Genomic DNA, 144179 nt, shown 5'->3' on the forward strand with positions numbered 1-144179 from the left:
GAGAGAGATAGAGATAGATATAGATATATATAAACACTGGTCATTCAGTGCCATTTCATTCTAGTCCATCTGAAAGGACCTATTAACAAGAACTTCAGTTACCCTTGCCTTCAGGGTTGGGTTGTAACACCCCTCCTACTTTTACAAGAATTCACAACTCTACCATTTTATGACTGTTGTGTCCAAGACTGCTTCCAGCCATCATATCACCCACCAGTCCTCCTCTGTTCACCAACATCCCCTAGCTGGCTCACTTATCAGGTGCGCCAGGAAGTTCTTTTCCATACACTTGAGGAACCTCATTTTTTCTCTTCTATGTTGCATTTTCAGCAGATATCTGGTAATTGAAGTATTTCATGAGAACAAGGGTTGTAAATTGTGGGACTTCTCCCACAGCTGCTTGTAGACTACTTTACATTCTTCTTTATCCTGTCTCGCATCCATTTGTAAAAGTCATCCCACCATCTTCTTTACTGCAACTATCATAGTTTTCCTGCTGCATAGTGTCCTCCAGCTCCTCCTGTTTTTTACCCATTTGTTACCTGAGTCTATTAGTTTAGATGCACCTGGCCGATTGATCTTGCTCCCTTATTTAGGGGAGAAACCCTAATTCCTACATGACCATTCTCAGGAGTTTCCATGGTTTTTAAGACATCATTAGGCCTTGTGTCTTTACTGTTGCATGGATCTTCATCCCCCATGTCCACTGTGACAGCAGACCAAAGGATCTCACTTGCACACAGTCCCTCAAATATTGACATGATGCTTTCCAGACCTTAAGCAAGCCTGGTTTTATCCCTTTTCCTCTTAAAATCCAGTTTAGATTCCTTTCAAAGAGTCCTGTTGATTCCTGAATGAAGATAGTTTTTGACCTTTGAGAGAGGTGTACTTCATCTGTCACCAGCAGACGAGGTCATGTAGAGTAATTCATGATCAAAAATCCCAAAATTCTATTCTGGTGATAGAAGACTCAGATACCTGTATTGATCTGCTGGACCTTCCTGTTTGTTTCCTCATCATTCCCCGCAACTGGAAGGAAAGAGAAGAGCACTAATTGTGCTCCTGATCCCTTAACTGGTCAGGCCAAGGCCCAGCAGTCTCTTTTGATTGACCTTGAGCTTCTTGTTGCAACTTCATCATTGCCTGCCTAAAAAAAATCAATAATGGATGATAACCTGAGGTTTGTACCAGGGCAGGAAGCTTTCTCTTCAAACCATTAACCCAGGTCCCAGGAAGACAGCAGGCTTCCCAAAGTGAGTCCACTCCGAATATTGGGGTTTCTGCTCCCTTCAGAAGGGAGTCTTCTGAGACAATGACCCCTCTTTTTTTCCTTTATGGCACCAGCTCAGACACAGGGCATAGGCTGACTCCACCTCAGCAACTCCTCCATGATAAAGGAGCCATCTCCCTTGTCACCCTTTGGATACACTTGCAGAGCCTTGTACTTACAATGCGATGCCACCTGGACATGTGGGGCATTCACAAAGGAGATGCATCTGCTGTGCCAGGCAGGAGCTTGTCACCATTGCAGATCCTTATGTCTCTGCATTCAGCCAGGCAGAGAGAGATAAAGGAGCTCTCTGTATCAGCCTCCCAAATGAAGTGAGAGCTTTTCTGTCAGGGGCAAAGAGTAATGTAGGAGTGGTCATTGGTGCTAATTTAGGTCTTGCTTCATATTCTTCATATTTCTGGCATTTGGATAAGCATAATCCAGTGGGTTTTTTTGCAAATTTGCTGACCTTATGAGGTCTGACTATCTTTTGCATTGTTCCAATGGTTAAATCTTTAAACACTTAATCTTTAAACTAGTTTGGGTTGCACACTCTTGTATCCCAGTTCTTACTTATCTAAGAATGTCCACCTAGGCCTGCCTTCTTTTCCCCATGCATCCTGAGGAAAATCTGAAAAAGGGGGTATAACCTGCATGTACAAGGGTTGAGGGTGGTAAGTAGTAGATGAGTAGGTATTTTTATATGTAATACATTCAACTGAAATATCTTCAAAAAGAACACTGATTTGGAAAAATAATCCACAAAACAAACACAAAATCATTGGTAGATCTCACCATGCAAAGGGAGCTCTTGCTTTATTTATTCCATGAGTATAAATATATTGATATTTTTCAAAGCAAGGACACACTGTTGTGGATCAAAGTGCACACTTTAATTATCTCCAGGAGCCTATTCCTCTAATTAGGCTTTCCTTCATATTCAGTTTATATACCAGCTTTATTGATGGCAGAGAAAGGCTGATGTATATTTGGGGGGAAAAGAAGAAAAGAGAAAGAAATGAGGAAGAACAGGGAATGAGATAATCAGGCACTAAGGAAGAACCTTGCCCCTCTTTTTTATCTGAAAAAGATAAAAATGTCTGAAAGGACCTTTTCCTAATGCTGTGTGGGAAGAGTATCTAGGAATACTCAAAGTCTGTGTCAGGATAAATTATATCCTGAAGTCAGATGAGAGAGATCTCCTACTGAAGCCACCCTCTTGTAATAGATTCTTTAGCTGTGCAACTGAGTCACTTCAAAAGTGATAAAGGAATATGGGCAAAGAAATTATTTTACTCATGAATGTCCATGTAACAGAGACATTGATCACAATTTTAGTCCTTTCCTGATTAGGGGATAAAGAAAGCAAAGATTTGAGATAAACTGCACACATGAAGAGAAATATCTGACATTGTTGCCTAACAATATGATCAAAGGAAAAAATTAACAGAAGTGAGCAAAACTCAAAGGTTTTTGTAGAACCTACTTTACATTTAGTGGTAGTCTCCTACCTCCCTACTTTCAGATGAAAAGCAGGTGGAATTGATAAGCTTGTTTTGGAAGCACTTAACAGTGCTCAACGGTTCAGGTTTAATTACACACAATAAAACAGAGGAATCAGTGAAAGAAACTTGAGTTTCTAGGTTGTAAATCCTACCAAAATTCACTGAAGTCAGGGTAATAGGATTTAGTACATATTTTGACATTAAAGATAAAATTCAATAAATAATGGAAGTAAAACTACAATAGAAGAAAATGAGAGGATTTTTAAAAAATTCTTCAGAACAGGAGGCAGAGAAGCAGTAATAACTTTTGCTGCTTGGGATGTTCACAGTGATATGCTGTTTGTTATTAACAGAGACAATGGGCATAGCAGCAAGAAAAATTCCCCATATTGTTTTAGAAGTTAGTATGGCTGAGAGATTTACTGGAGTTCACCTGTCTGCATTCAGATGGATTTTTAGACTGATCAATCATATCTACTCCTACTACAACTAAATTATGTTATCTAAATAGGCTAAGACATGCTGTTATTTTTCCTTTATTCTTAAATATTTTTATGACTATCTTAGTGGGAAAGAATAAAGATATGCTGGTAACAAAGCAATCTCTCATGTACTGATGCAGACTTTGAAAGTGATGGATTGTAGGTGGAACCTCAAGCAAATTTGACAGTGACAAAGGCAAAACACCCCTGAAAATGAAGATGTTGAAGCTTTTGATAAACCCAAAAGGACTTGTATCCAAATCTTTAGGAGGGGCTGAAGTGGATGGTAATGAACATAGTTCTTTTTAAGTATACTGCAATTTGGGTTTACTGTTTTTTGGAGTTCAGTTTGGTTTGGTTTTTTGGTTTTTTTTTTTTTTTTTTTTTGTGGTTTTTTTTGGGTTTTTTTTGTTGGTTTTTTTTTTGGTTTTTTTTTTTTTTTTTGTGGGTTTTTTTTGGGTTTTTTTGTTGGTTTTTTTTGGGTTTTTTTTTTTTTTTCTTCTAATTAAATATAGCTCTTTAGTCTAACTGGACTTTGAGCTACTGAAAAGTAAATGTCCTTTGAAATGTCAAGATAATTGGTGAGACAAGAATTCCAACAAGACAACAAACAAGAGTTCTCTCTATGACTTCCTATTGCTAAGGTACTACTCATCTAATTACATGCAGATGTATTTGTGCTCAATGAATCATCAGTCTTCATCAGCATACAAAGGGAAAATCATCACTTGATTCTCAGCTGCCACAAACAAGGCACATGATATTTGCATCCCAAGTCAATACTTCAGTACACAAACTTTACCTTTTTCATTTTTTATTTTTAAAATAAAAACATTATAGGTGAGTGAATTACCTTTTTCCAGTGAAAAAAAAAAAAGGAACCTTACTCTGCGTCATGAATCTTAATTTCTTATCTACTATCTGGTACAATTTTAGGAAATGTTTAAAAATCTTCAGTTTAGAAAGGTAAATCTAGTTTGCACCAAAAAAAAAAAAAAAACCAAAAAACCAACCAAACTGTAACTTGTTGGAAGACTGTCCTCTCTGTGTAATTGTCAAATTTCAGTTCTTTGTTGCACATACTTTAGGTTGCTAACTTTCTCATTCAACCCCCAGCAATAAGGTTCATGTCTTATTTCCTGATGTCTTCTGTAAATGCGAATCTTTCTAAGGGCAAACTACAGCCTACTAATCAACCTAATCAACCTAATCTCATCTGCTTTCACCTGCTCTACTGATCCAAGCTTCTGTGACTGAAAATATGACCCCATTATTGTGTTCTATTCAGGTATTAGATTTCCTTCTGGTTTAGGTTTCTTGAGTGGGAAAAGGTAATAAAGTTGCTATAACAAGCCTCTGTTTTTTCCGCTGATATGAGGGTACAGAATCTACACGGACAACTCTTGGGTTGTTATACAGTTAATGTCCCAGTTTTTACTAGCAGAAAATAATTTGCTAGAATGTGTGAATGTGGAAGAATTAAGTTCTTTGAGTGAGAATAGGTTTGCTTAAAATTTTAAGGTGATATATTGCAGAAGCATGTCCCACTCCAGGTTATCAGGTCTGTTGACCTTAACATCTTCTTAGATGGTTTCCTGTTTCTATTTAACTATGATTTTTGTCCTGAAGAAAAGAGATATTATATATGCCACTGCATGTGTTGAATGTTTCCTTGGTGCCATTCTGTGGTATTTGCAGCCCTCTTTGACATTATCAAACGGATTGACATTTCAAATATTTGCAGTGCTCAGCGGGTACTAATTCAGCGAAGGTGAACCATGAGCTGCTCTCATAGTGGCACAGCAAGTGATGTGTGTCTATTTAATCACAGCTGCTGAAATGAGATCAAAAGGCACTGTGATGTTAAACCCTTAAAGCTGCTGTCACAGCAGAGAGATCAGGAGGGGTCCACCACAGGAAGCAGAGTAAAAGGTAAACTTGGTCTTGCAGCCAATGCAGTTCTGCTGTTGGCCATATCCTGGTGGAGATGAATAAAGGGGCACATTCAGGGGAGTGGCTGTACAGGTGAACTGCACCTGGCCAAATCTCTCTCCCACACAGATATGCCCAGTGTCAGGAGCACCAAGAGACATTTCTCTAAATGAATTTGTGTGATCGTCCTTCCCTACATGATTGATGGTTTTAACTTCACTTCCAGTATTATCCAATTTTACTAGTTTTCTCTGTGAAAGAGGACTTGTTCAGCTTTTAGCTGGTGTTCTGGACCATGACAAGGCTTCCTGTAACCCCAGAGTTCAACCACAGCAGACACTTATTTGCCCTGGACCAAGACCTCCCTGGCTGTTTTTCCTTTACCTGCTAAGAGCATGTATTAACTGCACAGCTGCACTGCACAGTTTCTAGCCAGGAGAGGGCAATAACATCCATCAGCTGCTGTGCAGGAGCAGGAGAAGGCTTGGAATATGCAGAGTAGATGATGGCACAGAGAGTGGGAAAGAGGTGATATAGCAGCAAGTGGTTGCAGATGATGCACAGTAAGTGTGATGGCTCTTAGTTCCACTTAAATATTTGGTCAGGACTCTATTAATGCTTCAAGCTGTATCTTGGCTCTTTCTTATTTAATATACCACCACATGTTAACAGTTGTGTTAGCACCAGCAAACAGAAGCTCCACTAGATAACTCACAACAGAACCCTCCACTGAATTACATTAATTCAAATGAATGTGTTCCTTACCTTTGCTGAAACAAGTAGAGATAATGATAAAGAGGTAAGGTTTTCTATTTATCTAAAGCCAAATCACCTGGCTTTTAAGAGCAAATATTAAAAAAAACCCAGAACTTGACAATGAAGCACTTGTGACTTATGACTCCACACTGGTTATTTGGCTCAGTACAAAGATCTCTGCACAATATTTTATGATCTGTGTCACACAGAAGGTCAGAAGACATGATCTAATAGTCCCTTCTGGCTTTAAAATACTGGAATCAGAATCTAAACTAGACTGTAATGGAACTCTTTCTCTGTGTGTATATAATCTAAATGCACAGAATGTTACCAGATTCTGGGCCTGTAAGTGTTCAGAAACTCTCATTTCATTCCTCACAGCCTTTATCTCCGTGAGAAGTGATTCCCAAGTTGTAGCCTTAACAGGTTTTTTAAACTTCCCTTCTCCCTGCCCATGCCATGCAATGCCTTCCCTTCACTCAGGTATTCTCTGCCCTCAGGTGATACAGCAGACATTGTCAGTCTCAGTTGTTTACTTGAGAGCCACTGTGGTCAGGGGTTTCCTACTTCTATGATGACAGAGCACACATGAATCTTTGAAGAATTTTCTTCCTTTTTTCAGTTAATTATAAAATATTTCTTCATCATCTACCCCCATTCAGAATGCTAGATTTAGACATTGGAGTTAAGCAATGTAAAAATGTTTTCTGATTATTTTTATAAACATTCCAGCTGTCAATTACTTCAAGGCAAACTCTGTTGGAGGTCAGATCATACCTTGAAAAATCCAGCACCATTTTGGAGGGGAGAATGGAACTACTCACACAGAATTAAAGCCGCTGTATGATCACCCATCCCAGTGATGCTCAAGAATTTTACAGAGCTTTTACTGTTGTTTATTATTTTTCATGGAAAATTGGCTCATTGAGAACCTGTCTACTTGAAGTCTCTAGTGTTTTCTGTCCTCATTTTGGAAAACATAGCTGCAAAAGTAACTAAGGACTTTATTATTTTTTACCCTCTCCTTTGAAATATTTCTGCATCTTTTTAGTCCCTAGTGACAAGCACCACACTGCATGTAGTATTCACTGTAAAATTAAATGAAGCATGTGCTGGAGCATCTGAGAGCAACAAAAAATAATTGAAAAGAATTGTAAATTCTCATTACTCCCATTAAGGTTTATTTCTTATAAGAAACATTACCGGGGAATTTGATGCCCACCCTTTTGATTCCTCTGGAATGGGGAATGTGTGCTGGTACAAGAGTGGCATACAAGACGCCAAAACAGAACACAACAAAAAAGTAAACTGCTGGTGTTGATGCATAACTGAGGATGAGCTAGTAAAGGAATCAGAGTGAAGCTGAGGAAGAGACATTTCTTATGTGTTTATGTGGGAGGAGACTGAGCCCTCCACTCTTTGCCTTTGCAGCAGCTGCATTATGAATTAATAAAGAGACACTTCATGAATATGCACATGAGGTCTTTTCATTAATAATTCATGAGGCCATCAGTCAAGCAGCTGCACATTCAACGCCGGAAATTGAGGTTAGGCCTGTTCTGTCCTGCTTTTTTGAATTACAACCAGAGGCACAAAGTGGAAGGGTGGGAGAAGAGAAGATAAAATGTTTATCAGGAAAGGGATGGATGGGAATGAGGCATTTTGACACCTTCTTCAAAAATTAGCTGAGAAAGAGTGCTTGAAGTAAAAGTGTCTTGACAAGTGAGGGGGAAGGGGAATGGGAAGGCAAGACAAAATGCAAGTGATGTTTTATAGAGTTTGTCATACAGTACATTTTCAAGGTGATGTAACAATTGGTGACAGAAAACTACTCTGATATTCTGATAGTAGGAATAGTGTGTACTAGCTGCACCTTGAAGAACTGTTGAGAATGTGGAAGACCATTAATTTATTTTTAGTAAAGGCTGCATCAGGCATTTTGCTTTTTTTGCTTTTTTTTTTTTTTTTGTAATTATTTTTTCTCTTGTTGGAAGCCAGCCTTGAAAAAAAAAAAAAAAAAAAAAAAAAGGAGAGTGTGGAAAAAATTCTAATGCAGTCCAAAGACATTCTTTCTCTAAATACTTTATTTCTGTGAGGAAACCTGTAGATAAAATAATCCATGGGTTTAAGAGAAAAAAATCAAAGGTGATTCAGGTTATGAATCTTCCTGTGAAATAGTGATCCACTGAAATATGAAAGCTTATTGGAATTATTCTATTGTACAACTCATACATATAATAAATGCCTACAATATTGTGATCTGGTTTCTCACATTTCTCAGTGAATCAGATTAATAAAGGATATAGATGAGTTCAAAATAATGTCGTCTTCATCTTTACCTACCTTTGAACATCTGGTCCTTCTTTTTCATGCCATTGTCTTCTGTATTTCCTCTGTTAATTTGCAGGATGCAATGCCACATATCATAAAACATTGTGTATTGTGTTACTGCTTTGAACATGTCATGGTTAGGGGCTAAGTGGCAGTGCATGCAATGATATAGGGGTTGACATTCTGATAAGGTCACTTAAGGCAGCACCTCATATGAACCACTCAAAGTTTTCTGTCAAGTGGAGAAATATGCATTTAAAGTAAAGTAATGTAAAGCATGGGAAAAAAAATAACTTTTCAGGTCTATTTCAAAGTCTGGACTGTAATAGTGCACAAAATAGAATTTTGAATCTGGACTTGAAGCTTCCACTCAGCACAACTTTCTAGCTTTGGAGGTAATTAACTAGTGAAGCAACCTGTCTATTGAAACAGGAATCTCCAATATCAATATTCAAAATCTTTTTTTTTTTTTTTTTGGGGGGGGGTGGAATATGAGAAGACAATGAGGTTTTCAACTGAAAAAACTGTGCAATTTTAAAATGGATTGTTTGTGTATTTTTAATACTAGTGACATATATGATACAAAGCATAGTTCTTTCATTTAAGATAAATTCTATACTTCAAAAGTTACCATTAAATCTCTTTTCTAATTGTGATACAGAAAACTGTGAATTAGAAAAAGAAGAACTTTTCACCTTTTTCTCTGCACCAGAACTATATGTAGATTAAAAAGTAAAAAAATTGGCCTCTTCAGCAAATAGTTCCAATCTTCCCCTGTCCTGTGGCTTTGTTTGCCACACTATCCTTTATGCTTCCACTCTGAAGTAAGAAACCAAAACAGAAAAGTGAGAGTGTGAGCTCTGCTACTGCATCAGTTTCTGTTACTATGACAGATAGATCTGGAAATCACAGAAAGCAAACCAAACACCTTGGTTTTAAAATCCTTCTTTGATTTCTTCTATATCTTTTTAAACAAAGGCAAGCAACTCATTACCCAGTAGGAGTAAAGAGAGGAGAGTGACATTTCCTTTGTAAAACATTAAAATAAATAGGTAAATTAAATAAACCATAAATAAAAAATGAAACTGCAGGAAAAAATATGTTCTCACACTATTTCACTTGGTGTTATTTAGGTGTGTTATGGGGAAAAGCAAGATGTAAGATCATTAAAGACCAGTTCTGCTCTTTCTTGTAATAGTTCTAATAACCACTTAGTAAAAGGGATTTTTTTACTTAGTAAAAGGTTTTGCATGCACACTGGTTCTTTCCCCATTTTCTCACATTTCAAACACAACACACTTCAACCTTTCTGGCTCCTTCCAGTCAGTTTCCCTACAAAACTTCAGGCCAGCTTTCTGTCGTGACCAGTGCAACTCCACGGACTCGGGCATCTTGTACTTTTTCATCCTAGCTTATTTCTGCTAACTTGTTCTAAACAGCACAGCCAGAACACTCCCTGCATTGATGGATTATAGCATTTCCAGAGAGAGACTGATTCCATATGCCCACATCACTACTGACAACATTCCAATTAAATTAGCACGGAAGCTTCCAAACTGTCTTTGGTCGGTGGCCCATTTCTGAAGCTTTCACGGGTTTTCCTGGTCTTTCAGACAGTCACATAAGAAAGTTTTTTTCTTTATGCATAGAGTGGAATTGACATAGAAGGTGAATAAGCTACAGAAACATAAGGTATGCATTACTGATCTGTTTGCAAGGTTGAGGGCAACTGGCTGTACTTGTGTATTTTAATCTACAGCTGACTGGTAAAGTCACCAATTTTTTATCTGTTCATTCTCACCTTTTACAAAAATATCTGTGGAAGGTAAGCTTTTCTTTTCTTTCCACAGGACACCTTCCCTGGAAAAGGCCATAGACTCATCATCATTTTCTAAGGAGAAGAGCTGGGACAGAGTACTACTTCAACATCTCTGACATGTGAAGCTGCTGGGAGCTAATTTTCCCCGCTAAACGACCTTACATGGTTCAGTAACAATCTGCTGCAGAAATCACTGACATGGATGATTGTTCTTTGACTTTTAACCTCCAGGTAATAGAGATTAAGTGCCACTTGGACGGAGACAATATTTTCTAACATTGAGTTTCTAATAACTACACTACACACACAAAAAAAAAATGGAGTTTACAATAGGAAGCTACTGATTTTTTTTTTCCTATGTTATAAGCTCAATTTGCCTCTGGGAGAAATTTATTCAAATACATTGTCCATTGAGTCTGCAAGTTTTTCTGTGTTTCAAAGTTCACCTGATACCCAGGAAGAAGCACTATTATTATCAAACCCCATTTAATTTCACTCCAGAAATTTTAGTAAGGCTAGATGGTGAAAGAATTCATATTGTTTCTTCCTTTAAGGAATACATAAAAACCACAGCTGCCAAGTTAGTCATTATATGCATTCTAAGTTAGGGGTTTTTATCAGCTAAGTAATAGCTTGTTTATACTTTAAACACTTGTTATTAATTTTATCTTCTACTAAAGCATATATTGCTTTCCTTTGAAAAAGGTTATTTTTTTCTCTTTTTATTAATGTATTATTATCTGAAATCCTGGATGGTCTTTGTCGCACAATAGAGCTCAGAATTGCTCTTTTTGCATGAGTTATATTGTCCCCAGTGCTTCAATGAAAGGTTCCCCTTCACTCTGTGAGGGAAGAATGAATTTGCTTTTTCAGGCTGATCAGTCTCTCCCTCTCAGATGAGAAAGGTAGAAAAATGCTTTACCTCATCTTGTGTGGGCTGAATCAGCTGATACAGCTTTCCTATAACACCCCAGAACAGCCTCCAGGAGCAAAGTTCATTTAAGGTCCATGATACACATTTATTTTACTTACACTTTATTGATCTCACATGCAATCTACTAGACAGAGAGATTACTGCGTAGCTCACGCTGTGGTGCAGTACATGCAGCGACCTCACGCAGGATGTTCTACAGCATGTGAGATGTGTTGTGCTGGGATGTGTCACCAGTAAAGGACCAGGGCCTGATAGCTGCTGTCTCTCATACAGTTAAAGTTCTAGAAAACCTCTGGCAGACAACCTCACCTGCACAGGAAATCATCCTCCACTTTGAAAAGTCAGCTGGAGACCCAAATGCATTAATTTTCCAAGATATAGGTGTACTTGTAAATGTCTTCTTTAACACTTACAGTAGCAATACCTAGAGGTCACTGTCTGCTGTAGGGAGGACAAAATGTTTTCACACTTGGTGAGGCTTCTGCTAGTTCTAATTAATGTGAACTCAGACTACCTGAGTTACACTTATCTGGACATCTGATAAAGAGCACCAACAAAAGACCTGTTATTTCTACATAGGCCAAAAAATAACATCTCCATCAATTTAGATGGGGGCCCTGGGTGAAAAAATAAAAAAACAATATTAATGAATAATGTAAACTAGGTGGGATGAGACTTTGAAACAGCTACAGCTCTGGCTGTGATTCAGAGTACCAAAAATGTTGTTTCTCAGCAAGGAAGTTTAATCTCTTTTACTGACTTAAGTGGAAGAAAAAAGTATGCTACTATCAAACTTGATTATTTAGTAGTAGTAAGTGCCTTCTAAACAGCAACCTCTAACTACAGGTTAATGTATGAAGTAAACACAAACTATAAGCAGTATAAGGTTTTCTGAATTTATCCAAGTTCTTCCACTGGTGACTCAATCTTGCATTCAGAATAGAGGGATCTTTATTTGAAGTGCAAGTATAGGTAATTACATTAACATTTGACCCCACTAATGTTGTGTTGTCATGACATCTACAGATCTGTACGGGAAGGATGAAACTTAATGGGAAATCTAAAACATGCCTTTCCTCTTCTTTCTTTGTCTTTTTAACACATTTAGAGATTAGGAGTTAAATTTTTATAACTTGTGGATCAGGATCTAAGGTGATGAGGACAAACATTTATGGTCAAATAGAAAAAAAAAATTTCTTTACACCAGATTCCAACAAGATTTCAGCATATTTATCTCATTTGGAAGATGATTTTAGTATTGGCAATACATGAGAGATTTACATAATCCTACTTAGTACTTGTTATTTAATATATTCACTGTATCTTACTGGTAAAATAACCCTTTTGTTACAATTTTATCCTGACATCCATGGCTTTATGTAGAAAAAAAAAATATGCAAAGCTAGCCAATTGACCTACATTGTCATGATTTGAGGTGGTAATGAGGGCACAAGGCTGGAGATGTAAGCTAAAATTTTCAAAAAAATTTCAATGAAATTGAAAGTGACTTCAAGGCCAAATGTCATTATCAGAAATATCCAAGATAATTAGAAGAGTTTTAAAAAGAAGTCAATGGGAGATAAATGCTAAGTGCTTAAGTCTTACATGCCAATGGGCCTTAAGTATTAAACTAATTTTTCAGCTTTGCCATTTCTCTCATACTTTTCCAGAAGACTACTTTAAATATACCCATGTAGGAACTTCTTGATAGTTCAACATATAAATACCAATTTGACTCTTTAAATGGCACATAGATGTTTGCTGATATTCATCTCTATAATTTTTTTATTTTCAGGAGGGAAAAGCAGTGCTTAATAATGCTCAGCAAACTCACATCATATTGTAAAATTTATTCAAAAGAGAGGAAGAAAAGATCATTCTTATCAATGAGTGTTATAATCTTCAAGGAGCAGGATAGATGGTTTTAAGTCAGAGTAGAGTAGAAACGACAAACAGATGTATGAGCCATCACTTTAATTTTTTAACTCTTTGATTAGTCTCTCTCAGGAGAAATGAAGAGGTCTTCTTTTCTAAAGAGAAGAAAAACATTCAGAATAAGCTCATTATCCTCTCTTTATATCTCCCTTCTCCCTCCCCTGCCAATATACTGCAATATCTCATTGACTAGAGAACATAAAATTTACCCTTGACTTTTCTATAATTTCTAATGATTTAAGTCCATATTCATTAATTTTTTGCACATGTGATATTTTCCCAAAATCCCACCCGTAAAAAAGTTAATTGTTTTTCCTACATTTTCCTCTGTCATTTCACCTTTTCCTTTTCTTCAGCTGCTAGGGACAGCCTATTGTTTGAGTCCTGTAAATGGATAGCCAATATGTGCCAAAAAAAAAAAATTTGGAAAGCTAATATATAATGGAAAAATAAATGAAGCTGCTATGTACTCCCTGAGGGATGACAGGCTTCTCTTATATTTTATGGAAAATTATGGTACCTCCATTCAATAGTAAAGCAATAATATTTTATTTTATCAAGTGGAGTGGTTAAATTAGGCTGGGAAGATTTTGTGTTGTCTATATAAGATTTAAACTTTCACTTCAGAATTCACATCAAAAGTATAAAGAACATTTAGATATCTACTGAGCACAGGAAATTATTTCCACATTTTCTTCACTTTTGTTATATCTGGAGATGGAGACTATAAAGAGGGCATATTTTATGCCCTATGACTCAAACAAGGCAGGTGTAAGTTACCATAAACTACCTGATAAAAAATATTTTTTTAAGATAGAAATGTATAGAATTTGTAAGCAATCTGACAGATAAGGAGACATGAATCTTCAATTTCTACATGAAATATCAACACCTCACACCTCTAAATCCTTTCTGTTTAGTAGTGAATATTACTCCTTACAGTGGAGAAAAAAATGTGTCTTATGAGAGCATCATTCATTTACTCACAATGACTTTATTCCAAATTGTTACACATTTTCTATAAACAGTTAATATCAAGTGCACATAGTGTCTTTAAAAAGGAAAAGGAATTCTTACAAATATGGAAGCATAAGGATGTGTTTGCACGTCAGTTCACTATGGAATCATAATTTTAAGAATGACCACTTAATTTTATTCTTCTGCTAATTTGTTCATGCATTTGGTTGCACAGTTCTCTCTAAATTGTTTCCTTATACTGGGGACAGTTAGTCAGAGAGAGAGAGAGAGAGAGAGAGAGAGAGAGAAATCATTCTCCTAATTTTTTTCTAATATACACTGTGCAACTAATTTTCAGAACCAGCCAGTCAGTAGCCATTGATTTTCCATCTCTGCTGGAGAAGGAAATATTCCATGCTAGAGCCACAAGTTTCAGTTTGAATCCTTGTCTGGGCTAAAGTCCCCAGAAGGGACTGGAGGTCAGTCTGGACAAAGATCAAATGCTTCAAACCACAGCTGTTTTCCATGGCTTTTCTCACTTAGTTGGTTTTCCAACACTACCTTTTTTTCAGAAAAAGCAGTGTTGGTACAGCATGCCAATGAAGTTCATGAAAGGCTGTGCTGCATGTACTATTCAGTGTCCCTGGGTAGGCCTGGTCTCGCTGAAGAGTCTTTGCAGGAAGGGAGAGAGGAACAGTCTGCAAATCAAGATGCAGCACGGATAAATAGTGCCTCTTTCTGGCCTAGCACTCCCCTGTCAAAGGGAACTGTCAGAGACAGCGTGAGTGCAACACCAGGAGGGTAAGATTCAATTCCAGATCACATGACATACTTTTTTATATAGTCTCATAGTCTCGCCCAGAAGCAGATATTCTAGGACAAAAGAAATTGGACTTCTCTGGTTAACCCCTTATTTCTTCACAGAAGAGTTTGATTGCTCACCAGTATAAGTGCTTTAGGCTGACTCATCAGTGTTTGCTGTATAGAGAACCTCCCAAATATCTTAATTTATGGTGAATTTATAAGGAAATACCATTTTTTCAGCAATTGCTGCACTTACTTTAAAGGGGTTAATTTCATTATAATTTCAGTTATTTATTAAATAATTAGAGAGATCTACTACACACATGATTGTTTGCAATGTTTTATGGTAGTTGTAACTGTGGCTAGAACAACTGGGAATGTTGAAATGTGAAAATGTGTTTTAATAGTAAATGTACTTGTGGAGGACTTGCTACCCCCCCGTAAATAACGTATAAATATGAACAGTGATTTTGTTGGAAAGGAGAAAAAATCTGATCCTTTGCTGAATGTGTACCCAGAATCCTCTGATTTTCAGAAAACAGCAGATAGCCTTTATCATGCCTTTTCATTTTTTATTTCCCTTTATTCTTCATGGGTCATAAAATAAGACAAGGAACAAAATAACTCTAATAAGACAAGAAAAAATGTTCCCAATGTTTCTACTTGAAAAAAGCTGAAAGAGTGAGAAATCATCTTTGAACTCTGAAATGACTCTTTATTCCTTCAGCAAATGCCTGATTAAAACAGCCAATACTTTTTGAAAATTTAAAAAAGAAAGCCCTAAAACTGCTTTCTTTGTAAAATTGTCAACAGTTTCTTTAATTCTGTTGATTACCTTCACCCCCATGAAATAATTTTAACTTTGACAGATGTTCTTTCATTGGTAATATTTTACTGTAAGACCATTTGAAATTGTTCTTTGTTGACAAAATAATATTGTTAAAGCTGTTTGCTGTGAAGTACCTTTGTAAGTGTACCTAAGTACACCTCACACTCTGTAAGTGTATATAAGAATGCATTGTCCATGTAATTATTTTTTTTTTTTATAAATCCATGAAATAATATCACGTAAAATGTTTGTCCTTTAGTTTGGCCTCATTCAAGTTTCTAAGGTAACCTTTATATTTTTTTCTAAGAAAAAAGAAAATATTATTGTATATTGGTGAAATCTTTAAAAAATATTTCAAAAAATATTAAAATATTTAAATTAAATAATGAAACAATATATTTAGAAATACTAGCATTAGGCTTTCTGTTTTAAGTATCTGAACTCTAAAGCCAAATATTTATTTTAAAAAAATTAGCTCAAAGTTGTTTAGAAGATAAAATTTTTTCTCTGCATTTTAGTATGTTGAAAATGAGAATGGGAACAAATGTTCTCCTAAACTTGAGAAGGAAAGCTAAACATTTAGCACAAAGACAAAAACAAGGTTAAAGATAATTGGATAATCTTCATGCAAGAAAAAGTTTAATAAAATGTCCTTAATTGTGCTGATTTTCTGATATCTAAATATTTTTATAATAATAGTAGCCAACCACACACTGAAGAATTCTGCAGTTTATAAGTGAGAATCTTCTGACCACACTTGATAAGTAGCTAGTCTGTTTGAAAGCTGTAACACTCTGAAGTCTCAGTTGCTTAGCTCCATTTAAAAATAACATGCAAGAGAATTAAAAGGTTTTGGTATCTGGGATAAGCTTATTAGTATAGTAAATGGAAATGTGAATCAAGAACAGAAAAGATTTGTGATGCTTTCCTTGAGCCATGGCATTTTTTTCAGAAGCAAATGGAATATGGAAAATAGAAAATAACACAACCTCTAAAAGCATGAAAATCCTAAGAGATGCTTTCAAGTAAGTCTAAGATAAATCTAGTGAGGATCTTTTGTGACTAAACATTGTGGATTTAAATATCCTGGTATACATGAGTAACAAAGGAAAATAAAGTAGGAATGGAACATGAGATTTTTAAATAGTTAGAAGCTATGCAGATTGTAAACATGTGTGATTGAGGGTACATGTATTTAGGTTATATAGTAGCTGTTTTCACCTACTAAAACTAAAAGTTGACTTGACTCAGTGTCCTATTCTTTTGCATAAATTTGAAAGTCAATGAAATGTTCACCATGGGTTTGCTGGGCATGAGCATTATCTGTAATGGTCCTGCCATTTCAGCCACATGCATAAAATTCTTTGTCTCTAGAGTTAGGAGTCTAAAAACATCAGGATTCTGAATTTATGTTTCTTTATGTTTGAAGAAATTAGATTTTGTTTAAATTAAGGACTTGCTTACCAAGCAGTGGGGAATAGCAGAGCCACTATACAACTAGATATAGGAAATATGCATGGTGTGGTATCACACAAAATCTAGCACTTTGCATCCAAAACTAGTTTAGAGAAACTTATGCAATACTTGAGGAAATTAATAAGTCTGTGTCAAGCAAACTTTCCTGCCTAACTATTGTGGAGTTACTCTGGCAGTGGTGACACCCACACAAAGGGTCAATGCTCTTGCCAGGGGGTCTCACCATTTCCCACTCCTGCTAAACCTGCAGCTCACACTGCAGCTGCATACCCAGCTACAAATGCATTTCTCAACATCTCTAATATCTCTGCACCATCCCAAACCAATGTGAATGTCTTAGCAGTATTTCTGCTACTGGTTTGGATACAAAAATCAGGTACTGCTATGCCCTGAACCAGTAAGAATTGAGGAAATTAACCAGGTTTTTAAAGGGTAGCAGAAATAGGTTACAGCTATTTAGTTGTAACCTATACGGTTGTTTGATTCACGAAGGAAATAATTCAAATGTCTCTTCAGCAGGCTCGAACTTTAGATTACTTTCCTGATGGGATACACCCAGGAATTCAGAGGAAGCTGAGAGCTGTAATTTGCAAAGAAAATCTCAATTATCTTTGAAAGGTCATTGTGAATGGGAGAGGTTCCTGAGTACTTGAGAGAAGCAAATATCATTCCTATCATCATGAAGAACAAGAGGAAGATTCAAGAAACTAAAAGCCTTTCAACATCACTTAGTTCACAGGAGGTGGAGGAAATAATCCTAGAAACCACTTTCAAACACAGGAAGGACAAAGCTATTGGGAGTAGTCAGCAAAGGGAAAATCATGCTTTACTAACCTTGTTGATAGACACCTATAATGAGCTGGGATCTCTGCTGAGGCCACTACTATTTGCTGTCTTTATTAATAACATGGATAATGGGACAAAGGACACCCTCAGAATATTTCAGATTATATAAAACTGGAAGGAGTTGTTGGTACACCAAATATCCATGTGGCTTTTAAATATCTTCAGTGATGGAACAACTCCAACCTCTCTGAGCAATGGGTTTCAGTATTTTGTTACACTCACAGGAAAAAAAAAGGATAATTGCTGTACCTCAGGGGTTGATACTGCAGGCAGTACTGCTTTGGTTGAGTTTCTGTTCACTGGGACCTCCACAAGATGAAGAAATGGTCTGGCAGGAACCTCATGAAGTTCAACAAGGGGAATGACAAAGTTCTTCTCCTAGGAAGGAATAACTTCGTACATCAGATGGGCTGGAGGCAGACTGGAAATCAGCTTTGCAAAAAAGGTCCTGTGGATCCTGCTGGACACCAAGTCAAATATAAGAGGTCAAGTGTGCCAGTCCAGGAAAGAAAGCCAACAGCCTCCTGAGCTGCCTTAGAAGCACTGCCAGCAGGTCAAGGTAGGTGACATTTCCCTGGGAACAGGCTGCCCAAAGTAGTTTTGGAGTTTTTATCCTTGGAGATATTCAAAATCTAGTTGGAGAGCTCCTTGAGCAAACTGCTGAAGCTGACCCTGTTTGAGCAGGGTACTCAGAGTAAGTGATACCCATAAGGACCTCCCCACCTCAACTACTCTCTGAGTCTGTGGTTCTGGAATTCCTAAATGACAAGAGTTTCCTTTAAAAGCATAGCTGGAAGAAAGTACAAAGAGGGACAGGGTGAAGGTCGAAATGGGTCACCCGCTGTCCTTCATCTTAAAACTGTTTCATTATAGCAAAGGTATGCCCACTAATAGACCATTGAAATAGTAAATAAAGGGAATCGGGACAGTGCTGCTTGTCATCCAGTTAGAGGACCCATCAAGGACAGGAGTCACTGTGGTTTCATTCCTAGAAAAAAGCTTGAAGAAGTATAATTCTTAATTTTCTGTACATTTGCCTTGACGCAGTTTAATGGTAGGAGTCAGAAATCTGATCATGAAAATGTAGATTTCAATGGAGAGCATAAAATCAGGAAACAGTAAAGGAACAACTTCTGAATTGCAATGTGCAAAATCACTGTACAATATGTCTGCAAATTGATAAAACACAAATTACATATAGGCTGCTTGAGTTTAAGGTTATACATAATGTCATTGTTAGGCAGGAAACATAAGGAAACATTTGAATTTCTGTTAAATGTGGACTTCAAAGTTTTAAGTGGTATAAAAATCTGCATACTCCCAAGAGCACGACAGTTATATTTAGAAATCTTTTTGTGCATTGTATGATGTCTGTTTCTAAAACACCAAAAATCTTGTATGTAGAACTAAGTACAAGATAATAAATCAAAACCAGGATAGAAAAATATTTCCAGTAGCTAACACTAGATCAATCGATAGAAAAACTGCCAAGAGGGGAAATAGCAAGTGTGCATTTTCAATGTTTAAATTTACTACTGTCCCTCTTCATGGCAATGAATGTAGCTCATCTAAAACATAGCATTCATAGGTCTCAATATTCTTTCAGCTGCAATTAATTTTTGTGCTACTGACCTGATTTATTTTCCACCCCTCATTTTACTCCTGGTTTATGTTTTAAAACTAGTACATGTCAATTGCTAAGATTAGCACTCTTCGTCTTGCTTTTCTCTGCCTGTGTTATAGTTCTCCAATGCTATAAAAAAGAACATGTCTTGGTAATTTATATGTGCTTATAAACTAATCTTGGGAAAACTATAATGTGCCAATATTACAAACTCCTATTATTAACAAAGGCTTTTGATAGGAAACTTCTCTTCACCATTATGAAGAGAATGTGTAAATTTCAACGACTGCCTGAGTCTGCTGGGGAATATCACATGGAGTAACTCAGCATCAGATTCGGAAAAGAAGGCCTTAATAAGCATCCCTACATGCAGGAGAATGTAAATGGGAAGAAAAAGCTGAAAACAGTGTTGCTGGATTTCTGAGAGAGTGCGAGAAAACAATGCTGTTTTGAATGATTACATGGCCTGCCTTTTCTAGGACTAGGGTACAGCCTATTCAATTTGCTTAAATTCTTTCCCCTTGTTATATTGCCTGTGGACAAGACACTAGGACAGTAATTGTGTTTTGGAATGCATTGATATTTTAATTTTTAACATTACATGTTTCTCTGAGGTTTTGGTTTTTTTTTTGATTGTTGTTGTTATTTTTTGTGGGGTTTTTTTGTTTTATTTTTGTTTGGTTGGTTGGTTGGTTTCTTACTTTTATTTTATTTTGTTCTAAATTACTCTTCCAAAGCTTATATGTACAAAGAATGCATGCTTAGCTGGAAGCAATTCCAGCTAAAAATTAGTTCCTTCTGCCTCATTATCCTACTATTTCATGCATCTCTGAAACTCTGCATTATATTCTAAAAAGCTTCCTAGAGGAGATTTGTTGCCATAAGGCATCAATCAACATAACTTGTGATTAACCTCATACTAGAGAATAAAAGTATGTCAAAACCTTCTCATGTAAGTGGTTTGATGTGTACAGCACAGACATTTACCATGCCAGATTCCATTTATACTTATATTGATCTATTAACTGTCCTGGTGTTTTGAGTGGAGGAAAAAAAATCCACAAAAAAAGATTTTGCTCAATACGATACGACAGATTGTGGTAAGTGTGAAAAACCAAATTGCAATCTCTTAGTGTAGCCTGGAGTTGCTACTTCTGCAGCATTATATTGCTGTCTTTGGACTTGTCTGGACAGGTGGCTTTCAGAGTAAAGACAAAGCCATGGTAAAGGAAGCAGAGGACTCAAACTGTAGGCAGGCAGATGGCCACATGAAGAAATTTGATTCCTATCAAGCAGTCAAGAGAAAATGGGAAAAATAATTCCAAAGACCTGACGAAATCATGCATGGAAGAGAAAATGAAGAAGTATATTAGCACTATGTTGTAAATCATTTTCCAGAGCCTCAGGATAAATGAACTAATCCTTCTCGTCCCAATGCCAAATATGCATAATTTGAAAAGAAGAAGAATAACTTGCTTAAAGCATTTTTAGAAATTTATTGAGTAACAGATGAAAAATATGGCAGCTATAGCTAGATGTTCTTTAAATTGTGCATTTCCACAAAGTATTTCATTTACTCAAACAGCTTTGATAAGGTCTCACAGGAGACTGATGCTTAACAGACCTGGGGTAAAAGGTAAATGCTAATATTATTTAAAACTAGGAAAGTGAAAGAAAAAGAAGCCAAGAGTAGTTATACTACACTGTTAAGTTAATCAAAGAAAGAATCAAACAGTGGACTGCTGCAGAGTATAGCCACAGTCACTGTGGCTATAACAGATACAACATTTATTTGTGGTGGGAAAAGAGTCAGACAGTGATATTTGTTTCCTAGGAGCTTCTTCTTTTGTGAAAGACTTTTTTTGGTGTTTTCCTCCAGAAATGCTTATGCTTTGCTCTGTTCTCTGTTTCTGATTTTTGGCCTTCCTTCATTGAATGGCATTCCAATTTGGCTTCGATTTTATTAATATTTTAGTTTTACATCTGAAAAACCTTCTTCTATTTGAGTGACAAAGCCGGATTTGTGCTGCAGAAGCAACTGAGAAAATTTCCTCTTCTGATATCAAAAGAAATAAGTACTGCTGAAGTGACGGACATCTTAGTGATCAGTGAGACATGGTGGAGGAATGAATGTGGTTTCCTGTATTTGTTCATCATAAGTCACATGAATCACTAAGAAACATGAATACATGTAAAATTAGAACTTGTTGAAAAAGAAATCCCAGACTTCCAAAGAAACTTGCAGTTTCAAACAGATTTCATTTCATGAATTTGGAGAGCACTTTAAAGACAGCACTAAAATTTGAAAACAGGTAATAATAATGATCTGGTTCCTCACTATTTTCCTACACTTTGGGCCTTTCTTTCCCTTTTTCTTGCTGGGACTTCTTAATAGGGAGTTGAATTTTGTCAAGGAATGTAAGTATATTCTTACTTACATAAGACATGCAAGAACATACGTGTACAAAACTAAAACCAACCAACCAACAAAACAAACAGATTCTCAAGCATTTCCAGCATGAGAAATATTTGCATTCAGTGTTTTCAGATGCTTTTGAACTATGTGCAAATTCTTGATCAACCTCCAGACAAATCATTAATAGTGAAAAGAATTTGAGCCAGTAATCCAATTGTTTGCTACAGACACCTCGTTTAGCTCTAGGCACAGGAATAACTGACAAATTGGACAATATGCATAATGCAGACATAAAGATGAACAGTAATTCAGCTGCTGCTCAATTCTATATTATATATTACAAACTGGAGAGAATTAAATCAAATTTTGAAACAACATGGGTTTAATGGATGCGTGTCTGTTTTGCTCCTGCTAATGCATTATTATTACACATAATTTTATCTTATAGTGTTGATTTTTTTTTTGCATTTGGTGACTATTTCACTTGTAAAATCATAGTCCTTGCTACAAATTCTGCTTCTGCTGCTCAAAATCTTAGGTGAACACCTTGCATAAAAACATACAGTTCTTGATTTTGAGACAACTATTCTATAATATATTATATTATTTAAAATTTGTTCCATAAGAGATCAGTAATATTTTAACTGAATTTAGGGGGGAAACACAGTCATGGAAATTCAGTGTAAACTGTCACCTTAATTTTTTTCATATTTATAATCCACTTTATAAATATGTGCCAAATCTAAATTTCTTGTTTTAAAGGTACATTTCTTGCTTCGACATGATGAATTTTGAAAATTTTCTACTATTTCCTATTTGTGAATTGTCCTTCATGTCAGCATATATCTGGCCCTCCACTTTGTGCTTGATTTTTAAAAGGCAAAAAAATTAACTAGAACTAGTTTACAATCATTAGGGATGTAACAATTTGAGTACATTAGGTATCAAAGATCAAGGATTTGTATAAATGTTACATATTGTGCAACATTTAAGAGACAAATTCATCATCTGACTCTTCAGGAAGTAAAAACAAAAGAAGGCATGAATTGAAAAGAAATTTATTAGGAAGATTTTTGTGAACTATTTAGGTATATATGTTGCTATTCTTTGATAGGTCTGACTTGTACTCTCTGAGATGTGTTGAATTATTCCTGATTCTGGTTTCAATTCAGTTTCTACTGAATTTAGTACTGCACTTTACTCTCCATGCTCTTCTTTCCTTCCAGAAGAAGGAAAAGGGAGCTGTGGAAAAGGACCTGGTGGGAAAGGGATGTTGCTGTCCTTGCTTGATGAGGAAACTGCAACAAAAACATGAGCGTGGGCTACGGGAATGGGAAGCTAAAGACTACTTCTTGCTTATCTCTAAAATCATGATAACTCTTGTGTGATTTCTGCAAGTAAATGAAGATGATGTTCCCACTAACTCATACACAGAGAACTACTGTACCCCTTTGAAAATGCTGTATTACTTTCAGCTTTGTTGTTGCTGTGTATCTGGCCTCTTTGATCATTTTTTTTCTCCTTCACCGTAAAGCTTCCTCTATTAACTTCACAAAAGTCAAAGAAATCAACAGAAGGCTTTGAGATTTAATTTGAAACATTTCTCATTTTGAGTTTCATCGGTCAAATCCTCTGATCCGATTTTCTCATCCCTTCAGACTCTTTACAATCTCAAAGGAAAACAGCTCTCAGGCCACAGGACTACATCTATAAATCTTCAAAATCCTGTATCTAGGGCTGTTTCATATGTTGTAAACCTGAAGCTTTGCACAGGTGAGTGATCATCTCTGCCCTAATAAAGTTGGTAATGTAGTTTGAAATGAAATTTGATTCCTCCTTTTTTGAAAGAAGCAGTGCTGTTTGAAAATTAAATACAGGCCATTTGTTTGACAGCTACTCCATTATATTATAGCCAGCCTTCCTGTACTCATACAAAAACTAAGGTGTGAAGTAGTGATATTAAAAAAAAACCCAACTGGTAATTGCATAAGAAAATGACAAGCCTAATATTTTTATGTGATTTTAGTAGGCAGATTCTTCCTGAGAAATAGCTTTCCTGACAAAATCACATTCTACTGTTGCATTTCATATGGGTCTTAAGGAACTGGTTACATAAGCTGAAGGCCAACTACATATTTAATGCCTCAGTTCAAGCTGATATTGCACAATACAGACCCTTATAAATAAACCATTATTCATGGAACAGTATTTGACTGTATAATGAAGTCGTGAAAATACCTACATCTGCCCAAAATGCCTTTAATGCATTTGGTAGCTAGCAAGGTTTCACAGCCTTGCTATTAACCAATTCCAGGCAAATGGTTTAGAAAAAAAACCAGTCTTTTTTCCAGTACATGTATAGACATTGAAGTGCAGTAGGAATTAAACCCACTACTCTACAACTTGGGTGGGGCAAACCACTGGTAAGCTGCAGTCTTTCAAGCATCTATTTGCCCTATCTTGGTTGAGTATTCTCCAGCCACGCTGCATTTCCCTACAAAACGTTCTGTAAGAACATGATCTGACTCTCTTTGTTTCTGGCTTTGCTAATGAAATTTATTTAAAATAAGTTTCAGGGAAGATTACCATTCTGTATAAATTTAATAAACTCCATTGACATAGATGGAGTTTTGCCATTTATACAAACTGACACTCTGGGTCTATACATATGCAAAGGCTGAACTCAATGACCTTGGGGGTCTTTTCTAACCTTAATGATTTTATGATGCTACACTGCACTGTTTTCCATCTGCACATGATTGACATTCACTATTTGATTTTCTGAGCTGAAAGACAATAGTCAAGTTTCTTGAAAGTATTCGGCAAAGTCTTTTTCACTTTATTATGTGTGTCCTGTATTTTTTTCAACAATTTCAACAATGGACTTTTAAAAGTGCTTGTTTTATATAGGCTACTGCTTGAAAGATCCAAGCAATAGATTTTTTTCCTTTCCCCGTGTTTCCATCCTAAGAGAAAAACTATTAAAGCAGGCAGAAATCTGATTGCAGTCACTTTTTTCAAGCATTCTGGAAACTGGTAAATTTTACTTTCTGTGATGGTGAGAAAAAATATTTGTGTGTTTCTAAAATATTGAAGTATATATAAAATGAATTAAGTTTTAGGGCTTTTTTATTTCAAGAAATATATTCATGCAAGTGGTCTACACAGGAAGAAACCAAATCATTTATTGCCCTTTTAGTTCTTTCCTCTTGCTATTTCATTTTCTCCAGTCTGTTTACTTATTTTCACCATCCATCTCCAAAATATTTAAAGATTCAGCTACCTTTTCAAGTTACTTCTTGTGTTATTTTTTGTTCAGATGAACCAAGTAGAATGCTGAAAGAGTGCCCCACAGCTGTTAGTACCCAAATGCAGACAATGAACATGATCCAAATATGACAATGAGTGAAATACAAACACAAAGTTTGATACATAATCATGTTAATCATGGACAGCCTGTAATTTTGGAAAATAACCCAAATGACCTGAGCATATTATTTGTTCACTGAATTAGAATTTCTTAACATCAGTTAAAAAGGCAGGCAGATGGTCTCTCTTGCTGTAGCCTGAATGCCTGTTTGTGAGATACATGGTTATTCCAACAGCACTGAATGCACAGTTTTGCTTCAAGAAATATATAACATATTCAATATGCACTCTTAAAATGTATTAATATTAATCATACTTACGGGTACATTATCAGAAAAGGAGACTCATCTCATTTTTAAGGCTCCTTCAATATATTTTAGGATATGTATTCAGAGTTGGTCTACTTATATGATAAAGATGCCTGAAGACATGCAGTCAGGCTTTTGAATACTGTATCATCTGATTAATATTTAAGATCAAAGAAAATTGATAAGGCAGCTGCAAAAAAGTGACATCAAATATAGGGAAACACTTCTTTCCCTGGAGGACTTTTGACCAAAGGAGCTCTGTGTAATTTCTTACCAAATGTGAATATTTCAGGTTCTTTTAAGGTAGTTTTGCAGCAAAATTCAACTGTGTGGTGTGCAGCTGTTGGGGATATTTGTATTTCATCATATTTTGCTTACCATTTATAAATAGTTTCATAGTTTTCCTCATTTATAGAAAGTTCCCATGATACTGTAAGGGATATAATTTGTAGTAGTATCTGAAACGGTCATGTTAGGATGGAACACATGTTCACACCAAAGGGGAATACAAAAAAGGTAAAAAGAAATAAAAAGAAGCAGTATGGTTCAGAGGTGGTAAAGACAAACTATAGGTATACATTTCAGTCACCTTGAAATCCAGTCCTTATATTCAGCTTCATGGTACAGATTTTAGGACAGGCTAAGGAATTTAATAAACCAGTTACTCAAATAAGACTTATCTAAAATGTTTTACGATGATCTTGTCCTGAAAATGTTCAAGTCATGCATGTAAACATCTACAATTATTTCTAAGAGTTCAGTCCCTGTACTGTTTTTAATCCATGTTGATATAAAAGAATATTTAATACATTCATATAGCATTGTAGTCTGGCAACACACAATAAAAAATGAAATTGGTTTTGCAAATCTTTTATACATTTTTGGCTTTCCTGCACAAATACATGGAATGGTAAGAGTAATAGTAATTTAGTAATAGTAATAGTGATTATATGTTTAATTTTTTTTCTTAATCTGTTTGTAATTTCATACTATTAAAACTTTTTCCTTTCATACTATTAAAACTTTTTCCTTTCCTTTGATACATTCTAAATATCTCTGCTAATTTCAGAGAAATTAGCAGAGATATTTAGAATGTATCAAAGTACAGATACTTAAAGAATCAAAGAATGTTATGGAAAGAATTTATAAAGTAATTTCTTCTGTAATTTCCTCATTTTTCTGATTAGTGGCTTTCTAGAAATGTTTTCCAGTGTTCCTTGAGTAGACCCCTTATTCATATTTATACTGTATTTTCAAGAGGTTTTATTTTTCCTTCTATGAACAGTTTTATGTATTGGAGACCTTAGCAGAGTAGCCTAGAGAGTATGTGAACATGGCAAGTTCTTTGGGTCAATATCTGTCTTTGGGTTTCTGTAGTGGTTTTGCCATAATGAGGCTGCAAGCTGAAGGAACTGTAGTAATGAATCATCCATACTGGAACCTGGGTAGGTGGGATGAATCACCCCCTGAAGATTCTTGTCTCTCTTCATTAAATGAGGGTCAGGAGAGAGATGGCAGCATGGACCAGACAGCTAACTCTCAGAATGTTAAAGCTAAATGAAAAATTTAAACAAATTTTACATAAGTGGTCAGGATCTTTTTTATTTTCTCTTTGATTGGATAACTGGAGAATGTTATTTCTTTCAACATTATGCATTTATGATGTAGAAGGTACTCTTCAATAGCCCAGCATTATTCACCTTGACATTTAAAAATAGTTAAGCCTGTCAGAAAACTTAAGTTTATATCAATGTGTGAAACATTTACACACAAAATCATAATTTATCTCACCTGAAATCAGCATTTCACCAGTAGTCAAATGGAAGAGAAAGGCACCTAACAGAGAAAGTTCATCCCAGTCCAAGCTCAGTAAAGGCATCCCACACACCTGATATCTGAATGATTTAAAAATGAATGTTCCAAGTCCTGCCCTCCATCACAGTAAATCAGCTCAACAAGCCTCTCTCTCTTATTTGCAGATTATAAAAGGAACCTGAAATAAATAAGGTTCTTCAAACAATAATTTTAAACCAACTACTTAAAATGCTGATGTAGTTTCCATCAGCACTTACATTTTGAGTTTCACTCTGTGAAACGCAGAGTGAAAACTTTTGGATAGACAGAGTTACACAAGTATTTCTGGGGATATACACATCTTCCTGCAGGTACATTCCCTTGTGTTTGGTACTGTGATGCTTATATATCAGCTTTTTTTTCTGTGAACTGCTCTTTTGGGTAGCTGTTTTTCAGAGTGCCATTATTCACACAATTTTTTCTTAGGAGATATCATGTCTTAGTGTCTGGAAACCCACAGGAAAATAGCTGAGTGAAAGCACTGGGGTAAGTATCATCTAAATATACATAGAGTGACATAAATATTTGCACGTTGTTGCCTGGGTGATATTTTTGCACATATGGAAAGCAAGTGGTAAAATAATCATCCTGCAAAAGATGACAGCATGAATTATTAGAGAGAAATGCATTAAATATAAACATTAAAATATCTTAAAGTTCTTTCTTCACCTAACTTTTTCTCCTTTCCTGCCTTGTCCCTGCCTTCAACAAAGGATGGGGAATAAAATCAGGAAAAAGTAGAACCCCTGTGTTGAGATAAGAGCAGTTTAAGACTGAAATAAATTTAATAATAATAATATTAATTATAATAACAACAAAAACAATAATCACAATAAAATGGAGAGGGAAAGAGAACTGAGTCCCAGAAGAACAAGTGATCCACAATGCAAAGGATTGCTGACTGTTGGCCTACCCTATTGGACTGAGAACAATCTTTTGCTCATGCAAACATCTGTTGAACCAGAGTTGCACACTGAGCAGAGAGATACACATAAAGGGTGATTCAGGTGAGTGTAATACCATACACTCAATATTATATTGTTCGAATACTCTTTCTGTTATCTGCATAGTCAACCCCTTAAAGCAGATATGTCCCAGATTCTTGTAGGATTGAATATATTCCCTTTATAAATGCTAACAGGATATGAGCTTATGCAAGCATAAATTAGTGTTCAACTTACATCACCTTTAACACTTGAAACACTAACACCACCAGAGAAGTGACTTGCAAATTAGTATAGTACCACTGAAAGCAATGGAAAGATGCTGAGATACATCACACAAAGTTTTGGCCTTGACTCCATGAAAAGATTATTATTGTCATCCATATGTAATGGTAATTTGACTCAGCTCTTAAGTATAGTGCTGTCAATTCCAAACATCTAGTCTTAGTAAATGTATGTTTTTTCTTAATGCTTTTAGAGAAAGAAGACAAAAGTATATGTCTATGAACTCAGGAAAGAAGTTGGCTAGAGGGAACACTTGGGGTACAAAACTCAGTGCTGATCATGTATTTCAGCAATTTAATGCACTTTTACTGATTTGATTGCTCCAAATACAACCTCTTTTATCTAATTTTCCAAGATTTAGATTATGAAGGCTCAAAATCTGACCAATTGAAGGAATGTTAAATTCCTTCATGAATGTATTTTCTAATTCCTTCCTAAATGTATTTTGTGCATTATGTGCATTTTATACTTCTTTAACAGTTTTAAAGGTTTCATTTTCATATAAAAAGATTCTATAATGGGAAAAGGAGAATATAGAGTAAACACAAATCCAGTAACCCAATCTTTTCTGATTAGTAACACTTTCTTTTAATGGTACATTTAGCTAACACTGACTTACAGAGGAGTTCTGACAGAAGTACATATGATGTCTGCATTAATATCAAATTAATCCTTTATGATCAATGTAATTGTCATGGAAAAAAGACAAATTAATTAAACAAGTCATGTAAAATAAAGTGTCTTTTATGCAGCTTTTTAATCCTGGCTGGATATTAATTACTAATTTTCTTGAAATCAGAAGATACATTTGTTTCCATTCAGCCTCATGCCTTGAAGAGGGACTTGAACTACACTGTCCTTTGATGATGGGGAATACATTGTATGGTGGTCAGTAAAAATGAACATTTATCAATTTTTAGCCAGTATTACAGGTAGTGAAACATTCTGTACTCCTCAAAATCAACACCTAATACCCAAATAAAATTAACTGATAATCCAGTCTTTTTATTGATGTTTCTTGGCTTGTTCTGAAATCTTGGAGCAGGTGGAAAGAGTGCTTTACTGTGGTAACAGTAGGATGTATCACCTTTCTACTCACTCATATATTGGGGCAGGGGGCAACATATCAGAGACCAGAGGTAATCTCCAAAGAGCTTTGAAGCTGGGCATGTCTCTGAGAATGCCCATCATGTTTTTCCTATTGTTACCTCACAGATATTGAGTAATACAAATCACCAAAATACAGTGAACAATGATAGCATTGTCAGACATTGGTTCAAGTTGTAGATCCACCAGAGAGTTAAAGAAAAGTTCTACAGACCTGCTTCAGAGAGCAGGAAAAAGCCCATTGATCTAAAAATCACATAGTTCTGTAAAACTCACTGAACATAATAACCTCTTGTCTTTGAGAGATAAGGCCAACTAATATGACTTGCAGCCTAAGCAATTTTGATGTTCCTAACCTGTTTCATTAACTTGTTGTGATTGTTGTTACAGAAGGCTAGAGGACAAGTACTGGATTCCATGTCAGTCATGAAGGTACAAGAATGTGATTTTGTACTGGAATAAAAATTGAAAATAATTTTTGCTGTTGCCAGGCCGTTGTTTTGAGCTTGTCTTTCTTCCCCTTTTTAAAAAAGGAATCAAGTGTGAATGAGTAACTTCAAAAGTAAATTTACATGTCTTCATAGGAGAAAGCTTTCAGAACACGGCATCTCTTATCACAAGAGTTTTATGGTTTTTTCAGTGGAAGTACCAGCTTGGGCCTTGGCACATCTCAGTCAAAACTGATATTAAGTTTCAAGGAATTTTTGAGGTTAAATATCCCTAATTCAAGAGTGAAGAGCTTTAAACACAAATGTACCTCAGGTCAGTACTCATATCATCAGACACTGAAAGTGTGACAAAAGAGAGTAAAATCAGTATCAAATCCTTCTGAGTGAAGTTCTAGTAAAACTTGAAGAGCCATTAACTAACTTTTACCAGTGTTTTAGTGAAATGTTTTTTCAGCTGCACTATATTACAAGACTGATTTATTTAAATCAAAAATGAAATATTATTGAGGTGCTTCAGCCAAATATAATTCATATGTAATATCTGCATTTTATTTTAATGAAAAAGAATACATAATAACAGAAGATAATGAAAGTGTATATAAAGTGTGACAATGAGAAACAGGTAATGAGCAGATCCCTAAAATAGAGATGCGGTCTTTGATAAATGCATCTTATTGTTTTAATGAAGTCATGATATTCTACTCTTTAGGCTAGCCTGAAATAGCTTTACTTTTTCTCTTACCACACTGCTAATGACACGCAAGTGCCTAAGAACTCCCCTTGTGATAAAATATTCTTATAAATGACAGTGAATGTAAAAACAGCTCTGTAAAGTACAATAATATATTTCTAGCATAGCCAAATAGATTGGAACCTATTCTAATAAATTGTTTTACATTTAAACCTGTATTATATGCATTAAAATTATGAGTATTATTCCAGACTTTTTTAAGCCCATTTAATTAAACAACTTTGGTGGGAGAAAAATTATGTTTACTTGGTTACTTCCTCCAGCAGATGTTTCTTGGACAGCTCTATTACTTTAGAAGTCCAGAAACACTAAAATCCCCCAAAGGTTCCTGATGTTGCCCATTGTTGTGTCTTTCCTTGGAGGAATAGTAACTTCATCAGAGATTATAGTTTAAACTCAGTTTTCCAAAACATGATAGTTTATAAAATTATAGTATGGGCATAACATTTGTTGTTGATTCATGCTCAGCCTGAGACAGAAATTCTTCTGCCTTCCAGGAGAAAATTATGTTTTCTTGAATGAGAAGGGTATATGACAACTTTAAAGGCAGGCACTAACAGTTTGATATAAAAAAATAAATTGTTTGCTGTTATCTGAATATTCTGCAGATCATGAAGCTAGAGGACTATTCTTAATATTCAGTTTAATATTCTGTGGTGTCTTCATACAGAGCAGTAACATCACCATCCCATTTGCTGCACTGTGTGCAGTAAATACTGGATTACATGCTGGTCTCATCTACACCAGTGTCATTCCAAAATAACAGTTAGAATCAGTAAAGCAATTTCCCTAGATATTAATCAGGTTGAATCCATTTGCAAGGGCAGAGAATTTATCTCTACCACGGCCTTTCTTCTCATCTTTTCATCTCCAGAGTCCTGTTACTTGTTTTGTACATGGAAAGGGGGCATACAAGGAAAGTGTGAACATGGAATTAAGCCTTAAATTAGCTTGAAGAGTGGGTAAGGTTACATTAGCTGTAACATCTTCACAGACCCAAAAGTTTTTAGGAAGCTATCAGTTATTTTTGTATGCATGCTGCTTTGTGAGAAATAACGTGGTATGGAAATTTTCAAGCTTCTTTCATTCCTCTTGTCTTCTTTAGGGACTGAGAAACTGAGGGTCTAAGATACATATCAGACAACTTCTAAAACGAGTGTGGATCTCATCCTAAGATTTAAATGAAAATATGAATGTATGAAAGAACTAAGGCTTACTGTAGGAATTTCCTTCAGTTTTACAAGCAGAAAAGGATTCATCCAGTGCAAGTGTTAAGAAATCTCTTCAGATGCTCCAGGGTGTCAGAGACATGTCAAAGGGCTGACAGATAGGGCCTGGGACATATGAAAGACTAATGCTGCTGTGAAGGATCAGCTGAGACAGAAGGAAAATATTCCAGAGTATCTAACCTGCTATTAACTGCCTGTATATAGGCAACTGAAACCCTACCTCTGCTAAGCAAGTTTCAGATATTTGATATTTCTAAGCAGGGACAATTTTGGTTTGATTTTTGACATGGTAATGTTTGAAGTTTTGGCTTTACTGAAATCACCTTATTTCTGTGACAAGATAATATTCTTGGGTAATTCCTTCTAAGGCAGAAAAGGTGATATTAGAATGTTAAAGGCTGCATTTCACTTTGCATATTACACTCAAATCTACTTGAGAAAGTTCAGGTTATTTAAAATATCACACTTTCTTTATTTTCAAATTTTGTATAGTAGCTTTATAAATAAAAGCTCTCTGACAGTTTGGACAGAAATCTCCTAGGAATGATCCAGACACCTTAGTGTCATAAAATATAATATCTTCAGTGCCTCTAAAATCCATCCCCTAGTCTGAATTCAATCTTTTGGTTTTGAGCACTGCCTTTTTAGATCTCTCCTAGACTGTGATGCAAAATTTCTCTCCTTAGCCTATATGAACATAGGTTTAAAGTGTTTTTACCTTTAAGTATGAATTTGAATAATGCATGACATAATATTAGAGGACGGGCAATTTAAATTGAGTTAGCACTGCATACGATGGTATGCATGGTAATATTTTGAATCTCCTGGCTTGTGTATGTTTGATTACTCAGACTCAAGGTTACATTCATTTTCTTTATTTTTATTTAATATTAGAGATTATATCCTCCAAATCCTGTAATGATGTCTTTATAGCCAAAATAAAGGTGGTAAATATTGGACAGTATATTAGTGCAAATATAAATAAATTCATTGAAATTGTGTACTGGCCAAATTCCAGACGTTGAGAGTAACTATCAGAGCAGTAGGTACATCTCTGCCTACTCAAGTAACATTTTTGGGTTGAAAGTTCAGTGTAGAAAGCTTAGATGGAAAAAAAATTTGGTATTTATTATGATCAAGGGAAATCAGCATTAAGAAGCAGGTCAATCTAAACATTTCTTATTTCTCCACATATGTATGTGAGGCACATGCTTCTTATACTCAAAAAACTGATTTCTTGTAACCTCTTGGGGAAAAGTGAGAACATTCTTTGTAGCTCTGTAAGCCTTTATAGTTTAGGTTCTATTTCAAGAATCTTTCAGAACTTTTCAATGTTGCAAATAAGTATAGATTTTCTTTAAGATTCTCTTTTTGCATTTGTAAAGTTTCTTTTTGCTGTCAGGAACTGTGATGCAAAACCTCCTCTAAAGAATGAAAGAAATAAAGCAATAGATAGGTTTTGCTAGCTATGAAGGCAGAAAAATAGGTAGCTGAACACATTCTATGTGTTGTCTCGTAAATTGAATCTATCACCTAAAGGAGTTATGTCTTTTCTCCCTAGAGAAGATTAGGATCATCACAGGCCCTCCCCAGGGCCACACACTGACCTGCAGGGACCAGACACAGGAGTGTAAATCAGGCTGGATTCCCATAAATCCGTGAATCTTCCTCCTGATTTACATCCAGGTAGCCAGGAGGATTTACTCCCAGTACCTGCCTTGAGTGTCCCACCACTAGAGGAGCACAGGGAAAAGGAAAAAAAGACAGGCTCTTTCAATATTGATCCTGCTCCTAAATATCTTTTTTTTTTTTTCCCCTTCTTTGGATGCAAATGGAGATTGATGAGCCCAGGCCAGCAGCTCCTCACCTCTGAGGGTCATTTCTCAGTGTTCCAGGTGAGGAAGGGTGGACACATCACAGTTTTCCAACACTTAAAGATGGCCGCAAAGAGAATGGAAGCTCTCTCTTCATGAAGAGCCACATGGAGAAGACAAGAAGCAAAAGGTACAAGTTCCACTGGGAGAGGTTTCACTTAGCAATAAGAAATAATTTTTTTTTTACAGTAAGAATAATCATTCAGTTGAACAGCCTACTCAGGGACATGAAGCTAGAAGCTTTCAAGATACAGCTGGACACTGTGTTAGATGACTTCATCTGGCTCATGTTCCCATGAAAGATGGGACAAAGTGAACTCTTGAGATCCCTTCACACTTTGGCTGTTCCATGTTTCTGTGAATAGACATATTCAGAAAGCATTTTGAAACAAGAAAAATTAACGTTGATGTGAAAACTAGTAGGTAAGAAATTACAAAGTCCTGTGGATAAGAAGATTGTGTCTTGTGGGGAGATTAAAGTGTATTGGTTTACCTAGCCTAGAAAGGAGCCTAAATGAGATATAAATGCTGGTTTTAGATGGAGTGTAAATACTGGTGGAGTGATACTTAAGCAAACAGATAACTGTGGTGCAAAAGCAAATAAACATAGACAACACCAGATACATTTAGGCTAAAAGCTTTAAGAAGGTTTTATCTGTAGAATGAATGATGCTCTTTATGTTCCAACAGCAAGCAGAAGAGTAGGTACATTTACAGGTGAACAGTAACAGCAGTAAAGGGAAATTAAGGGTGTAGTGAGTATAGTTGTTTTTAGACATCAGGTGAATACAGGTGTTATAACTTGATCCTTGTAAATGTGTAAGTAAATAAGGCAACCAAACCATCAAAATTCCAGCTTAAAATTTGTTTTGTTTCTTTCTTCCATCTTACAATTTCTGAAAAGAAAAAAGCAATTTCCAGGAAGCAGCATGTTCTTAGCACTTGTTATTCTTAGCCCCTGAAGGTCATCATGAGGCAGAACTTGGTGCCAGGTAAGCTTGTTCATGGTAAAGAGATGCATTTCCATACTTGCAGCACTGCAACATTATCATTTATTTTCTGGGTGGAGAAATGAATTGTGAGCCTGTAAACATCCCAAGTGCCAGAACTTCATAGAGACATCTGGGGAGTGCAGTGGTGTAGCCCAGGATATATGATGGAGCTGCTGTGGAGAGGAAGTCTGGGAAGAGCTGACACTTCTTTCCTCAGGAATTGCCCTGATCTGTTCTCCACCAGCATAAAACTTCTCCTTTAATAAAAGCTGGTGACATCATGTTATTACAGCCTGGTGTAACCTTGCAAGTGTCTTTGTACCCTGGAGTTAAGAAAAGAAAAAGCCTTCAAGCATAGAAGGGTCTCTGTGCCAGAAAAATTCATTAAAGCAACTCTCAGGATACCATGAAGTTCCCATTTTAAAATGCCAAAAAACAAGGCAGGCAGTTTGAATGTTAACCTGCAGATAAAAGATGCTTTTTTATATATTCCCAATGATGCAAGTTTTGACCTTCCACTCATCATTCCATATTTGCAGATAGTGGAGAACAGAGCCTCCAGGGCTAGAAGGGTGAGAGAATAGGGGCATTCAAGGGAAAGCACATCTCTCATTGTGTGTGACAGGCAAAGAAAATGCTCCATTTTCTGAAGTTACATTTCAATAGATCACAGTCTTTGTTTATCAAATACAATATTTTGTGTTTCTATTACAAACTTGAGTTTAGGCTTCCTTTATGCAAAAATGACAACTCTGAATATTATCAGGGAAAAAAAAAAAGGTGATGTAAATCTAAATTCTGTCTGCACAAAGCTCTTTTCATCACAAGCCCAGAAGCCAAGCACAACATATCTACAACATTTGATTAGGGTCCACTGAGTATTAAGTATATACTTACACACATAAGTTTCTTCCTGCAATGCTGCTGGTAGGATATTGAATGCTGTTTTCTCCCTTTGTCTCTTTTCCCAAAGACTCTTCTGTCTCTCTGTTATGCTGTGATGAAAAGTAAGGGTTCTTTTTCACGTAGAAAACCTAAATATGCCATAAGGCACTCTGCTGAACCAACGTGCTGCAATATCTTAGCAAGAAAAATCCACTGGGAGAGGAATGGTATAGAGGTAATCTAGAGGATTAGGAGTGACACAGTCAGCATTTGAAGATTTTGCAAATGGAAAACTAGCAGAGGTCTGAGTAAGGTGGTTAAGATTATTGTAAGGTTCACAGAGATGAGCAGGAAATATGAACATTGAAAGAGATGGGAATTCTGGATCACTAGGAAACTGTATTTTTCTTTTAAAATACTTTTTATTATTTCACTTTTCAGAAAGAAAATGTCTAATTATATTATATTGTATTAAATGTCAAATTAATAAAAAGTGAAATTGCCTTCTTATCTTAGGGAAACTTAAAATATAGAGAGACATATTACAAGTAGGTATTTTAGTAGTTAGAGGTTGGGGCACCTGGAGAAATGGTTTTGGTTTTCATCAACTCATTTTAGATATAATGCCTCTGTGCCTGTAGAGCCAGTGGGACATGAAACACAATGCAATAACAGGTATTTTTCACTAATAGTTAAGGATCTACTGTATCATTTCTGTAGTACACTGAGCCACCAACATATGTGCGACAGGCAGCTTTAACAGCAGTGAAATTAGGCTACCTAGCCTTTACCATATGCATATATGTACATGCCATATGCACATCTAAAGTCCATTTGCATGGAGTCTGTTTCAGGTTTTTGCCTTCAATTTTGCAGTCATAAATTAAGTTGTAGTCATTAATGATATCCATTCTAAATAACCATTAATATTTCCTTACTATCAGTCAATATGAGTGAGAAGTGACAAGTATATACAAGTAGCCATTGTTTGCTCAAATTTGAGATTCAAATTGCAAAGGGCTGAATTCTGGACCAAAAAAATGTAGAAAAAGAAGTCTTTTTATACATAATACTAGTAATAGAATTTTGGGGGTTATTTTTGCAGGACAAGCAGAAATTACTTCAAATTACCAAAAGAAGACAGATAAGGTTTACTAGACATAAGGAGGAAATTTTTACAGAGAGGTAAAACAATGAAATAAATTGCCCAGAGAGATGCTGGGTGCCCCAACCCTGGAAACATACAAGGTCAGGTTGGATAGGTCTCTGAGCAACCTGTTCTATTTGAAGATGTTCCTGTTTATTGCATGGGCATTGGGCTAAATCACTTTTAAAGGTCCCTTCTAGCCCAAACCCTTCCATAATTCTATGATTATTCCTTGTTCCAGATTTATTTATTTATAAATTCATAAGATGCATTATTTTGGAAAAAAACCCCCACTTTTGTGTGAATTTGGGGCTTCATCATAGGCATTAGCAGTTTTTGCATTTTTCGTGATAATGGTAGTTTAAAGATTTGTAAATTATTCAGGAAATTTTCTTATCTCCTGATTTTGTTTTGTTGGTTTTTTAAAATGAGACAAATAAGAGCTTTAGTTAGAAGTGTCGTTATACTTTGCCAAAATGCTATCTTTATTTGTAAATGTTGAATGAACTTTCACAAAATGCTTAGTCAGAGATGTCTTGCAGAAAGTAATTTTCAGAGATCATGTTTAAGAAAACATTAATTTCCATCACAACACCTAGGGTAAACTAGCTTCATTCTCTTACCAGTACTTTTAAAAAACTTCTCCAGATGTGGAATAAAACAATGGAAAATAAAATAAAAAGTTCTATGAGCTTCCCCAAGTTTCTGTTGCCATTAATATAGTCACTAAAGCAGTCATCTCTCTCTACCTGATTAAAACAGCTGCTTCTGCATTCTAGGTGATGTTTGGCTGGTAAACACCTGTAAACAAATCTGTCAGGTAGAGACACCTACTCAGAGAGCTTACAGAGCTTCCCATTTTTTAAGATAACAGGGCTTAAGAGGTCCTATATATGTCCACAAAAGCAAATCTTAAGTCCACAGCCATAAATTCACTGCACTTGCAAGGATGAAGAGCAGACAAGATTTGACCACATGGCTCAGCACGTGGACTTGATGCTCCTTGCAAACATGTCCTTCTTTTTCTGATCCAGCATGGAAAACAGTCTAAGGACTCTTTGCACATGGTGATATTTCTCTGTGCAAAAGTACTTGATATATTGACTTATTATAAATTTGACCCTTACAACGTAACTGCCTGATCAAGGCTATGATGTCTGTGTCCATATGACAAAATTCCCCAAGACTAGGTGGATGTAGTTTTCTCCAGGCTTGGCAGGAACATGCAGCATATGAGCAACTCTACTTAATGACAAATAATACCTCTGAACCTGCTCACTCAACTGGTCAAAGACAAGCCCAAAACCCACAAACTACCCCCCTACACACACCCCAAAAAAACCCAACAACTCAACCAACAAATATAATAAAGCATTAAGTCTGGTCTACTATTTATAAGTATTTCTTCTCATGGTGCCCTTTAAAACTTTTTATTCCTGTGGCTGTAGACACACTAGAAATCTCCTAGGTTAATTAAGCTAAGTTCTTATCAGAAATTACAGTAATGGCCAGCTAGCCAAAATGCTAATCTCCCAATGTGCAGCTTAAGCTTTGTATCTGAAATCAATCATATTTGCAAGCAACCTGCAATGTTATACATACTGCAGCCTAGAGTTAAATACCCTTCTATATCTAGCTTTTTAATTTGAATCCCAGGACTCACTCTGTTATGTTCAGTAGAATTTCACCCTGCAAAGAGTCCCAGAGATTTCCACAGAATATCTGCCTTTGGATGTTATAACATCATTCACAACACAAGTATTACAGTATGTTTTGTGTTAACCATATGGCCTGTTCATTGCATCCTTAAAGACTGTGTAACTTGTTATTGCTCCATCAAAGTGGAATTGAACATAGATCTCATGTAAAGGGAGAGCAGTAAATCTAATGTCAATACTTGTGTTCAAACTCTTTACCTTATATTAACACGATCTTCCTCCTTTTCACTTTATTGTTTCATAAACAACTGTGTCCCTAGCTGTAGAAGTGTAAGGCTACTCCTATTTTCACAGCAGGATTTAGCTTCTTCAGAGTAAGATAAAGGCTATTGGACTTGATTCGTTGTGGAAAATGGTGTTTTATATTTTATGTGTTTCATTTTGCTTTTCATTTTTTGATCAAAACAAAAAAAGAGGCAATGACTATTAGTGAAATCTATTCTAGTTTGCTTTAATTTCCTTTCTAAATCGTTATGTTAATAGGAGAAATCCGCACTCCAAATAATGGAAAAATCACAAAGGTACATTTTGGATTCTACACAGACTCAAAAAACTGCAAGGACTGTAAGCATTGCTTCTGAAGCTCCCGTGTGGAGAGAAATCATGGGGCTTGCTGAATCTCACAGCAAAACCTGCTGTCTCAGCAACAATTACTGTAGATGTGCTTACAAACTGACACCGGTGATAATGTCAGCGTGCAGCTGGGATGTTAAATGGAGCCTGCTGCTCCACACCAGCTTATTCAAGCAGATTCATGGGCAGGGAAAAAGCAGGCAGAGGGGCAGAGAAGATGCCAGTATGTTTTGTGTGTGTGTGTTACAGATATATGAAAATGCAGTCAAGCATTTAAATATGAAATGTATAAAAAGGTGAAGACAGTGAAAGAATACCAACTGCCACTCAGCAGGGGATTCAGGGCATCAGGAAAGCAGCATGATGCCAGCAGGTGAACAGGGCAGCAGGAGCCTGGTAACTGGCAGCCATCATGTGGCTGGGCCAGCAGGCAGCAAACACCTGGAATCTTCTTTGTGAACCAGCCAGCAGGAGCCTGGTGCAGAGCAGAGAGCAGGTGGATGGGGTGGCAGCCAGGCTGGATACCTGGCAGCTCTTTGGGGTCAGCTTGTCAGAGAGCTCACTACACAGAGCCATAAAAAGGCTGTTTGCTTTTTTTTTCTGTCGCCTTATGATTGCTCACATATTTTAATGGGAAAGATGAAACACAGCTACTCCAAAGTGCATTTTATGGGAAAGGGGGAGCCTGTGTCATTGATTAAGAATTCTTTCAGCATTTTTAAAGAACTGCCTCAGTTTCAGCATCTCTTGAGCAACACTGTAATGAAATTCCTTTACATTGGTCAGTATTTGAACAGTTCTGGTTTTAAGTACAATGATACATATTTAGATCTCCAAGAAAAGTTAACACATTAACAAATACAAAACTAACCACAGCAATAACATCACTGCAAATTTCTTCCAGTGAGCACTACAGCAATGAGACAATTTTTCTAATTTCCAGAGGAAGAAATAGAGATTATGGAAGAGCTGATGGTACTCATTACAGCTCCGCATATTTTAAGGCACTGCACTGACTCTCACTACCTAGAAACTGGCTTTGTGTGTCCGTCCTGTCCCTGATGAGCCCTTCAGAGCATGGCAGCCAGAGAATAACAAGTGCTATTGCTGCAATGTCGACCCCCTTGTTGCAGAGGGGACTAACTAGAACAAGGGGGCAAATCAAAGAGCTTTTAAAATTTGAGATTTCACAGCTCATTAAGCTCTTCTAATGAAAATTATATTTTTCCTATGCATTTTACAGGCTTCAGTCTTTCCCAAAGGATCAACCATACAGCTGACCTACTCAATTAAAAAATCTTTCACCAATTTGAGTCATCTGGGATAAAACTCTATATACATGAAATTAAATCAGAATCCTTCCTTTGAAGAGAACACATAAAACCTCTATACTGATCAGAATGTGGTTTTGTGGTTTTTCTCTTTCTTTCTATTTTTTTTTTTTTTTTTTTTTTTTTTTTTTTTTTTTTTTTTTTTTTTTTTTTTTTGCTGATACATCACTCTCTGTAGAGTGTATTTGCAGCAGGAGGGTAACCTCTTCACTCCCTGGCAATGACGTGCTGCAAGGTACAGCGCGTTCCTTGGGTGTATAAGCAGATGGATATCATGTAGGAAGAAAGAGATGGCATTACCTCTGACCATAACATTGATAGAATCACATGGCTAAATCCACTATTTACATTTTAAATAGAGATTTTGTGAATAAATAGTTTTTAAAAAATGTGACTATAACCTAGACCAATGCTTTAATGGAAATATATCAAGTCTTAAGAGGAAGAAAACTGAGAGCAAATCACAGAAAAAACATCAAACTATCTGAAAGAAAAGTGTTAACAGTTACATTGCTAATGATATTTGTTCCAGAAAAAAAATGCTGAAATGTTAAAATAATGCATTCCTGTCAGAGTTATGTTGATTAAACACTAAACAAAAATATTTGTTCAATGGATGGCCCTTTATCAGAAGACTACAATATATAACTTGAAAGAACATGTGAAATACTTGAAGAAGCAATCTGTAGGTAAAGGGCTATAATATATATATTCATAAAGGGCAAGAGTTAAAACTGTGCAAGCAACCTTGGCTGTTAATTTCTTGACTGCAGTGCTTACCTTTGCAACCTCTGCATTTTCTTCATTAAGACATCCTAAGTAATTGATCATTTTTATAGCGTTCAGAGGTTCAGATGCCATGGAAACAGGCTGAAACTAGGGGAGTGGTTGTAGTATTAGAATAATTAGCAGAGAGTTGTGGAGCAAAGTTGCTGCTCAATGCTTATCCTTCCCAGCTCATCCTCAGACAGTGACTTGGCATTATTTGTGCTGTGATTTTTGTCTGTGTTCTTATGCAAATCTATACATGTTCACATCTGCCAGTATCCGTGCATATTTTTCCCCACGCAGTATAATATGTAGTTACTCTCAAAAATCATGCTGTGTGATGTAAATGTACTGTACTACTTATTGAAATCACATTGGCAATGAGCTGTTTCTCATTAGAGCAGTTTGTTTTGTTCCAGTGGAAATCCTACAATTATGTGCACTAGTTTATCAACACAGTTCCTCCTTTTTGTTATTATGGCTATTTGCATAACGTGGTCTGATGTTCCAGATCTGCAGCTCAACATCATGATACATTTTTAATAAGACACCTTTCTTGCTATGAAATTCTCTGTGTAACTGGGAATCAATATTTGTTAGAACCTTTGGAAGAGGATGAGTGAGAGTTTCAGTGTGAACTGGCAGGAGTTTTTTGTCCTGGAAAATCTCAGGATTTAGTTCAAACAACAAAATAATTTCAACCAACTATATTTGCTCCAGGAAAAATATATGAATGCTGCGTGGTGCAGTAATGCTCAAGGTGCATTGTGTAAATCATAAACTTAGAGAACCATTTAGGTTGGAAAAGACATTTAAGACCTTCCAGGTCCAACCATTAACCCAGCACTACAAAGACCACCACAAAACCATGTCCCTATGTCCCACATCTACATATCTTTTAAATACCTTCAGGGAGGTATCAACCACTTGCTTGGGCAGCCTGTTCCAATGCTTCTGATGCAGAAAACACCATTTTATCTATATTTCTGAAGTGGCAAAGGTATTAGAATTTCTTCTTAGAACCTGGGAGATAAGAAAATACCCAAAATTATAATTTTCACATTCAAAGAATCCTGTAATGTTACAGATCTGAAAGCTCTATAACAATGCTATGCAAGTTTATCTGAAAGTAGTTTTACAGCTGAAGTTTCTAATTGAATTTTTACTGTAAGTAAGGAACAGGTGGCAGGTGTTATTTTCATTTATTTTGATTTTGTCCAGAGTGTTTTTGTCAAGTAGGTAAAGACAAATTTTTTGCAATAACAAGCACTTTTAATAATATGTACTTGTTTTCCAATGGAATCTTTAACACTTCATCCATCTTGCACTGCAAAGTATGTTCTTACTGAGACTACTCCACAAAAGTTTATCTGCATAAATCTATCTAATCCTGAAACCTTCTCTTAGCTTGTTATGTAATGAAAGGAGTGACCATTTTGAAATTGAAGTAACTTATGCATATAGGAATTTGCGGAAGAAACTGAGGCTTATTTTCTTTTCTTCTCACATCAAACTCAGTAGACTGCAATTAATTTGAAGAAAATAAGAAGGGGGATACTTTTTTCTCAGACATGTCTCATACACACGTGCATATGTGATGCCTATCTTCCATGACAGACAGACCCACTGCTTTTATTTATGACATCTCAGTCAGTTTAGCCAAAATGAAACAAAACAAAACAAAACTAACCAACACAAACAGTTAAGTAATAGCCAATGTGCATTTATAATGTGCATTCAGAATGTAACATGGCATGTCTGCCTATAAAATGATTTCCTTCTACCATAGGATATATTCCAGGAAATATGGTATAAACCAAAGGCCAGCTGGATAGTACTGATTTTATCTGAAAATTCAAGGCAAATATCTAGGTAGTTATTTGTTTTGTGAGAAAAAGAGGGGTTTTTGGTAGGTTTGTTTTTTCTTATTAAAAAAACCAAAACTAGAACACTTTACCTCCAGAATCCTCTCTGAAATACAAATCAAAATTCTTTTATTTATGTAAAATATATATATATAACATATTTGGCCACATGCATACTATTGTGAATGCAAAGCTAATCTATTTGAAAACATCAGGAACATATTTGAGCAATCCCTATTAGCATTTAAGCTCAGCTCATAGTAATACACATTAGCAGTGTTTTCAAACAGGATGAGACACCATTTCGAGATGAAAACCGTAATTTTAAGGTATTCTAGGTATCATAATGAGAGTTTTTTCTTAACACTGAATATTCATGATGCATCATAAAACTAATGATAAACATAAAAACTGATGTGAATGTTTGAGTAATCTGTTCTTATTTGTTTGGAAGAGCTGTAATAATTGCCTGGTTTGTAAATTAAACATCTGCTATGGGAATAAACAAAAACATAACTGAGCATATTCAAATAAATGGAATTCACCTCCGTTCCATAAATTTTTTTATATGGACTCATCAATTTGATTATACCTGAGTGATGCAATGCTATAGAAGTCAGTATGTCATTTTCTTTTAGATACCCATTTGTAACAATAAATATTTTCTGGTTCCAAAAAACTATTGCTCTTATTAAAGGTTTTGGTTTGTCCATTTCTTTTTATTTTTCTCTAAAAGTTGATAAAATGGATGACTTAAGTAAAGTTGGCTACTATGTTTGTTTTTTGCTAAATTGTTGTCCAGGTCCAACAAAATGTTTAAAATAGTTTCTAGTTGACATACTAGCCCATTTCATAAATGCCACAATATTTTTACATTTACATAAGAAATTCACTTTGTATTTCAAATATCCCTGTTTTAACTACCTGCCAAGTTTCAAATAGTGAAAGATTTGGACAAGAGATAAACACAATGACTTTTTAAAAAGACAGAGACTAAGGCATTTTTTTGCTTTCTTTTAAGTAAAAAGAGAACAAACTCACCCGGAAAAATAAACTTTTCAGCTTTAAGGTGTTAAAAGTACTATATAATAAGTAGTTAGTTTTGGATTGCAACCATCATTATTCAGTGCATGAACACCAGAAGCAGAAGACTTGCTTCCCTGATTCTTAGTCTTATTGCCAGTTCCAGAGTAAAAAGTCATTATGGCTTCCTGTGGCGTGACTCCGCTGATCACATATGGTATCCTACTACCCTAACTGTTGGGACTGAAGAACAAAAATTCATAGCATTCCTATGGAAACACTGCAAATGCAGCATTTACTGCTTCCTTGAGGCCAGGATTATGTTCCCATAGAAAATGCAGCATAAGAGTAAATAGCTGATGGCGTCTGGATTTTTACTCTCCATAATTTTGTTAAACTCCACAAAGATGAGCTTAAGAATCTCAAACCCCTTCTGTTCTGCTGCTTCAGAAAGGTTTTCCCACCTTGCTTAATACTGTGCTGGAGTGCCTTACTCCTTTGATGTAATGTAATTTTGGAGCTTTTCTACTTCAGCTTTTGCTTCCCAGAGAGAAATTTTTTAACAAATCTGATTTGCAACAAGGAGATGCCAAAATTCACCAAAATTGCCTCAGAAAGGAGGACTTAGAACATGTCACAAAAGTTGCTAATCACAGACTGAAATCTGCAAAGAAGTTCCACTCAAGAAATTAGTTGGAATTCCAGGTAATCTCAGTCAGGGGCACCATATCCTGGAGGCAAGCATGTTGATTTGCCGGTCAAAGACAGTTCAGTCTTTCCTGCTGTCAAGTCATTTGGCCTTGCAGGAACAAGTGGGCCATATAGGTGGCCCAACACCCATGCTGTGAAATGCTCTGAAACTGTGTCGTGATATTCAGGAGGGCATTCAACATTCACAGGAGTAGCACTAAAAATTGTGATGCTTAGGCATTTATGGAAAAAATGTCATTGGCTTCAGAAGCCAAAGTACATCCTCTGTTCCTAGTATTTGGTTAATGAACATTAATTGTGTGTCATATGAAATAAGTATCTGAGCCTACTGATTCCAAATTAGTTGTAATGCAGGAAATAAAATGGCTAGTTTAGCTTTTTACTTACATCAGACAGGAGTTCACTGGGCTTTTTGTGAAAATTTAAGAGGCAAAACTCCAGAAAAAGAAGCATTCCTTGTGAAACATGACAAATTACTGAAAACACTGTTATACACCAGAAATTTCATAAAGATATAGTTACTTGTTAATGTTAAAACCCTCTTTGTCAAGTGTGAACCATAAATGTCAGAAATTCAAATCACTACATTCCTTTTGAAGAGTTTTAATCGATAGCTTACAGGTGATCAGTACTCCTGTATATCTGCACTTCAGAAGCCAAGTCCTTTCCATAAGCAGTATATAAAATCTTGCACTGTGATTTTACAGATGCATTTAAACATTAAGTGAGCTTTGGGAGGAGTGGACTGGCAAGATAAATCTGTGTAACACTTAGTCACTCATGAGTAGACACCTGTACTTAACTTAAGGCACTTGACTCCCACTCATGGGTAGTAAGGAGACATAAATTATGAGTCAGAGTCTTGGACAGTAAGGTATGCAGCTGTCCAATGCATAGTAATGTGGCAGATACTGAAAAAAAATCATGGCTTGTTTGAAAACATAAAAGTCAGTCCTAAGTCATTCAGAGAGACAAAGTGATCATATTACATTATCATGCTAGACCTTTACATTGCTCTGGGGTTTTAGGTTTAATAGCCACCATTACCATCAGGGAGGGAATATTTCTTGTTTTCATTCCAGCATCCAGAATAGCTATTTCTTAATAGCACAGCCAAAGACAGTAAGAGCAAAAATTAGAAATAAATTATTCTCATCATTTCTGGGGGAAGCAAAAATCCTGTCTCTCACAACAATTTTTAGACTGAACACATCAAGAAAATAGAGACTTGTTTATTGATTGAGGTATAGAAACATAGTATATAATTTTCTAATGAAATTTTCTAATTTTCTGCCACACATAAAGTACTAAAAGACAAAACCAAAGGCTAATCCGAACTTTGGAACAGGTTTCTAGTGCTATGTACTTATCTTTGCATAGTACCTTACTCCTTATTATCCTTACTTCCTGGACTTCTGGTCTTTTGCTTCATAGGAAAACATACTCTTCATCAAAGTAGTAATCTGCTTCCCTCTCTAGATGCACTCTCAAATGACATCTGCTGGATGAAATAATAAGTTTTGATGCATAAAGGCATTAGGCAAAATAGCCCTTTTTCTCCAGCCTTCTCTTCTTCTTAAAGTTTTTAACAGGTAAGCCAAAATAGTTTTCTGTTTAAGAGCCAAAACTTCCTTTCCATTCTCTCCTACCGGGACTCATTTTTGTGTTCAGAAATTCATACATAGGACTGTGGACTTCATCTTCTACGCAGCCTGAAGCTGCACATTTTTAGGAGGTCTTCACTCTCTTCCACAAAATTCAGGACATGCAAAGAAATGCAGGAAGTATTTCAGCACTGAAAAGCCAGACTTAGTGAGAGCCAGTTACAGTACTGTTTCCAAGGCCCCTCAAAAGACTAAGTTCAGTCTCACTTCAGTCTTGTAAAAACTCTCAAAAGCTGTTGGCCACATTTCAGCCATCAGAGTATGATTTGGATGGTATCTGAAGTAAAGATTTCCAGCTCCAAACTGATGACTGTCTTCCTTGGCCATGCTGCTTTGGGATGCCAAGTGAGCCCAGGTGCACCTGTGTGTGCATCCTCAGGCGTGCTGCACTGCTGTAGGCTCTCATTCTTAGGAACCTGAGGCTGCACAGCATGTAAGTACAGGCTTGGATTTTATAATAGCTTGGAAGTAGAATATTATATACTATAATTCTCTGCAGTTTTTCCACATTGTTGATTGCCTGCTTTGATTTCTCTTGTTATCCTCACAAAGGTAGTGTCCTGAATGCTGATGGCAGAAAACTTGGCACTCCCTGAGGCTGTAAATTCTATGGTAGCAAATATTGGAGACGGTCTGTAATTTGTGATATACAATAACTGCAATAATGGTACAATGCCTGTGGGTAAAGCAGTGGAGGGAACATAATGCAGCTAATAACTATTCATTTGATGGGTTTTTAATTTGTTTCTTTTTTCTGAATGTATCCTGTGTGCAATATTTTAACCATTTCACAACATTTTTGTAATGATAGTTGTTTATAATTATGTATTTATATCATCTGCCACATTTAGATTCCTAAAAGGCACACATAATTTTCCAAAGTTTTTCTCAATCCTCAATTTTTTTTATCGATTTAAATTTTCAATTTTGAGTCACTTATTCTACACTAATAAGAGAGAAAGGTTAAGTAAATATTCATTTGGTCAAATTAACTCTTTGGTACTTTAAAATTAGTTGTTTAAGAACAGTGTGGTTTATTTCTACATTTCTTTTTTAGAAATTCTGATAGTTTATGTGAGGAATTCTACAGCCTTTCTCTGTACAATAAAAATATCTCTTATGTTCTATTAGAGGGCAGTAGTAGCCCAGAGAATACTAACCAGAGAGGAGGAGAGAGTTTCCTGAAGTGTTTGCTGAAACTCTTATCTGCAACTAATAGTTCAGGACAGCTGTAACTCCCTTAGCAGTACAATGCTTCTGGTACTAAAACAGTTGCCTGACACAGATTGATAATTTATGCCTGTAAATGGCCACTGGGATGTTTCTAGCACATAAATGATGGACAGTAATAACTGAGGATTTGTATCTGGAGCATTATGAGATCTCCATGGTTTGAAGGCTTTCAAGTGCTTTATACAGCCCATCGGGGTAAAATGATGTAAAGTAGGTCAGGTGCTGGGAGGAGGGAAGTGAGATGGGAAATCATCGCTTGTGCAGACATTAGCACATTGTGATCTCATCTGCTGCTGAGAGGCTGTAACACAGACTCGATAAAGTCTGCCAAAATTATTTTTCTTCATGTACCTGTCAGTGACTCTGTCTCTTCCCTACAGTTGTTATGTCTGACTGCAGCATGTTCTAAATAATAATATGCCATTTGGGAAAGTGCTAATGCAATTTGTATATGAATACTAAGTAGCACATTTTGTAGTTTTCCACCATGCTGTGATCTTCCTGTGCTTTTTTATCATCTCTGAGCTTTGATCTTCTCTGTCCCAAAACGGAAAGCTCAAGCATGCCCAGGAGAGTGACTCCAAGAGTCTAAAAACACCAACGCTATCTTTATACAGAAATTCTACTTCTCAAAACAGAGGATAAACATCAATAGGCATAATATAAGGGATTTCCCACACTGTTATTCTCCAGGCCTTGACATTCCCAGTTGCATGATCACTTGAGTGAATCTACCATCCTCATCATCATTCTTCCCCTTTTAACTCTTTCCCCAACAGCTGATAATGCAGTTCAACCTGGAAGTCCTCCACATAAAAATCCTAAATACAGTTTACAAGTGTTTCCACTTACATTTCCCTATGTATATATATCAGACAAAAGAATCTTAATGGAAAAAAATTAATTTAAATTTACCTGAAATTTGCCTTAAATTTATCTTAAATTTCAGGCATAAAGCTGAAAAATTTAGGCAGTCTTGTCATTTTAAAATGTATTGCGTGTCCCACAGTGATCCTTTCAGACTGCTCCACAAGGAGTACAGAGGAAGATATTAAGTGTAACAGATAAAAACATCCTTTTACATCAAATTAGTGTTTTTACTGTTTGTTCCTGACTGAGCAGGATTTCCTATGTTTAATGTGCAGAAGTCAGCATGCTGAAGCATGAGGCATCCTGCTACCTAGATATAGCCCTCAGATGGATTTATCCAAAGCAAGAAGCTGTGTGAGATCTTCAATTAGAAAAGCAAAAGCAACTGTACCAATAATTGTCTATAGCCAAAATCACCTTTACCATTTATAAGAGTTCCTTTATACAGGGTGTAAAATATCACTGGCTATGCTAGTCTGAGTATCCCACTGTTCTGACAATTTCATTAAACCCTTAATAATCTTTTAAAATGAGCAATGACTAATCTGTTCATTTGTAAGCCTTGTTGTTGAATGAAGTGATAGACATCATGTTCTTTCACTGTTAACGAGTGCCAGTTCTTGGGCATCGTGACAAATTTCATTTGCTGTTCCTGCAATTTTTCAACTCTTTCCATCAGGGCATCTACATTTGGATTAAGAATATTTTGCCAAAGAAATCCCACACAATTTTCCACAACTCCTTAATAAAAATAGCCTGTGTTAATACTTTGTGCTATCAAGGTGTGTAAAAATGACTCAGCACACTGCTTGAAAGGAAAAGAGAGATAAGAAAGTTTACAGATTAATTTGGACATCTACCCAATAGCATATGTCTCAACTGTTTAGAAACTCATTACAATTTCTACTGAAAAAAAAGTAGTTTGCTGAAACAGAGGAGGAAATTTCTTGCTAGAGAAGCAAATAAATGTTATTATTTTTGCATGAATAAATTCTGCAAAGTAGTGAAATTAGGCAAAAGATTTAAAGAAAGAGCATTAATTTCCTTCTCTCATCTCCTAAAAACCAATATTTAGAAATGTAGTCTCACCTAAAAACAGCTGTACTATTGTTTGTATCTTTTCAGGTTTCATTTATACAAAAGAAAAGAAAATAATCATAGGACAATTTTCTGGAGGAAAAACTCCAGGTCTCCAGCCAGGTCTTCCCATGCCTTGGCTTGACTTCTAGCAATGCTGCTGGCTGCTTCAACTCTTGCAGATCAATTACAGGTTTCTGCTCCTCTCAATAATTTTCTATTATTTTAGCTTTCAGAAGTCACTCCAGCCTGGTGAATTGAAGAGGCCTGCATTAGAAGGCTGCTACAGACATTCTAATATGTCTGCATCAGTCCTTTCCCTCAGAAGTGGAGATAAGGCTCCCAGTGCCTCCTCATCAAAAGTTTCAGTGACTTTGCAAAGCAGAGTGGAAGAGTGACATACCACACATTTGTAGAGCAGAGCAGAAGAGCAATGTACTACATGGCTGGAGAATACACCAAAAATATGATATGGAATATCTTAAGCTACAGTGCCACTAAGAAGGCCCTTTTGGATCTCACACCCAATGCATTTTTGGTATCAAAATGAAAAGAAGACACAATGAAGTGGGGTAATAGGTCTTGCATATCTTACTGAACACTTTTGTGCAGCTGGAAGATTTGCAACTCATTGCTAAGGTGTGAAATACCTGGTCCCAAATAACACGTGTACTTCTGCTTCTCATGTTATCTTGTGTTCATCTCTTGATAATTAGTTGCTCTTGTGATTAGTTCGGTAAATTTGGTGGGGCCAGGATAATTTCTCAGGTTTGGTGAACTGAGAAGTGCCTCAGTCATAGAAGCATAAGGTTTCATTCCTTTGCCCAACTAGCTCTTTTCATGAAATATTTAATTTCCTCAGAGATCTCTACTCCTGACAGATATTGGTCATGATATCTCAAAGTTAAGGGAGAAAAGAAAGATCTATATAAGTACAGATATTGATCACAAGTATGATTGTGCGAGCCCAGCTTTCCTGAGAAGTCAGGACACAAGTCGTAAAATGGCAAGGTTTCCGAGCTTATGGATTGTTTTTTAACAGTAATGATGGCTAAAATGTCTTTAATCCCATCTGGGCTGTGCAATGCCCCCACACCTTGATGTTGTTCTCACAAACTACATATAAATAACTCTCCTGAAGCCCTAGGGTTGGTTACTGTGTTTCTACAAGAGCAGGCCCTTGCTACTCTGACTCACAGATATTCGACATGAATTTTTTTTATGCTAGTTTAGCCTTAACAGCTTTGTGAATTACGTACTGTATTTGCAGTTTTAAAATTTGAAAAAAAAAGAAAGAAAGGAAAAGTAAAGCCATCATCAAAAATTCTTCTGGTTATATTTGAGTTAGAGCAAACAATTGCTTGTTGCCTGTCTAAGATTACTCAGGCCTCAGACTTGCAAAAAAAGCTTGCACAAGTAGCACCTAGCCTAGTTCTGTCTAAATAACCACAGTACCTTACACACTTTTATTAGTAGGGCTTCCGAAGCCATATTACTTTGATGGGGCTGGATTTATGGCATAATTACATGGACAGTTATCCAAGAATAGCTGAGGGGAAGGTAACCTCTGAAAGGGAGTTAATGTTAAACCCGTGTAGGTGGAAATGGAATCTTAGCATCTTAAATTGCCTGAGTTGCAATGACACACTGTGCCTGACTACAGCCTCACTCCCTGAGAGCTATAATCCAAAAGGCCATGATTTACGTACACTGATAGATTAATTGGGTGTGCTGTTCATTTGATATACATAAATATAGAATGGAATCATAGAAACACTGAATCATTAAGATTGAAAAAGACTTCCAAGATCACTAAGTCCAACCTTTAATCCGATACCACCATGTCAAATAAACTATAGCACTAAGTACTACAGCCAGTCATTGTCTGAACACTTCCTGGGATGGTGACTCAGCCATTTCCTTGGGCAGCCCAATGCTTGACAACCCTTTCAGTAAAGAAAATTTTTCATGATGTCCAACCCAAACCACTCTGGGCACATGTTGAGGCCATTTCCTTTTGTCCTCTCACTAATTATACATGGGAAATGAGTTTGATCCCCATGTATCTACAACCTCCTTTTGGGTAATTGTAGAGAGTGATAAGGTCACCCCTGAGCCTCTTTTCTCCAAACTAGACAACCTCAGCTCCCTCAGATACTCCTCATAAGCATCCTAGAATATCACTGACTACTTTGTCCTGTCTGCTTCCCATTCCTGTCTCCCAGCTCAGTGGTTAGTTGCCCTGAGGATAACTGGTCTTTCAGTTAAATACTGAGGCCTCAGCCTTTTCCTCATCCCTGCTGACAATGCTCCACTCTACATCCAATGAAGGGTGAAGACTTTCTTTATTCCTTCTTTTGTTTTTAATGTATTTATAAAACCACTTTTTTAGTAGCGTTTGCAGAGTTTTCCAGATTGAGTTTTAGCTAAGCTTTCACCTTTCTAATTTTCTCTTCACATGACCTAGCAACATTCTTGCACTCTTCCTGAGGTGCCTGCCCCTTCTTCCAAAGTTTTTTCTTCATGAGTTCCAACTAAAGCTCACCGTTCATCCAGGCTGGTTTTCTTGCCCCACAGCTTGCCTTTTGGTGCACAGCCTGCTTCTGCAGATTTACTTTCCTTTAATACATCTATAACCCACCTACGTGTGCTTCTTGTGTGCACACACACTTGAATGCACGTGCTTGAATGGACAATTTCTTTTTTAACTGAATCCATGTCTGGAAAAGAAGGAAGGATTCTGGAGGGTCTACTAGCTTCTCTAGCACTTCTAAAAATCCCACTCCCCTAAAGATGAAGAATAATGTGGAATGAAAAAGGAAGTCATGACTACTAGTTTTAGTTGAAAAAATTGTTTCACAAAATAACAATTGAAAAATCTAAGTTATCATAAAATAATGCAAAATCTTTTTGTATAACACATAGCATAGCACACAAAAACACATAGTAATTGCTACTGCATTGAGCTGCTAACCAAAATAAATTCCCAGAGTAAGACTATTTGAAGTTGTCATGACATGAAACTGGTAAAGACAATCAGGCATTTATAAGAATAATTATTTAGTTATCTTTGAGTTTCACTGTAAAGACTGCCAAATTTAGGCCACATTATGATCCAGTTAGTCATGCTGACTATTATCATTCTGTGAGCCTTATTAATTAGAATGACTCACTGAATAAAATCCTATTCGATATAAGCAACAAAGTAAAATCTGACCTTTTTGGAAAACAGTCTTCTATTTCAACAGCTCATAGGAACACCCTCTTTGGGGCTGATATCACCAAGTTCCTGCTGGCCTGCCATACACATACACTGGCTGCATAAAAAGGGATATACATTTGTTTAATTATTTATTCAGTTTAATAGCTGAACCTTGGAGAAAGAGAAACTACAGCTAAAGGAAGAATTTTTTAGCATTTCAATAAAATAAGCACACAAACAACATATGGAACAATAACAATACTATTGAAACAATTAAACCAACCAAAAATCAGTAAAAGACAGAAAACTAAGAATTAATAACTCATCTATGGACTTTTTAAAAGATAATATGCTCACAAAAGAATTGGCTTAAAAGAAATAAATGCTTAAAGTAACATAGTGGGAAAAAAATCCCTGTTTTAACAAAGCTGGCTTTATTTACAGATTTAGTAAAACAGTATGATTATTTACTGAGCCTTAAAATGCTTCTCTTCAGAAAACTGCTGACTTCTTTTCCTGTTGGCTTCTGAATGAAAATCTGAAACTCATAGTGAAATATTTGTTTAGAGCTTCAATTTATTTGCTCCACAGGCTTCCTTGCGCTTATCTATCTCTAATTATTCTTTTGCTGAAGTTGCTGTATTATAATAATAGAAAACCCATTAGTTACTTGTGCAGTATTATCTGCCTGTAATCTGTCTCCTCCTGAGTTTCCATATACCTTGGTCTTTATTTCTCTGTGGTGTTCACAATAGGATTTTCCTGCAGTACTTCACAGGCTGAAGATACAGAATATTATTATTTTGTTGAACATTATCATACTTCAGCAATGAACAAAAAGGCATTCTCTGGCTCTTCAGTGCATGTCTGTCTCCGTCTCTCTGGGTGCCTCCCAGTGAACCCCGGCCAGCCCCGGGTCAGCAAACAGCGGGGGGGCAGCCCCGAAGTGACCGACAGCGGGGGGACACTCTCTGGTGCCCCGAGGGTACTGAAGGCAGCTAGGCTAGTCACCTTTGCAGCAGAAGAGACGCTAGAGACATCGGTGGAGGGTAAAAGGCCGACTCTGAACAGGGGGCCAATCCAAGGTTTATTCGGAGCTCCCCAGAGAGCCCCACACCTCAGGGGTGCGCCGTGTTCAGAGTGAGACAAAGGAATCTCAAGGTTACATTTAAAGGGGGGGAGGAAACCGAGGGTAGATACATTTGCTGACCAATAAAGACCCTCCAGGGATACAGCCTTAGGGGATGGACATTTGGGATAGCATATAACATCATCCTTGGAGGGCTGACCCCTGGCTTCGGGCTAATCACTCGACGGCTTTGACCGAAAGATCTAGATAGAAGGGATGGGATGCTGAGTGACTGACAGAGAGCCAGGGCGGGGATTTGGGGGATGATCTCAACACAGGAGAATGGTTGCATAGGTAGAGGAAGGGAGTACAAAAAGGGGTACATCATCTGGGGAGAATAAGAGGATACCAAATCAGAACTATTACAAAGTATAAAAGCACACTGCAACACATGTCAGCTTGAGATTTTTTCTGTAGGTTGTCACAACAGCAGTGTCCTGAGATTAGAGCTAACCATACAGTTGTGCCCTAGACCCTCTAAGGCTGATGTGCATCTTGTCAGTGATTCCTTCAGTAGTGGATCCTTCTGTGTGTGAGTGTGCATGTCAGCATTCCCAAGACCGCTGCCCCCAGCACCGGAGCTGCAGTCACTCCCTATTTTGCTCACTCACCAGAAACTCTCCATTAATAAGAAACAGCATATATAATATTATAATTATGTTCTAGTACTTTTTTTCATATCAACTTAAGTCATGTTCTGCTTAGCCCCTCCTCTGCCATGGGAGTTTTGTACTCACACCTGAGTTGCTGTACATGCAGCCTTCCCTCATCTACACACAACTGCAATATTCCCACCATCACAGTAGCCCTGCAGTTTGTGAGTCATGTGCTGTAAACCAGAGAACATCTAAACTCTGGGCATGCTGCAAACACATAACGGATTACTCAAAGTTTGTTTCCTGGACAGCTGTGTGATCCTTGAAGCTGCCAGCAGGCTATCACTGTCATTCATAAGGGGAGGTTGTCATATGCCTTTGGCTGACCAAGTTGCAGGACTTTTCCTGGAGCAAGGTCTTGGCAGTCCCAGGGTGCGCTGAAGCAGAACTTCACTGCTATTGTTTCTGCTCCAATGCAGATCTTTTATTTTGCTGTCAGATTTCTACCAGAGTCAGGAGGTTTTGGATCGTGACTCTGTAAACTGTTCACCAATTCTGCCTCTCTTGTGGTATCCAGGTAAAACTTGGAAACAGACAGTAACAAAGATTAGTGTTTTTAAACAACTGCCAAAGATTAAAAATATGCACTTCCAGTGAGCCTCACAAGACCTGGAGATTGATATTTATAGTAGGAGTCCCATGTTGTTCATACAATAAATAGAAGTTAAAAGGAGAGCCTTTCTATTATATTTAGATTACAATCTCTTCCACTAAAACGTGGGGTCTAAAATAAGGGCTTGTCTCAGTTTTGAGCTCCAGTTCACCTTGCTGCATGTGGGTAGTGGTGCCTATTCTTTATGTGGGAGCAGGGAGGTTGGAACACTAACTCAGGCAAATGCATCCCCAGTGCTGCAGAAGAACATGGACATAAACTAGCTCATTAGACCAGAGTGAAGATATCTCAGGATTTCAAGGATTGTCTTAAAGATGTCTTTTATCAAAAAGGCACTTTTATCAAAAAGGTTTTAGAAAGAAAACACGGAACTTGTCAGTAACTTTTCTTCTGTTGTGTTTTTTTCAGCAGAATAGATACATCATGTGTTTCTCCAACTTTATCAAGGTGACATAGCAAGTTAGTAACTGAGTCAAAGCTAATTCTCCATTATTTGGCTAAGATTTCTGTCTCTTCAGAGATTAATGTTAGCATAACAAATTACAGAGAATATGAAAAAGAAAGACTCTTTCATTCCATCTTGGATTTATTCATTATATAGCAGACATTTCTTCTAGTGATAATGATTATCTTTCAAGATGTAAAGCATATGCATTTCAAAGACAATTAATTTTGATTCACTATTGCTCATCTAGGTAAAGTGAAGGATGTGTGCTGTGAGTGGATTTTTTATGTTACAGAAAAGTTAAACTCCAAAGGGTTTTGTTTAGCTTCAGTAGTTTAAGCTCATCAATGTCACTTCAAGGAGACTAAACATTCATCTGACTTTGAGACTTCCAAACAAAATTAGGAAATGTTTAGCTTCTTTGCTGGCTATTAAAGGCAGATCTCTTCTCTTCTCTTCTCTTCTCTTCTCTTCTCTTCTCTTCTCTTCTCTTCTCTTCTCTTCTCTTCTCTCTTCTCTCCAGAATGTGAATATGAAAAGTAAAATAAAATAAAAATAATAATAAACCATCAAAACATTGCTTAATTTTTAAAACTATATATAGGACCATTTCTGCCATCTTAAATACTAAATTTCTTAAATATATTTTAAGAGGAAAATGATCCTGTATTCTAGACAGAGACAACATAAAGTTCTAGACAATTCTTGTAAAAGTATGCTTCCCTCAGACTTTAGGTCTTAAAACTGCTACTTTACTCCATTCCGTTTTCAGAAGTTTTAACCAGGAATAATTATGCAAATTTTTCTTCAAAATATTTTAAAAACTCGGTTTACAAAAAAAAATGCTGATCTTTGAGTCCATTTTTGTTTGAATAAACTCTGCTTGAAAATCTTTATTGAGATTAATATTATTTTTATTCACTAATTCAGAAACATACAAAATGCATTAAAATAGGTGACACATTTATTTCTTTACACGTTTTTCTATGGCTGAAACTAACACCTCTGCTTGAAGGAGTATTATTGTATAGATTGATGATATGAAAAAGCATAGCTAGAAAGAGATGCTAATCAAAAGGAAAAATATTGCCTTTAACGTTAAGCCTTTATGGTCTCTCAATAGACATTAAGGAGCTTATTTTTAGGAAAATACTTCTTTCCAGATTTGTATAGCTTAACTTTTAAAAGAATTTATAGCTCATTATATTTATAAAAAAGAAAGACATTTCTGTGAATGTGCTTAAATATAGCTTGAGGAATTTAACTTTGCTTAGTCAGATTTAAAATATTTCAATCTAAAGCTGTGGGCTTTAATTCATATTTCAATATTTCAGCTACAATTCTAGTTTTTTAGCCTTTAGCAGTTAAGTCCTACCAAAGGATTCCCAAATTATGCTGAGCATGTGTTGTTAGGAGGTAGTTTCAGTGATAGAAAAGAAGCTGGACAGCAAAGGAAACAAAGTATAAGGATGCTCTGTGAACTGCAGCATAGAAATAGGTGTTCTTGCTGGGCATCCCCATAGTTACAAAATAACAGACTACACTGAAGGTTAATTCAATGGCAGGAATAGGAATTTACTGTCACAAAATTAAAAAAAAAAAAACAAGACAACCAACTAAACAAGAAAACCAAGCCGAACCAACAAAACCAAAACCCAAACAACAACCAAAAAAAAAAAAAAAAAAAAAAAAAAAAAAAAAAAAAAAAAAAAAATCCAAACACAACCAAATTAAACTGGACGATTTCAAGCCTTTGCAGCACTGTATGCTGATCCTTAAAGGACATAGGTGTTGAAAAATATCAAACATTTTGAAATCTTACAGTTCTGACTGATACTTTTCTTGGAACCTCTGGAAAATGTGTTTAACCTTGCCTATTACATACAGTTTGTAAATGCTTTATACTTTGCAAGTTTTGAGAAATTAATTACTTGACTAAAGATTATTTTTCAGCTCCAGCAAAGGACTTGCAATAGCATCATTGGATAAGATCAAATTGCTCATTGAGTAATCTAAATTCAGTAGCATCTGAGCAGTATGATCTTGCTCACTTTAATTAATTAACTCCTCAAAAATTGCAGCATTGAACATCCAGTTGAGAGAGCAATTAATGTCTACAACAAATTATGTCAACATTCTCTTATGTTTTATTCATATACAACTTCACCTAATATAATTAGAGACTAAGGGCTTCTAATTCTGCTGTTATTTACACCCTGCTCATTGCACACTTCATTGACTAATTTGAACCAAAAAAATGAAGATATAAGACTTTCTGATTTCAATTACCTTAAGTTGATGTTCTGCTGCCTACAGTTTATGTGTACATATGTGAAGAAGTGTCAGACACCCTGCAGCATGCTATGGCACATTGAATAAAAATCAGAGAAAACACAAGAGAGGTTAACTTGCCGTGAAATAGAAACACACCAGTTTTTATAAACTGGATGTTTTCAAAGAAATAAAACATGAGATAAAATTAAGAGCTTCCTACTTTTAAATTGAAATTATGACATACAATTCAGTTTTCTTAAGCTTATGATCTTTGACATTTGGACCCAACCAGTAAAATGACTGTTGCATACACTAAACAAGGAACCAAAACAGAAATTTCAGCAGAAAGTTTGACAGGTTTTGCCATTCCTTTAACTAGTTTTGACAATTCCTTATTAGTAATAATCATTATTAGTATGAATAATGCAGCATCTCCTATGAACTTCATCCAGAATTTCCATTATACAAAGAACTCTTAATAGTAGTTAAGTGTCAAACACAGCTCTTTTCCCCAGGGTTTGAGGATAACAGGTCAAGATCTTTTGAACAAATAAGTCGTATTTCTGTAATGAAGAATGCTCTTATGAAATGCTCTAAATATTTTGCCAAAGATCATGCTGTGAACTCACACATTTTTCTTGATCATTCTGGGGAGAACGAGCATGTTTAACAATGTTCTCAAGTCACCTTTGTGAAACAGCCTATCAACAGGAAAGAAAAAAACATGACTTTGTTTACTTTTTTTTTTTCACAGTCTTTGAACTGTGTACTTTCTTTTAAATGTGGTTGATCTTAGCTAAGGGATTTATCTCTTGGATTCAGGAGATGGATAGATAAAATGGACAAATTTTCATAAGCACATGTTCAGACTAATTACAGAAAATGTGCTGCCTTAAAAATCTGGGATAAGCCCCAGAAAAAGTAAATGTAGTTAAATGCTGCTTTAATTCAATTCTGTGTTTTAGTATCTCCCACAGACGTTGTTAAGAAGTTACAGATTTGGACAATCCTATGCAGCATACTTGTACTATCCTAGTATTGAAAAGAGAAATAAAAAATGCAGAATCCCCTATAATTATCTTTGTAGCTTTCAGGCAGTTTTTCATATAATTACACTAAGCTAGTCCTCAACAATCATCTCATTCCTAATGCTGAGCTATATTAGCTTGATAACCAGGAGATTCCCACCCTTTCCCATTAAGATTGCATATGGTTCTATTGGGGAATAAGTAAATTATTTTATCATAAGCTATAACAGCTTTTAATGGGTGTGTGCCCATTAAAATTATGCCATGCACATTTCAAATATAGAAGAATTTAAATGCAAAAAGTTAAAATCCTGATAAGAATACTGAGAAAAACTTTATGTTCTCTAAGTAGTTACATGAAAAAAAAGCTTTACTGTAGACTAACTTTACTGTTTTGTCTCCATGTGTTCAACTCTTTCATATTTTTTTCAACATGGTTAGTAATTTGATTTTTCTCCCAAATTCAAATTAAATTCCCTCCCTACCTTCTGTTTAACAGAACTTCATCTTTGTAGTGACTTTCAAAGCCACAGGATAGTCCTAAAGTAATTGAAATTTTTGGTTCTGCTGTTAAAATTAGAGAAGAAAAAAAAATCTGTTCTGCTTTGAACTCTAACTTGGGCTTTATCTTCTTTATGCTCCATAAATCAACAACCTGAGCTTCTCTGATTTGAACCATATTTCCACATGTCACTGACTATCCCACATTATGTAAATGACTTTATAAAGAACAAGGTCTGCTACACAAAAAATAAGCCAAGAAACAAAAAAAAAAAAACAAAACCAAAGCCACCAGAAATGTAACTCTTTCACTGATTATAGTTTCTCCAAGAGAGTTTGATAGCAGTTTCTGAGAGATTTCCAATCATAGTTAAAATCAAACACACCCTTCTATTTTTAGGGTGTATTAGCACAGAAAATCCATTTGCCCTATTTTCTCCAAATTCACGAATTCATCCTTTCAAGATTGTCCTAGTTTCGGCTGGGATGGAGTTAATTTTCTTCCTAGTAGCTGGTGCAGTGCTGTGTTTTGAATTTAGGATTAGAATAATGAGAAAAATCATGCTCAGTAGTGCTTATCCAAGTCAATGACTTTTCAGTTTCCTTAATCGGCATCCTTCCTGATGCCCAAGAAGCTGAGCAGGAGCACAGCCAGGACAGGTGACCTGACCTGGCCAAAGCATGCTCCATACCAGAGAAAGTCAAGCTCAGTATATAAACCAGAGAGATTTGGCCAGGAGGGATGGATGCTGTGGTTTAGTGTTTTAGAGGTTACAGGGCTGGGTTAACAGCTGGGCTTGATGACCTTAAAAATCTCTTCCAAACTTGATGGTTCTATGACTCTATAAGCCTAAGAGTTAAGGAAATAAGGGAAATATGAGGCAATATATGAGGCAATGAGGATTTTTTTTTTTGCACAAATATAGTTACAACCTATCAGTTACTTACCCTATTTACAGGTATTATAGAAGAGAAGACTTTTTACTTGACATCTGAAGATGATTAATGCACTGACAAAGCAGATTCTTAGGAGCAGTTGCTCTGGAATATCAGTTTCAGCATGGAAGAAAGCACACAGAAGGAAAATTGGCTTGATGGGTGATGCAGGCTGACATTTCTCAGCATATTCAATTTGATGACTCAGTGACAAATAAAAGATGGGAGATTGGGTGGTTTTATAATTAAGGGCTTTAGGAGAGAAGACCAGTAGTTTATAATTACATTTGACTGTACTATTTGCTTCTTCTGAATAGTAATTGAACTTTAAATTTGTTTTTTACAAATACGCTGGTGCAATTTCATTCCCCAAATATCTGTATGATGCAGGCAAATCAGCATTGCAAGTATGGCAAAAACAAATTTTTTGAAATGTGTCTTACACAGAAAATTATACTACACTTTCAGGTCTACATTTAAAGCTGTACATTAATATCTTGCTAGTTTATAACTATTTTCCTGCAAAGCTGACAGCTTTTCTCCTAAAGTGAAGAAAAAAATAGTAGATTCTGGATCATGTCATATTTTGTCACCTTCTTCCTCAGCCTTAAAGCATCCAGAGCCTATAATCTATTATTTTTAGAGTGTTTTAGAGGAAATATCCTCTTTGTTTGTGTCATACCCACTGCAGACCAGTCCAACACAGAGGTAATTACAATGGAGTAGGAAACCTCGATAGACACATGGATGCCTGATTAATACTTTGTGAACCCATGAAAAACAAAAGCAGCATTTTCAACTTGTTTAGCATTCCTTGAGGAGATTGATAATCTGATTTTAAAAAAAAAATCCAAATTAAATCTCCCACCTTCTGTCTAAGAGAACTTAATCTTTATAGTGACTTTCAAAGCTGTGGGATAGTCTTTTTAAATGAATTTTCTTGTTACATGATAAAAATTACACTGCAGTTCTAAAACCTAATTTGGGGTGAATGGACTTCAAGCTCCATTAATCATCGGCATGTCCTTCAGCTGAAGTGTGCTCACCACCTCTCACAGGCTGTAATATATTATGTAACCACATAAAATATAAACTGCAATAATTGACTCTTTTAAAAAGATAAAATGCAAGACAAAGCTTATGTATAAATATTGAAATCCATTTTATTGGGATACTGTCCTGATACAGCACTTGAATTAAAATTACCTATGCCTTCAGGTCCTTTTCATCCTTTTCAGAGGTAGAGTTCAATTAATATGAGAGGGACTTATTAACCTGCATGAATGCCACATGTTGTACAAATGCAAACCTTGGAAAATGCTTTATTTCAACTCTTGCCGAAAACAGAGACTCATTATCTCTTGCCTACATCACTATTCTATTTCAAAACTGGGGTGCAATAGAACCAAAAGTACAGATAGTTTTTCATGATTTATAAATATTAACATCCTTGTACAGGATTGCCCTCACAAAGAGCAAACGCTATGTTTGAAGAAATACTTTTCCTCAATGCATTACCAATGAGGCATTAACACACTGATGTTAAGTTTCAGGAATGTGAATAAAGAATGTGCACTCTGCAAGATGCACAGTAGTGAGATGCCTGAAACTCATTATCTGTCTACCAAGTAAAATAACATTGTTCTTCTAAATTATGTTCTTTCTTAGCTCTCATTAGTTTGTCCAATGTAACTTTTAGAAAAAAAATGGTAAGTCCTGGCTTATAGTCTGAAAATCAGGTCCAATATCTGTTTTTTCGATATGTACTCCTTCTTTACAGTTTCTTTGTTCTTGTGTTTATCCTCCTGTGCTATGGAGTCAATATTTCATTACTTCTTCTACTCTTATTATCAGCTTGGGGCATTTTCCTTTTTTTTATTTTTCCCCCTGTTACTTTCTTGGAAATCCTTGGATTAATTTGTAAGCTTTTTTAAAGTATTTATGGCCAAAATATAACTGAAAGTTAATTTCTGCAGGTACACAACTTGTAGTTCTATGTTGTTAACAGAGTTCATTTGCCCAGGACCCTGCATTATCCTAGATGAAAATTATCTCTGCTGTTATTTGGAGCAATGCCTGAGTGCATTTGGAATATGCTCAGGATCTCAAATGAGAACATGTATCTTGAAACTGGATAAAAACTAGCCAGTAGACTTCGAGATGCATGCCAGATGGAGGAATCACTGTGGTTGGGGGGCAATATCCATTTAATGTAGCAATAAAAAGAGATAAGAAAATTTGTACACCTGCAAAATGCAGATAGCACCAAGCTAATGGCAATTGAGCCTTGGCACACCAGGCCAAGGATCATCCTGCAGGGATAAGCCCCATGGAGCTCAGTTTTAACTCCCCCAAATGCAGTCATCTCAAATCCAGAGACAAATTTCACCCTCTGTATGCCACTATGGTGTGTGTGAGTACCAGGATCTCTGGAGTCCAGCATGGTATAGACATGCCCATTTTCAGACTGGTTTTTTGGTAGACTTTCCTTAGCAGTATCCTTTTATTTAAGTAACCACTACTACTCTTTTTTGTTGTTGTTGTTGTACTTAATGGCTTGCCACAGTTCTAAAAATGAATTCTATAAGATCCACATATGACCATATATTTTGGGAAAATACAGTCCATTAAATGCATCTAAAATAAGAGACATTTAAAACAGTTGCACTCATAAAAGAGAAACACTTTTGTTTTATCAAGTACTTGTAGGGAGACTAAAAGAACTCTCTCTAGAGCTATATGCTGTACAGTCTAACTGCAAAATCATTATGCTTGAAGTAGATGCTTTGTCCCATCAATATCTTTTTATTTCCAACAATGTTGCACACTATTGCAATAGTCTGCAAACAAAAATTTTCTTACATACAATATTCTCAGTTAATTGCTCTGTCCCCATCTCGTTACTGCTATGTGCTAAGATAGAAGTGTAATGTAATTCAGGTATTTAAATTTCCTTTGCAGTCAGTGGAGGGAGACAAGCACTTTAGGAGGACATTTCATCCCATTCCCAAAATCATAATCCCATCTACAATTCAGAGAGATAGGACAGACTTCCTTTGACCAGAAGCTGGAATCTGTGTTATAGGTAGAATCATAGAATCACAGAAGCACACCTGATCTAGTTGTCTGAATTATCTGCATTATTTGTGGTGAAAAATAGTAACTTCCATTCATGCCAAAATAGATTCCAAATAGGATAGATTAGTTCATTGTTAAAGATATCCTTCCTCTTGTTTGACTGTTGAGGGAGATGCTGGGCATCTGACTTAGGTGTAGAAGTCAAAGATATCTAAGAATAATATCTTCTATCTCGGTTACTAAGACTGCTTTCTTTCTTAATTGAGCCTAAGCTCCTACCCTCTACACTTCAACTTCATTAAATCTGAAGTTAAGGTAAGATGAATCTTGGATGCTTCCCCATCCATGTCCTGTATTTGCAGATGTTTATCTATCTAATTACATTAAAGTCCCCTAATTCCTTTTCAGCACCTATTTGATTCTTGCTTTGAAATCATGTACTCATTTAAAAGTTCTGGAAAGTAAAAGTCTTTCCAATAATTTAGATAAAAGTCCAATTTCTAGCTATGAATGTGCATTATAAAGTACAGGAATCTCTTTTCTTTATACACACAGGTTCTAGCACCTGGTTGTGGTTCATCCTCCTTCATCCTCCCAGGGAAGTTTTCATAACTCTTTTCAAACTGTAACAGGTTTCAACCTCTTAATTTCTTTCCATGTATTTCATAAATATTTATGTGACATATGTATTCCTTCTGACCTGTATAACATTAGAGAAAAAAAAAAAATCACAATTCTCTTTCTTCTTCCTTAGATAATGTTAATTAATGAATCTCACATGGCTAACATCATCACCATCGCTTTTGGTTCCCTTATAATGTTTGTAGAGTGCATAAACAATGAAATCAAATGCAGAACATCCAGTAATGGATCACCAAATGTATGAAGGGAGGGTATTGAGGCAGGGGTAGAAGATACATTTTATTGCAGCAGCTCTTGTTCTATATTACAGCCCCATCTGCCTGTGCTGGACCTTTGGATGACATCCGACAGTACAAGCTAAAAAAATGATCACTCGGAAAACACTTCAGCAGATCAGCCAAATAATCAGACTCAAACCAGATGGTGATGCAAAAATGTCTTTTTCTCCACGAGTTTATTGAGAAAAGTCTAAGAGTAACTCTTCTTATAACAATGACGAAAATGTAACACAAACCTTTTGCAATGTTGGATGCAAACTCTTCCACTGCCAGGTGAGTGAATAGGCCATTTTATCTTTTTTTAAAAATTAAACATGGTTTGTTCAGACTGCCTATGTTAAATCACTTTTTCATGAAGTAACATTTTCAGTATGGGATAATAATGCTAATATTAAGAAATATTTCTTTTTTATTTAACACCACCCACTTAGTAGCACAGTCCGCATGTACACATGCATGAACACATCTGCTATGGTGACAATTAACAAAGACCTTTTTTATTTGGTGTGTATGCATCCTACTACACTGTTTATGTTCTGAGATGTAAACATTTCAGATTATTTCTATAGAGGGTTTAATTTACCTTCCAGTTCAAATTAGCAAGGCCAGTGATTTCCCCCAAGTATATATCAACTACAGAATCATCTGCACTAAGTAACTGTGGGTTGATTTACTGAGCTATCGTTTTTCTCTTCTATTTCTTGTACTTCATAAATTTTGTATTCTGCCACTTTTCCTATCTTAATTGTCAATTTCTCATATATATAGAAAGGTGGTAATTATTTTGCACCAAATATATTTAGCAAATTTTTTGTAATAACCAGACATAAAGTTAGTATATTCTCTTCAATTTAAAAATAGATTTTTTTTCCCAAGTTCTTCTTGATAGATCAGTCCACTAAATATATAAATAAATAGCTCTTAATGGTTATTTACTATCAAGAAACATAAAACTTCTCAAAGTTGAATTGTGAGATATGATTTGATCATTTTGGAGTATTATTACCTTTGGAGTCAGCAATTTGGCAGTGTTAAAATATGATGATCGTTTCCAGCCTTCTTGCCAGGAGTTCAAGATAGGTATGAAATTTAAGGCCTAATTTTGTTCTCTCCCTATACTGGTATAAATCAAGAAAAATGTCATTTCATTCAGTTGAGATACATCAATGTAAAATTAGATGTTGGTCCTGGTGTCAACTATCACTTCAAAAACACTACCAATAATGGTGCTTTGTCGTTATTTTTGCGCTTGATATTGGTATTCTGATATTTCCCAAAAAAGCAATGACAGGATTGAGATACTAGTGCACAAACCATATGCTGCTAGCATACCATTATCCTCACCTTTTGGAAAATGTACCATCTCCTGTCAACATTGTTTTGGTTATCTGTCTCACCAGCATGCAATTCCAGTTCTAAAGGATAGTTCATAGGCAGTATATTACTTGAATAGACAACTCTCTAACAAGATCTAAACTCTCATTTATGATCAATTACCACATAAGAAAACAAATGGGGGGGAGTGAAAAAACAGGTAAATATAGCAGTAATGTGATTTTGTACAGTTTAGTTGTGAGAATGATTTGGTCATTCTGAATAATTGAAGTTTTCAGAGGTAAATAAAAAATTGTCAGTAGTCTCTATCTGCCTTTTACTTACTTTGCTAATTACTGGAAGGGAAAGTGTGTGTGACAAGGTGGGTTTTTTATCAAGGAAGTAAAAAAGGAAGTTTTTTTCTCTCTTCTCCTTTGAGCATTTGTAGAGGTTTGCTACTGCTTGCTAAAATGTGACAGGAGTAATGTCTTTTGTGGTTTACTCTCAGATTTTGTTTTCTTTCTTCAATCTTCTCTCCTTCAGCAGGCTGAAAGATCTTTAATGTTATTCTGTCCTTTGCATGCAATACTGTGAACAGATTGGTGTTGTCAGGGAATTACATCCAATCTGTGTTGAGTTTTGAAGAGGAATTGTTTATGATTAGGCGATTTACAGTTGAAGTGGGCAGAAGATGGCAAGGCCTATAATTAGAAGGAGGGAAATTTATCTCCCAACAGCATGTTCCTCCCTCTGAGCAGAGCCCTAGAGTGAGAAAAGGGCAGATGTAAACACACTTCTCCTCCAAGCTGGCTGATTCTGCACCTGGGTTTGATTGAGTCTGGGTTGTTGCTGCCAGAAACAACAGTTGGACTTCATCCTGGCTAGAAGGGCAAATTCTGTCACCACTGTCTTCTTTGCTTAGCTTATCTGTTGTGTTTTCTAAAGCAATTTGTTGAAACACATCTCCCTCTTTAGATCCAGTTGGCCAAATGTGGATACACAAGCTGCAGTGGCACTTTACCTGCTCTTGGGTTTGAGCAGTCACAGGTCACTTGAAGAGTTGAAAAGGAATCAAAATGCCCCAGAGCAGTCATGCTAAGCAACATCTGTCTGAATATGAATAAAGAGACATTTTCAATGTCTCAACCCTCTTGCTTAAATCTGTGTAGCTGTATCCTTCCTCTGTTCTCCTGCCTGTAACTGTGCATCAGGGATGTGGCTCTGCTATCGGGACTGTGCCTGTCCCTGGTAGGGGACAGTGGCTGCAAGCTACTTCACAGATATTACACCTGTGTTTAGCAGTCCAGGGAATAGTTGAGTGGCATGACAAATAGCTTATATTCCCACTTCCCACATCAGCTTGCTGTCTGACTGTCTTACAGGTGTCTGTGGTTGCCTTATGGGTTTCATTGGAGCAAAGCACCTGAGTTTCTGAAGTTGGCTTCTCTTGTACACAAACATCACCCACCCAACTCCCACACTCTACTCTGCCATTCCCAAGAATTTCCTAGAAAGAAAACATAAACAGAGCTTCTGATTTGAAGTATATTCAATAGTTCAACTCTACATTTCTTCCAGAGCAGTCCAACTACTCCACAGATTAATTTTATTGTCCATTTTAAAATTCTGTGTAGCAACTTGTAAGATCCAGAATTTAGGTTTGTGAAAGTTTTGAAGTGATAAAGTTATCTTTTAACTGTAGTCACCTCCAACTAAATATATCCTTTTATTAAACAGGAGAGTAAATAGTAAATCATAGAATCATAGAATATGCTGAGTTGAAAGGTAAGCATGAGGATGATTGAGTCCATTTCCTGGCCCTGTGCAGAAATCCACCATATGACTGAAAGTGTTGTTCAAAAACTTCTTGAACTCAGGCAGGCTTGTATAATAAAATCACAGAATAATAATGGCAACATAGAATAATAAATGGCAACTTATTTTTTCCAAATTTCATTTTGGATTTCCCATTCAGGAACCTGTTTCTTCTTCAGCTCTTCTCCTTCTTCCTCACTAAACTTGAGAAAAATTAATTTTTTAAATGTATTAAGAGATATTTTAAAATTAACAGAACAATATATGCTTCCAGACTAAAGTTCCATACCTAAAAAAATACCAGTCAGTCCTGGATACTTCTAGTCTATATGAATTTCTAGCCAAGACAAGTTACTGTCATCTATGAGCTGTTAAGGAAACAGAGAAAAGTTACATGGCAATTTGTTTTTAACTCATCAATTTATGTACATCTGGAAACCAGATTTTTGTGCAGCAGTGTTATAGGGTTTTTTTTGCAGCCCCCTTTTAAGCAATTGTTTCATTGTTCACTCTCCCCCAGTTTCTCACAGAACAGAGATATTGTAATTAGTTGCTATAGCTCATGAAGGATTTTCTGCAGGATGCATTATAGCCATAAAAGGAGAAGGTTATATTCTGCTGTGAACTCTTAGAGAACACAGCACAATTATTTACAGTGTCTTCAATCTCCCTGTGCTCTGCAGTAGCAAAGAGGTCCCAGGAGTTAGTTGACCTCTGTATGTGACCAGTAGTTCAAGTTGGGGAGTGCTGCTGGTGCTCGTTGAGTCTGAAGAAACAAAGGAAAGGGTTTTACAGAGGCTACCAGCTTCAATAACCCAAGACAAAACAGGTTATTTACTTAATATGTAGCCATGGGAAAGGTTGAGGTTATTATTTTTATGTAATGGACAGACAGAGACTGAAAAAGGAAGAAATACAGTTAATATAGTGATAAGTCAACAAGAATTGAACAACAAATAGTATGTGCCTCAGTAACACAGGTGAGGAGAAAATAGAGGGGAAGTAATAGAACCGTTTCAGTAAAGATTGAACTGAGGATTTGATTTTATTCTCCAAATTCCTTCACTGATAAAAAAACAACAAAACACTAAGAAATGAAAAATCCAGAGATTTCTGAGTATAACATTGTGCTCTGCAAAAGTCACAGAACAGTGTATTATACTAGAAATCACTGCAATGATAAAGTACCTAGAAGTTTGGAAAAAATCAATCCTTCATAAAAATCTTCCAAAAATGATCCGTTTTTTAAAGCATCTCTAGCATCTGAACTTTAAAACAGGTTTCAAATATATTTCATGTTCAATACCAGAAGTGGATTTCAAGATAAAGAACATACCAGTTCTGCTAATAGGAATTTAGGTACTATGTTGTTTTTCATACTCAGTCAAGTTACCAAAATCTTCTTGGAAGGGCTTAGTTTCATAAGCCTTAAAATTAGACTTCTGCTAACATCAAAATTGGTTTAAGCATCTTGGCTTTCATAGTCTCCTGCTATTAGATTAAGAGACACGGCAGAGCTAGATTTTTTTGAGGTATGTAAGAAAAAGGATTTCAGAAGTAGGACATGTCTGGCTTCCACTAAATGCCTATCTTCCTCCTTAGATCACTATATTTCTCTGAGATCTAAGGGACCTCTTGGGTGAGTGGCAAACAATAGAGCTGCAGGTCAAATCTGAAATATTATAGAGTGAGAAGTCCTGGATGTCACCAGAGTGTTTTAATTTTTTTTATGGTTGCTATTTGATGCTTATGAGTATCATGGGTGCAGCTGATTTGTGCTGCGCTGCAGAAAACTGTACACAAGTTCCTAATCACTCTCTACTGTAGTGTGAAAATTACTTCTCTGATACTTAATTCAATTATTTAGAAGTGATTTTTCTAATTTGAAGGATGAATGCAGCTATGACATAAATGGTGACTAGAGCCCCACTGCAGGTAGGGTGACCTGCTGTCTCACCCCCCATGGGAGCCCAGGCTGTGCCCCATAGCCTGGATCACAGTGGGGTATTGCTACAGAGGGAGTTGTCCTGCAGCTGGCAGAAACACAGTACCCACAGCCCTTCTGGCTTTCATGCTGCTCTGTTCCCCTTTTCTCCCCTGTCACAGTGTTGGCACCATTTTGACTCCCAGTATAGCATCAGAGAGTTTCTGCAGAGCCAGAAAATGCAGAGATGTGCTGAGTGGATTGAGTGATGCCAGCACCACGGCAGGGGAGATGGGACTAGCATGAAAGCAGAAACCTTTATGGCTTGCCCTGCAAATCTGTGCTTGGCATTACATATTCAGCATCCAAATGCCTGGTGAATCACAGGTCACATTCATTAATTTAGGCTTCACTTCAGCTAGCTGATTAAATACATAAAACAAATGAATATTCTCCTTGATTTCAATTAGATCATTCAATTTAAACCTAGGCAAATGCTAATCTTTTCTGAACTGGGGCCATTGCTGTTCCATAATAAAATCTCTTACTTCATTTGAAGGGACAAAAATGCATAGAGAAGGCTGACTGCTATAATGAAGAAGAAAAGACAAACTTAAATCCAACATTGATCTCTTGTGCTTACTCTCTGCAAACACAACCTGAGCTGCAAAAATTACAAAATCAAAGGTAGCATTTGTGGGGTAAGATACTCATCTGTCATCTGACTTATTGTAGCTCTTTCCCTGGGAGCTGAGAAAAAAGCACATTGGCCAAAATAAAAAACAAATAGTCACTCTGGATGTGTCATCCACCTGCAGATGAAAGTACTTGATTCGGCATTTGCCAGCATCCTCAGCTGTGGACCACTCACAGCTGCCAAAGACAGCAGTGGGATGCTGAATATTCTGCTATTCTAAATTTCAACAGCACATTTCAACTGACCAACTAAACCTAGGAGCCTCCTGACTTCAGTGAACTCTTCTTGGACTCCAATACCCATTTGTGAATTGAAAGTCCAACATTTGGTTCATTTGTATGGTTGCCATGAAAACAGACTAATCAGTGCTTTTGGGGTACATGCTGTACTGCTGAGGACCACAGAAATGCCTGCTGATATTTTTTTTTAAACTAGTTGTCATCATTCTCTTCACATCTTTTCTTAAAGCTCTTAAAAGTCCTTTCTGACCCTTTCATATTCAGCCATTGGTCTCGTAAACTCGTCTGCAAAAATCATCTTGTATACTCCGTAATAAGGTTTATTTCTCCCAAAAAAGAATGAATTCTTGAGTACAGATGAGAAACAGAAGAGTACATTTAAACAATAATTAAATCTAGTTTTTAGTGGAATGGTCTTTGCAACAACAAATTAATCTGTGCTCAAAGGACATCAGGCCTCTCAGAGCCATGTCCAGTGTGGATCTGAACATATCTCAAAGTGGAAACTCATTTCTCTGAGTAACTTACTCCAGTGTTTGACTGTCCCTACAATTAAAAAAAAAATATTTAAAGAGAATTTTGTATTTCCTTTTGTGTCTATTATTTTCTGTTCCTTTCATTGCATACCACCAAGAATACCCTGACTCAATCCTTTTTCTCCAATGTGGTATTTATAAACCTCTGTTAGATGTCTGTACATTTCATCTCGAGGCTCAACCGTCCCAGCTCTCACAGCCTCTTCTTGTACAAGATGATCCAATGCCTTGGTAATCTTTGTGGGTCTTTGCTGAGCTCACTCCAACTTGTCCCTGACTCCAGTGCACTGGAAGTCCAGGATTGGGCACAGCAGTCAGGGTATGTGTCATCCATGCTGAGTAAGAGGATCACCTCTCAGGACGTGTTAACAATGTTTTTCCTCATGCAGCGCAGGGTGGTGTTGACCTTCCAAATATGTTTTAAAAGAAGGAGTATATGGCATGGGAAAGAAAGAGGCCAGGTTAAAACAGATGTTGATTTGCTGTGCTTGTACAAGGGAAACATTACCCCCATCATTCGAACCTCGGCTGATAAGACTTCATCACCAAACCTCAAGCTGCTTCTTTTATCTAGCATTTGGTGCTTATTGCCACTTACAAATCTTGTCTTGAGAATGCAACAAGCACCTGCATGGAATGTGAGAATCAAGTATTCAAAATCTCTCTCTGATGGAAGTTTTGTTTCTCCTTTCTTAGGAAAATGTCCAAAGTTATTCTGAGTCACTCTTAGCCTGCTTTGTTTAAGTTATTCATGCACATGAAACATTACTTGTTCATTGGTCTAGAAATCAAGTAAAGGGCAGTAATTAGAGAGACTGTATCTCACTCATTTCCATAGTTACCAGCTGAGCACCTTACTTAAACCAGAAAAACTTTAAAAAGTGATACTGAAAAGATTCTCTTCCTCCAAACCTCCATTCTTTAACAGTCCACTAACATTTAGTGTACAATATTTTCCAACAAGTATCCTCAGAGGATGTAGTTGAATACTGAATGTCAACTTTGACATGATTCTCCTGTGCTCTGACCTTTCTAAGTAAAGGTTCTTAGCTACAGTTCATTACTTTATTGTATGAATCAAGTTCTTTAGATGAGATATTTAGACTATGAATCCCCACTTGAATATATGTATGAAATGTGCCTCAGTGGATGTAAGAAAGATTTGAATTCGACTAAATTGTAGACTTAGGCATTAAAAGAATCAGTTGCACCCTTCCTATGACAGTGCTTGAAATCAACACTTTTGGGATAGGAGAAAAGACCAGAATGAACATAAATATTCTTCTTTTTTATTATTATTTTGTGTCTAGTGAGGAAAAAGATAAAATTCACTCTATGATTAACATCTGAATTTATTTCTGTAATTCCCATAGGAGAAGATTACAGTATAGTTATAGTATGTTAATTATTCTGAATCCAAATATTTATATAACCTTAGATGATAACAAGAGGGATTTCACTGGGACTACAACAAAAGCTAGATTCTGTGCTGTATTTCTTGTTAGTTTCACATCAGTAAAATTTATCCTATAATGCTTTTCAATTAATAAGGGGGGAAGAGCACTCTGACAAAATTTCATTATAAATTACAGCAAAAGTATGATTGGAATAGGGAACAAAAAGACTAAGTTTTTTCAGTGCAAAGCATTTGCCCTTCAGATGCCAAAGCAGAAATATACAAGTCTTTTAAAGACAGTGTTAGATCTGTCAGTCTCAAGTAGGTCTCTCAGATCCTGGGTGACATCTCAAACTAGATGTCCACATTTGGAGAACTGAGTTATGCATAAGACCTGAGATTCACTAAGAGAGTAAGATATCTATATTAGATGTGCATTTGTTTAGAATCACATTATAGTATATGGAAACTACAGAAATTCTCATTTAACCAAAATTATCTTCTGATAGACATTGCAGTGATTAGAGATGTAGACCCAATGGACCTGATTGATTAGACTTCCATTTGGCTGCAGCATCCAACTCCCATTTAGACTCCCACGTGAGGGAGGCACTTGGATTGCTGCGAGTAAATTTTCAGTGGTCTGGACTGTGTCATGATTTTCAAATAAAAGTGATAATTTTCAACAAGCTTCATCAAAGCACTTTTTGAGAGCAGAGATCATTGCAATTCTGAGCAGAATAAAGAGCCTGAAGGGATGACTAGAGCCCCTAGACTGAAGAGGCCTCCAGAACTGCAATTTGGGTTCTAGGGGACTAGGGAGTGGCTACACTGCTTGGAGCGCATCTCAAGTTTGATACACAAAGGAATAAAAAAACTCCAAACTAAGTGACATCTATTGGCATAAAACAGGGGTGTTAACCTCAATTCCTCTTTTCCACTAGTAATATTTCTTTCAATATATGCATTTTGGGAAGGAAAAGGATGTAAAGAGTCCTGTCCTGTTTCTGCTTATTCAAGATGTTAGACAAAAAGTGCAGTAATCCTTCCTTAGCTAATTGCAATTACTTGTACAGACAATATATAAGTATCTTCCTTAAAATCCTGAAAATTTGTCTGTGGTATAGAATAACACAATGAAAAAAATATTAACTGAAAATTTCTGAACCTGAGATAAAACTATAGGAAGAAAACAAAAAAAAACAGTCTTTACATTTCAAAATGGAAACAAAGAGGTAGAAAAGGTTTCATAATTTCCTCTAAATTCCTATAACTCCAGGTTTTGGAGGCTTTTCTAAGTTAAGTATTTTATATCTATTAGCTGCAGAGCAATAAATATACATACTAGATTTATGAGAATTTGGCAGTTTATGGTGATATACTTCTGCATTTTCATCTTCCAGCTCTTTGATTATTTGAAAATAGAGTTGAAATGAGTATCTAAGATGAATGATGGTTTTTCCAAAGACAGAATTGCCACATGATTGAAATAAATCTGATTCAGCACCATCAAACTGAAATTTGTTATGGAAAAGCAGCTATATTTTAACTAATCCCTGCCATTCCTGTAAACAAAGTTTTGTATTTTAAATCACCCAGAAACTGAATGAATCATTACTAAAGTTTACTTTAAGGAATAAGTAACAAAAAGCAAAATTAAGAGTACACTAACAAAATAATAGAAATGTCCATATTCTGAAGCAGTAAGAACATAAGATCATACTCTTAAAACATCCTTTTTGTCTGAATTAGGAAAAGAGCCTCTCAGATGTTCAGTTGTTAGAGAACACAAAGGCCTTAATAATGCACTACCCAGGAAGGAGTGACTCATCGTCCCTTGCCTCTAAACTGGAGAGACATGCATTTTATGGATGGATAATTCAATGGATAAGGAATTGGCTGGTTTCTTGCATTGAATGGCACAATTTCCAAGTGTTGACCAGTGACAGGTGGCATTCCTCAGGGCTTAGTACTGGGACCAGCAGTCTTTAATGTCTTTGTCAATGACATGGACATTGAGTCATTGGGATTGAGGGATTGAGTCAACCCTCACCAAATTTGCAAATCACATCAAGTTGAGTGAGGCAGTTGACTTGCTGGAGGGAAGGGATGTCAGCCAGGGGGATCTTGACAGGCTTGAGAAGTGGAAATCTGGTGAAATTCCTGATGTTAAACAAGGCCAAGTGCAAGGTCCTGCATCTGGGTCAGGGCAATTCCAATCTCACATAGAGACTGGGCAGTGAATGGATTTTGAGTAACCCTGAGGAGAAGGACTTGGAGGTGTTGGTGATTGAGAGGCTGGACACAACCCAGCAATGCACACTCAGAGACCAGAAAGCCAGCTGTGTCCTGGGCTGCATCCAAAGCATCATGGCCAGCAGGATGAGGGAGAGGATTCTGCCCTTCTGCTCAGCTCTGGTGAGACCTCACCTGGGGTACTGTGTCCAGCTCAGGGACTTCACCATAAAAAGGACATCATCATGTTTAAGCAAGTCCAAAGAAGAGCCATGAAGATGACCAGAGGGCTAGAGCACCTCTTCTAGAGATAGAGATAGGCTGAGATAAGAAACTTGGTTTTGTTCACTCCAGAGAAGGGAAGGATCCAAGGAAACATTTTATCATCCTTCAAGCTCCTAAAAGAGGCCTAATGGAGACCTGGAGAGGGACTTTTCACCAAATTGTAGTGTCAGGAAAAAGAAGAATGACTCTAAACTGCAAGAGGGTAGGTTTAGATCAGATGTTAGGGAGTCTTTACTGGGAGTGTGATGAGCCGCTGGAACAGGTTATCCAGAGAAATAGTGGATGCCTCATCCCTGGCAATGTTTGAGTCCAGGTTGGATGGGGCTTTGAGCAACCTGGTTTAGTGGTTGCCTTTGCAGGAGGCTTGGAACAAGATGATCTTTTGAGTCTCTTCCAACCCAAAATGTTCTATGATTCTATTATTATCTCTGGCAAAACAGAATTAAAAATTTATTTAGCTGGAAGAACAGACTTTCTCCCCACAGTACACCCTCCTCTTTATTGGTTTTCATAGTACTGTTCAAAAGTTACATTTCTCTTTAATTGAAAATTAACATGTTTTTAAATGTTAAGCTAGGATTTCAGTATGACTTACACCCACTGCCTGCTCTGAAAACAGGTTTCTACCTGCTAAAAACAAGAAAAATTTGCAATAGGTATGGTTTTCAGTAACAATAAAAATAGTTCTTTGGTTTTAAGTGTTTTGAATCTTTTATATCATGTGATTGATCCTTTGCTTAGAATAAAAAAATGAAGGTAACAACATTTGGGGCTCTTTAACTAAAAGCATTAGGCTCTGGTCTCTTTTTCATCTCTTATCACTGAGCAAAGGATTTCAAGCAGAGGTCAGGCAGGTGTGTGTTTGACAAAAGACAGATTTCTAGAGATCACTGGTTCAGATCATATCAAGAGTTTAACTAGTGTAATTCAAAGGATTGTACTTGCAGCTATTTCTTATAAACCCTCAGTCCTGGATTTCCTTTATTTTTCTCTATATTGTCACTGAGACCTCAGGAGTGCATTATTCTGCCTACCCACCACAGGAATTGAGAAACAGGTGGGTGTTAATGTGCAGTGAAGGTGTGTACTTCTATTATTTTTTTTCACTTCTTGTGCATATATGTTGTATCCAAGTGCAATATAATATTTGAGTTAAAGTATTCGTATTAGAATAATAATTAAGCATTCATGTTCAAATGTGGACAAATGAAGAAGGTAAGCTGCCACTTTCTGAAGAAGATGATTCTAAGGAGACCTTGTGAGGATCCCAATTAAAGATAAAAGCCTTTTCAAGGCTTGATTTCTATACTGAAATTATGAATGTAATCTCTTTTAATTCTCTTCCAGCCTTGAATACACAATGGAGATTTGACAGGTCAGAGCCATTGAAGAAAAATCCACACCCTGATTCCTGCATACATGCAATTAGTCAGCATATTTTGACCAGTGCAATGGTATATACAGTTAGAGCAGAAAGAATAATCAAAGGTATGATCTCTATCCCCTAAAATGGTAAAAGTAATAAATAAGAAAATTTGTTTGAACAGTCCTTACTACCTTGTTCTTTTTTTCATCCATATCATATAATTTTTAGCACTCCAAAGGCTGGGAGACAGTTTCTTTTTAATAAAGAAAAAAAAAACAACTAGTATTTTTTATGAATGTACAGATTTCAACCGTTTGGAAAACATTGCAACATAGTAATGGAAAACGAGATCCAACATTCATCTGAACAGTATACATTCAGTTTTTGATTTTGCTGGATCTGAATGGTGAGTAGAAATGCCAATAAATGGATGCTGACCAGATTTCAAAATTATAAGAATTGGATTTATGACAGTTTTAAAGAAAAACACCCTGATTTGGGAAAGCTGAAATTATATTTCTTCTAATCAAGGTGCCTAATAAATATGTTTAAAAATTATGCAATGTAAAAGAATAAATTAAAGGGTGGTATTTAAGTTTTTTTCATATCAACTAAAGACTGTATTTGAAGAAGGTTTGCATTGGATTGGATTGGATTGGATTGCATTTTTTAACCATGAGTAAGGAAGTTTGGAATATTCTTCAAATTCCCTATAAATTTGTTCAGGAAATACTTTATTTTGCTGAGGGTTATCAGTTTCTTGAGGTCGGCATTGAATGCACTTGAGGCAGTAGTTCATGTTCGGACTCAAGTGTTTATTATTTCTTATCAGTAAAACAGTCTCACAATAATGAATTCATCACCTTTTCATTAGCAAAGCACAAAATGGCTAACAATCTCTTGTAACAAGGTCTTTTAAGACTAAACTATCCAATTAAGAAAGGACACCTAGATTATTTTCCCTTTTAACCCAATAACTGATCCCTCGAAGCCCGCCATGTGGACTTTTCTGTCCAATTACAAAACATCTCCCAAACCCATGAAGAAGAAGGAAGAAGGTAAAGAGCAGCCTGTCTTCACCCTAAAACCTGCATCTTGCTTCATATTTATTTCTATATTCTAAACTCTAAGTTTTTTGTTTCTATATTCCAAACTCCAAGTTTTTCACACTGTGATATTACACACTTCTAACCAACTGCACATCTGTAATCCCAGTCCTATCAATTAATTTTGGAAGCCTGTTCCAAAGCCTCAGGTCAAATGCCGTGTTCTCTTGTGGGTCTGTGCCTTTATGCACAGAAAGTTTAAAGTTCTCAGCATCCAGGATTCCAACAGAGGGATGTTGAAGGAGAAACTTTTGGTATGTTAATTGGTTCCATATCTTGCCAGATTTTGAAGGTAGTTGCTTTTTGGGTTTGTTGTTTGTCTCCGTTAAGAGGATACAAAATCAGAACTATTACAAAGTATAAAAGCACACTGCAACAGGTTTTTTTTGTTTTTTTTTTTTTTTTGTTAAGCTGTCAATTCTAAACAACCTTTGTTGACATTTTTTTGGGAAGTGTAAGGAGATAATACTTTCTCCTGTAAATTTCATACTGGAAATACGTAACTTAGAGTGTATACTGAATTCTTTAGATACATTATTTGTGAAACCTCAGAAAAACTAATTTATTACATTTTTTTCCTTACTCCTACCTACAAGTCCTCCTGTTTTTCAATTAACTCAGTTCTCACTGCTTATTTACAATCATACCTATGATTGGTTTTCCCTCAGGAGTAATGGCAGCTGCTTTCTGTTGAATGTTAAATAGAGCAATTATATCTTCAAATACCATAAATGTCTACTTAATTCCCTAAATTGTCAATACTGTTTGTAAAGGATAAGTGAAAAGAAAAATATTTGTCCTCATGGTTTATTTAGAGAGCAAGCTGCTACTGTTGGCTGTGTGTATGTGGGAAGTGGCTGACACAAAAATCACATTAAATGCTATGCAACTCTTGGTGCTATAAACTTCTTAATTTTAAAAATCTAATCTTTTGAGTGCACAAGGGATTATGAGTGATAACTTTCAGGCCCTAATGTTGGAAAATTGCAGTTTGATGCATAGGAAGAGAAAGTCAGAAATCTTTGACACCCTTTCACGACCAAAAGCTTGTACTTCAAAAGGAATGATGTTTTATTTCTTAATTACCAATACAGTTCAATATTTTTTCATTAAAATATTTCTTCTAGAATTCCATCTGGATTTGTTCAGTGTGGATGTTTGTATTGTGGTTTGTATTGTGGTTAAAATTTTCTATTTCTACTGATTCCATCAATTGTAATAAGCTTTTTATTTTTTCCACATTCATGATGGGATTGTGATATACAACTTCAGAACACTGAAAGATATTTTTAAGGTGCTTTCAAAAGTTATAGAAAATATTTGCTGTATCTTCATTCAATGAGGATATGTTTCATCCTGAAACATTTCAAATGTGAGAGATTATAAAGATTTGAATATATTTTTTACATAAGAGCTATAAAGGACATGCAAAAACAAGGAATTTAAGAATTCAGAATTAAAATCAAATGTGCTATCCATACACTGAAAGAAGTCTCCGAGTAAGAAAAGGGCAGAGAAATATAAGAGAGATATTCTGAAACTTTGGAATATATGTCAACCTAGCATTTTTGAAAATATTCCCCCATTTTAAGAGAAGTATTAAATTTGGCTTTTAACAGGAATAACTTCTTAGGCACAAGGAGAACTCTAATTAAATACTTAAAACTTGATGATTCTGTAAAGATCAAATGGCTAAGATTAAATGTATTGCAAAGTGATCCATGTCAAAAGTAATTTCTGAGAAGCTTGGGTGAGAACAAAATAGTCCATTGCAAAATCACTCGCTGTTAAGACAGTGGAAAAAGCACTGCTGGGTCTTTGAAGGCATCAGCTCTTGGATCTCATGACAGCAATGTGAAAATTAACATTCAAGCCATTTTTAATGCACTAGAAAATATTTGCAGGTTAAGAAATGCAGACAAAGGTATTTCCTAAAATAAATAATTAGTAGATTAATATAGATCAAGTATGTCTTTATTTATTCATCTCATCTATAATGCAAGATCCACCCTGAGCAGAAATTTCATTCCATTTTGCCACCAACAGTTATCCTACAGGCTTTTTCTGCAATGGAAGTGAGTGTTGTCTTTTTTCGCTATGAGCTCTCTTCTTGTGCCAGGGTCTAAACTTATGGGTTTTGCTGTGAACTTATCTAGGATCAATTTAATAAGACTTCATCTTATTTATAAGTCGAAATTGTAAGGAAAAACACTGTAGTACTGCAGGGAAAACAATTCTAAAATTAGAACAATAAACAAAATCATGGAGGAAGTGGGATTTCATCTTTCTAATTCTCTTGGAGAATACTGTTTCAGTACAAATTTACCCACATGTTATTTTACTTTCCAAAGCACGATCACTTTTTTCCTTCAAGAAAATATTGTTATTTGATACTAAATACAAACTTAATAACTGAAAAGAAAAGGGTATTAGTACAGTGCATTTCTGGTGGTTTTAATCTGCAAATGTTCTAAATGCTTTGTTAGTTGTGCATAAAAGCAGAGATTAATGTGTCTTAAAATTAAATTATGGCTATGGCATGTTAATAATTTAACTCAAAATTTTTCTACTACATAAATTAAAAGTTTAAAGGATTTTTTAGAAGCAGATTTTTAAAACCCCACATTTACTTTTATTCAAATGCTTTAAAAAAAATGTGTATTTCTTTCAAAATGTTATTACCATTGTCACATTGTGTGAACATTTCACATTTCATTAATATTTTACAACTGATTCTTCACAAAAAATCTGAATGGTTCTACATAAAAGATTTGTTTCTGATGCCTGTGGGAAAAGAAATAGTTGCACAACAGCAGCAGTCACACAGTACCTTTGGAAACAACAACTTGTATTATACATGTTTCTGTAATTTTAAAGAAGTAATAAATAATAGCTAATTTGATGACCTTGTTGCCTCTACCTGCACAGCAAGTAGGTTATAATCTCTTTCTTGGGTTACTTTTTGGGCCGTGTTGTTTTTGTTGTTGTTCTTTTGTTACTGGAGAGGTGTCTCTTTTGTTCATGCCAGAAGAGTTTAATATTAATTTCAGTCAGATAAGTACCGACATTATTGCAATTTCTACAATTTTCTGGAATTTATTTACCTATTTGGAACATAATCCATTATATATGAAATCACAAAGGTCATAAAACCAAGGATTTCTTAAGTACTGATTTGCTAGCATGGGAAAATGGGTTTATTAATTTCTTAGTTAAAATTAACTTTATCCTCAGAGTTGATGACACAAGATGCAATATGATTGATTGAATGCAATGTCTGTATTTTTTACATACTTTATTTTTTAGAAGATGAATAAGCAGCTATAAACTCAAGCAAGCATTTTACTGAACTAATTTATGACTTTACAAAGCTAATTAAGGATGGAATGATACAATGATCAAATCAAGGACATGATTAAGAGTGATTCAATAAATCAATAGGTGAAATTATCAAATCATCAAATGAATATAGCAAGTAATCAACTAAAATTACAAGGTTAACATGAGGAATCTGAGAAAATCACATTTAGTCCAGGATATCACTTGAGTTTTTCAGGCAATCAGAGCATTGACCTAGTTTCTGAAGTTCCTAGACTTTTACCAGGAAACATATTTATCTTGGTTTCACTCAGAAAAGTAGCCAGCTTTTTTTTTTGAGTCCTTTGACAATTCCACTTAGTAGGTTTAGTAAGTTGACAATGCTTTATTTTTGTTTTTCCCTTTTGTGAAACAGCATTGTAACATAAATTCTAAATAGGCATGTAGAGATAAATAATGTTCAACATGAGATTTTCTATGAAGCTGTGTTTTTGTAATTCAAGGGAAGAACTGACAAAAAAACAGAACGAAGAAGAGCTGGTATTCTTATCTAGTAACAATTTTTGTTGGAGTTGTTGGTCCTACCTTAGAAATACAAATGCACTAGTGGAACAGTATGGGTGAAACTATCTTACGTCAAAAACCCTCACAAAATTCAAGACAGGATATCTCTTAGGAATCTTCTTTCCATGGAATGGACAAGTGCATGAAGTTTACAAGAGAGGAAACTTTCCATAATCGGCAGAAGACTGAGGGGGCAGGAGGGCATTAAATCCTTCCCATCTTTGTGGGCATGATCTATCCAGAAACGAAGCAACATGTATCTCCAGTGTTTGTGTTAATCTAGCTCATATAACACCAGCAAATTTTCCTTCTGGATTGCCCTGATCTTTATCTTACCCTTTCTCTGCTCTAGAAATCTTAATTCATTGAGATCCATTTAAATGGGTCTAAGTATTGATCTCATGCTTTCACAGCAACACAAGAGTGCAAGGTATTGTCATTAGTGACCTTTAACTTGAAATCTGCTGATAGTACTATTCACAAATATTAGACCCAGAGATATATCAGAACCATAAGAGACAAGACCCACAATGAGAGCAAATGTTATGTTATTGTATGAAAAGAGCCCACATAGTTACCAAAACACATTACTTTCTTTGGGTTTACCTCAGCATTCATTACATTTGTTTAAATAGTTAGATATTTACATAAGAAGAATTAGAAGCATGTATAAATTAAGAATTCATCTTAATAATTCCAAAGCATATAAAAGATTATATTTTCTGATGAGTAATTAAATCAACAAAGATTTTCTTGCCAAGTAATACTTGGAATTGTATTTCCTATAATTTAAAATCCTCAGAGTAAGACCAGAAGAGTATTGCAGCAGTTTCCCAAGTTAAGAAAATTGTGTATTTGACCAAAGGCCCAAAGGTCTAATCTTTAGCTACGGCTAATAGCAAATGCTTAACGAAGAGCATAAATCCCAGGAAGTATGCAGTGATGTACATACCAGTGGCTTTTTGTTGGAGAGGAATCATCTCTAGGTCAAGTCATTTCTGAAGGTAAAGGTAAGCATCTGCGGTTGTCTATAGTGAAGAGTTTCACAGTTTGACTAAACGTAGATGTGTAAATTTATTGTAGGTGTGTCCATATTGTAGGGGTATTTGAATCTGATACCTGACACATAAGAACATTCATTATTTGCCTAGTTCTTGTTCACTTCCCCAATCGATTTTCTCATTTGATGAGTCTATCTTGTTTCCTCCACCTACTTTACCTGACTGAAGATCTTCAGTCTGGTCCATCTTCCTTCATGTGAATATTCTTCCATAGTTTTAAACATCCTTATCCCACTGCTACACAAATGCAAAATCCTGGAATTGATTATTTTTGTTGTTTTGTTGGTTTCCTTTACTATTAGAAAATATTCTGTTGCTAATGGATTCAGCCAATGCTAAAGCAAGCTGAATAAAATTGACACTGCACATTCTAGTCATGGCAGCCAGAGATTTGGGACTTAGATCAGGAAGCAGACTGAGAGTAGGAGTAAGAGGACAAAGATGGATATTCATATATGAGGGGACAGCCTGACTTCTGTCTCTAGGCTATAATGTCAATGGAAATATCAGAAAGGGGAAAAAAAAAATTTAACCTGTATTTGACATTTATTTCCTGGACAAAGTCCAGAACAGGACAGAAAAAAGCAGGGAAAACCTAAACAGACATAATACACTTTTTAAAGAAATGCCATTAAAAATAAATATACCAGCAGACTTATAAGCAAACAAGCCCAACTCTAAATCTCAATTTTGAGTCCACAGAGTGAATTGAAAAATATTCCAATAGAATTGAGGTGGGAGAAATTAGGTTTCTTTTTGATTACATCTGGATACAAGTTGGGTTGAAATTAGATTTGTGCTGCAAAACAAACCTTGTACAGGGAACTGATATATGTGTAGTTTTCAAGGTCACATTGAAGGTCCATTTTTTTGGCAGTTGAGTTAGTGATTTAGTGAAGTACTTAATTACGTGCCAAATTATGTGGGGTTTATCTCTATCTTGCTAAAGAAATGCAGCTCAAACTCTTCTAATATATTTATATATCTGAAGTGAAGATATTCAGTGGACTTTTTTAAGAGGTCTGGAGATGAAGAATATGCATTTAAATTACCTGCAAGTAGTGTAGGATGACTAATTAAATATGACTGAAATGTGTATGCATTTTTCATAGTTTTAATAAGTGAATTTTTGTGTGAAAGAGGATGAGAAATGGGAATATAGCAAGCAGTTCTTTACAGTGCTTAGATAATATAGTTGAGCTTCACTACTCCAACAAACAGAACTGGTTTTTATATTTTAATATTATATAGAAATACATTTTGTTTTTTGATGAGCAATTCACATTATCATTTTGATAATGAGAGTTTCATTATCAAAAAAGGAAGGAATTTTAATCTCTTAGTCAAAATTTTTATTTTAAGAATTTCAAAAATATGATGATTTATGAAAAAAAAATTGGCCTGTGTTATGCACTATACTGGTGGCACATTACAGATGTATGATTACACATAGTATTCTGATATATATGATGGTAATCTCACATACTTCTCTCTCTTAAAAAATAATTTTAATTCTGTAGTTCTTGTAATATTCATAGTTTGACCATATGAAGCTTCATTAGCATTAGTGTTAATAGGCTTTGGCACATTTTCTGTGAAATCTTTTCTACACCTTATAAACAGATTGTAGGTTGCTAATAACACACAGTATTTCAAGGAACAAAACACAAAATATCTTTGAAATAAATAGGTCACCACTGCATCTCCTTTACCAGTGAAAGTGAAGAAGAATCACACGCAAAATAGCCAGAGAGGACATGCAAATATTGATTATGGAGCTGTAGAATGTACTCAGTATTGCTTTATTTTATTTTGAATCAATAAAATCTTATAATTTTAAATTACTTCTTTAATATTAATCAAAGAATTAGTAAAAAATAGATGTATGAAGAGGAAAAAAATCTATGACCACTTCTATATACACTCTATTTTCAAACTACTTTTAATAGCAAGCTTTTTTCATTAATTGGAATCGATAGTAAAAGTTAAAGATCAGTTAGCATACATAAAATTTGTAATCATCCAAATACATTAGCTTTGCATTTGAACAAGTGATATGTGTATTTAAAAACCCAAACAACCTCCTTCCTCATGAAAGTTTTAAAATTATAAATATTTTAGTAGAACCTCATGCATATACTTGTACATGCACACACTCATACACATACACATACATAGGTTTTCAGGGTTGTGAGCAGCCTTGAATTCAGCTTTGTTGCTTCATAAGATAAAAGCAAAGTTCATTATCTTACATATTACAAGTGCAAACAAAGAGAAAATAAAATTTTTCTCATCTAGAAGAATTCGTGGAAGTACTCACCTGTTCTAGTGAATTGGCTAAATGAACTTATTTCATATTCAGAACTATTTTCACAAGGAAAAAGAGGTGAATTAAATTATAACTTTCTTGAAAAGCAAATAAATTAGACTATACGAAATATCATTCATTCATCAAGGTACTAACCAGTGCAATCAAATTTCTTTAAACTTATCAGTGATCTCAAAAACTTAAGAAGAGAATGCATTGCAATTTTGTGTTTATAGTGAAAAAATTAAAATCACCCTGAGTTTTTATGGAAATATATGCCATGCTCTGAATTCACAGAAGTTTTTTACAGAAGTAACTAAATATTTTGCTGGATATCAAAAAGTTACTACAATCTGGTTTAAAACTTTTTTACATTTTCATGTATTCCTCACAGTAAAGATGTTGGTTTAATAGTTTTGGATATCAATAATTTGTTCATTACTTACAAGACAAACTTTAAAAGACATCTTTAATTTCACTTCCAGTCATTAAAAAAAAAAGCCTAAAAAAAAAAACCACAACAGAAACAAAACAAAAAAAAAACCACAAACAAAACCAAAACAAACAAAAAAGCCAAACCAAAAAAAAAAAAAAAAAAAGCTCCCCCTACTTCTGACACATTCATGCAACCCAAGAATCCAGCAGATGATGGATTTGTGGAATGTCAGGTTTCCTTGCAAAGCATTCAAAACTGCAACACTGACTGCAGGACAAATATATACTGTTTAGCAGAAATACATCAGTCATGGAAATGATCATGCTGTAAGTCCTGTTCAATACTTTACAGCCTATTAAACAGAAGAAAGTGAAGCAAGTTTGCTTAGGATATTATGACAGATTGTGAACATGAATAATAGTAATGCATTCCTGTAGTCTTAGACTGCCAATATTAACATGAAAAATTATCAATCTTTAATCCATCAAAGAATGCTGAATTTCTAAGTCTCAGTTATTATTGAATTCCTCTATTTGAAGGAATAGGAAATATAATGAAACAGGTTTAGTGATTGAGTTTAGTGCAGCATTTTACTGGGTTGCTATACCAAAAGGCTTTCTTCACCACAAATAAACCTGAAGATTTAAAAGAGGTATTTCATACTAGATCACAAAGATAATGAAAGATACCAGAAGTCTCAATATAATGTACCTCCAGGAAACTTATTATGATAATGCAACCATAACTTTTTTTCTTTTTCTTTTCTGGTCCTGGAAGAAAATAAATCATCTTTTTCCATCTAAAGTTTCTGAGCTGAAGAACTATTCATTACAAAGTATCATAAATCATATATGGCAAATGACACAAAGGAAACCACCATTAATTTAGGATCCTTGCTCTAAATCCACTGAAAACTCTCATTGGATTCTTCTTAACACCAACAGGATTTGGGTCATTCCTTCTGTTGAGGAGAAAGTGGAGAAGTAAAAATGTGAAATTAATGACCTGAAAGATATATTCTACAACATGAATAAAGCCCCAATGATGCAGAAGGGGAGACAGACTGCTATGCTGAAAATGCCAGTATTTATTAAAGCTGACATATCTCTTCCATTGCTCGCATCTTTCCTCTTTCTCTCCTAGAGTCGGCAGGGGGAGAGGAAGAATGTTGCAATTTCTGTGTGTCTAGGGGTTGCATTTCATTCTTCTGTGAGAGCCGAAAAAATATCTCTGGCACTGAACAGCTAGAAGTCAGATGATTCTTTTCTAACTTTATTATCTGCCGGCTACAACATGGAATGTTGTAGCCGAAATACAGCTGTCCTGGAAATACATATATACATTTATATATCATGATGGTAGCTGCACAAAAGTATTTCCAGTCTTGCTCTAGCAAAAGAACTATGTATATATGTGTAATGATGAGCACAGGGAGAGTCCTACTGGCTCATACTTTTCCTACCGTGTCATACTTTTATAGGGAGAAGAGCTACCTGGCTTTAGCTCTCTTTATGCCTCCTTTTCCATTCCCTTTTCAATAGTTCATGTGGTACATTGCATTTAAGCAGTTAAGGCTTTGCAAAAACAAAGAAGCAAACAAAACCCCTCAAAGAGCTTTAATTATGAAAACAAAGAGGAAATTAAATTACAACTACAAAATTATTTAAATTAAAAATGGTAAAAGGCCTGTTTTCCAGTAGACCTGTGGTAAAGGAAGTTTAAGTACAGTATCTGATTTCAAAATAGATCTAAAAATATTTTTCTTACATTCTCCTTATCCTAGATTCATCTCTGGGAAATTCTTAGCTGAAACCTGGCTAAATATTTCCAACAAAATCCTATTGAAAGCATACAAACAAATTTATTTCACAGTGAATATGAGAAAATATGGGGATTTTTAAAGTTTTAATTTGTATTGGCTTTCATATTAATGGTAATGTGATCTTCCAGCTTATATTTATGCTTACTAACGTTCTTTTTTAACAGTAGCATTACACTTGAAGGTTTGATTGGAACAGTTCTTTGTTTGAATAAGAAAATAGTCAGAATTGTTTTCTGTTTCACCAAAACATGTCAAAGAAAATTGACATGTATTTCTTAGAATGCAACAATATAACAATGAACTGACAAGCAATGCCTTTAAAATGTCTTCAAGGTTGAAAGCATATTAGAGTAATAGCCATTAGTACGTGCCTTGCTAGGAGTTCTGCAGCACAGTATTATATTTGATTACTCAACTAAAAACAGCCATCCATTAACCCCCAGAGAGTTACGGCTCCCTCAGCATGCCTGAGGCCACACCACCTAGTGTGTCCCCATTATTTTAAATGTTATAGAAGGAACACTAGGATGTACAGAAACACCCTGAGGTCACACTTTGTCATTTCAATAAAAGTTACGGAAGGAAATGTATCCCCTTTCCAATGTTACCCAGTCAGCAGCACAGTAACATGAGGGAGGAGTTCGGCATGAATATTCAAGAACATTAATGGGTTAAGCCTCAGTAGGACTAGAAGAAAAGCTATGAGGGGGGAAAAAATGTGCTTATCAGAACAAGGCTAGTATTTTCATTTCTCTGGAAGTATGAGGGGATTTCACTACTTCCTTCCACTAAAAAATGCAGAATTACGAAAGGAAACATTAATAGGCTGGTAAGAGTGTACTCCAGCATAATGCCACACACAGCACAGTCAGAAGCAGGGTTCTGCTGTGGAAGCTATTTAGTAATCAAAAAGGAGATCACAACTTCGGCTACAAAATTATTTTTGTGTAGTAGAAAAATCCTATCCTGACCTTTTTTTTAAAAAAACATGTAACTCATGGAAATACATATGTAAAACTACCACCTAAAATTTCATTATTTCCTGTATTTTAAATTTATTTAATTTATTTATTGGTGCTTCACTTTTGACTATCCTCTTTAAATTTTCTGGAAGCAGATATAATTGTGGCCAAAATTCCTGAGTAAAAATAAGATCTCCAACCATTGACATAAGTTACAACTGTGGTTCCATCACAACAGTGATAGAATTTGAGAGCTTAAAAATGCTGGATCCTCAGACGTGTTGTGATCTTTGATAGAAATCAATGACTCATAATGATAAATCACCATTTTGCCCAAACTGCATTATGTATTTGTTTTATTTATATTAACAAAACCAAACAAAAAAGGAAATTGCACAAACACACTTCTAGGGAAACTGAACCAGCCATCACAATGATGTTAAAATAGTTGTTGAAACCCATGAGTATAAATTTAATCTTTGTTACACCACTATGTCTATGTAACAGGAAGTACTAAAAGGCTTAATTAATTCTTGATTGTAAAACACTTAAGGAGCCTTTGAAAATTGACATACAAGTTCAAAACATCACTTTTTTACTGTGGTGACTCACAAAGATCTTAATATTCTACTTGATAAAAGAACTGTTCATTTCTCTGCTTAATATTTTTGAGACTTTTTTCTTCCCCTGTATTACGTTCAAATTCAAATAGTAAGCTTTCTTGGGCAAATCAGGGCAGCTGGACATAAAAGCCTGTATGCATGCTGTCTTTCCACTCAACCATGTAATGCAACACTTTGCTATCTCCATTAAAAGACTTACTTTGTACCATATCATGCATTTCATAATATTTCCATCTAAATGCAGATTTTTCTGTTCCATGTGTAGCATCTAGTCAGGTTTTCCATAAAAATACCAGCGGGACAGAACATTGAAATTCATTTTGCATATTAAAGAAACCTCTCCTAGATTCCTTTTATTTGTTTTATCAACTCAAGCAATAAACAAGAAAATTAGAGTTTCAGCAATGATGGAGAAAACATTTACGATTTTATCAGACGCGATTTCTTTTTTCCTTGCTTAGACAATTTCCTGAATCTTAGGAGCAGGTAATTTTAAAATGTTGCACTGATGAATGGTATAAGACCATATATGTCTTTTAACCCAAGTGCAGTACAGTTGGCATACATTGTCCAATGTGAACTTCACTTTGAGTAGCACACATATTGAATGCTTTTGCTACCAATATTTACAACACATTTAATATCTGTCCCACAGGAATTAGTTTTCTTTGAAAGCATTAATGAAAATGTCATAATATTTTCTGATATCAGTCTCTGATGTGCCCAGGTAGAAAAAAAACACCAAAAAAAAGTGAACAACAGAAATAGATAGCAGAGCTGTCATTGCAAACACTGCAAACACACTTTTCTGATCCTAAAAAGAGAACCCAGTCAAAACTTTCATTTTCAAGCTGCATAAACACAACTGGACTAGATTTATGTTGCAATAAGTTGCTTATTAGAAATTCTTATATTGCACATTAATCAAAAACTGAAAAAGAATGCAATTTTTACAAAAACCAACACTTTAGAGGATGGTTACCATGACCTCCCATGTGAGTGTGCTTATATATAAATAATGCCCCCATTTTCAAAAACAGAGAATATATTTGACTTTTACGTATGGATTTTCTCTATTACCTGGTATCTTGTAAACATAAAATTTGTGGTTTAGAGTCTTTTATTATGGATTGGATAATAAAAAATATTATAATGAATGTCTAAGCTTGATTTCTTTATTTTATGAAGTCCTCCTCAACCACTCAAAATTTCAGCAGATCAACAATACATCACCATCTTAGTGCAGCTGTATCTCAGCCTTGAACAGATATGTGTGATGGACTCAGGAAGTCTCTAAAATTTCCTTCTGTTATTTCAGTGCTACTGTTGGGATGCCCCAGAGTGATGGAAGAAGCTGCACTTTGGTTGCTGCTGACCTCCTCCTTGCAAGATCTTTGTTTTGATTTTATCTTGGGACAGAATGGGAAGCGCTTTTCCACCCTGAACCACCAAAGTAGGGAGCACATGAGGAGGTAACCCAGAGTACTCTCAGCCCTGGAGATCTTGTTTAGGGAAGGCTGGCTTGGCCCCCTGCTGTCACCAGCCTTCTGCTTCAGTCACCAGCAAGCAGGACTCCAGAGACTCTTAGCTCACTTGCTGTATCTCACCTGCCTCTGCCCCTGACCCTTCATTTTCTGAATTCTTCCTGGCAGAATTCATAGGATTTTGTTCCTAGTAGCAGAGCTTTTTCTTCTCCAGTTTTTCAGACTGTACAACCCAAGAGGTGGTATACAGCTAAATAAAAACTTTCAGCATAGACATGGCCAGACTGAATTCCCAGCCATGAAAAAAGCAGGGAAGTTGTTTGATGTTTTTACAGTGTTTGGTGTCATTTCCAAGAATGGTATATTTATAAATAAAATTCCATAAATAAAAAATAAGCAGAAATAGCAGTTTTCCGAGATCTAACAGTATTTTGCCAAACTTAAGTGAATTAATCTCACAGTTCACTGGCTGTACAGTATTTATCTCTCTGTAACTGTACTGACATGTGTGGTGTTTTATCTTAGGGAAAATATTATTTACATGCCTTAATCTTCATCTCAGTTTGCTAAAATATTCTTATTCATATTTGCCATGAATGCAAAGTAATATGCAATTATGTGTAATAGAGGGAAAGAGCAACTTCTGGATCAGAGCACATTTAGGTTGCAAAGCTGTCATCTAAAATATCAAAATAAATATTAACTTCATTAACATTTGCAAATACTTCAAGGTATTGCTCCAAAAATCAACATTAAAAAAATGAATACAATTAAGACTAGAATTACTGTGCTTTTATTCAAACACAGAAGAGAAAATATCCTCTCTCCGTTTTACAAGAGACTTGTGTTTTTGAATGTTATTGTGGCATCACGGTTTTTTGAAATTTAATTGGTCAGGATATGGAGCGCTGGTGCTGGTAGCAGAGAACACCATGGTTTCAGACACAGACAAACTGGAGTGAGTTCAGTAAGGGGCCTCCAAACTGGTTGGGACTGGAGTACTTGTTCCCTCAAGGAAAGGCTAAGAGATGGGGCTGGCTCAGCCTGGGGATTGATAGCTTCAGGAGGTAATGCTGGCAATGGCCCCCAGTACCAGAAAGAAGGTGGGGAGGCACCTGAAATGTTCTGGCTGGAATATTTCATAGGCTTCTTTGGTTTATGAAAAATGTTACCCCTAAGGAGTTGATTCTGTCATGCCATTTCCTCAAACTATTTGTCTCTGAAAATAATGAAGGACTTTTCATCTGGAAAAATTTATTAAAGAGGAAATATAAAGAAAAGGAATAAATTCAACACCTGACTGTAAAGGAGCTACTGTTCACATTTGACTCAGTTGCTACAGTTTCTCAGGACAGCAGTCTGGCTGCATGACTACAGCTGACATCGAGTATCAGGAGGGCTCATTGACTGTGCTAGAAGTTGGAGTACTGATAGGATGTGCAGCTTCTCCTTTCCTTATTTCCATAGAAAAAGGGTTCCACTTTTTGCTAACAACAATTTCAGGGTAAATGACTTGTGCTGCTCCCGCAGGAAGACCTGCTCACAGTGCGATGCCCGCTGCAGCCCTGAGAAGTGAGAGAACTGACTCCCTCAAGAACAAGTCTTGCTCCCCAGGACACAGCAACCATTTCAGTCAGACAGGAATTTTTGAGGTGGGAAGGCCAATGATTCACTAAGAATGACCCTGGAAGAAGTAAAGATCTGTGGCATAATATATCTCAGAGTATAATGGCTTTCCATTATTACCTTCAGTGATTTTTGTTTTAATGATCAATTATGCGCAATAAAAAAAATAAATACAAAAAAAAGAACAAAGATTTTCTATTCATTCTTTACTTTTTAAAATTTCCCGAATTAGAAATTAATTAACTTCTTCACACTCCTTGTTGTTTGGGTCTTCCTCATCTCCCTTGCCCCCCACTGTTTTCTCTTAAGAAAACAAAACACACAAAACAACAATGAAAGAAAACCAGTTGTGATTGTGTTTACATATCATGAAGCTATTTTTCTATGTGTATTCATATGCAGAGTACATCATTGTCTGTAATGATCACCAATAGTTTCTTTTTTTGTTTCCTGTTTTAACATCAAAGAAATTCTTTCCTGTACAGAAGACTACTGAACACTCTTCTCTACTGTATACAGTTTTAGTTTTCTTCACTCCTCTCAAGAGTTATTTTAAATTTAAGTAGAGCATTATAACACATTATTTTCAGTTGTACTATCAATGCGTACTCCAATTTTTTCTTCAAATAAATCTTTGGACTGTGCTTTAAACAGACAACTACAAAAGTGATTGACAATCTTCACTATTCCACAGCCTTCTTTTTTACTTTGACATGAGTCTTAAGTGAGACTGCCACATGCATCAATATGTTCACCATATCATCTTATTGTGGTGTTATCACTTACTTGTTTACTATTTACATTTTATCAAAAGTCTTGTCACATCTCTTCTGAATTCCCTTTCAAAATGGGGCATTTTGTTCTACTGACTATATAGCAATGTGGAATTAAAGTCAATTTACAAATTCAGCATCTACAGTGAGGACAGGATGTCATCTAAAAAAATCTATCAATGTAAGTGGAAATCCATTTGATAAAACATTCTGAAAATAATCTATGATGAAAAGATGTACTCATGCTTACTAAGTAATAAAGCTACTGGTGTTGATTGGATAAAGACTGTATTACTACTAATTGATTGCATTACTGGACAGTGAGATTTCAAACAAATGTAGCATCCCTAAAATGTTTTTTCTTTGCAACCTGATTAATTTTGTCTTATCTTGAAAAAATTTTTGTTCATAAGAGAAAGAATACAAGCTCTGGATTATTTTCAAGCACTATTTCATCCTGTGACACAAAGATTTAGGCTAATTAAAACTTATGATTAAGACTTATGATTAAAAATTATTAAAATCTGTGTTTTACTTATTAAGTAATATATATTTTGAACAAAAATAAGATCCAGGAATAAGCAATTAAAGCAATTAATTAATGTTGTATCATTTTAATTGTTTCAGTACTGATGAAAGTTACCATGAAAGATACCGATATTTTCATCTTTTAACAACTGCATTTTTCCTTGTGCTTCTTTCACCCCCAATCAGCTATTTTATCAATATTTTGGTAGCACCACTGATAAATAAAATCATCAAACAGCTAATGATGGAATGACTAATCACCTTCATATGCCTTGCGATTCCCTGACAATCTCAGGTTGATATTTTTATTTTCACAAATACACACACACCACCTTTTTTTTAAAAAAAAAAAAGGAAAATGTTATTTTTCTTTGCTTAAAATACTTCTATTAACAATTTTATTACCATAGTTTGGGGCATTTGTGTTTTGGATCAAAGGCTTACCATCTGTTGTTTGGAAGAGATGCATCTGCGTCTTTGTTTCTTCTGATGAGCAAAGTGGGAAAGAAGAAAACAAAGAAGAAAGGTCATTTCCAAGAAGAGTTGTTTAAATGGCCCTTGAACAAAATCTCTGACTTTTAAGAATTCCACTGTGTTTGGATCTGCCTTGTTCAAAAGTGCAAGTGCTCACACGTATGTTCTGCCTCAGCTGCCAAGTGATTTGCACCAGTTAAAGGTTGAACTGCCTGTTCCCAGGCTCTGACTGATGTGCTGATCCACAGACAGAGCTGTGGCCCACTTTCTCGTTCAGTTTCTGCAGGCACTGAACTTCAATTGCAGCACATTGAGGGGATTTTCACATGGATGCAAGAAAAGTAGGAGCAAGGGCTCAATACAATGGTGACTTAACCATGCAGAGACATATTTTTGTTCCTTTTTTCTCAGCACCAGACTGGACAAAAGCAACATGGCAATCAACATCCTTGCTTCAAAGAGAGGATTTAAGAGTTGCACTGATGTAGCAAAAGGAATAACTGAGAGTCAGATGCTTAAGAAGGCAGCTGGAGTCTCTTGTATGCACTAAGAGGCTGTAGCAGGTTGGCTGAAGAAAGTAGGGTTACTGTGAACAGAGTGAATAGGAAGAGACTGCAAAAGGAAACGCAGAGCATCTGAGGTGAAAACAGTGTTTGTGACAAAATACAGAAGTTGAAGCTGGAATAATTTTCATACTGTTAATCATTTTAAAACTCATTTTATAAATAGGTTGAATGTATTCACATATAGAAGTAAACATATCAATTTCTGGAGCTTGTGTAAACCAGGAAACTGGTATTGCAACTTCATAATTAATCACAAAAGTCTTGAATATTCTAAGCCATGTAATGGTTCATGGAGATATTAGCAATTTTGTAAGTTTTGTTCATCCACCTTTGTCAAAACTCCAAAAAATACAAACATCTATTTCTCTCCCTTCTCTTTTTCTCTTCTCTCTAACATACTCAAGTTACAGTACATGAGGATTTTATATACCAAAAACTAAGAATATAAAATTTAGGATGAGTTACTCTGCACTGCTTCATCATGAAACAGGATCTTGTGTAAATCTCAGACAGAAATTGGCTATTTTGTTTTTTTAAAATCACCTTGATATTACTTTGCTCTACTGAACTCCATTCAAAAAAGATGTTTTCAGATATGAGGCTGTAAATTCCCCAAATTTGTTTTAATTGTTTGTTTGTTTTGATTTCCCCCAGCACTATCTCTGCCTTGTGTAGGTTCACTTTTCTTCATTCAGGCGCTATTAGTCCTCATCCAGTAGCTGTTCTTGGCCAATGTTTGACCCCATCTTGCTCTCTCTGGTGAAGATACATACACATGATGAGAGCTGTGTTGCTGCGCTAAACTCACAATAATTCTACCATTTTTAGGATCTATTTGTACGTCGCATAGTTCCAAAAATAGAAACTATAGTTGTGAAATTATAGTTCATCAGGAGACAAACTTGACATTTCCTGTCACCTTCTTAAAGCTACGTTTACCCAGAGGCATTAGACCATTTTGATACATTCATTATGCAGCCTCGCCATTTCCTTCAGTAATCTCTCATGGTCACTGTCGGCATCAAATGTGGCATAGAGGTCAACAAAGATGAGAAATTACATTTATCCATCACTGCCATTAGTATCTGGAGATCTGGGTTCTGATTTGCATCCAGATTGTGTTGAGGCTTGGACACTTGTGACAGCCTGGTTGTTTCTTCTTCCAGTCATTGCTATAAGAGCATCACAGAAAATATCAGTAATGTTGTGCCCCTTGTGCTGGGACTGCTGTCATCAAGACTCAAAGATCAATAGAAATGACCATGGCTGGCTTCTGCTTTCTTTCTATTCGTTAGCTTCAGCTTGAGAGGCATGGCAGAACTCTGCCCTATGCCTCTGAAAAGAGAGGAGGGACAACAGCGAGAAGCAGAAATAGGAACCTGCATCAGAAAATGGCCAGTCATAAAGCTCTACTTCATGACATCTCAGGGATGTAGTAAAATGAAAATCTGTCCACTGGGCAGCAGATCAATACACAAAATATATGGCTTTGATTTGTGAGCTGTGTCATTAGCTGTAGATATAGCACCACATAGAATCCAGCTTTAGTGTTATGATAAAAGCACTATGAGAAGAACATTTCTAACAAAGGTCTTCACTTCAGGGTATCCTAGAAATTATGGCCAGAAAAAAGATTATGCCAAAATTTTGGATACAGCAACTAGTGGTATTAGGACTAAATGAGCTATTCCATTGCTATAAAAAACTGAAGATATTTGGAAATTTTAAAGCTGAGTTTAAAAATCTTTCTGGAATTTTACTCAGGTAATTGTGCCATCAATGCAAAGAAATAAGCTTTTCTTCTTCTTTAAAAAAAAAACCAATGAGGATGGAAGAGAAGATATATAAATGTATCATCTGAAAAATACGCTTAATAAAGCACGTTAATATAAAATATAAACAAAATCTTTAAGTTTTTAAAATGTAGCTGTTAATCTTATGTGTCAAGGAAAAGGCAGTTTAGTAAAATGTTCCATAACTGTTGAAGTTCATTTTGTTTCCTTGAAAAAGCAGGAATGCAAAGTCATAATGCTCTCTTCTTGTTTGCATGGTTTATTTACTCTCGGTCAACATGGGGCCATGATGTCCCCACGTTAAAGAAAAGCCTTCATAATCCTTCAAGAAAAGGATCTTCCAGCTAAGAAATATTCCAAAACATAGAAAGCATGTAGCTTCCAGCAGCACCGTAGATATTATTCTATTTAAGACTCAGGGACCTAGTAAGACAGTGTATCACATACTTCAACATGAATTTTACGACACATGGATTTTAGATGGAAATACAGAAATACATCTGGACATCCAAGTTCACTTTAAAGTCCAGAGGGCCAGCCAGGTGTCAAGAAATATGATTTGCAACTATGGCCATGTTGAGACAGACGCAGAGAGTAGAGAAGTTTTTTGAGACAGCCAACAGAGCCACAATGATCTCATGCAGAACACCTTTATGAAGATTGTTACTGTTTAGATACTTGAAGACTGTGGCTGATAAATATTTAAACCAAAGAACATTTCAAAACATGCCATTTTCTCCTATATGAAGTTTTACCTTTATTTTACTCAGGTCTGAGACTCTCATGAAATTTATTCAGGGACTGACTTCTTAGATGTCCTGAACAGAAACCATGTGTGTTTGTCCACAAGACTCCTGAGAAATTAGGTTATTATTTAGATTATTTTAACCAATCTGAGACAAAATTCTGAGATGGCTGTTTTCTCCCCCTATAATTTTATTGATCTTTTTTCAAGAGGAAGGGAGATATAGAAAATATAAGAGAGATAAGAAATACAATTATTTTTCTTTAAAGAATTGTATTTCTTTAAAATAGCAAAAGTGGACACTCAGAAATTTCCACTATGTGAACTGCTGAATATAATGGTTTTTTTCACTATCTAGGGAATTATTTTTCCAACATTCACCTTCCCATCAAATGTTTGCAAGTATAAAAAGACAGAAGAAACGCATGATCCCCAGGATTAAGGAATTTGAGACCCCTCTTCTACAATTTTACCCCACAAAATGATGATGACTAGTGAAATTGGCATGAGACCCATATCATATACAGATTTACATCACCTATACATGACCTAGAGATTAGCCTGTCATCATGAACCCCAATATTAAATTTCTTTGTCGGTGAAAGAAATTTTACCTCACAGTTGGCATAGCTAGATGTACAAGTGTGAATACTCATGACATCTCTCCTGGTAGTCATGAACTTATGCTTTAGTTATGTTCAAGAGCATAGCCATGACTTCATTTAAAAATGGAAAAAATTATGCGCAGACATATTTTACTTCAAACCACATGATTTCATAATTTAGCTCCAAATAGCAAATAGCAAAAAAGTGACTTTTCAAAGATATTTTCAACTGACAAAGTTCTCCAATACTCAATTTTTAACTAACGCATGTTTCTGGTTTTCTGCTATATTTTTAATTTGCAGGATTTTACTTCCAGGGAAAAAAAAAATATACTGGATGTTAAACTAAGGGTTAAGCACACTGATGTGAAAATTGAGGCTTAAAAGTACATCTAAACCTTTTTCTGTTTTTCCATTTTACTGGGAAACCTTATGAGAATGCATAATACAAAGTAGGGAAATTTCCATCTCAAATGTATGGATTGAAGATATTTAAATAACAATACTACCATTTAGACATTGTCTGAGTGAAAAGAATTTTCAGGCCTTTGAGGTTCATCTTTCACTAGTCAGAATGTAGCTTCTGGCAGTTTGAGTGCTGCTTTGCCAGATTAAATGATAATATTCCTTCAGGTAAGCGCTACATAGGAGAGAAAAATTAAAGCCTTGGAAAGAGATCCCTGTTCCTCCTAGGGTCTTTTTATGGTAGGTTAATGACCAATAAAATGTGCTAGAAAAAAGTCTCCAAATTGTGGAGATGCAGGAAATGAATCTTTGAAAGACGTTTCCACAAGATCTTGCTCAGCAGCCCTGGAGATAGGAGGATATACCAGGAGAGGGTCACAGCTTATCTCAACTCATGTCTCCTTTGGGGTGGGCACCACATAGCTATTGCAGTGTGCTAGATTGCAGCAGCCAAGGGTATTAGCCTGTGTGTCTGCAAATTATTTGTTCTGCTCTTAGATCTCTGTTTTTCAGGGGTCTGGTCATGGAGGATAGCTGATTACAAAGGTGTCAGCTGCTAGGATTCAAAGAACAGATTCCACCAGAACTTCTAAGCTTCAAAACCAGTCTTTTTAAAAATTTCTTTATTTTCAAGCTGAATCAGTGACTTTTGTCTTTTGCCATCCATTCAGCAGCAAGTATTCTAGTGAAGAGATGCAGATACAGCCTGGATACACGAACAGGACACAGATCTCTCAGAGCACACAACACATCTGTATCCTGATGGGTTCCAATACCCGGTAAGACCAAGTTCTTCTTGTCAATTTCAAATATCCCACAAGAGCAGGCTGTTCTTGGCAAGTCTGGATAGTCTGCAACCTATCCACAGTACAAATAACTGTTTCTGGCACAAAACCCAGTCTGAAAGCAGGTAAAAGTCTCCAGTTCTCCTATCTCCAACTCTTGCATTTTGGCATTGGCTTTTTTTTTTTTTTTCTTTTGCAGCAGAGGTACTAGGGACATGTGTTCCAGGAGTGCAGGGAGCAGGGGGAAAAAAACAGAGAAGAAAAATATGGAACAAGGCAAAACAGTTCCAAAACTTCACTGAAAGTGTGTGCCTAAATTCTATTCACAGAAAATCTAAGAAATAATTATTCATTACATAATGTGAGTTTTAACAGTGTTTCAGTCGCTTTTCATCTCATGGCAGCAGTTTCTGGAGATAATATGGTTAGTGAAGAATATCACTCAGAATACTAAAAATGTGACACCTTCCACCTATGAAAACTGCACTTAAAGTGTATGTAACAAATATAGGACATTCAACTGATTTGAACTAATAGAAACTTCAGGATGAAGTTTTGCAGGATGAAGTTCAAAAATAAGGAAGCAAAGATAGATAAGGTAGCAAAGTGGCTACATTAAGCATGGAACATTCAAAACCTTCTTCATTCCCCTGTAACATTTTTTATCACATTTAAGGACAAAGTCTATTTTCAGGAGTCACACAGATATATGCCTATCTCAGCTTGCATAGAGATGAAAGGGAAAGCAGAATTTTCCTTTCCTGAGAATGCCTGAGGGCATAAAAATTTATGGATTACAAAGTTCTAAACTCTCTGCACTAGATCAATGGTATTCTACTATCTTCATTTATGTAACAAATACTAAGTAGTGGGCTTGACAAGTTGTGCTTGCTCCAGCTAGTATAGATGGGTTATATCTCATAACAAATCATAAATTATTAACTGCAGATAACCAGACACATTATACAACAGTTTAAAAGTAAGAAAACAACAAGATAAACACACCATTATTTTGCATACATTTCTATAATAATGTTCAACACCTGCCAATATGACAACTTCAGATGAATTTAAATGTGCATGCATATTTCCTGGTTTAAACTATGTTGTATAAATATTCAGGCCAGACCAGAAGTAGGCTAAAATTAGTTATTTATCAGTCTTTCCAGTTTAATCTGGTTAGACTATCATGCTTTGAAGCTTTATATATGATGTACACTTGCTGTAGGAGAAAGGATATTGAGAAGGAAGACAAAAAATGCTGTCACAATGTCATATATCAATTTTATTTAATGTTTGAAAGAAAGAAAAAGCCATTTCCTTTGTGAGTACTGGGACAGTACCAAGATTGGTTTTCCATTCAAATAAGAAGCAGTGTTTTTCTAATGTGAAGCAAAGAAACTGCATGCTGCAATGCATAAAATGAAAGTACCTATTAAGCCAAATTAAATTGCCTGCCTGAACGGGTTGATGCTGCTGTTTTTATATGGGAATGAAAGATATATTAGAAATCTCCCAGACAGAAAATACATGAGATTTGAATTTTTCCTTTTCAAAAAAGCAGATATTACCTTCAACTGTAAATTCATTGCTAAGGCTTTGAATTTTTTCTCAAAGGTAGGTGCACAAATGGGCTTGTGGTACTCCTACCAAAAAGTCTAGAAGTTAGATGCTTTATTACATATTGTCCAGTGATTTAAAAAAACATGATGATGTTCTACAAGACAATATATGGTACATAATAATCAGTTTGAAAAGTGTGGGGCTAGACACAAGCACCCATATTTATGCTTGATGTGGGCAACAGAATGTTTTTTCTAACTGCCACTGTATTTATTAATCTAATAAAAAGCTTTTGAGCTGATAGCCCTTGAGATGGTGAACATGAATTCAAATATTTCCTATTATTTTAACAATTTCTTACATAACTGTGCACAGTTGGTGGCAAAACAGATTATGAGTTATTGCTTACAAAAATGGGTATAGCCAGTATAGAATTTGAGAATATTTAGCTTCTCTGAGCAGATAGAAGCATTTCAGTTTACATTCCTAGTCATTGACAATAATAACTTTGTATTAGAACCTGTTTTTCTTACCTTGGTATTCTCTGTAACTGCTTAAGTAGATCTTTTGAAGGTAGTATTCCATGTTCTCACCACTATCACCAATTTTCTCTGTTAGACTTTGGGAACCCTGCTCCTTTTATTCCCAATCAGATTTCCATACAGTTAATCATCTAAATAAATACATATTGCTATTCATTTTACATCAAAATGGATATTTTAAAATTCTACATCATGTACTGCTATGATCACTTATACTTAGCAGCAACATGCTTCTAAATGAAGCATGTCCCCTGTCCGCTTAGTCTTTGGTTGACCTGCGCTTTGCAGCAAAGATAATTTCTGTTCATTTCTTTTAAGGTCCTGTGTGGCCATAGCAGCTCAAATGAACAGTGCAATTTCCACAATAGATCTCCTTGGCAGTCCAAAATATCTAGGTGCTGGAGATTGAACAATAAAATTTGTTGTTAATACATACTCCTTGCTGCCTGGAACTCAAAACATACAGGCATTTAAAGAGTTTCAGTATAATGGAAAATGTCTGTGATTGATTTATGGTACATATCATAATGCATGAAATTTTTGTACTTGTGGTAGAAATGTTGCACTTTAAATGCATTTTTTCTATAGAATTATCATTGTGTTTTATAACTCCATTGATAAGCATTAACTGCTCCTAGAAGCTGTTTATATAGCAATTCTGAGATAGCTTTCCTGTTTGCCATACATTATTTTAGTATTTGCTTTTTTGCAGAACTGTTTGCAGATAGCAATTTCATAACAAATAGAACTGCTTTCACATCTAGTTGGGAATTTTTTGTTGAGCTAGTTTGGGTTTTAGGTTTTTTTGGATTTTTTTTTCTTTTCTGGTTATGTGGTTCCATTGTGCATTGTGATTAATTTCTTCTTTAAAACTCTTGTTCCATTTGCTTTTAAAAAATGGAAAGATGAGACAAGAATTCCCCTTCTTTTGATTTAATAAAAAATAATGTTATTATTTTTCCCTAAGTAAATTACATTAAATATGCTGTTTTCACAACAAACTACAGAATTTAATAGGCTTTTTTAGATTAACTTGCACCTGTATGATTCTGAAACATGTCAAAGTTTAATGGGCTGATAGTGTAGAGAGGAGTTTGTGTGTATGGGTGTGTGTGTGTGGGGTGTTTGTGTGTGTGTGTGTGTGTGTGTGTGTGTGTGTGTTTACAGCTTAGAATTTTATTTAATGAAGACCTCTTTTCTTTGTTAGAAACTGGATGTAACCAGTCACATCTCAGAGGTCTCATAATCTCAGAGGTCTTTTTCTATTCCCTTTTTCAATGGGAATAGACCCATTGATTCTGTGATTCTGGGATTCTATGAGTAAAAATGCCACCATAATCTGCAATTTTTATAAACTAAAAGTGAATTCAATTATCAAAAAATTAAACAAGGTCATTTAACTAAATTTTTTTTTTACTGGAAAGCAGTGCTAAGCACCTAAACTCCTTTTGAAAGTACTGCTTATGGAGTTATTTTCCCAGTAATAGCCTAAAAGTGCAAACCAATCACAACTGGTCATCTACATTTGGTGCATGTGTATCATGTATATAAATTCATCTCTTGATTGTTATGTATGTACATAAGTGAAGTTGTGTATTCTATATGTACACACACCCAAGAACACACACTCAGTATACAAATCATGTTTCTTATGTTTGCAGACAAATGAGGTATATCTGAAGTTAAAAAAAGGTAAGAAACATTTTCTATTGTCATAGACCTTCATTTGCCTTTACAACAAATCTTTTCTACCTTTCTCTGCATAAATATAGAGGAACTCCATTGAAACAACATGAACAAAGAGTTGAGCTTTGTGATATGTCTTTAGAAAAAAATCTGAAGTCCAGTTGAGGTATAACTATCATATTGCTTCTAATTTTTTTGTACTTCTCATATTATATTTTTTATTCCTTCCAGACAGATGCCACCAGCTTCTGCAGACACATTACTGCTTGGTCTTTGTTTAATGCAGTGCTATTAACTCTGTAGCATCAGTGGAGATATGATTGCAGCATATCCAGAAATACCTTGGATAGCTCCAAACGAAGCACTAGCAATAATAGCTGCAGCTCATCCCCAGAACAAAGACTGCAGTTGTTATTTCACGGTGTTGTTGCTCTGGATCAAAGGTACTGAACAGAATCTAATGGTTATTGTCTACATCATGCACTGTAGATCACCCTGCCCCCTAAGCCAATGGATCTGTACTGTTTCCTGCTTCAAGTGGGGACCCTAGGGTCCCCAACTCTGCATGACTTAGTCTTGGTTCACATGGGGCTAGTGTGGAGTAGGTATTTCCTTTCAAGATGATATGAAAGTGTATGTAAAGTGTTGTTAGTTGAGTTTAGTTTCTTGGACTTCAAAAAGAGCTGCAGGCATTACCTTGGCCAAAAACCTGTGTCCCTTACTCCTGTTACTTTTAGGAACACACCTGGCTTTTAAAGAAAAGGGAGTCCCACAATTTTTATCAGAACCAAACTTTATCAGAAAAATAAATCACAAAGAAGACAGTGAGACTCTAGTTCCACCAGCATTTAGCCAAAGTTCCCAGTCATTAGTCTTTGGTTCCAGCTACTCATTCCTGGTTGTGACAGCAAATACAAAACTTGGCTGAAGGCTCTGAAAGATTTGTTCATCAGCTGTTTTTCACTTTAATGGACTGGTTACAGGACGAGGTAAATTGACTGACCCAATCAAGCTTTGAATTTCAGATTTCAAGTAAATACTTCTTTCACTCTCTTAACGCAGAACTTGCAAGTAGCGCATTAAGCAAGGTTCCACTCATTGGTAAAATCACAAGCTTTACAGCTACTCTTCATTTGACACAAGTGACCTTAAATTATCTCGCCATATTTTCCTTTTGAAAGCTGAGCATGAAAAATAGAAGGATTTATACATGCATTCTGTTGCAACTTCTTTATCTCATCATTAAAAAATGAAGTTGTAAATCAAATTGCACATGGATTTCCCTTTTGGCACATTTATCCCCTATGGGTCATTACAATGTGTGGGCAGAAAATGTTGTTGTACTTCAAAGCTACTGTTCCTGGTAGTGAAATTACAATTTTATGTCTAAATAAACCCATATTTGATTAAACATTTATAATTTATCATTGTTTTTCCACCATAAGAATATAAATGAATTGACAGTGAAAAAAGTCTGTTCTTTTAAATTAAAAATGATAAGGGTTCTTTTGATGTAGTTTCTCAAGAAAAATACCCATTGTACCCTGCACTGATATTAACATGGTGCTATTTTTATATAAGCCTTGGCTGTTTTGATCCATAAATTTCTCAAAATGAAAGAAACTTCAAAAATAACCTTAAAAAGTTAAGAAACACAAACTCGTGGCAGTTACTGTATGAAAACAGATCACTGAACCATATGATTGCTTAAGAAAAAAAGACAAAATAATATGATATTTCACAAAGTTAGAAATACCACTTACGGAGAAAGACAGTGAAATTAACAAATTCCTGTTTTCCTCTATAGTGGTTCTCTTATTCTCTGAAGCGTGACATTCAATTGCCCTCCTCTTTACATGGATAACTATGAATGTTATTATTAATTACATAATTATCCAGCCATTCTGAAAAATTCATCTGTAGCATTTGCCTTTCCCATTTCATTGTGGCCATGTGTATCAAAGATTGAAGACACAGTGGGCAAAGGAAGAAACCCTTGCTTCTGCATATTTTCCATGTCCCTTTTCTCTGATGTTTCTCTGATCTTAAGAAAAGCCTGAGAAAAAGAGATTCTTGCTGGGAAGGATTCGATCCATCTTCAGTAGATTTCTAGCACGTATTCTTAATATATCCCCTCCTTGCCTCCTTATGTCACAAAACTGTGCCCAGTCTGGATGCTTTGGATGATGCAGGGGATCTATAATTTCTCTGGCAAATGTGTGCTTAAACAATTGAATTCCACATTTGGTTACCTGAAGAATGTAACATTCAAAAATAAAAAAATATTCTGTTTTTGTTTAGCCACCTAATTTCTATTGGCATAGTCCAAAATAGCATGGCATAAAAAGGAAATATGGATTTTTATCCAGTATATCCAGTCTATATTCAGGAAGTTTCACATTCACTTATTATGGAGAATTTGTACTAAATTATATGGTACCTATATACTTTGTGTTATTATGAGCTTTCCCCCTCTCTTGTCATCACACCAGGAAAAAATTGTCTAACAAGAAGCACTTGAAAGCTACTGTGAGAAGGTTATCTGCCCATGGAGGAACAGTGGCAGATGGGGGCCTGCAGTGGCAGCAGCCTTGCCACTGTCACAGTTTCACCAATCCCTAACAATATGAGTATCAATAACATTTCTGCAAGAGAAAGGACAACAGCAAAACAGGTCACAGAGGTTTGTCTTGGCCACAGTAGCACAGATGAAAAAATAGTGTTCTGCTTACATAAAGTGATGTAACTTGAGCTGAAGGTAATTCTCCCCAAGAACCACCTATCCTACTGTAGATACTCCTTTTATAAAAAAAAAAAAAAACTGTATCTCCATACCTGTTTCTCTACTTATTATCAGCAAAATAAAAACAAAAATATCAGCAGACTGAGGGGAAGCATTTTGGTGTGTAAATGAAAAGTGGTATAACACAGTGCAGAATTTGATTTGCTACTCAATGTGCAATATATAAATCTATAAATTGGCCCTCCATCTTTATTCTGGTGTTGGGAAATTCAGATACCTGAAATATATGTTTTTTAATACATCCATTTTAATAGACCAATATTTTAAATGAATGTAAAATACCAGAAGGGAAACTCATAAAGGAGCTTGAGAGTGAAAATGTCGAAAGTATAACCAACTTTTATTTTTGTTGAATGGCAAATGTCTGACATTGATGAAGTAAAAATATTTGCCAAAAAATTTCCAGTTGTTCCTGGTAAGCAGCTGATACTTAATCTTCAGTTGCTTAAGATATCTTGTTTTGCCTTAGATGAGAATTACTTTTCTATATACTCAACAAGTAAGGAAGAAGCAAATTTCTGACAGCATATTAAAAACAGCTATTCAGAAGCTGTTCAATGTTTTCACCTGTTTTGAAACACAAAGCTAAGCTTTAAGAATGTATTTTTCCAACATCTAAAAAAAGATGAAAAATTCATCTTAACATAGCAGTAAAAAGAGTACTTAAACTGAGTATTTGCTTCAGTTCACTGAAATAAGAAAAAATGACTTTCCAAAAATTCAGCAAATCCTCAAGCACTATGAAAACTGATGGCTTTTCATTGTTTGATAAGTTTAATCAAGGAAAATACATATGAAGTTCTGTGCTGTGTTAATGGAATACAGTACATACATCAACATGTAATGACAAACAAATGACGTGACAGAGCTTGCTAATGTGCCACTGCAGGAGGAGGCAGTGCAGAACAGCTGCATTCCAGCAGAGCACTGTTTGAGGCTGTGCAGGCAACCCTTGCTCAGACATGCAGCTCCTTGACCAGATCACAACCAGTGTCCACCCGACCTTATTCGTAGGTAGTTTAGACAGTTTGAAACAGCACCAATGTGAGCAGCAAAAAGTAGCTTTAAAAGGTATGTTGTTCCGCAAGCGTTCTCCTTGTATTTCTCTCATGTTTTAGAAAGAATTCCTAGTCACAGATGCTGTTTGGGAATAGTTCATTAAACTGATGAAAGAGACAAACTACATTAGCTCATCATACTTCAATAGCTTAATTTAAGGCATTGTAATCACCAGAGAGAAAATAACACATGATATGTACTTGAATATGACCTGTATTCAACAGTGCATGTTTAACACAACCTTCAGAAAGCCTCAGAAACCTTCAGGAGAATCTTCCAGCTCAGCCTCTGCATTTGTATGTCACAAGTTTCTGCAGACAGTTCTGCTTTTTTTTTAAAGTGTAACCTCTTAGCACTCTTATGGGATGAATCTCTGACAGATGGGTGTAATACATGCATTAGATTATGGATCTTAGTTCTCCCAGGGTAGCTTCAAATTCACATGGTGCTCTTAATATTCTTTCATCCAGATGTGGACCCGCAATTTACTTCACTATACCAACCAGGGAGGTTCATGGGTATTGTTTATTTCACCAGCATAAAAAAATAATTTGCATTCTGAAAAATATGTTCTTCATTCACTCATTGGAGTTCATGAGGTATGAGTAATAGTAATGTTTAGGAATTCTTCTTTATACAAATTTTACCACAGAAGAAAGAATCTGGCCCCAAGCAGAGACATAGATTTGCTTGGAAACAGCAGCCTCAGCAAACACTCTCACTTTTGGACTCACAAGGTGAAGAGCACTTTAATCAACCAACTGCTCAAGACATACTCAACTGCAAGGACACAAATAATAGCACATATTTAGGAGTAAGAGAGGCTAACTGATTCATTACCTAAAAATCTCAACATATCCAAGAAATTTGAGAGAAATATAAGGACTTTCAGGCCTCAAAGGGATAAAAAAACATACAGTGTTTGAGGGGAAAACATTCTAAGAAATTTCTTCTTATTTTGATATATTTGTTTTTTTCCCTGATCTATTAATGATTGGAAATTAATGGAGGAGGAAAAAAAAAATAATGTACTCATTATTTCCTAACATTGTTATACATGTTAAAGTCAAAATTCTCAAAAAAGCAGGGTTAAAAAAAAAGTGTAAAGGTCTGCAAGAGTGCATCTTTTCATTCTTCACAAAAACGCTGAGATCTGCTAAATCTCAGATTGCACACAATCCTGGAGATGTTATCAGTAAAACTGCATTTAGCATTTGTTTTAGTCCAGAGGCAGAAGCAGAAATTAAAACATGTCATCAAGGACAGTTAAATTTGCATGAACTAACCATTAAAGCAAAGAATGCATTCAAAGGGATTTATTTTTATGTGCCTTTCAGAAGCATGCCAGTGCACAGCAGTTTTTTTTATTAAATTGCCAAAGCCATTCTGAGGATATTTTGCAACAGTTAAATGTAGAAATTAAGACTTTAAGACTTAGTTAAGCTGCACTAGAAAAAAATACTCAGGAATTTTATATTATAAAAGTATTTTTGTTTCAGAAATTGGATTGCATCAAAAACTCAATAAGTATCTGTGTTTGTATGACCAAATTTGCTGGCGTTTATGGAAACCGCAAATGTGTAATCAAAAAGGTAGTAAAGTCACATTGTAAGAAAAGTAAACTCTAAATGAGTTTTGAGGTTATTTTTCCAGTAAATACTTTAAAAATTTTTAGCTATGCTACTGTTCGATCTGATAGCACAATCAGCAGGAAACCATGTGACAATATCTGTGGAAGAGATAATTTTACATATTCACTTCTGAAAGAATTCCAAAGCCTTATTTTGCGTTAGCTAAACATTATGATATTCATGATCTTTTTTTTTTTTAATATTTCTGATTAGAGAAACTGATCACAAAATGCATATTGCATGCAACTTTAGATCTAGCTTTCAGTACAGAGCCTACAAAACATTTTGTTAGAATGTTTATGTTTTTAGTTCCCAGAGACCTGCTCTCCCTAAACTGATTTCAGCAAACCAAAACATATAGGCTAACTTAGTGTTTATTTAAGCATAACACAGCAGAGTAACTGATTTTGAAAACTGTTCCAGAATTCTCAAGGTCGTTCACAAAAGCAGCACACTTTATTATGTCATTTAGTACTAAGCAGTATTTGAATGAGGTAGATTTTATCAAGGTAGAAAGAGAATTTATCAATGAGTTATCGGAGGTGTATTCTCATTTGAAATTACTGCATTAAAATATTGGTAGACACAATAAAAGTAACTGGTGTCCAAGGTACTTTCCATCTGGTCTATTTTCCATCTGGTCTCCTCTTCCCCAGCAGATCAAGGTACGGCCAACCCTTCTGACATCTGAGTGGGAGCAGGAGGGCTGTCATCTCCAACTTCACTTCAAGAGGCATTGAAAGCTTCAGTGTCACAGGAGAGGTTGTTTGAAAAAAACACCAGATGGGTATGAACCTTTCCTTACAGAAGGAAAAAGTAGGTAGAGCTAAATCCCTGGTTTTGATATAAGTTTTCCAACTTTGTTTCTCTCCTGACTTTCCCTCCATCTCAGAAAGTCTCAAGAGTTGATTCTGTTGACCCTGAAAATGTCATTTGACTCAGGGGTAAGAGAGTTTTATAAAATGTGATATTTTATTACATTTTGCACAGCTTATGCACCTGTCCTGACTCTGGCAAGGCTTGCTAAGCTTATATATTCTCTGATACAGTCTTATATCATTGAGGCTTTCAGGAATGTACAAAACCACAAAAGCTATTAATGAAATTTCCTGCAGTTATTTCTTTCTGATTTTGCCAAAATCAAATACATACAGGCAGACACACATGGAAAAATATCGTTACCATTTCTCGTGCTCTGCATTTATTGGGAACAGAATCTTCACTAATAATTAAAACACACATCAAATGTGTATCTGGTCAATAGTAGCATACAAGTTCTCTTGGACAATGTCCTGTAAATCACAGTATGAACCTCTGTTCTGAGGGATAGAGTCAGCAGCACCTTTTAGTAAAGGCACTATTTGACAATACTAATTGAACTTTTATCTATTAAATAAAATTAGTCAATGTTGGTGCTCAATAATTTATTAATGGATTAATGTATTTCAAAGGTGAAGAAAATGTTTTTATATTTAAGAAATTTAATATTTAATTTAACCTTTATTTCTAAAATATTAAAAATATTTTACTCTTAACACATTTCATTTCTTCAAATTAAAATGTAAAATTGTACTATAAATTATTTTACATCATTTTTTATTTGGTAAGAATTGGGTTTTCCTTTTCTACAAGTGGACTCTTTGAAGGAGTCCAATGTTATTCATTGGTGGCATGGTGAAAGCATAACCAGGCATGTAACTTTATCAATGTAGGAAAGAAGATGAAATGAGAGAGATTTTGCACTCCATTTCTCTTTAATACATGATGAAACACTGAGTGCAGTTTTCATCACTTTCCAGGGACATCCTCAAAGAAGCTGTCAATGATTACACTACTGTTGATCAAATTAGGTTAACAGCTTTTGACAGCACTTGAAAAATAATAACATTTAATTTAAAAATTGCTTGAAACTTACCTGTGAAATGAGGCATTTTGAATTACATTCTGGGGGTTTTTATGTCTTCTCAAATTTGGTAGAAATGAAAGGAAAAAAATAGAAGAATGACATTTCAAATGTTTACATGTGTGCATAATATTTATGCACTCACAAATGTATGGAAAATTGTTTCTGAAAAGACAAAAGAAGAAAAGATATGTTGTGGACAGATTTTGGTATTAATTATCTGAGTTATTTTCCTTCACACAGATGTGAGTTACTCGCAAAAAACAAAGTTATTTTTTGTTTTCACCTGGCTGGTCAATTATTGGGCAAGGAAGGAACTGGGATGGTAGTTCAGACAGGTGTTAGCTGGAAACAGAAGTTTCCTGGAAAATCAAAGAGCAGTGCAGAAAGAAAATAGTCAGGAAGACAAAGCAGTAAATATATAACAGATTAGAAGAGGTATAAAAGGCCAGGCCTGAGAGACAAAAAGAGTGAGATTTTTGCTAGGAACACATAAGCGATGGCCTGGGGTTTATTGCATCATGGAATTGTTGGAATGAGAGACAAGAAACCCTGACAGACAAGAAACAGCAGTCAGGGAGAAGTAGAAGACAGTTGCTTCATTATTTTTCTTTCATTCACTCTCTATTTTCTCCAGATGATTGACTATCTAGCTCTCTTCAGTCAAAACTTGCTTGAGCCTTTGGTATGCATTAAAAAAAAAAAAGACACAGCTGAAGGCTCTGGCAGTCCTGTGGCCTCGGGAATACATTAGCAGTGTTCACAATTTTCATGTTAGAATCATCTAAATGTGCAGAACTGTGTATGTCTCTGAAAATAAACACACCCATATTCATGGAAGATGTAGCAATCAAAGGGTATGGAAGAAGATACCTGTCTTCAAATGCAAAGTATTTGCGGGTTTTATTATGTTTTTTTGTTTGGTTGGTTGGTTGTTTTTTTAAAAATTTGTATTGTTTTGGTTTTTTCATTATATCTTTTGTAAAGAGATTTTTTAAAAATTAAACATACAGTCATAGTGTAATTCAAAATATATGTTTATGGATCCAAGAATAAACGGTCCATATCCAATTTCTACCTCACTCAGATGTGACTGAGAAGTCCCATTATGTACTAATCCACTAATCTTTGAACATGTTTTAGGACTCTCATGGTTTTATCCCAGCCAGCACCACATAGCTGCTTGCTTACTCCCTGTCCCAGCAAGATTAGATGAACAGAGTTCAAATGGTAGAAGTTATGAGTTTAAGAATTTAAATACAATAAAATAATAATCATCAACAGCAACAATAACAAATTGCAATGAAAAGAAAAATAAAATATTGAAATAAATGCAACTCAAGAAAGGCAAGCAATACAAATTAATATTTTCTCAGCAACTGATTCATATCCAGATAGTCCCTGAGCAGTGGATTCACTTCCAACCCTCCCCCTCATTTTACTGCTAAGAATGACCTCCTATTGTATGAAATATCTCGATGTTCAAATGGGGGCAGCTGTCCTGGCTGTGTCCCCTCTCATTTCTTGTGTACACTCAAACTACTCACTGGTGGAGTGGTGTGAGGAATGAAAAGGTTCTATGTAAGCACTGCTCAGCAATGATGAAAGTATTCCCTTAACTATCAAAATTCTTTCCACTATAAACACAAAATATAGCCCCATGCTATCTACTATAAAGAACATTTATTCTATCTCAGCCAAAACTAGCACAATTGCTAATTTTTTTCCCCTAAAACTGAGTGCAGACTCAGTTTACCTGGGCAGTGAGAGGCCCAGATTTTATTTCTTTTTCTGCCTTTTTAAGAGCAGAAATCACCAAGAGGCTGGATAGAGCTGCTTGACCATCCTGCTACCATCCTGCTATGACCAAAAAAACCTGAGAAACTTCTGGTTTCCATTTTCTTTATTTTTTATTTTTATTTTATTGCAGCAGCAACATTTTGTGGTTTTGTTCCCTAAGGAAATAAAACTCCAGCAATCACACTATTGCCTTGCACTACCTGCATACCCTGCTACCTGTGTGTATCTGGTTTTAAACCTGTTGACAGATTTGACAGAAACATATCAACCAAAACATTGCCTTCTAAAGATTACTTGAGCACTGCTGTCTGGGTAGAGCAGTGGATCTGCATCTTCCAGTGAGAGACACTGCAGTGTGAGGGACCCAGACACCTGGAATGCGAGATGATGAACGAGAGGTGAAGGGAGGGCTCTGTCCATGGTGCTGATTGAACTCGGAGCATTTTGCTCTGAAGCCTGTGTTGAAAGAGGAAAACGAAACAGTAATGCAATCTGCCATTTGGGCATAATAACATAAGCGGATTAAAAAAAAAAAAAAAATTAATGCCAGGCATAAGAGAGAAAGATAGTCAATTAACCAGAAGTATTTACAGGAGACATTTTCTTCTTTATTGACATATTTCTCCATTTCCATCTGTGTGCAAACAAAAGCAGAACTATGAGGTTTTTTTCCTTCATGTATATACTCACTTATTCTGAATGCACCAAATTCTTCTCAAGAAGGATTCAGAAGAGCATAAGCTACCTTTTTAAGACTGTTTCATAACAGAATTAACTGCAATCAATTCAGAAATTGGATGGCCTAAAAGTAGACAGGCCCAAATTTTATGATCAAAAGAAACACAGGAGGAGGGAAGCTGCAATATCTAGGAGCAAAGAAAAAAACAACACAACAAAATCTCACAACAATAAAGAAAAAAAACGAAACTAACCAAACTAAAAAGCATCACTACCAACAAAAACTTAAAGTATATTTTTTTAGACTCTTCAGTATACTACACTTTTTGAAGAGATCTTTTGGCTTCTCAGGGAATCTCAGAAGGATTTTGAATTTCCTTAGACGTAAAGAACTTGTCATAAATTTCATTGAAAAGCTGTAGAGTCTTGAAAACAAGTACTCATGGTGAATTCATAAAAGCTCGGCCATTCTGTTATTTCTCAGACCTACTTTAAACTTGAAACTTAGAAACTGTACTGAAATATACAATCTTTATTTTTACCTATTTTTTTACTTTTCTTTCTTTCTTTCTTTCTTTCTTTCTTTCTTTCTTTCTTTCTTTCTTTCTTTCTTTCTTTTTTATCTTTTTTTCTTTCTTGGATTTATTTTCCTTTCCCTTTTTTCCAAAGAAAGGATAAAACTGACTTTTTCTATATTTTCAATATGAACAAACTATGCAAAGTGTGTCTTTATAAAAAAGACTCTTTTGTTGGTACATATGTTAATAGATTTTAAAATTTGGTCAGATACTATGCAGTTAGAAATATACAACCTGATATTTAATATCTGTAATTAACTTAGAACCAATTCTACAAATGAAGACAAAATCAAAGCCATTTATTAATATCTGAAGATGCTTTGACAAGCAGTAACAAAAACAACCACATAATTTTGAGGCATAGAAATTAGGTCTTGAAGAAAGATTAGTCAGTGAAAGGAAATGAATGATGGCTTTGCATCTGGTGAGGGTTTTTAGATGTTTTTTTTTGTTGGATTGGTTTTGCTTTGTTTTGTTTTGTTTTCTCCTGTATTGCTTTGTAGGTCAGTCCCCTGGGAGGTTCACTGAATAGTGCAGAATTCCACACAGCCAAGTTCAGTGGCTTCAGTCTTTTTCATTTTTAGATTTCTAAATATTTTGTTGGTTCTCCACAGACATAAACATGAGCTTCCTGATATTGGACTGACTTCTGTGAGTTAGTCACCTCTCATGTTAACTTGGTGGTACTCTGGAATGCCACCTAGAGAAGGCTGAAGAGGTACTTAGGAAAAATGTGTGTTTCTTTTCTGAGGAATATCTGTCCTTATGCAGTAGTTATCTGCTACATTGTCGCTTCCTCTGACTCACTGCCACATTATTGATCACATTTTGACATGGGAAGATTGTGGCTTGAGACACACACATTTACTATTTAATTCCAGTTTGCATAACCAAATTTTATAGTAAAAGTGAATCTTGTACATGTGGAAGCTGAGTTTACACTAACAAAATGTGATAAATGGCAAATCAAAAAGCAGGGTTATGTATAAGTGTGAATATAGTGTAATATATAAGTGTGAACCCAAGAGATAACTAATGGCATTAGTTAGGGGTGACATCCTTTACCAAGGGAGAAAAGGCAGAGTAATTTATCTCTGTCTATTTTCTCTTTGTTACCATTCTTGTAGGAGCCATAGCTGTCTTTTATACTTCTTGTTAAATCCTTTGTGTTTTCACGACAAAAAGGAAGATTTTTATATGCTGAATAATTTTCTTTTTATTCTTTCTTATACTCTAAAGCCAGCTCTAGCTTGTACACCAGGTTGCATTCCTTCAGTAACCAATAATGAGCCTTTTCTGATTTGTGTTTATAACTCTGGTGTTAATATAGCCTTGATATGCCTGTTTTTTCAAGGTGTAGGCTGTCACAGTATAATACAAAGTGCATAATAAACAGCTGGGGTGTTTGGAAGGTGTGGGGTGTGGAGAGGTACCCAGACCAGAGGTTTTCAACCATGCTTTCATTTCTGCTTTGGCTACCTTTGAACACCATTTATTCTTATTTTCCTGGCTACAGCATGAGCCCGAGAACCTCCATAACAGAATAACTACAGCAAACTTCTTGATCTGCAAGTCATGGATTGAAGCTTCATCAGGCTCTGAAGAGACTAGGAAGTACCTTGTTCTCTCATATGGATAAGTTATTTTCAGACACACGAAAGCTGGGCATTGCCTCTTCTCACAAAACTTTTGAGAAAAACAAATGCCATTGCTGTACTTTATATGATGCAGAAAGAAGACAACAAGGTGCATTTCCAAAATGAGTAATACAAGTCCATTATAAATGCAATAGCTTTCAAAATACAGGAAAACAGTCTTCCATTAATATCCTGAAAAATCTTCCCCTAAAATGTCAAACTTAGGAGACAATAGAAAGTTTTTTAAAGTTTATATAATTGGATGTGGAAGTAATGCCCTTTTATGTCACAGACTAAATTTTGAATGCTAAAATCATGTTTGGTGGGCTTTTTTTTTTTTTTTTTTTCCTAAATGACAGCTAAAAAGTGGAATAATGCACCAAACTTACAAATTTAAAATAGGGAATTTAATAACAAGGATGAACATCTATGGGCAGGCTTCATTAGGCTTGCTACTAGCAGAAGATAATGACTCACCTGCATATTACACAATGATTCAGGTTCTGAAGCTCAAATTTAATCTTTTAAACATTGGTTAATATTATCAGCCACAAGTCTTCTGGGACTTTTAATTGTCTGATTTAAATTAAATGCTTTTTTCCAGCTTTTGTTATCACCCAATTAATTTTCAAAACCAATTAAGATAAAAATCACCCACAATAGTATCATACTTATTATTAAATGTATAGTTTTGTCAATCTCATTTGCCATTTTTGACCTACCCTTAATGGCTCCTGATTAGATGGGGCAGAGACTACAGGAGTTGTGCCTGTGAGCTATTCATGCATTTGGAGAAGCATGTTCTCTTGAATTGGGTACTGGTTTTACTAACTGAAGAGGTAAATGAGTAGTTTACAATGAATAATTCATTTGACATGTGTAACCATGTTTTAGGCCAACATGATATCTGCAAGTAGATCCCATTTTCCTGGCAATACTAATTGAATATGTGCAAGAAAACTTCTTTTGTGTTTTCAGTTATCTTGGAGGAAATGCACAGAGGCAAATGTAAAGATATTTACTGTTTGTTCAATTTTTTTTTTCTCTTTATTGACTTAAAGATTGCACAAGGATATTTGGTGTGTTGCAAATGCCAGTGTTGCAAAGGTTTTTTGTGAATGTATAGCACTCTCATGTCAAGTCCTAGTGGAGACAATGTAATTCATTTTTATTTTCTGGAAATTTGCTTTTTGTAAACTCTTGTAAGATTTCATAGAATTTTAGAATGCTTTGGGTTGCAAGGGACATCAAAGATCATCTAATTCCAACACCCCTGACATGAGCAGCATATCATGCACTAGGTCAGGTTGCTCAGAACTCCATCTAGCAGCTTGGATGAACACTTCCAGGACTGTCTATCCTGTTGTACAAACAGCTTCTTTGTACAACCTGTTTCAAAGCTACACTACTCTCAATGTACAGAATTTGTTCCTAGTATCTAATCTAAGCCTACCCTCCTTCATTTTAAAGCCACTCCCCCTTGTCCTATCATGCTCTTGTAAAAATTTCCTCTCCAGATCTCTTGCAGGTCCCTTTTAGATACTGAAGTGCATCTATAATGTCTCCCTTGAACTTTCTTTTTTCCAGGGTGAACTAACCTAACTCTCAGCCTCGCCTCATGGGAGAGGTGCTTCCACCCTCTGATCATCTTTATGACCCTCTGAACTCACTCCAGCAGGTCCACACCCTTCTTATTTTAGAGCTGGACACAGTACTCTGAGTGGGGTCTCATGAGAGCAAAGTAGATAGGCAGAATGCCCTCCCTCACCCTGCCATCCACACTGCTTTTGGTGCATGCCTGGACACAGCTGGCCTTCTTGGCTGCAAGTGCACATGGCTGGGTCATGTCCAGCATGGCATTCACTAACATTCCAATTCTTCTACCCAGGGCTGCTTTCAATGCATTCTCTGCCAAGCTGGCGCTTGTGCTTGGGACTCTCCTGACCCAGGCGCAGAACCTTGCTCTTAGCCTTGTTGAACTTAAGGTTTGCACAGTCCCACCTCTCAAACCTGCCAAGGTCCGTCTGGATGACCTCCCTTCCCACCAGCCTGTCGACTGCACCACACAGCTTGGTGTTGTGGACAAACTTGCTGAGAATTCACTCAAGCCCACTGTCCTTGTTACTGACAAAGATGTCAAACAGCACTGATCCCAAAACTGAGCCCTGAGGAATGAAGCTTGTCACTAGTCTATGACTGGCTATTGAGCCATTTACCTCAGCCCTGTGAGTGAGACCATCCAGTCAATTTCTTACTGATCAAGTGGTCCCTCTATCAAACCAATGTCTCTGCAGTTTATAGAGAAAGATGTCATGTGGAATGTATCAAATGCTTTGCACAAGTCCATACAGATGACACCAGTTACTCTTCCATCATCCACCATTACTGTAACCCCATCACAAATATGTCAGGCACAGTTAGCACTTAGTGAAGCCATGTTGGCTATCACCCAATCACTTTCTCATTTTCCATGTATCTTAGCATAATTTCCAGGAGGATCTTCTTCACGATCTTGCCAAGCACAAAGTGGGACTGATTGGCCTGCAATTACCCAGGTCTTTCTGGTTTTCCCTTTTTAAAAATCAGAGTTATATTTCCCTTTTCTAAGTCAGTTGGAACTTCACTGGACCGCCATGACTTCTCAAATATAATGGATAGTGGCTTAAACACTTCCTCCACCAGTTTTCTCACAACTCATAAATGCATTTCATCAGTCCCATGGACTTGTGCCCCTTCAGGATCCTTAGACACACCTGATCTTCTCCTACAGCAGGTGGGAGTCCCTGCTTTTGCATCCTGTAATTTGGTCACTGTGGCTGAAGCACTTGCTGGTCAAGACCAAAGCAAAAAAGTAATTGAATTTTTCAGCCTTCTCCATATCCCACGCAACCAGGTTTCTCATTTTCTTCAGAGAAGGTCCACAATTTCCCTAGTCTACCTTTCATCATTAATGTACCTAGAGAAGGTTTTCTTGTTGCCCTTGAAATCCCTGGCCAGATTTAATTCTACCAGGGATTTAGCCTTCCTAATGTCATCCCTGGGTGCTCAGACAATCTCTCGGTGTTTCTTCTTTTCAATGCTTGTAACCAGTGAACCAAAGTGAGGCTGCACATATGGATAAAATGGAACAATTTAAAATGTGAACTAATACCATGTTGAAATAGTCCATATCCTTTCTCCAAGGCTAACTAGCTCAATTGTTTTTGTGTATGTCAAGAGCTCTTTTCTGAATGATCTATCACTGCTTTCCTTTATGATTAGACTGTCACATTTGTGTATGATACAACATGACATTTAGAAACAGAGTAAATAAGTCAGATGATCACTTGTTGTCTACATAGTTCATGTAAATACAGTTGAAAAGTTCTGCATTTCAGAAAATGAAATCTTTTCTTCTCAAAGATCTAAAAGTCAGAATGTAGATAAGTTATCATGTTTTTTCATAACTTTTTTTCTGATAGCTGAGGACCAGATAATTTCTTTCCTCTCACTTATATGTCTTCTTTTTCTGTAGTCACTGGCTAGTTGTAGTTATTTACCTATACCTGAAAATAGAATGTACCTAAATATATGTATTTCAGAAAAGAATTTCTGTAAACCAGCAACCAATCCTTAAGAGCAATCAGCAGCAAATCTGCATGTCCATTTTATTATATGTACCAATAATATAAATAAGTCCAAGAAGAGAATATATCATTTATAAAGCTAGTAGTTTTTCAATAGTGAATCTAGAAACTATATAGAGAAACTTTCATATTCTTGCTGCAAACATTTTATATGATAAATGGATATATTTTTCAAAAATGTTTGTTGTTGACCAAACCACTGACATTCAACAAGGATTTTTATTTGGACAAATGCAAAAAAAAAGCAAGTGGTAAAGCACAAATAAATATTAAACTTGAAGGATGTTGAAAGAAAAGAGACATAGAAACAACTGAACCATTGCAAGAACCATTTGACTGTTTATTTCATATTGTGTTCTCCACGTAGAATATTTATTTTCTCCCTCTAAAATTGCCCTCACTGAATCACAGGGTTTTCACCTTATGGCATCAGATGAAAAAAGTTAGCAACTTCCTAACTGGATCTATCTTGACTATGATCCATTTCTTTATTACACTTAAAAATGTGCAGCCGGGGAGAATTAAGCCTTAAGAACTACAGAGGGCTCATCATTCAAGTAAATGAATGTTCTGCATGAGTGTTGGAAGGAGTAAGAGTGAAAAGAGTGAGCCATCTGTTTTAGAACTGACACAGGATTTAGAAGTCTATATCGCAGGTAGAGATCATAAGTCAGACCTGGCACTTACATTTTTCTGTTAATATTACGGGTCCTTTCTGAAATTAAACTGAGCCAAAAGCTATGCAATCCAGGCTGCCCAGAGATTAAATTAGACTAGTTAGGGAATGTGGTGAAATATCCTGGTTTATTTCCAGGAAAACTCTGTTAATCTATTATTCAAGAAAAATATAATATAAATTAATCATCAAGGCAAGTCCATATCCTCTATCACACCAGCTGTTCCTGAGGAAGGAAATCTTACATATCATGATTCAGGAAAGAAGACCCAGAAATGTACATGGTAGTAAGATTGTATGGACCTATCCTGAGATAACTTCAGCCAAAGTTTATGGACATTAAAAAAACAAATTCTCAATTTACTTGCTGGAGTGCTCAGTTGCCACTTCTTTTAGATGTTTTGTTCCAGATAAAATAAAATACAGGTATACTTCAATGGCAAAAAGGAACATGATATTTTAAACCCTGTTGGTCCATATTGTATATATGTTTCTCAGTATGAATAATTTGTACACTTAGACTCATTTATAGAAAGAAGGTGTACAGTAAGAGATTGTACACAAAATGAAAGCTTGGTCCAGCAGTTTGTCCTAAGAAGCTCAATGACTGGACTAAGCTAATATCAATAGAAGTTACTATTTATTTCATAGAATTATGGATTTTAATTCAAATTATTAACTTTTAATATTAATCTTCTCAACAAGGATGCTAATACATCCTTCTTGAGTTCTTACAACTTATTTATTTTCAGTGTAAACCGTAGTCACATCAGCCACCTTAACAAAATATTTCCAACAGAGTATACAAAATTCCTTTCCATTTAAATGAGCTCAAAGACTGTAACTTTATCTTTTCCATAGATGGTCTGTACCACAAACCAGACTACTGGAAATAAAACTTAAAAGGCATTACACCAAGGTGTAAGAGAACTGTAGTGACACCTCTAAGGCACCCTCAGGAGCTAAACTGTCAGTAAAGATAGGTGAGAGTCATGTGCACTTCATACCACTAACATTTATAACAAATTAAAATTTATATGCAAAATATTATGCTGTGTGCTGAAAAATCAGCTGCCAAACAGAAAAAAAAAATCTACTGTGTGACAGGAAATCTTTATGCCTCATTGCCTTCAAGTTCAGAGCAGAAAGTTTTTTATTCCTCTTCCCTTTTCCATCACACCTACTTTCACTGTATGTGGTGCTTTTTCCACAATATTAAACTATCAAACTGGTTTCTCAGATTGTACTCCTAGTGTGTTTACTGCTATTAGAAAGTATTTTTTCCACATCATAAGATAAAGATAGTTTACCTTCTCAGTTAATATGACCTTTTTCTGCAAGATATTTCATCAAGTGTTCGGAACAATATACTGCCAAAATGCTGAACGTTCAATCTGACTCACAGTACTTCTTATTTCAGTCCCACAGCATATTACCTGGAGAATCAACTGATATAAATTAGGACCTTGACCATTTTTTATTTCATACATTAGCCTATTCCTTTTCAGAAAGACAAGCTACGGATTGGTGTGGGTGTAATCAGAATATTTTAGGACAATGCTTTGCATTTATATCTGAAAATACATTGCATTTTCATTTGTGTATATGCAAACATTCAGTAAATTAGGGGAAGAAAAATCAAGGGATAACAAATGCATAAATATTTGATGAAAGAGCTGGTATTTAATTTAGAAGTTCTTATTAACCAAGTAATAATTACTCTATATACCTTCATTCATTGACTCCTTATTTTAAACATCACATGACTAAAAAAATCCCCACATATTTTGCTATAGCTCATAACTCTTTATTTTTAAAACTTGACATTTTTTAATAATAAAAAGATGGGTTTTTTAACTTTTGTGTATTAAATTAGACTTGTTCCTAGGAGTTCTATGCTGATCCCTTCTATTCATAATGAAGTCAGTGAGTCTACATGAATAAAAAGGAGAAAACATGCAAAAGGTTTACAAAATTAGACCCTCTATTATTAAATAGAAAATCCTTAACTGCTAGATTTCCACAGAGGTTACTGTGTCTGCAGTGTGTAAGAGGTTTCAATCTTTTCCGTTAAAATTTTTGTCCCCTTTTCTCTGTGTGAAAGGCTGAAGAAAATTTTAAAAGATATTAAGCAGAGAAGACGGTATTCTTTTTTTAAACAGTGAGATAGACTAAAAGGAATTCGTTTTCTAACACTGGAAACTATCCCCAAAAACAAAGTCATAGCTTGATATTAAGAAATGTAGACACTATGAGAAATTCAGGTACTATTCTTCAGATAAAGATTATTGTAAATACAAAACTAATTGCCTAAATTACTGGACCAGAAAGTAGAAGCATAAGTCAGTCAAATGAAAAGAATTAAATAAAGATTTATTTAATGTAAGTTAAATAAATCAATCAAACGAAAAGCAGAACAGGAATTTTATAACATGAGTAACCAAAATTTTGAATCACTGCCAATATTAATACTGACAGACTGGTATCAGACTGCTTCATCTCATTTAACCCTTGTATGTAAATGTGCCTCCAGCAGACAGGGCATGAAATCCCAAAGCCACAAGCTGCGGAACCAACTATATTTTTCTGCTTCTTCATTGTATTCTCTTACAGGATGAAAATTTAGTGTGAAAGAGCAACAAGTGTAATCAGACATGTTTTACCTGGTAAACAGGTACAGTCTACATATGTTTTTGAATTATGAGACAGGATTTTAGCCTTACTATCATACTTAAACAGAAAGGGTCCCTTGCTCTGTATTTCTCTGTTCATTATTTGTGAATGTGTTTTTCAATGTCTATACAATTATGTGAGTGGACAAAAGAAAGACAGAGTTATCAAAATTGTCTTAACTTGATTTTTATTCCTTTTTTTCCCCCAACATCTTTTATACCCCACAAATCCAATATTCCTGAAAGCTTTTTTTTCTATTATTTTTTCCATTCACATACAAAAATTTATCATGGCTTTCTGGGTTCAGCCTGTCATGGATGAGTCTTTGAGAAAAACTAATGAAGAGTTCTTGGTGCAAACAGTAAGCAGTGGTTTAAACCACTAGTTTCAGATACTTTCACAGGAAATTGTCAGAATTCATGATTCTTCTACCCTTGGGTAGCAAAGACTCTCTTCCAGCTACACTTTCTTGTTAGTTATGTGCACTCACATCCTTCTGTTTCAGCGTACCTTAATTACTACCATTCCCAAAGCACACTTTCAATAATAGGCAGGGCTTGTGTTAAGAAAAATAGTGAACAGATTTTATGCCAGTTCCATGTCCTGAGCTCTGAGCTGTTTTGGAAAAAGGACCCACAAGATAAAAGTCTTCTATTCTGGAAGGTCTTAAACTAGAAGTGAAAGTACATGAGCTAAAATTAAACATTACTGAGATCAGGTATTAACAGTTTTTTCTCCAGAAATACTGGAATTGGAGGTTTTTAGAAATTAGAGCAAAAGAAGTCATGACATTGTCAACTTTACACTATAAATTTATAGCAATTACTTGGAGATATTACCAATGAAAGGCAAGTAATCCTTCTCAAGACCTTACTCAAACAAAAAAAAAATTGACCCAAACTCGCCCCTGAACTCTGTTTCCTTGATAATAAAGCTCATCATACAATTTACACATACATGAATTATTTGAATCCTGGCAATATTTCTGGGAAGAGGGAAATTGATTTTGTTTAATGCAATAATGACCCCACGTTTACACAGGGATTTCAAACCCTGCATATTTTACAAGCTGATAGTTTCAAGACATTAAGTCTTGAATTTGAATTCACTGACACCGATATTTTCCCATCACCTTCTCATTGTGCTGCATATGGTGCATTTTGAGATGAATTACAAAATATCACAATAAGAAAGAGCACTGTGCATGACTGTTTATAGGAGGAACACAAAAACAAAGTAGCAACACCCTCAGGTATTCTTATTAAAGTGGGGGAAGGGTGTTGATATAGACAGAATGGAGCGCCATGAACTAGAATTTGACCAAGCTAAAAGGATTAGCAGTCTTCCTTGACCAGAAAGGTACCAAGGGAACTTTAATGAGGAGACACATCTGGCAAACAGGCAGCTTGGAGGCCAAATAATACCATCCTTCATCAGCTCTTAAAATTCCAGAGACCTGAAGAGTGTGGCTAGAAGAGTTTCTAGGAGTGATATTTCACTGTGCAGCAATAGAATGACTGGAGTTATGAGGCCAGGGATAAATCACATTGATGGTCTTATTGAAACAGCCGTGCCTGGAAGGGAGGTGTAGTCTCTTCTCCAGACACAAAGAAAGCAAGCTGATGCAAGAAGCAAAAACACTTGTGCTCTGGGGACACTTAAACCTGCCTGTGAATTACTATCTTTCCCATGAGGGGAACATGCTTTAATTAGGAAAAAAGGAGTTTCAGAGCAGTTGATACGGAACAAATTTCCTTTAGTGTTTGTATTTATCTGCATGGACATGTGTCTTCAGTCAAGAAAATCTCAGTGTTACATTTGCATTTATAAAAATGATCATAAATACAGTGAAATTATCATTTTAATAGATTTTTCCCAATTCCAAGAAAATCACAGGTTTTTTTCTCTAAATGTCAGTTATGAATTATGGCTTACTTTTGCAAAAGAAAAAAGAGGAAAAAAGAGAAAAATAGATAAAGGGTCAGGATTTAATAAACAAGACAAAAGGAGCTTAAGCGTCATTTAAACCTCCTGTAAATTTTCAGTTTAAATTCACTACAGGCTTATTTTTCTTTTTTTTTCTTCTTTTTTTTTTTTTTTCTGTTTAAATATGTCTTAGATTTCTGTGAAAGGTTGCCATATGGAGATAAAAGAGCAGATGAAATAAAAAGACAAAACAATAAAACTGTCACTGTTTTCTTGACCTTTCTCAAATGCATTCATCATCAGGTATATAGTAAATTTAGTTAGAGCTTTGAAACTACTTCTTGTTCTGAGTGGAATGATCTCCACCATCCATTTACCAATAGCCTTTTCTGGCAAGGTCAGGTAATAAGAGACCTCTCTCTGAAGTGAAACTCTAGAGTAACCAGTGACTCAAGATAGGGTTTATTTACTCTTTATTTTTCACCTTCTGGCAGAGGTAACAGAGGCTAAGCCAATTTCTGTGCTATTGTTAGCTTTGTGTGAAGTTCATGTGATAATATGTAAAAAGATGCCATGTTGAATTTCTCAGCTGTGTGGCAGGAAAGTCAGAGGAAAAAGCAGAAAGCAAGAAAGAATTTTCCTTTCTGAACAAGGCACCTTTTCATTAGCTTCATAAATATAGCAGAAGAGTACACAGTTTCTGTGTATTACAAGATGATATATATAATTAAGCTAAACACGTGCCCAAGCCTTTGTGATGCTCACTGCAGTTTCTAAACTAAAATATATGCCTCTCTGTCTTTTAAGAAAGAACTACAACAGGAAGAATATGTTCCTTTCCTGTTGTTTTCCCAGAGCTGACTAATCCCAGTAATCCTTCTTTGATCAAATATTAATTTTGTTCTCAGATATCTTCCAACATTGATTTTATTAGCATTTCTCTTTCATGTAGCTTGTCTTTCAAACAGAAAACATATTTACTTGCTATTGTATATATAAGCTGTATCTTTTATTGTGTAAAATCTGATGCTAGGGGTGAATTCTGAACAATTAACTGCTTGCTGTATACAGAGGGGCTTTTGAGGGCAATTAGGTGAAAGAGGCGTTATTTTATTTGCAGAGCTGCAAAACCATGTTTGAGACATCTGATAGCAATATCCTTACTTGCAAATGAAATAGCACAAAACTCATGTAGCCAACATATTTTTTATAATTTTCTGACAGACTCTAGCTACCTTCCAGCCTTTGTCTTTCAATGTTTTGAATGGCTTAATTTCATGGTGTTTCCTTTTCTCCCATGGGAAAATTATTCTAAAATGTGAAAATTTCAAGGAGGTACATTTTGATATGCAGCTCCTACCTTTGATCTATGCTGAACATTTTTAAGGTTGGAAGTGTAAGCTACAAATTTTCTCAGGGATTGCAGGGAAAGGAAGGCTGTTGGTAAGAGCATTTTTGCACTCTGGAATTTTTTCCAAAATTCTGTTCTTAGTTAAACTCACATAATTCTTGCTGTTGTGTTTCATTCATTGGCACCTTATGAGGTCACTAAAGCACTTTAAACTTATCACACATGGACAAGGATTCTTAAGAATATGCCCATTAATTCAAATTACACTCACTGCATGCCTGTTGCAATATTTAGTGAGGTAGAAATTCCAAATTTTTCACTCATAATCCCTTTTGCTATTCATATAGATTTTTCTTATTAGCATTGTCTTGCCTACTTTCTAACTGACCCTTCCAATAGCACTAAGCACTTCAGGGTCTGGCAGTTGCAGGAGATTGTTGTTTGGCCTTCATTTGTCATTAGCATAGACAATTACATTTAATAGAAGAGCTTGAGGAAATATGAGGAAAATTCATGGCTCTGTCTGCTGCTGCTCATGTTTTTAAACTAGTGAAAAGGAGGTGGAAATACCCAAGAGACAGGGCGCTGAACTTGGGATTTTGCACACATTCTGCCCTGCAACAGCACCAAGCTGGCTTCACCTACCAGCCAGCTCTGTCTGACCGTGGGTCTGTGCGCTTCCCATGGCAAAGGGGAGCTGAAGCTGCAGAGGTGTATTCTCACTGCATAGATAATTTGTAACAATAAAGTAATGGTGGCTGACCTTTCTGATTTTGGGATCAAAAGTGCCTCTTGGCTGGCAATCGTTAGAAGAAACCTTCAGTATGTTATATCCACCTATCTCTGAATACAAATTCGTAGCTTCCCAAAAAAAATCAATTCAGGTACTTTGATTGTAGCATTCTCCACATTTATTTTACCCTTTTATGGAGAGAAAAGAATCACCAGGGATAAATAGTGCTTCATAAATTAACTATGGATCAAAGTGTTCTGACAGGTAATTAAATAAATTACAGGTTTATATTTTTGTATTGCAAAGAGTCTGTGATGAGATTTCACTAAGGAAACCCTACCTGCATCTTTCATTATTTCCTGTATTTCTGGTTGTCATGCTGGAAGATGAAGGATGGATTGTTCATTTAAACAAGCTTCTCCCATAGCACTTCCATACAAGTTACGAGAACTTTTTATAAATCTATCTGTTCCTGCTCTTACACAATTCTGTGATAAATTCCCCTTTGCCTTCAGTTGCACAAGGGAAGATTTTATACTTTTAGTATTTTCAGATTCTTTTTACTGCTTGTAGATGTCACAGAGGCCTGCACTGCAGAATCACTCTTCTTATCAATAAATAGGTTATTTAAAACAAACTTGTGTGCTTTGGAAGAGGACTTGCCACAAACTTGTGACTTGAAACACATTTATTCTCTCTACTGCCACAAGTTGCAGAATTCCAGATTAATAAGCTATTTATCTGATTACCTTCAAATATGAAAAAAACACCTTTTCCAGGTAATGATTCACTGATTTTTCTGCGATTTCTTCATAAGGCTTAGAAATGGAGCATCAAATTGGTTTTGGAGTATCAAACTGTCCAAATGGCCCTGGTGTAAATGAGCTACAAGTAACTACTCAGTACAAAAACATCATACTTTTTGCGTTTTTGTTTTCTGATTAGTCTCCATTAATATTTGCAATAATTCATAATAGGAACATATAGAATCATATGACTGAAACAAAAGTCCCTGGAAAACTGGTTTTCCTCCAACTTTTCTGGTCAGTCTTTCCTCTAGTTTATTCGTTCTTAGCTATACCATATTTATGAAATCAAACGTGGACTCTCATTTCAAAGATGAATTCTTTGCTATAGTTATTGTATGCTATGCAGCAGCTGGTCATACTTCCTAATTTGGATATTTAGAATGGGAGGAAGAATTATCACATCTTCCCCCCCCCGCCCTCCCCTGCCTGAACTGCAGTGTTTAACAACCTGCTTTATCTTGCTGTAAGAATTGAAAATGTCTCTTCAGACAGGATATGACTCACTGTAATGACCTTTGCATAAATACATAATGCAGTAGCTGAAACACAGCCTGGCATTTATTGTTTTCTTACCTTATCTGACAACTGAATTTGTGACTTCCCAGTTCTTTACCTCCTATATTTCCTTTTAAAAAACCCAGGCTCTTCTCTGCTCTTCTGTCAACCACCAGTGCAAATATTCAAAAACTCCCCCAGAAAATAAACAGCCTCCACTGTGCTCTCTGCAGAAATTTTATTAGTAGCACTCAATCCCTTAACTTTAGAAATTAAAGCTCATGTTTACAGGTCAGAGGATTGTATAGCTAAGAGGACCTTCAGTATTCACTAGCAGGATATTACTGTCAAAAGGATGATGCTGAGGACATCATGTAAATGGCCTGCTCCAGTGAAAAACTTTGGTCAGTAAGAGTAGCAGAACTGAAATGTTTTTATCACTGATACAAATAATGATATATTATAAAAAAGTGGGTTTATTATAAAAGTCATTTCATTCACATGTGTCAGGAGGCAAGATAAAGGCTCTGTGATAAGGAGGCATATTCCTCTTATGTTGGAGTATGACTCAGTTGCTCTGAAGAATGAGGTTTCCATGACGTGTTCAGTGGTCAGGTACTTGACTGTAGGGTCTAATAGTCAGAGTGTGACAATCATCAAATAACAAAGGTTGTGCTTGCAGAACAATGACCCTGGGATTATTTGCACATATTTATCTCATTTGCATTTGAATAGCCAAGAGAAAGCCACGTCAGTCTTTGCAGAGCTAGGGAGATAAAAAGGGACAAACATCTATTTCCATGGCAGCCTGAGTAGTTATCCAATGAAATCAGATTCTGGATATATGAACTATCATGTCAGTCAGATCTATCAATAAAGACCTTATAAGGGATTTAGCAATAAATAAGTAAACTTCAAACTCTTGCAAGACTTATTATAATGGTATAGAGGAGGTACACAGAGGAAATCAGACTTTTACACAAAGGTTTCTGAGATCACTGTAGAAGAGGATATAGGTATTGTTTTTCAGGTTTAAAGTTCCTGGAGGAGTCATTTTCCTTAGGAGATTAAGTCTGTAAATTCAAAGAGGCAGAGTCAATGGCCAGTTATTGAAGAACCAGATCAAAATGATTAATAACAGTAAAGTTCTTGGCAATATGTGCAGAAAGCTAAAACACAACAATGCATATGTTCTTCCTCACGTGCTTCAATTTTGATGAGCTTGCCAGGTTTTATTTGATTGAGTTACTACAACAACACAGAGAGAAAGTTTTAGTAATTTGTTACCCACAGCCACATGGGTGCTGGCCCTATTTTTCACCAGTACATCTCTTAGTACTTAAGGGGCGTATTCTGCACATATAAGAGAAAAACCTAATTGTCTGACATTTTGACGTAGTCTCAGAACTAGCATTTTTCAGAGCCTGTGTATTGAGACGTGATATCAAATCACACAATTTTCTATATCCTGTGGGTTGGAAGATACAATATTTGGAAGCACCCAGAGGTAACAGATGTTTGCCAGCTGCCTCAATGCCGCTGGCAAAATCCTAACAAAATCATTCTTTAATTGAAGAAATGGTGAGATTGAGCAGCATCAAACTCTTACACGTAAAGACAATTTATCCCCATCTGAATTCCCTCTTTAGGCTTTGCGACAGGAATCTCCCTCTATTCCCTTAAACCCTGAGTAAGGTCACCCTGCATTATCTCCAGTCAGGCTGCCAAACCTTACACTGCAGACATAGAAAGAGGGAGGTGGTGTGCAAATGTCAGCAGATTATGAAACCTGATTCTATATGAAGTGTTTTGTCATTGCAATTTCCAGAATGCTGAAGGTTTCTTCCAAGTGTTAAGCACATAATTACTTTCTAGAAACAAATTCAAGCAATAATCTTGTGTTAAGAAGACACTGACTGGTATTTTGCTAATAGCCGTGAGTTGTTGCAAAAGAAAAGAAAAGGTGATACCCCAGATTGTGCAACACTACTAAAATATTTGGACTGGTTAACTTCAGGAAAGCATTGAATGTTAAATAAGGCTGCTGCTTTGTTTCTAGTTTAAAATCATTTAGCTAAGTCCTTGCACTTTTAATCTATGCCATATCCTCCAGAAGTCTCTTAGTCATATCATATAAAAACTTATCAAAATCCAAAAAAAATCCTGGGCTATGTCAGCCTTTTTTTTCATCTTTTCTTAATGCTTGTATTTTGAAAATTAGTTATTTGTAGTTGTGACACAGTAGCAAGTCTTAGAGATCTTAAATAATAATAAGAGAAATTATGTCATTAAACAACAGAAGTTATGCCTTTTTGCAGTGGTGAACAAAAACAGCTAATACAAGCTGAACCTCACATTTATGTGAATAAAGCAAGCAGAGGCAAACAAGGAATAATATCTTGTTAGGAATCAACAGACCATCTGCAATATGATAATCCAGTTACAAATATTCAGCCAAGCTGTTAAAACATACATTAGCTTAGCACAGTGGAGAAGCCTTGATTTTTGGATGTCAGCAGTAAGTGAGGTGCTGAACATCACTGCAGCCAACCATAGCTTTGCTATCTTAACTTATATAGATTCAAACAGGCCACAGCCTGTCAGTCAGCTCTAATTGGGGCCTTATTTCATCAATTTATACAGGCTATGAGTGTTTACTTACTTTGACAACTTTGGCAAGGTGGATATTAAGAAAGTGAAGTGTTTTATGAAATATCCTTTTTTTAGTTAGCTGTTACAAACACGGTAAATGTGGTATAGATATCTCTCCTCAGATTAAAATCTAAGCTAAAAAAAGAGAAAAAAATAAAAGAGAAGGAAACATGAAAAGAAGGTGAGCTGCTGAGATATTAGTAATTATATATACATGGAAGCCTTGGAACACAGAATAATGTGTGTTGAAAGGGGCATTCAACAGGTTTGAGTTCTGAGTTTGAGTTTTGAGTTTGGAATTCTTTCAAGGATGGAGATTCTAGAACCTTTCTTGGTACTTTTTCCAGTGGTGAACTTCCCATATGTGATGAGTGTTAGCCTGGGGTTTTTCCCCCTTGCATTGATATGTGTCTCATTGCAGCTTATGACTTTTGCCTCCTTTTCAATGCTTCTGAGCAGCTGGCTCCAACTTATTCATATCATAGGTGTATGAGGTAGCTGAGGAACAACAAGGCCTTTCCTTAGCACATACTTTTTTAGGCTGAACAACCCTGATTCTCAACCTGCTATACCTGTCTAGTGCTCTAAACCCAAATCACTTTTTTTGGCCTTCCACAAGACATATTTCAGTATAGTATTTTGCGCATGTAAGAACAGGATTTTATGTGTAGTTTATGTAGAATTGAAGTAGTATTGAAACTTAATTACCGAAAAAATATGTTCAAATTCATTCAGTTTATTTCCAAGTAGACACAAATGCAAACACACATATACACATACAGATACAGTTTTACAAACAATATAGGAAAGATATTTTTATTCTGAAGCTCCTCTTCCCGCTAAGTTGCAGTGCCAGGTGCAGCCGCTGCTACCAGTCCACCACACTGTGCTCTTGGCAATCAAGAGTACTTTGTGTACGGCTTCATCCAAGGAGATATTTAGGTGAATATTTACTTGTCTTTCTATTTGCTTGTCTTTCTTATGCAGAATAACAGAAAACTATTTTAAAAATAATTATTTTCAAGACTAGGTTAGTTTGTCACTGGTAAGAACCTATAGATGTTTGGGCAGTGTGAAACTGGGAAACTCTACAAATCAAATTAGTATGCAATTTCTGACACATTTCTCCTGCTCGGTGAAGTTTGTGAAGTGCTTTACTGATGACTTAATAACTAATTTCTGAAAAAATTGCCATGTTCTCAGAATATACTCTCCAAATAGCAGAATAGTGGGACAGAAAAGCAAAAGATTGCATACAATTGTGGCAGTGCTGTTGTATTTTCAGTATGATTACTTATATTTTCCTAATTTCCAATATAATTCCCTCTGAGTTCTTACTAAAAACATTTCTAATGTCATCAAGGCTCAATTTCTCATGAATAGTCGGACAAGATGATCTTTCAAAGTCCCTTCTAATCTGATCTGTTCCATGGTTCTATGATACATTCTCAGATATCTGCTTTAATAAAGAGACATGACATTAGTTTTAACATTAGCTTCTTTAAAGCTTTCTCTGTTACCTCATTAAAGTTTTTAACAGTAGAAACAGATCTTTCTTAAATTGGGGGAAAAATTGTCCTTGTACAATTTAAATGTAGTCGTTAGAGAGTCAGAAATTTGATGGGGTTTTGGTTTGTTAGGTTTGGGTTTGAGTATAGGTTTGGTTTTTAAAATGAAAGGTGCAAAATCTGAATAAGTGAGAGTTTTTAAATTAAATTTAGGGTCTTCAATGTCTTCAAAAAAAAGAATTTGCACTTACACTAGTTTGTTGTAAATCAAAATCCTTTCAGTTGCCAGGCTGTTTCATTTCAGTTGTTGCTTCCAAAATATCTGTGTTTGGAGCTGGAACTCAAGCTTTTCACTCCAGTCCTTTTTTAAAAGTAAGGTTTCATTGTTTATGTAAGTATTCTAGACTCAGTTTCATGGCAAGCAAAAGCAAAAACACATGTTGTCTTAGATTTAGAAACTAAAATATTTTTATTCAGAGATGCCAACATATTTCAGTTTTGGCAAATGTAAGTAATATTCTCAAGAGGGTTATTTTTTATTCTGTAGAATGTAGATTCAACATTTGCCTAAAATAGATCAATGTAATATTAGTTGTTTAATATTTTAGCTTATTCAAATAATTTTTTTGAAAACAAATACTAAAATATTAAAGCATAATATTTAAATATCTGGAACTCGAATAAGAAATAATAATCAGATTATTTTTATATTTATTTTTTATTTTTATATTTTATTATTATGTTTTCATGCTAGCATAGAAATACTATTTGGAAGGACTCCCCTGATATTGTTTAGTCCAGGCTCTCATTCAAAGTAACACTATCACCAACAACTGTCTGGCTCTTTTGTTTTTGTAGTCCAGGCCAAAAAACCTTCAAGAAAAGAGAGGTAACCAGTTCCAGCACTGCAGTGCCCTTCCAGGTATGGTTGAGGCCATAAACAGGCCTTGTTGGAAATCTCTAATTTCTTCTCATCCCAGTCATGATCTGGGAAATTCAGCCCTGGACATGGTGTTCCTTATGCAGATCAGCAGTGTAGCTGAGTACACTCTACCAAAAACAGACTCCCAGGAGCCATCTGAAGGAGTGGCTCATGCTGCTCATAGCAACAAGTCTTTTTCAGAAAGCCTGATAATTAAACTCTTGATCTCCCAGTCTCTAATAGAAAAACCAACAACTTCTTTGGAAATTTATGGTAAATTTTAAGGATTTTAAAGTTTTTGTCCATCTATAAATTTCAGCATGTTATTTTACAGTGGGGGTTTTTGTTCTTTTTTTGCAGTTTTCTTCATAGGATTTTTATGGTTGTTCTTTCATTTTTTTTCTTTATGCTGCTTATTGGTACAAGAAACCACAGAGAGTTTTCTCCCTTTCTCTTTTTACATTTCACTGAAAGTCATATTTAAGTAGCTTTTAACATGCTTAATCTAGCCATAGTGACTACTGTGAGTGAAGCATATTTCAGTGGTCTGTGGCTGCCAGGAACTGACTTCTTATACCATCAGAAGTGAGAAAAGTCATAACACCTAAACTGAGCAGCACAGCTGAACACAACAGATTTTTGATATCAAAATCATTTTCTCTGTTGCAGTCCTATGTAGTTGAGCCTTGATCTTTAGCATTATTAGTTTTGTAACAGATAAGTTAGATGCTCACACATGTCACTCAAAAATGGATCATGAGTGCTAATGAATGAGAGCTGCTTATTTACAGATATGGATAATGAATCCCAAATTTATCCTACCTTGTTAAAGATCTCACTAGTGAGGAGCAGAAAAGTGAAATTCAAACTGCATTCATTTCCAGTTTTTGCTCATTGTGCTTATAATGATCACATACACTGGAGAAGCTGTCTATGAGATTTTTTTGTGAAGAATTAGTGCAGAGGGTATTTTACTGGGAATTTTCATGCAGCAAATTCCATTTAAAAGTCTTTTGAATGAGTCCATTTTCTTAATTTTTTTCAACTTTTTAAAACTCAAGAATATATAAAATCATAATGTGTGGAATCTACTATTTCTTCAAAATAAAAATAATTCCAATTAAGAAGCTATACAAATCTCCATTTAGATACTGAATGGTGGCTTAAAAATACATCAAATGAAAGAAGATATACAGTAAAACATTGAATTTTCTTTTCAGTTTGGGTAAGAAATGCATAATGGCATTGATCTCAGTAAAGACCCTGAATCCACTTCAGGATTATGCCCAAAATTTAAGTGCCTAAATGAAAGTGCAAATGAGCACTGCACACTTTGGGAGAGGAAGCTGGAAACCAAGATGTCCCTATGGTGTCTAAGGCAGAGGAAAGCTTAGATACTCGTTTTAACAACAGTATTGATCCTTACCTGCGTGTTCCTTTCAGCTTGAGATATTCCTTGATGCAGTTGGTTGGTTAAATTCCACTGACTTCATTGACAGTGGGTGTAAGTCAAGGTTCTCTGACGTTTAATGCTGTTTGAAACTATGAGTCCCCAGACAGTTGTAGAAATGCAATAGTGCCTGCTCTTATCTGCCACCTGCATCGCCAAATGTCTCAAACAGAAATGGTTAACTCTGTAGAGGAAATGTCCATTTCAAGATCTCTCCTGTTCTACAGAAACCTATAACTATATGCATGCATTCACATTTCTTAATAAAGAGTTTTTTTGTTTTTTTTTTTTTTTTTTTTTTTTTTTTTTTTTTGTATTATATATCTGCTTTAATCCATCATTCTACTTCAGGATGTGCATTAAACCAGTGGAGACGTAGTAGCTAGGCAAACAGTACTTTATGTAGGTGAAGTGAATTGCTACATGAAGACATTGGTTAGAATGAAAAATTAGTGAAGAAATACAGTTTAAATCATGTTAATACTTTTTTTTTAATTACCCACTTGCTCCTCCCAGTAGATACTACACTTTAAAAAACTCCTTAATTAATTTGCTAATTAAAATCACAGATTTTAAGCAAGTCAAATTTTTAAAAGTTTAATGACTTCATTTTTCTCACATTACACATTGTGAGACTCAAACAGGGGGAGAGTTTAGGAGGGAGCCAACTTATGTGCAGCATTTCCAACAGAGCCATTTAATTTTCTTCTGATACTACTTTTTGTATTTTGGTAATTGCTTTGGAATGGCTTTTTGTTCAAGGTAAACAACCGATGAGAACTTCTTTTAATCTAAAGCAGTTTCCTTCCTCCTGAAAATGAATTTAAATAGTGAAGTTGTAAAGGATGCAGGGTGGCAGGTTTTAATGCTTTTGAATACTGTCACTTCTTCATATAATAGTATGCCTACCAATTCTGTGCTTTATTCTTTAGGAATAAATGGGAAAGGGTGGGTCTTAGCAGTGCTATGGTTGCAGATGAAATCTAAAAACAATAGACAAAACAGAAATATGACAATTATGGAAGCCTATTACAACTTTAACGTGACAATGATCAAACAGAATTTCAATTATCTATAACCAGCCACTTTTGGCTTACAAGAACACATGTGGAGGCAAAAAAAATCTGAATATGTTTACACTGGGGTAAAAGGAGGTAGAACCGAATTATTTAGGTTGTAGTTCTGCTACGAGATGAATATGTCATCTGGAGATTGACTATCAAAAACAAATACAGGTTAGTAATATGAGCATTCAATATTATTGGACAATAGTTAAATTAGCTGTACTTTGCACCTAGAAATTCTAGGCTTGTGTGATAATAGAAATGAGAAATCTGGACCTTGTATTTTAATGTTGGTTCCAACTCCACCACACAGGCTCCAGCTTTGCAGGCTACAGCTAGCACAGACAGGTAATTATCATTCCAGCTTCCTAGCTTGATTTTTCATTAGAAGCATGCACCAGTAACATTTTTGTCAGCTTTTTGATTCCTAATGTATTGTGCAAAACTGGAAGTGAGTTCACCATACACAGCACATATTAATGCAATTTAAGATAAATAGATAAATAATATAAAATACTTTCTTTTCAAGAGGTTAACATCCTAAAGCCTATGCAAACAAAAGTGTTTATGAAGTTAAAGAGCATCATATCATGTGGTATATGATCTGCAATAACTTTTTCTGGTTTTTTGGTGTGGGGGGCTGGAACCTGAATGAGCCTTTATTGAGGAGTTTTATATAGGAAAAAAAAAAAAGAATTTGCAGGAGTAAAAAATGTCTCCCTTCTCTGGGTGTAATGACCATTTCTAACCTGCCCAGTGACTCTAAACCTGTCTATATATGCAGTAACAGTAATTTAGTAATTTTACACCTTTCTAAGTCACATAGTTAAAGCTTCAGAACATCATGGCAAATAGGATAAAGAGTCTTGATCTAAACCCCTCAAAGGGATAGATGCCACAGCATATTGCACCGTGATGACTGACTGGTGTGGCAAGCTTTTCATACTGAAGGACTGCAGAGGTGGCTTCTGTGAGAAGAGCCTGAGCACTTCCCCATGGCCCCCACCGCCAGTTCCACCCAGCTCTAACAGTGAGAACATCAGTGATCCTGGAGACCTCTCTGATATAACATACTTAAGAAAAAGTGTAAAATGCTGTGCAGAAGCCATTAGAGAGCGGAGCGATAAAAACTTGATAGAAACAGCCTTGTAGATACCAAAGTCAGCCAAGAAGGAGATGGAGGAGGCGCCCCAGGTGCCAGAGCAGAGATTCCCCTGCAGCTCATGCTGAAGGCTATGGTGAAGTGGGTTGCTGTGCTGCAGCCCACAGAGCACCACAGTGCAGCAGATAACCTCCTGCAGTCCCTGAAGGCCTCCATGCCAGAGCAGGTGGACATGCCCTCAAAGAAGCTGCAGCCCACAGACAGCCCTTGCAGGAGCAGACAAAGTATTCTTTTGATTTTCCTTCCTTGTTTTACACCTTGTAATAATACCTCAGCTCCCTCAAAGGCTATAAAAGCACCAGTAAAACACCTTTATCTTGTTTTTCAACTTCAGGTGTACTTTCCACTATCTTACTCTATTTTATATTATGAAACTGGTCTTTCACGAATTAAAGACCCTTCTTTCAATCACTTAAATTCTTCTTTCATCACCTTGGTGATGACGTTTTGCACATATAATCTTTCATCTCTTGTCCTTTATATCACACTCTACTGGAGCCATATAGTTAATCTGTGAGTCTCAATTTTTTACCAACTTCAGTAGGGGCTGAACATACTCCTCATATTCTACACAGAAATGTGCAATAAATAATATGGAGAAAATAGTAACAGTAAATCTTTGAAATTTGATCACCACAAAATAAAAACTGAATTGTCAGACTATTTAAAGGGTTATATTTATGCATTGTTATCATGTTATTCTTTACATATCATTCAGACAGTGAGCAAAATGTCATGTTACGTCTAACAGCAAACAAAAACTGAATGCACAGGTAATGCCATTCACAGCATACCTTTGTTTTTTGCACGTTCAAGAGAATTTTGCGAAGTAATAGAAAAGTAGTGAACATGTGTATCAGTACCCCTACGTGTGTGTGTATTAACAGATGTATGGTATACAATTTTTTAAAAATTTTCATTTAAATAGGTAACAAGGGAGATGACATTTTCTGTGTGTTACATTAGCAAAACAATAATCAAGGTCAGATATTTTCTGTGGGCTTGTTCTTAAAAGAACAATAACTACCTGTTATTAACTTAAATCTGGCTTACCATGAGTTTTCTATAGTTCCATCTTACAATTTTTTGTAATGCTTAATGTTAAGATCAATGTTAGTGATAGTAGGACCTATACTTATTTTCTTGTGCAAAAACTGTACAAAGAGCATTGTTTCCTACTCTTAAATATCACTGAGTCCTTCTAATAGTCTTTTCTACTTATGTTTTCATAATATGCATTTTCTTTCTTCATTTGAATTGTAGTGGCAAAGTACCTTGTTCTTACCCCTTAGAAGCAAATACAGATATATGTCTAATTGTTACGTGCTCTTACCCAAGTAAAGCAGGTTATTATGCAATTACCTGGGTTTCCACTGCACTAATATAATTTACTGACTTGCTGATTTCTCAAGACACAGACAGCTCATCCAGAAATGACAGAGGAGGCTTATGGTATGATTTCCCATTAGTAATCAAAATTATTGATGTTTACTGTATTATAGCATGACATGCATAATAAATATAATCTGTCCAATACATATTTTTGGCATGAAAATATTACTTTATGAATGAATCTTTGTTTCAAATGCAAATGTTCAGATGCTAATCAGTATTTTTCTCCATAAACTATGTTAAACACTAATTTTTTCATAGAATGTAATTTTTAAAATATGCATATTTGAGAGCATAAAAGCTCTTCTGTGTTTGAGTAATCCCACAGATGAAAAATGAGTTTCACAATGGCCCTTGTTATCAGAGCAATGATTTACAGAATAAGAGTAGCTCACTATATCCCAAATACTTGATGGAGTTTATGTAGAAGGAATAAAAATGCTTCATATCCTGTCGTATACTTACTGTTTTCAGCTTGAGTCACCCAAATGCTGTATTAAAATTACATGCTTTGCAAAGAAAATGCCTGATTAAAACATTGCAAAGATTTGAAACAGCAGCACTATAAGTTGTTTACATCCATAAACACAGAATAACGTGCTTTCCAATTGAACTCAGAAGACACTAAGAGACCAGATAAATAGCAGTCTATAATGATAATCTTGCATAGACTCATTTTAAAATGTAATGATCTACAGGTAGTCAGGATCTTGCCTTTCCTTTTCATGTAAAGAAATAACATTAGAAAAACCTCTTAGTCAAGTATTTCAGTGATTAAAAATTAAATTCTAAACGAGTGAATATAACTGCAAAATTTATCTTTCATTGCAAAAATGTTGGGGTTCCCATTGCAGTGCACAGCTGAAAGTGCTTCAGAGGTACTCAAAGGAATCTGCAGCTGACAAAATGAGCTCTTCTGAAGTAACAGGTCGTCCACAGGTTGTTCCAGGGATGCTGTATTTCAACAGAACCATCTTAAATGATGGAAGTGTGATGGGATCACTCCCATGTCAGCCACTAGGGAAAAACATCATCTGGTGACAAGCACCATATTTCATGAACTCTGTGTTTTCCTTGAATGACTTTACCTCAAATAATCATGAAATATAGCTCTTGGTCTATAGTAGCATAGTAGAGGTCAATGTGGTTTTCAAGCAAGGACTACATGCCCAAGAATGTAATGGATACATTAACTTTCACCTTTCCAGTTGTTTTATTTGTTGATTCTGCACAGGTTGACTCTGATCTACCTCTGGGTGTATTTGAGTGGTTTTCATCTGTTGACATTACTGTCCAATACAATTAGAACTGGTGGGAGAGTCCATTCTGAAGCCACTTTTAAAAGTAATCAAGTAAACATCTATTCATACATTTCTCTGTGTCTATGTCAGCAAGTCTTTCAGAAAATTTTATAACACACACAGGTGTCACATGAGGACATGATACACAAGGACACCAAAATTCCTCAGCTTTTCATTATATTTCTTAAGGAAATAAGAACTTATGGTCATGTTTGTTTTGGAGTTACAATTGCATTTGAAAACATTTCATCCAACAAGAATTTATAACGTATTAGAAATAGATATTCTTTATGATTTGTAAAGGGTCATATTTCAGAACAAATGGGTAAAATACTCAGATATTCAATAAGTGAATTCTAATGAAGTTGTGTTACTCTGTTTCTTTTGTGGTATCTACATTAAGTGGTCTGTTTTTTAACTATTGGAGAGTTATTTTGCATTCTTTGAATGCTGAAAGTATCTGATGAAGAAGGACAGTAATACAATTTGCACTTTCATGTAAAATTAGCTCTTGTTCTTTCTCACCCTATTAAGTAATCCTTCCAGTGAATGGAATAAAAAACCTGGAAACCTGCAACACAACAAATAAACAGTTTTTTTTTCTATGAAAGACTGTTCCTAAGAATGACAGACTATGGGAGAAATTATATCTATTGATTTATAGTATGAGGACTTATCAAGTGACCTTAAAAGCCCCAATCTTGCAAAGGCATTCACACTTAATACACATCTAATAAATGTATATAATACCTTTTATGAAATGAGAAATTTATCTATTATACACACTAGAGACAATTGCAAAGCTCCAGAGACTTTAATGAAATAAAAATATATTTGTCTGTGAAAATTTTACACAGGTATGTACACCTTTGCAGATCTTCATCTTCTTCCTTAACATTTTGAACTAAATATTTAAGTGCTTTGTTTTTCTACATCTAGATATCTCTAGCTGAATTTATATTTTGGGGTTTAGTGGAACATACAGAATATGATAGTCTAACCTGGAGGAAGAAAAATTTTTTACAGTTTGCTTCAGTTGCAATAGTAGCATTTATGTAGGAATTTGTGCTGCAATCATGCTGAAAATATCCCACTGGATATAATTTGAGAACTCACTGTATATCTATAATCATGATTTTCAGAACATTTTCTATAAAGCATCTTGGAAAATTTTTCCCCTTCTAATCCTGCCATGCTTTACCCCGTGGACTTTTTTCCCATTCTTTTCCTCAGTAGTCCATAAAATTATAACAGTAGCTCTATTTTTTTGCAATTAAATTCTTGTTTGGGCCCATTAAAGTTTAATATATTCTAGCAATAAAAAAATAAGGAAAAAACCCTAATTTTTGTAAAATGTGAAGTGCCATAAAAGGACCTTCTTCTGGTAGGGGTTCAGGAATATGTTTTTTACTTCCGCAAATTTAATTCTTATGCTGTGATAGAAAATACTTTCTCACTTTACACATAAAAGGCAAGTAAAAACACAGTCTTGGAAATGGCAAATCGTTCCTTATTTCTAAGAACTACAGGAGCCTGCTTTCAGATATGCAGGCACTATGTGTATCTTGTAAAATCAGTGACTGTGCAAGTCACATATGCAAGTATGACATAGGTTTTTGAGTCAGGGCTTGGTTTCATTTCATGCCTTTTTATATATTGAGTAGACAAAAGGCAATTTATAGAGCAAGAAATTAAATATCAGCAATGCAGTAAGTCGTAGGTTAAAAAATCACTGAATGAGAACATTATCCCAGCAGTACCAACAGAGCTGTGTCCAGCAGTCAGAGCAAATTGAAGTAAAAATGTAAATGCATGTAAAACACACAAGCTCATTTTAACTGAGGTCAGAAGTGGGTTCTGAATGGAGTTACAGAGAAAATGCACTTCAATAACGTAATATCTGAAATAGAAATTAATTGTATTACAGAACCAAGAAAGGCAAACTTATTTAGCCATACAGGCCTGACAATTCCCTTTTGATTTATTCAGAATTGCAGGGCAGTCTGCTTGTTGGTGATAAACACTCATTGCTCATGACAGAAGTACCCAATTAGACAGCTATCTCTACTCATACCTAATTCGTCCATAATTTTAAACATGAGCCGTCACCATCATCAAAATAAAAGAATATCCCATGCATTTGTTGCTAACTGCCAAGACAATGTAGTATATGATGAGCTCAATTTTTGCAATATGCATTAGCCTTATTAACACTGCTATAAATGTGTGTGCCTATCCAATAAACTTTTGAGACTTGTTGTTCATCATCTGGTGTGCAAGTCTTCCTTCTCCATCACCATGCAAGAGAATACTTTTGTGCACAACTCTTACACTGCCAAGATGGAAATGATGAATGAAAGTAAAACTTAGTTCAAAACACTGTAATTCTTTAGTATTTTGCCTAAAGAAGTTTAGATGAATTCTAAAACTGCCCATGTGTCATAAAACTAATGACTAGAAGGATAGAGGTGAGGATTTTTTAGCTTCTTCAAATACCATTTTTTTTTTAATTAATATGGAAAAAATTACAAAGACACACAGCACAAAAATACTAAGAAGTCCTACAGAATCTGGATCAGATTCTCCTTCTCAGTAGTGTTCTATGGCAATCACAATTCTGTCTTACAGCTGCCAGGGATTTGTAATTAAACCAAAAGCTTTACAGAAGGTAAGGACATTCATCTCTGCATCCAGCACAAGGCTTAGAAAGGGCTGGTGCAGCCTCCACAACTCACAGTTTTTATGGCCTTTAGAGTCTTGTCATGAAGCCCCTGTAGTGCCTCCACCTTTCTGGCTAAGTTACAATAGACACAGATGGTACACGTGGCTACTGCTGTGACCTCTTGGGTATTCAGACACTGGGAACACAAGATCTACAGGCTAGCTAATAATATGTGGAGTATTGGGATCTAGATGGGGTTGGTTTTGATTGACTTTCAAGTTTGTTTGGTTGGTTGGTTGGTTTTTGTATTGTTATACAGGCAGTAATTTTGTCGTTTCCTTGGTAAAGATATGTGATTTCAACAGTTTGCAGTCAGACTGTTTTCTTCAGTTTGGTAGCTTTCAGGTAGCTTTCCTTCACACAAAATTTTTATGGATTCAATTTATAAAATCAAGACTGTTCTGAACAGAACATTTCTAAACAGAATGTTGCATTTCCTATCCTGTTCTAGATGTCTTCATGCTTTTTCATCTTGTCACGAATTTAATTTCAGTCAAGTGACAGCTGAAACAAAACTGTACGGGGAAGAAACACATGCTTCTTTGCAGCTCCTTTCTTCTCTTAGACACTTGTCACACAGAGTCAAGGTGCAGGATTGTCAGCATACTTCTGGTTCTGGTGCTGATAGTTCCTGGAAATTCTCCTGGTTCTATCACTGAAAGCAGAGCCTTTGTCTAACAGTAACTTTAATTGACAAGGCAAAATTGAAGACCAAAATACCAAAGAAAATGGGTAAGAAGTAAAACATTTCTGCCTTGGAATTTTTGTACGTTTGCTGCATTCTAACTGCAATTGCAATTGTCAGAATTTTCTTTAACCTATTTTATGTACAGTCAGGCTGGAGAAAGGAGAAAACTGTGCAGTGTCTGACAGAAATTCTTCCATGAAGCGCATGCACCAAGATGAATGCTATCTAATTATCAGCTCACACAAAACTGTTGTTTTCTGACTCATGTAATTAATGAGGCAGTCTATTAAAAAAGGGGAAAAGTAATTTATGTAGTGCTCAAAATTTTCAAGACTCTGGACTACTATGTTTGAGAGCAAGGTCTGTAGAAGAGGCATACTGATTTCTTTATGAATAGGTGAACAATGATATTTATAAACATTGCGTGGTTTCTTTTGTACATTACATGTTTTCTCATTGTGCCAATTGTTACTAGAAGAAGTTAAAGTAATATTCCTGAGTTATTTCTGTTTATAGCCTTTCCAATGGCATCTTGGTTCATTGTACTTTTGCTCAGCTGATCTATGCACCTTAACACTGCCAGGATTGACCTCACCTTTGTTCATAGTATATAGGTTGTTAGGCACATTCAGGAGCTGAAACATACTTGAAATAAAGGTGAATCTATGTTTTATAGGTTCCTTGAATCAGATGCAGCAACTTTAGAAGAATGGATAACCCAGTGCAGGAATTAAATCAGAGAGCATACAAAGCCTCACTGACTTCACTTGCGGCAATGAAGAAGGATAAAGAGTAGTTACAAGTTGCCGCCCATGGTAAGACCTTCACATGTAGAACTGCAAGTGGAACACCTGCCAATTCTTCATTAGATTTGCAATGGGATTTTGCAATATATTATATTCAGGCATCTTTTGAAGGGAAAAACAGCAGCCATGGGCAGAAATGTACTTATGTATTTTCATTTTCCTCTAAGTAGAATTTTATGGGGTTTTTTTTTTCTGATTCCAAACATATTACCATCCTAGATGCTGTTACTACTTTGGTATTTTTTATTTCTTCACCACACGGGCTATACCCTGGTTCTATTCATAAGTTTAAGAAAATGAATTATCCACCTATTAAGAGATGAAGATAAATGTTGAGGAAGGCATGGGACACCACTAAAGTTTGGGAACACGTTCAAGGGTAGGGAGGAAACTGTCGCCATGAACTTTTGAAGAAGATAAGCTACTGAACTTTTTGTGCACACTGTTCACAACTAAGTAGATTCTAAACTTTTTTTATTTTTCCATCATAGTTAGTGTGACACACTCCAGATTAAAATGTAATCTGAATACCAAGTATTTTTAGGTTTTTAGTTTATATTGACTATCCCATGCACAGTTTCTTCACAACAAGCATCATTCCCAGTAACATGGAGATTTTTCTTTTAGTATCATGGATGATTCAGGCACAGAAGAAATTATGCGAACTCTAAGATTGAAAAGCTGGAGATTTTATAGGTTTGAGCAAATAAGAGAGGACATGATAGGGAGCGAATTCATCATTTACCTAAGACTTTAATCCAGTGGCCACTTGGCAACACTGAATGCTGACACACCTCAGAATGATAAAATTGGTTATGTTTTCACAGAAACTAATATCTCTGGATAATATCAGTATCACGACTTTTGTAAGGAAGAAGCAGAGATTACAGATGTGTGTGGATTACCTACATATTTGTCATCAGGTGGTAAAGAACATTCAAGAAACCAAAATTATGCTTAGTTATGTTTATGGAGGTAAGCTATCCATTACCGGCTGTGGACAGAACAATAAAATCATTCTCTACAGATTTTTACTGTTCTTGAGTTCAACACATGGATGAGGTCCCACAGTCACTGGGTTCAGTGGCAAAAATTAACATTCAATGACTTCAGCAGCTGGGTTTTCAGTTGGTGTATTAAATAAAATGGAATGGATTTAAATTCAACCAATCTCTTTCTACTCTTGTCTCTTGGGGCAGCACAGTCAGTCCTGCCTAAATTCAGGGAACCATTGATTAGATCAAATCAATGTACATGGGAAAAGGAAGAAAGAAAAGGAGCACAAGTATAATCTGGGGAACTGAGAAGTTGATAGTATTTTTAAATCTTATTTAAAAAAAATTAAGGCATATGTAAATTTGAGATAACACACCTCCCTTGTACCAATGCCTCAAAGGAATTTACTTCAGTAATTCATATCTAATTCCATAATTATTAAGCTGGATAATGTATTTTCAATATTTAATACCACAAATGCTTAGGTATTTTCAAAATAACCTTTAATTTTCACCATCAAAACTAAAGCCTTGATAAAAATCTCTTTATGTGTTTCCTATTCTGTTTAGTGATAACTGAATCAGGTTTTCTTTTTTTCTTTCAGTGTTTCAGTACTTTTGGACACCTGTCAGCCAACAAAAATTAAAAACAGAGGCTGATTAAATGGCTCTCTATGGTGCTGTTCAGGCAGCTTCGTTAGTGTTTCAGCTTACGGCCACTGAGTGAGCCCCACTGCTGTAACTTCTGACAGTTTGTGGAAGCCGATTTGGA

This window comes from Onychostruthus taczanowskii, unplaced genomic scaffold, assembly GCF_017590055.1.
Source record: "Onychostruthus taczanowskii isolate IOZ18803 unplaced genomic scaffold, ASM1759005v1 scaffold8, whole genome shotgun sequence".
In the NCBI taxonomy this organism is placed as follows: Eukaryota; Metazoa; Chordata; class Aves; order Passeriformes; family Passeridae; genus Onychostruthus; species Onychostruthus taczanowskii.